Genomic DNA, 107,097 nt, shown 5'->3' on the forward strand with positions numbered 1-107,097 from the left:
CAAGTCTTTGTTTCACTTTCTTAATATCAACATTCTTAGAAAGCATATGAAAATAAACTCAGTGTTTGTACATGAAGCTTGTTTGAACATTTTTTAATATAAATGTCACTGTAAAATTTAATTAATTTATATTAAAAGAAAAAGTATTTAAAATAGAAAGTTTTTACTCTGGTGCACTGAAGGTGCACTGAAAACAGTGCATCAGTAATGAAATTTAACAAAGTTATTTAGACTGAAGAACTTATAGATTCTTTGTCACTTTGTATGCTGATCATATGGGAAAAAGTGATATTATACATACTAACACAGCATCAATTGTGAAACAATAGTTCTCTTCTCTAGACATTTTAATTTTAAAGATACGAGGCTTGCCGATCATTATATATATATTTAAGATTTCCCTCTTAAGAGTTTAGAAATAACTTATTGACAGAGGTTCTGTATGGGAATGTTTCTTTTGATATTTTTCACAATACATGTATGTTACCAAACTATCTTTGTTTTTCTATGATCTGAAAAGAGAAGATGGGTTCTTGCTATGTGACATCAACGATCGTCAGGCATGGTTATTGGTAGCATTTTTTCCTGATTTAACAATAGCAAATTCAGAGGAAAGCAAGAACCTTTCAGCGGATCCAGGACTTTTGGAAGGGGATTGATTATTACATATAACAGAAAAAATATCGGCGATTTCATGCAAAAAATTATTTATGTTCCAATCATGAGGGGTTCATAAGCAGAACTCATGTTACAATAGAATATAACTTTGCATTACATTACAATACAATATGGAAAAAAAAGGAAATGTAGACAGACATGCTTCAAAGGTGTGAACATTGACATTGATATTGAATGGAAAAAAGATAATTTGCAGTGGACAGAATTTAAACATTTTTATTATACCTGCTTTAAGATTAGAAACTATACAAAAAGTACAAGTTCTGCTGCTGCTCTAAATTAAAAAAAAAAGATCTGAACATCCAAAATAGCCAGAAAGGAATTTAAAACATTATAATCAACGCAAAGAAAACTGAAAAAAAAGCTGAAATGCATTATGATATCATGCAGTTCACAATATTTCTGTCATTACAAGTGAAGTTTTTAATTTTTTTTTTAAATTTGAATTCAAAAGTACTACAAATAACTGTTGAGTCCTTTAATTAAATTATTGATTGAATAATGAATGATTAGTTAAGGTGATCAGTAAATAGAGTCTGAATATGCTTTTTTTAAATAATAGAGTGTTATTATGTCATAAAATTTACTGAATCATTTTCAAATTTAATCCAAATTCATATTTAACAATAACTGCTCTAAAATGCATAGGCAACTGAAGTAGAAAAGAAAACAAAGCTAGCTTAAATACAGTTAATTCAAAAAATTTTGAAGAATGGACAAAAATGAGAGATTCATTATTCCAATGTCTGAAAAAATCTTCATAGTATGAAATCAGAATGTGAGTTCTTATTATTGCAATAATCACTAAATCGCATTATTTTTATTAATAAAAACCTCACGATATTTCTGAATTTACAGCATTAAGCTTGCCAAACTCTGTGCACTACATTTCCTAGGCCTAAATGTGGTTGTGACAATTTTGCTAACTTTTACCAAAAATTTCTTTTTTATGACATAACTAGATTATTACCATTTCAGAAAAAAGTTGCATACAGTTATATATGTATTACATATCAGAATGCTAGTTTGTATTATTGCAATTTATTATTATTAAATTAATAAAAGAACATTAATTATTTTTGAATTTATAGTTTATTTTTTGATAACCCAGAATATTAATCTGGAATCAGTACTTACATGTATATACTTTAAATTAGGGAACTTATTAAAATGAATTGTTTGCACAAGACAGTAATAACAGTTGACAATTACAAGCATAGTGACACCAATTATACAACCCAAATTTTATTGTTGATTTATGTAAACTGAAATCTTTAAATGACAACATGAATCATTGCAGAATGTTTTTTTCAAATGATTTAATGTTCGTAAGTCATTTACTTCAAATAATTAACCTGTGCTAAAAGAAGGAGATGTGGTATGATTGCCAATGAGTTAACAGTGTGATAACTATCCACCAGAGTCCAAATAATGTGGCAGTTAGCAGTTATAAGTCACTTTGCAGACATCAACAATGAACAAAACCGGTTCATTGTTTTCAGGCAGCATAGGAAAAAGAGGAATTGTGGCTTGGTGGCTTACAAGAAATTATAAGAAATATAATAATAATAATATAAATAAGAAAATAAGAGAGACAAAAAAGACAGGACTACATTGTAAGTCAATGGGCTATATATAAAGTGTTCCCTTGCTAATCCTTAGAGGAGCTGCTCTATGCTTAGAAAAGAAAGATGTTGGAGACTTAGCCAGAGCGAGCACACTTTTGAGACTTAGGAACAACAGAGTAGATGCGGGGACACCTGACGTATAGGCCAATCTGTCCTATTTGCACCCACCTATTAAAATTAATGCCTAGGGTGGGAATTAAACCCATTTACTCTATTGTTCTCTATGCACGTATATGAAATATATCAAATGCAAAAATGCAGCTATAATGTAAATATGGTAATTACTAATACATCATTATCATTATAGCCTCAATTTTTGTAAGGACCTAGCTAGACCTATTTCTTAGGCAAGGTGTATTATATAACTCTTGAAAGCAATAAAATTAATTGGTATATACTAATTATATCTGCTGTTAAACAATTATAACAAAATAGTGGTTATTTCTAAATATGCAGTAACATTGAACAACGTGCATTTTAAGTAAACAAACATCACTGAACGACCACGTGTTTGTCTGCTATGCTTGAATTATAAAACGACTCATCAGCTTTATTTACACGAATTTTTGCTAAGACAGATGGTTAAACATGTCTGTTTGCATTAATAGCTTTGTAAAAAATGTATTTATTGTAATGACTTGTGAATGCATAGAAATATAATGAAGATAACATTGATGTTTACCGTAAAAAATTTAATACACAACATTCCAGAGATGTACACACCAATAACATCCTACTTTTGTAACGATGGATGGTAACGTATAACCACTTATATAACAGCAAATGTCATTGGATAAGCTACCCGAAACATAAATAATTTGCATATTCATGGCCGGACACGCAATTGTATCAGCTTTTGTTTTGATGGAAAATGTAAACATTGGAACCCGCCATTTTGACGTAGGAAACAAACTAATTTTCAATCTTGGATTAAAGGACATTGCGCACATTGCCAGCATATCATCCATAACCAGTCATGTGAAAATATATCTTTTAATTTGTTTTCTACACTTACTATTCTATGTTTTTGTTAATTTAATGTTTTAATTTCCTACAGAACGGAACATCGTTCTCAAATACGACGAAGAAAAAATATAGGTGGCGCTGTTTATGGACGTAAACATTTTACATACGGGTACTTTTTGTGTCGAGAGATTGACCTTTATCTGTCAGATTCAGGCGTTTGCCGTTCGACTGATATGTTATCTTTTAATGGAGACTTCTGATATTTGGCGTGTTGATGTATCAGCATAAGACAATATGTTACATAATATCAAAAATGAATTTGACCACAGGAATTTCAACTTAATTCATTTTGGCAAATAAGCATCTCTAGATCTTGTTATTTTTAAGGGGTTTCAAATTATGATTTGCGATATTCCTGTTTCTTTACCAAACTATTAAGTGTTATTTTATATATTTGGTCGAGGAACTCCGCAAGTTCGGCCATTTTCAAACGAGCACACGAAGGATAGGAAATATATCTGTTTTTTTTTTTGTTGTTTTTTTTTTGGAAAAAAGGGGGGGGGGGGGGGGGTTAAAATCAACAGATAATTAAATTCCTTTCTATCCCGACGTGTGGCATATAATTAATGTCTCTTAGACATCGAATCACAATCTGAATTATATTTAATATATAAGTCTAATGAGAAATCGAATCAACCATAGCTCAACGTTCTGAAGATTAGATTCTCATCAGATTAAAGTCTGGTCCACGTCCATGCAGTATTGCCAAAGAAGTAGGTCCAATAAGACCCCTTTATGGCCCCAAAATATAGCAGTTTTACAAAATTGTTAAAATGTAAACTTAGATCTATTAATTGGAAAGAAGAATACTTCTGCTACATAAATATGGGCTATTTTTGCCAATACAATGCACATATATCGGGTACTATCATCATTAAGTCATGATAAATTACTGAAATCTTCACAATGTTAGCATTTGAGTCAAATTTTAGACGGTTTCCGTCTTAAATGGAAGTGGCTGCATTTGTGTTCATTCTTAATATTTAAATGTAAGTTGTATTTGATGATAATACATAACATATATAAAGGTTGAGAGTGAACACCCATGCGGCCACTTTCATTTTTGACAAAAACCATCTGAAAAGTGACATATTATGGCATATTTGATAGATTTTTCATATTTAAGCTTGAATTTGAGCGTCTTTAATGACTAATTCAGTTCAAATCTTTCACATAAACTAATTGAATCGACTAAAGTAGACAATTAAGTGTTTAAAAAGTGTCCAAAATCTTTCATCAGATGAATCTGAAATCTGAGGCCAAAATCAGCCCTTACCGGACTTACTCCTTTGTGTTTTCGGAATCGGTAGCTTCAAAACTTATACTTCTTCATCTACCTATTATAATTCCAACGTGAACGGAATATAGAAATCAAGGTAAACGAAAAGAGAAAATCATCATTGGAAAGCACCGTAAGTTGAATTGTGTGTGATAGTGCGTCCATATATATATATATATGTAAGATAGAACAAAAATTTGGGACATGCATGCTGAATAATTAAAATCCTTCATTTAATAGAATTTTAAATGTGTTTTTGGTGTTCAGTTGGCAACTTTCACTTTGTACATTGTTCAAAGTTTCGTGTCTTCAAATGTTTTTTCTGTGTTTACATTTTTATCGGTAAATTTAGTTGAATTGATTAAATAAACTGCATCTGCCAAATCGTAAAGCATATTCTCTTTTGGAAAGTTTTCAAAAAAGTCAGCTGCTCTTAGGGTCTCCAAGATTTTTGAAGAACATTTGACAATGTATATCTCTATATCAACTGCTTTATACTCCTTCACAATCTGAGTAAGTACGTTTATTCCAGATAAGTCTACGTTACTAATCATTTGAAAGTCAAGAATGATGTGACGGACATTTTCTCCAAGTATATTTCCTTTTTCATTTATTTCTTTATTTTCTACTTTTACGATTTCATCTTTTTCATTTAATTTCTTAAGCTTAATGGCGTCTGCAACTTGACTGTATAATATTTTTCTAAAATTGTCTGCATTCGCAAAATATAGTGGTGCTTGATACTGGAAGATTTTGATAGAACTGATTTCGATGACATGAACACGGTTTTTCGAATCTACAAATATGTCCTCTCGGTCAGAGTAGCCAATAATTTTCCCGGACGCCATCTGATTTTGAATCACAATGGATAATATTGAAAAGCCTATGCCAGCCATTAGTCCATAGTCCAAATCCACAAGTACAGATACAGAACAAGTAATAAGCCAAATTATACAATCAAATTTGTTTATTCGCCAAAGCCTTGGTATATCTCCAAATTGTATCAATAGGTTCTTCATAGCCACAATTATCATAGCTGCCAAGATTGCCACAGGCAGTGATTCGAAAAGACTTCCTATCCACAAAATAATCAGCAGTATTATAATTCCAGTTGGTATGGCATTCAATGTTGATTTCGCGCCCATATTGCTAAGAACCATTGTCCTAGGTGGCGCTGTTGCTTGGGGAAAACAAGAGAAAAACGATGACCCTATGTTACTAATGCCATATGCTATTATTTCCTGGTTATCATCAATTGTGATTCCATGCTTTTTGGCGGTCAATTTCGCTAATGATATTGTCATTGCTAGAGATAATATTGCCATTACAACACAATCCATTATCATTGTGGATGCAGTGTGTAAGGACGGAACTTTAGGCATAGGAAATCCAGTAGGAATATCTCCTACAATTTTTACATCGAATTTTTCTTCGAATTTCCCGAAATATGAAACGATAGTCCCTACTACGACAACGATAAAATCAATAGGAATCGGTATTTTTATGCGATCTTTATATCTTTCGTTAATCAGAATTTTTACAGTGAGTAATAATATCATTGTTATTATTGCAATCACAAGTTCTGAAATAATGGTTAATTTTATATTTGAGAAAAGCTCAATGTACATCTTTATTAGCTTTCCTGCACCAGAATGTGGCGACACGGAGATTCCAAGCATTTTAGAAACCTGGCTAGAAGCAATATGAATCGCTGCTGCTGTTGTAAAACCTCCTATAAAACTAACGGACATATATCTTGTCAGAAATCCAAGACGACAAATACCAAGACCAGCTAAGATTAATCCTGTAAGTAAGGACGCTGTCATGGCGGCTCCAATTTTGATGTCCTCCAAGTCGTTTTGTAAGAAACGAGAAGAATTATTTCCCGCAGACTCATCTGAATAATTCATTGATGAAATTAAATGCAGTTTGTTGCTGTCCAAATAGCGATCAGCCTCGCGTTGGGCAACAGTCTGTGTCAAAAGAGCCATTACGGCATTAGACCCGAAAGAAACATGTGGAGACGTCCCAAACAACATATAAATCAAAATAGGAAAGAAAGTAGTGTATAATCCATTAATTGGTTGGAGTCCTGCCAACATTCCAAACCCAAGTCCTTGAGGAAGGTGTAAGAATGATGCTGTAAGACCGCTCAGGAAATCACCTAGGATGTTTTGCGTTTTGTATTTTTTAATAAATTTGATTACAGGTAGCAATGTTGTCAGCACTTTCCAAGCGCGTGCTCTAGAGCAAAAGCAGTTGTCCATGATCTTTCCGATTTTTGAACGTCTTTTAACAGGTACCTTATAATATACGTTATCAAGTGTTTCAGATGAGTACCATCTTCTTTGAATAGATATCAAGTCTTGGGATTTTAGTTTTACTTCCATTGTTAAAGTTATCTGTAAAATAATTGGTAAGCATATATTGTATGTAGTGAACGGCTATAAGACTGATAGACAAATGAACATTACTTATACATTACCAAGTATTCGGGAAAATAATAAAATTGTTTTAAATGGTAACTGAGCATATTGATAATGATGAACTTGTAAACAGCAGTCATTATCACACATAAATAGTGCTTGCTGAATAGTGTGATACAGGCACAAGGAAGACCAGTAACAATTAGACATTGCCATACTTGTAACTAGTTTTTGTTATCACAAGATATACCATTACTTTTGTTCTTCCCTGAAATATACATTTTAACATGTTCTGTTATTCCCAGATTAATACAAGCAAAAACAAACTATTTTTTGTTGAAATACAAAAACTATTTTTGTTGAAATGTTATGGCAAATGTTTCACACATTAGTTATAGGCACGTAGATTAACGGCAAAATGTTTAGGAGGCACAGCTATTTTTCCTGCCATTATATATATGTGTGAATAATTGTAGATGCGGGTTCTACGTCAATGAAACAACAACTCAAAGATAAAAATAGCAAAACGACTTCCAGCATAACCAATGAGTTTTATGTACACGAAACGCGCGTCTAGCGTAACAAATTATTATCTGGTATCTTTTATGAGTTTTCACAACCACTGTGTGGATGCCATTGTTGGTGGACAATTAATCAATCTTATTGCACTTTAACTGTTAACAATTTACGATCTTTAATTATTAGCCTATGCTTAAGCATGAAAATTAAAATCAGAACTTACGAAAATCATTCATTCTGATCAAAAAGTTACATAATAAACAGATACACAGGATTTAATATTAGACAAATTCAAGACATCATTGATTATTCTGAAAAATTTCGATTAGATGGTGCAATTTTATTTTTCAGACTTTACTAAGGCTTTCGACTCACTTGAGTGGTGTTTTATGTTTGAATCTCTAAAAAAGTTTGGTTTTAAGAAAGAATTCATTAAATGGGTTGAAACTATATACACAGAGATAAAAGGGTGTATTTTAAAAGACGGATTGGTGTCCGCCCCCTTCAATACATTTTGTGGGATTAGACAAGGGTGTCCGTTATCCCATCAAATTAAGGGAAAATATGCAACTAAAAGGATTTGAAATCAAATTTGATTGAAAAATCTAGCTTGCAAACAATATGTCAATTAGCAGATGATACGCAACTGTTTTTAAAGACACACAAATATATAAGTTTAGCCTTTAATATTATTGATACTTTTTTAAGCCTTTCTGGACTTAAATTGGATAGGAATAAAAAAGAAGGTCTGTGACTTGAGAATATTAAACATTCAAAAGATAAATTTGAAAATATAAACTGAAAACAAGACCACATTAAAAGTCTAGTAATATGTTTTGGGTACAATTATCAAGAATGTCAAAAATTGAGCACAGAGAGGCAAATTGCTTAATGTGAAAAATTAATTCAAGAATGGAACAAACGCAACTTAACATTAATAGGAAAGATTACTGTAGTAAAGTCTTTAATTTTACCAAAAGTAACATACATTACATCAAGTATGATAATAACAAATGAAATAAAGCAAAAGTTCAAAAATTTAATATATAACTTTATATGGAATGGAAAAAAAAGACAAAGTTAAACGTACTACATTCTGTAAATAGTATCTTGACGGAGGATTACAAATGATTGATTTAGACTGCTATTTAAAATCATTACAAATCAGATGGGTTTTAAAACTTATAAAAAGGAAAATGATAACTGGAAAACTATCCCACTAATTTACCTTAATAAATTTGGGAAAGACTTGCTTTTACTCAGAATGAATTTAACAAATGTTAAAATGCTTAACACAATAACTTTTAAATGTTTTACAGAATTCTATAAACAATTAATTCAAACATAGGTAGAAGTAAAAGGAGGTCAAACAATCATACCAAGAAATTTTCTCGAGGTTAGAAAACAAATTGTATGGGGAAAATATCTTATTAAAGAAAATGGGAAACGTCTGTTCTTTCAAAACTTTATTGATAGTAACATTTTGTACATTAATAGTATAATAGATGAAAACGGACACATCTCATCAGAAACTGTATTAAAAAATTAAAGAATAAACAAGACTTGATTAGAGAATTTTCATTAGTTAGAAAAGCTATACCAAAGCACTGTATATATATTTTGGACAAAAAAATACTGTCTAATATTTTTTCTTTAATTCTAGCAGGTTTCCTTTAAAAAATCAACTTTCTAAAGTCTGTATCTCGAACAAGGCTACCATTGTCGCCTATGTGGAAATTAATTGTGTTTTGCAATATTCAGTGAAGCTTTAATAAAAGTATATACAATATAGGTGAAGAAACTAACCGTATTCCGGTAATCATTTGATTATGTAAAACGGTTCTAATGTATACTGAAATATATCTAACGTTATAGATCTACTTTATTGAATATTTTATCCAAGATATTTAATAACTAATATATAGGGATACTTAATTGAAGCTGTAGATTAAGTAAATTGGTGGACGTTTCTTCAATATCATCAAAACGGTTATTTCTATAAACCTAATAAAATTGTCAATTATTCGAAACACTAAGATACCCAAAGGCATAGATAGCATTAGTCGTATTTAGCACAACCTTTTGGAATTTTCAGTTTTCAATGCTCTTCAACATCGTATTTGATTTGGCCTTCCAACTGTTTTGATTCGAGCGCCACTTGTGAGTCTAATGTATACGAAATAGGCATCTGGCGTTAAAAAAATTAATTCAGCCTGGTATCTTTGATGAGTTTGTTTGGAGGGCATCATACAGTCTTCTACAATAGACAGGTGTCTATACAATATATCAAGCTCTATCTAAATAGTCCAGAGTTTTTAATAGGGAAGAATACATTCAAAAGAAACATTCAAAGATATTCCTTAGAAATACCAAATTCTCCAAGTAAGAATATTAATAAAGATATAACAAACATAACTACTTTAATTATTCTAAGAATATATATATATCTAGTTTTGTTAGTCCAAGATCATGATAAACAAAACAATTTTAGTCTAGTACAGTTCTACGATTTATATTAATTAAATAGAGCACTAACGTGACATAATTCGGTGACTGACTGAAAAAAACAACACATTTAATACATGTTTATAAAAATTTACCAACATGATTTATATATATATGTATCGAGCAAACTACGCATGTTAACCATAACCTAACACATTTGTCATTCTTTCTGTTAATTTCTTACAAGTACTGAACATACAAGGATATGTAAAATATAATTATGAAGAAATGAAAGACAAGTTTCAAAATGGGGAAAAGATTTCTTTCACTGTATTCCCGAATCATCAAATCGAAATGAAATATGAATTGCAAACGAAAGGCGAATTTAAACGGACGCAGAATATAAAAATAAAAGTAAATATATTTTAAAATAAAAGACCAAAAAACTCAAACAGGTGTCCGATGAGTCGACAATTTTGTAAATAAAGTGCAATTCCTCTATAAGGGCATAAAAAAGAGACTGCCAAATTTAATGTTACAGGTAACGAGTCTAGAATCTCAAAAGTGGTGAGAATTCTATGGATGCTATCTTTGTGTCAGAAGCTATGGCAATCATAAACAAATGGTGCGTGGTGCACGGAAGGACGACGATGTTACTAATGGAAAATCGGACTAAACGTGTGATATAGAGGTTGTTAAAATTCGTATTCATATCCATTACATTGTAACGGACGGGTGCTCTCGTCTCATGATTCCCTGATGGAATTAAATCATGTTTATCAGAATATCTAACTTGGTGATACTTTTTTTAATTGGTTTTTGCTTAGTTTCATGTGGCTATATATCATGCACATATAAGACAATATACCCTGCTTTGATCTGCAAAGTAGTTCGCCAGAAGACCTGTCGCCCTACTATACATGGATACATACTGTAAACTCCTATATGAGAGGTAGCTAGTTAGAAAAGAAGCAGCTACAAATTTGATTAAAGTATATGGTTGGCCTGATCGGACTTTCCACGACAGATGTGAGTACGCTACAGCATTACCACAGAGACAGTAAATATTGGCAGGACATTAAGAGTTTATAGAAGTCTCCAAGGCTAAAAAAGTCTCGGCATAAATATAATTTTGATTATTGAAAAAAATATAATTTTCCCAAACTTAACAAAAGTACATTATATAAGTTTTAAGGAAAATTATGAATATTGTAAAAATTATAATAAACATACCTTTAGTTATATATTTGTACACTACAAACTCAGATGAGAAGTAAATATTTTAACTAACTGTTTTCCCAGATATACATAATATACATGTCATACTATTTGCTTGTGTAATTAATTTTGCATGTAAATATATATAAGATCACGTGAGAAACAAAACTAGTATCACTTCAGGTACAGAAAGGAAAGAAAATATAAGGATTTGAATGTGGAGAGTTTATTCACCTATATTATCTACAAAAAGTGGAACGTACGTAGATAACTATATTTTACATACATTGACTTTTTTCAAACTAACTTGTGTAATGTAGGGGTAGCAGCAACCATAGTATTGTGAAATTATCTGTTTCACATGATACTTACAGATGACAGAATAAATTCCTTGCGATAAAAAAGCATTTAAGTGAAATTTTAGTAATTGAAAATACTGAACTAAACTAGCCGATTTTTTTCTGGAAATCTGATTATCTGTTAGATGTATAAAAATAATGAGATATATAACAATCAATAAAGACCAAAGGACAACGATGATAATAATCAAAGCTCGCCATTGGTCTTTAACAATAATAAAAACCCGTAAAAACAAAACAAAAACAAAAAATAAAAACAAGCAAGCCAAAAAAAAAAAACCAATAAACAAAATTAATAACAACAACAAAAGAAACCAACACAAATGTAAATGTATCTAAGCTAAAATGAATACCCTCGCGACTTTCAGATGCACATACGGTCTAACCATCTGTAATTCCTAAAATCGAAGATTATATCGAACATACATTTTGTACATTTATATCATTGGCTTGATCTTATATTTTTTTTTTAAAGAGAGAAAATTTCAAAATCAAAACAAGCAACACTTTTGTCAAATGAAACACGACAAAAATCAAAACAGACAACACCTTGGCCAAAAGAAACACAACAAAAAAGTAAACATGAAGAAGAGAAAACCAGCAGTCGACCAAACACTACACAGTAAACTTATGATTGAGCAACACGAATCAATTAAAAAAAAGGGATGATCTCATGTGCTCCCCCCGTCCCCCAGTTGGTAAGCAATGCCTGTTCTACTCTCTACACCGTCGTATCGCTCATCGTAAGATAACTCTCGATTGTAAGTGACATAAAGAGAAAAATAGGACATGACTGTGTCAACGACAAGTAGAAAACATCCGTTCAGATTTGTGATACAATTATGCAATAACGGGTCAACCGAATCATGATGGCTTTTTTAACCTTTTTCTTTTATTTTACTTTTATTATATTACATACTAGAAGTAATTTTGAACCACTCATTAGGTATGCTGTTTAATTACAAAAAGTTTGGATTCCTAATAGCTTTTGAAAGAGATTCAAACAGTTGTAGTAGAAATTTGACATCCGAACTTATGTTTGTCTCAATATTATTTTTTTCTTCACTTTTACAGTTAAAAGAAAGCAGAACTAATTGTTTTGAAAATGAACTCAGCATCAAAAAATTCAAACTAAAAGACTGGCTGGAACAACCGGTTACGTGTCGGGGGAGACAGATCAAGATGAGTTTTACATACTTACAACACTTATATGGAATTCTATGGACCTTGGCATGAGCTGATTGTGCAGGTTTGTTTGCTGCAATTTCCTGTCTATGATTATTCACTTCCACATTACATGAACTTTGGTTCTATGAGTAGTTTGTTAGGGCATTATCTGAATAACGCAATAGACCGATATGGTTTGTACAATTAGAATGAAAAGTTAGAGGAATATACATGATCTGCAAAAATACCTGCAAAATAAATATAAAGTATTCTTAGCTATACATTACACGGTTTCAAAATAAAACACTATGCATGCTGTAAGAGACCTCGCACAAATAGATGAGACAGTGAGACATCTACATCTGTACAATTAAAACAGGCTTCTCTCTTTAAAAAAGAAGGCAATATTTGAATACTGAATTTGCTCTTCAGTTCTGAATCTAAAACTTCTACTTATTGATAAGAGTTTCAATCATCTCATTTGAAAAATCTTTACATATATTGTTATCTAAAAAGCGATGGGAAATGTTCAACGCTGATATCAGATGCTGCGTGAATCGATTACATATAGGGATATTCTTTACTCATGATGTATATTTTAATACATTAAAAATACAAGTAAGTGACTTTTGATAGTGAATATCTACATAAAGTTATTGTTGTTGTTGTTGATAAGAATTTTGTTAGAATCCTTAAAAAAAAATATAGAGCATTCCGAGTATCATTAATTCATTGAATGACCCATGCTTCATAATATTCACTCGATAATGTAACTTGCATGCCTAAAATGAATCTTACAAATCAATAAATATATGGAAGCTTATAGAATATCGTGAAATTTATAATGTTCACCAAATGTATCCTAGCATAAAGCAAAACCGGTCACCCTTGTAAAGCTATAGAACTTGCATGTGTTTGTAATTACCAGTAGCCCAGGATGGATTAATAAATGATTTTTTTCTATTTTCAATGCACAAACAATTCTTATGAAAGCTTATTTTTGTTCAAGATGTACGCACTTTCAGATATGGTATCGGTGTGTGTCTAGTGAAACTTGATTAAAAGTACAAGAAGTTCTCCCTGCAGACATCTAAAAATCTCTCGAACTTGCACTGCTGTCGGTGGTAGATTTATATTCCTTGTCCTGGTTAAATAAAAGCTATAAAATTCTAAAGAAAAAATGCATACTGTTAAGAAAAAAGTTTTATTGAGGTTCAATCTACAGCATATAAAACACTTAAGAGCTTCAATTGTACAAACCCCAAGGGTTGACTGGGGTATATAAATATAGTCATTCTTTGGTTTTCTTATGCCCGGCAATAAAACAATCGCCAGAGTGGGGCGCCCATTTGGCTGTACGGGGTGTGTAAAAAGAAATCATACGAAGCCACGTCCGGCCAGAATGGGGCAACAACTATTTTAGGGTTCCGTGGGTGACAAGATGCAAGGCTAAATATCTGTCCCTATTCAATATACCCTTATTTTCTAGTGGCATTCCAAATTTTCCGTCCATCATCCCGATCAATTCCCCGATTACAGGATTTATATATTGTATGTATTGTTAATTTGTTCTCGTCCTGAATATGAATGAAGTTTTGCTACTAAACGTAAAGCATACAACAACAATGAATCGATCAATCAATCGTTAATTGTATATAATTTCGGAATGACAATTTTGGGAACAAGACGCAGTAATTTCAAAACTCCTCTGATCTTGATTTAAATTATCACCGACTCGAACAAGCCAAGAAAAAAGTAAAATCACAAAAATACTGAACTCCGAGGAAAATTCAAAAAGGAAGTCCCTAATCAAATGGCAAAATCAAAAGCTCAAACATATCAAACGAATGGATAACAACTGTCATATTCCTGACTTGGTACAGGCATTTTCTTATGTAGAAAATGGTGGATTGAACCTGGTTTATAGCTAGCTAAACCTCTCACTTGTATGACAGTCGCTTCAAATTCCATTATATTGACAACGATGTGTGAACAAAACAAACAGACACAATAGGTAAAAATGTCAAAAATAGGGATACAGCAGTCAACATTGTCTTATCATCTTAATCACTATAAAAACAAACAAATGTAACAAGTAAGCACAAAAAGGCATACATCAAATTTGACATCCTCATTTTGCTTTTTTAATTATACGACTTTATTTATCTTTGTAAAATCCACCCATAAAGGATGGAAGGTTTTAAGTACTAGGGTAGAATCGTGCGTTTGACGTCACACAAGCTGACGCCAAATATTACCCTTTGGTAATTGTGAAGCACTGTCATCGCTGTTGAGATCTGACATCACTAAATGTAGTGAATTATTGGCGAAAAATACTGTTAAGGCTATCACAAGCTTCTCTAGCTTTCCCATAGCATCCATGGCATTTTTCTAACATCTTTGAACGGGATTATTTATGCTACATAAAGGCAATGGTAGTATACCGCTGTTCAATAGTCATAACTCGATTTAACTGAAACAAATCCGGGTCACAAACCAAAACTGAGGGAAACACATCAACTATAAGAGGAAACAAAACGGAACAACAGAAACACTGAACTGCTACAAAAACAAACTCCAGCATACATAAAAACGAACTATGTGATAACAACTGCCATATCCCTGACTTGGTACAGGGCATTTTAAGAAATAAATGGTCGGTTGAACCTGGTTTTATGGCTAGTCAAACCTCCCGCTTATATAGCAATGTTAAAAATACCGCTAAAATGACAACATTACGTGACAGGAATAAAGTACAAAATATTGCAAGGACATTCAGGACAGAGAAATACATAAATAAATAATATAATAGTCCATTTCAACATGTAAACCACAGAAAAACAACGAACACCTAAAATTAGTTTACGACAGAACACAAATACAGCACAATAGAATAATGAACTGTGCGTCAGACTTAAGATTTCTTACATTAAATTCTATTTTTATGTTCTGTGTTTACGATATGAAAGGAGACTACAATGTGCAAGGATGGTTGTCAAATAAAACCAAACTGTCATATAATACTACCACAAATTGTTTAATTGATTACTTCAATAATAAAACAATGGGACCATTTGCTATAGCTGGTCAATTTTCTTTTCAATCGGTATATTTTCTGTTTCAGAAGGGCAACCGATATATCTATCATATTGTTGGTTTTGAATAATACTTTGTATTCAGTTATTGATGAGGATATCACTTTTCGTTGATTAAGGGAAGTAGTATGTTTGTGGATATTTGCGTTTGTGGTTTTACCAGTGTCTATATAAAATACAGAACATTTTTACCAAGTCAGGAATATGACAGTTGTTTTCCATTCGTTTGTTGTGTTTGGGCTTTTGATTTTGCCATTTGATAAGGGACTTTCCGATTTGAACTTTCATCGGAGTTAGGTACTTTTGTTATTTTATTTTTTTGCACTTTGTTGAACACTTTAATTTGTGGTTTACCTATACACACGGAAGACACGAAAATTTGTATCAAACGAATAATAATGAAACTAAATTACTAGTAGTTAAGATAAGAATGCATCCCAAATATATGTTCGAGAGGCATTGTGTTTTTGTTCTTTCTATTGTGCTTCCATCTATCTATTTAAATGTAACTTATCACACTTGCTTCAATCCATAAACAGTGTCTTGTAATGCACGTTAAATAAATTGAGAGTTTATTAAAAACAAATAAGGTCCAACTCCAACAGGCAAAGCTGCCCTCAGATAGATTTGGTAATTCTTTTATATCTCTTTTGATGATAAATATCTTCGCGTGTTTAGGTAGTTATATATCTTTCACTTTCTTTTTTTCATTTGAGCGTTCTTGGTGAAGGTAAATATACAGAAGAGAGCTTCGGTCGAAACAAATTTTCAAAGTGTTTATTCATTTTTTTCAAATAAGATATTTTTTCTCAGATATATATTTGTGGTATTCACTTGCAAACCTAAGATCTTATTCTTTATCAGATTTAATTTTTTTAGCTTTCTATTGAAAAACATGGACATAACCATTTCTATATATCTAAAATATTGTGAAAAAACAAAATATCCTGCAGTTTACATTTGAAGGGAACCAAACTTGACAGGATAATGTAAAGTACACATTCAGTTGTAAACTTCCTATTTTTTGTATATGTAATCCATATCAAACACGTGGATTGTACATATCGACAATTAACAAGTGTCTATACTGTCAAGCTCTGAAAAGCAGACACAGAAAAAATGTTGAAATAAATCAACACATGGAGTTTTATATATATATAGTAATGAGAACGTAATAAGTATTAGATTTTAGCCTCTCATATCTATTACATAGAATTAATAAATAAGTATTTTTTTCTTTTCGTTTGTTCTAAAGAGCAATTAGTTTTGATAAAACAGGAAAAGTGTTATTATTATATTAAATTTTCCAGATGCAATAACACTTTCAGAAGATGTTTTGTAGTTATGGATTTGGAATGAAATCTTAATTTCGTCTATTTTTCTGTCATCAAATTGATACCTTATTACTGCTTTTGTATGACAATATGAGTCTCTGTACTATCTTGTCTTTTTCTTGTTTAATTGCAAAAATCTGAACGTTTTGTTGATAAATGATTACACTTTTGTGTAAAATCATAATCGCAAGTGGAGTCAAGCTAGAATTCAAGGTAATTATTAGATCTTATAAAGAATAAATTGTTATTCAAAGATTTTCATATTTGATGAAATCAACATTTACATATTTTGATTCAATTCTCGTCAATTTCAGTTTATTGATATGATATAAACACTACACTTCCATACTTCAGTTGGCACTACAGAATGTTATTTCAAAATACCTTCTTATTAGGTTGACTGAGAAAAAATAAACTTTTTTTTCTCTAAAATTTCATACTAATAAATCGATTGTGATGCAATTTGTTACACAAATGTAATTTTTAAAAATTGCAAAATACTTTATATATAAATAAAATAATTAAATAAATAAAACGGTCAACATGTAATAGATTATTGCGAAACAGATAAAACACACTCTACAAGAAAGAAAAGGAGAAACAGCATATTACGGTACAACTAGAACAAGATCAAAATTGTATCATTACAGCGGATGACCGAATATTCATGAAAATAATTTTTAAGAACATAGATAAATGATATGAATATGTTTTGTCGTGAGAAATATATATATTAATAACAAATCAAGAATACAGAAAATTTGTGTTTACTCATGCGGAAGAATATCTCAAGAACGTTTTGTAACAAACGCGGGGAAATATGAATGCCTACTCAAATCCAATCTATTAGAAAAACAAATTATTACAGAAGAGTGTCCACCATGCACTTGCACTACACTATCATTAGAATAGTAGAATAGAATGATATACAAATGGATGAAAATTATATATAACTGTTATACAAATATTAATATAGTATATAACAACAAACCAGAGTATACTGATAACAAATGATTATATCACTACAATATAATAGTTATAACGGTAAGGTTGAATTCCTTGTCATTTATTCATCATCCACACAGGAACTTGTCTCAGAAAAAAAAATATATATATGTTCCTTAACCTAAGTTTCAGGTATAGAGATGTGATTTTTTTTCTGAGACAAGTGCTTGTGACCATCTACCAGAACTTGCGGTTATCCGATGGTCAGTACTTCAGTACTTTGATTTTTGTTCTGATATGAAGTTATACTTGACTTGCGAATTTTCCTGCCTAAATCCCCATTTCATCATCATCATCTCTGCATATAATTACCTTCATGTGAGAAAAATGTTCCTTGTGTTGTGTTCATGGAAATAACATCATACGTTTGTTTCCCCCACCCCTTTTTTCCAGGCCTGAGACTTATGTTAAACAGTTTTGTTAGAAAAATGAACAGCGAAACAGCAAAAGATTTGTAACTCTTAAAATTATTTGTTACAACGCAATAACATGTGTATAAGACAATCACAATGACATGGTTAACATTCAAAAACATTGACGACAGAGTAACAGTAAGATACATGTGACAACAATCATGGCATCTTTTTTATAATAATGTGTACAGTCTTGTTTTATAAAATTCAACAAAAGAAAATGAACTTAACTGAGCTATCTTAAAATTTCAACATAAGCATTAGGTCTTTCGTTTATCATTTTTTTTATAATAATAATTTTTTGTATCGGCCTATCAGAAATGGATTGCTGCTAATTAGCTCCAGGATTGATTCATTAGCTCCAGGATTAGGACTATCGAATGAACAGATGTTCTTCGTGTCGTTTGCACAGGTACGTATTTTCCTCTTATGTAGTGTAACCGCCTCGATTTTCTCATGTCAGCAGGCTTGAACCAAAGACCTGTAAATTGGTATTTGCTGCTTCTTCACCAAGCACCACTCGACATTCAAGAGTAAGAGCAAAGACTGATGGTTTGGAGTCAGAACAAAATGTCTGGGTAGTATGACTAATGTATCCAGGTCAGGTGACATGTCTTCCTGTGGACTGTCCCCTTGTGAATTAGTCCGTTCAAAATCTGACTTAGCGTGTTAGACTAACACAAAGCATAAACACGGTTCATGCTCATATAATATGGAAATGGGGAATGTGTCAACGAGACAACAACCCGACCAAAGAGCAGAAAACAGCCGAAGGCCACCAATGGGTCTTCAACACAGCGAGAAAACCCGTATGTCACAAACAAATTGCAGTGCTTCTTAGAAAGTAAAATTAAATTGAACAAAGATTTAATATTTTTAGAATACACAATAACGTTTTACTTTAAAATATTGATGATAATTACTTTTTCAAACTTCGAAGTACATGTATAGGATATCTAACTGCTATTTATCATCTTCCGTTGAAGTTGAAATGATATTTCTCACATATACACATTTGTCTATTTTGCGTGATTGTATTTTTGTTTAATTGTCCACTGAATTTTACACATACTGAACTCCGGTGATTTATACATATTTTTGATGTCCTCATCTTTTGATTACCTTAATGGTTTGTCCTTTATGGAATTTTTTGTTGATGGAAGAACTTTGATCGAGTGTTTTAACATGAGTAGGGCCAATTTCCCTTGTATTTGTTTCACTCACAGGGTCAAAATCTATAAGTAGTCAAGTCCTACTGGAAATTGAATATTAAAGAGTCTACGTCATAAATCTGAGATAGTATTTCACAATTTTACATATTTCCATACAAACAAAATGTTATTCTACACAACTTATTGCTGTTGAAAGCACTTTTATACAAAATTGCACTTTTACTTGTTTTTGCCGTTCTCTTATAAGCATCACAATATGATAGAAACCTGTGGTCACAGATTTTCATAAAACTTTGCTAAATGAATGCTTAGTCATGTAGAAACATAATGGTCATAATAAGCATCAATGAATATCGCTAACAAAAAACTAATACGATAATGCATAGCTTTACTTTCAACACAATTTTGGCTTTGGTTAACGTTTCTCTTCTTGTACGTTTGGGGGTGAACTTTTTTTCTTCAAATTGGGGTTTTTGGACATTCTTCATGCGTTTATATTTGCGAATAATTTGATGACCTACTTAGAAATCAGCCAAAATACTGCTAGAACCTAAATGGATGCAAATTTGGCTATGATATAATGCATTAAGGAAAAGATTGAAAGCCTTGTTGAAAAAGGCCCTGGTGTGAAATGAATTCAACGGAAATTGGTCCTACTCTTTCATTCAAACTTTTATAGACGAATTAGCTCGATTAAGAGCTTGACAAACTGAATAGACATTTGTCTAATGATGAGTATGTTATGTTGACAGCTGAAACATTTTGTTTTATGTATTGTCTGGTTGCTTTCGTATTGACATATGCCCGACATATCTGTTTATTCACACTCATAAAAAGTATTTCCTTAAAATAAGTGTTTTCCTTTGTAGAGTTAATGTTTAAATAGGAATAACTGAATTGCTTATTGCAGAGCTTTTGGGGTAGCGTATCTGAAGATATAGCGTATGTATCCATTGTTTTATCGTATTGGGCTCCGTGGTGTTTCGATGATGCATTAATATATGCAACAGTAATCTACCAATGTTCTAATCTCATAAATCGATTAGGAAGACAAATCAAAGTAACAAACAAAAATTGAGGGAATCGCAAAAGGAGCGAGATCTTAAAGATCTAAGACTGCAAAAACATGACATAAGTGAGTTGAGACACTGACATATTTTAAAAGCAATCATATTCCATCAATGAAAATATATTCTAAGATCTAAGACTACCATTTCCCTGTATCACACCAATTTAGTGTACAACAGAACAAAATTACAAAAATGTCAATGTTTACTTTTCTTAATTCTGTTAACAGACCAACAGTACAACGAGAACAATTTTAAAGGGTAGCAGAATTTAGATTTATACAATTTAAACGTTGAAAATAAACAATAGAAGATATAAGAATATGATTGTAGAAAAATCTTAAGTTTTAACTAACAAAGTGGTATCTTTTGATTGTTTACATCTGGTTCTAGTGATCATTGAAAGTTTATTAAGATTTTTGGGGGGATGTTATGTTCTTATTTACACTTTTTATTTTCCTTTAGTTTCGATGTTTGATGATTAATTTTGCAATTCACGATAGGATGAGGTTTAACATATGTAGTATTTTTGTAAGTTAATTGTTAAAAGTACATATATGGTATCTCATAAAGAATATCTATACATATCTTGTTTAAAACGCATCACATTCATTTCAGTACAAACAGTGCAATGTCACTTGTGAGAGAGTTTTCACAAGCATCACTCTCCAATGAATCCTGCCAAGAAATGCAATATATACTGAAATACAATTGTAATCATCTCATCATTACTTATATTTGCATTTACACCAAGATGTCATTAAATGAAATAGAATACCCTGCATTTAGCATGTTTTTCAGTAACATATGGTCAAATAGCAGAAAGACCCCCCTCCTGAATTCTTGAAAATCAGGGCCGTAAATTATGTGGAGGCATGTAGGCAGTTGTCTCCTATTGCAAGCCGACCAAAAAAATAATAATCGATAATAAAAATGATATATTATTTGTGAGTTCTTATCTTGATACCGTATGCCTGTCATGACACTGTAGAACATCTATCGTGCCCCGTGACCTCTTAAACATGCATGTCAAACCCCATTCACAAATTTTATTCATCATGCTTCCAAAAAATTGTCTTTGCATTCCTCTTCACAATCCACAAAAAAACTTATCACATGGCATTTCGAATTCAGTATAACAAAACCTAACGCAGAATGAAAGCTGGACTTTTTTCATTACTTTTCAAATGCGAAATAGAACATTTTTGTACCCTTTCGGTTGTACTGCCTAAATCTTGTCCTTGTCAACAGTTGTCAAGTCAGTCGTAGATTTCAGAATTCTGGTGGCAATGCTAGGTACAATCACGATTACCAGGTCATCAATGCGTCGAGTAAGCGTAAAAATATAAGGAAACCTGTTATGAAAGATAAATGCCAAGTCGCCATTGAATTTAAATTTATTCATGATCAAGGAGAATGCCTATTGAACCAGGACAAACAGTTCCTATCAACTCTTGCAGAAACTCGATAGAGATCAGCAAACGAATACATAAGATTGGCTGTTGAAACAGTTTGAACATGTTCATGATATAAATGATATGAAGTTCAAAACCAAATCACTATCGACAAGTCAGATACTTATTAAGGCGAAGTACACATCATTGGATGATATATCGGATTTTTACGAAATTTGGCATGCATTTAAATCTTGTTGAACTGCATTTGAATATTGAACAAATGGTACATGTTATAGATATTTCATATCTTTTGACTAGGTTTGCGGTGTTTCGTAAATTTTACCATAGTTTTTGGTAAATCCCCCTGCAATAACCGCACGAGACGACATAAAGATTCTAGAGATACAAAGAACCAGAGGTATTTATTACATGTCTCTAATAGAGTTCTACCTTTAAATTTAGAGGTAAAAAGTGACGGAAAAAATGCATTTTATTCGATTAAAATTTTGATTTCTCATAATTCCGTCATCATTAATTGTTTTAAATTATATGTTATTGCTGCGAACATTTTCAGTTTAATGATATGAAAATATCAGGGGTCACCAGATCATCTTTGCAATTTTTTAAAATCATTTTAAAGTTTTAGTGGTGTATGAAAAATATGATGAATTACGATATTACAGCATAACATTACGCTTATTTTGTTTTTCGACGCCTTTGTCACTTTACATACTGAGACTATAATTGATTTTTGACTGAACTTGAAAAAGAATCCGTGTAACTCTGTGGCTGGAATTTCGAGAAATTCAAGGTCCATACAATATATTTTATCAATGTTTTTTACATTCATTCTATACATTTATAGATCCTTTTCATAATGTTTTATTAGATGTTATCTCTTAAAATATACACAATTCACTTTTTAGATATTCAGACGCAGTTCAATGAGTTCCAAATACATTCAAAATTTTATATAAAAAATTCTTACTTGGGTAAGAACGCTGTCCATAGAACTGAAAATGTGACCTTGTGAAGATTCATATCCAAGTTCGAACACTAGGTAAATCATTTCTCCGGATACGAGAAATTAGGAGCACGTTAATAAGAACGAAATTATGAATTTGACACATAAACTAACAATGTTCAAAATATCTTCACTAAACTTTAAAAGCCAAATATTAGAATGTGAATTTGATATAATAAATGAAATTAGCAGTGATGTAGAGTGCAGTTTCAATTATGACGTTTGACAGTTTTTTTCTGAAACCAAGTCAAAATATTTCCAGGGTGAGACAAACAAGCAAGATAAAACATTAAAACTTCATATCATCTGGGGATCTGTAAGTTCCCAAGACCCCCGCATATTCTAATGCCTCCTATTATACAAGTTCTAATTTACGGCCCTGTAAAACTATCATTCTGCATGGACAATAATATCTTGGTGTAAATCAGATACATTCATTTGGGCTAACGCTCTCAAGGTGTATCGAATACATGTTTTCAAAAGCAATCTCAGGTCATAACCTTTTCAGCGGAATTTAAGTATTTAGTGGACAATTTCCAAAACGTGTTCACATGGTTTATAATTTACTGAAAATAATTTAAAACTTTGATTTTATTTTTCATTGCATTTATTTATTCATTATTATATATCGGTTCAAGCATTGCCTCCTCTAGTAGTTTCATTCACACTGTTGTAATAAATCCCTATAATCATATGATTTAGTGTTTGGTATGACTGTGGAACACTAAAGAGCTTTACTCTCAAGTTCAGGGAGTATAAATTAGTTATATATAATAAAACTTAAGCATTTAAAGGAAGTAGAGATCAAAAAAATAATTTTCAAAATATTAATTTTCTTATTGTCCCAAGAAAGTTAAAATCATGTAAGTAATATGTTATATGTATCGTTGCATTTAATTTGCCTTAAACTTATCTTTTTACAAAGAAATGTCAATTTAAGGAGTATACTGTAAAAAGAAGCAAAAATGGGAAAGTAACTCGATTTTTTTTTGTCAAACATCTGTGAAATACACAAATTATTTATGACCACAGGGTTAGGTTATTGGTGTTAATCAACAGTGTGTTTGACACCAAAGCTGTCAAGGGAAGCCATGCACTAAATGGGTCTCTTAATTCGACAGTTAACATAGCTAGTTGAACTTCCTGTCCAAGAAGAATTACGAATTTGTCGGTATTTCAAAGGAAAATCACTTATGAAATGTATCATTTCATACTTCAAAAGTCTCAAGACACAAGAATACGGGTGAAAACGGGTTATTTGATGACCTGGGCAACTATAGAAAAATCAAAGGTGAGCTTTTAAATTCCCGGATATTACCAGCAAAATCCGGATCAGATGACAGGTATGCAAAATTTGATAATCTTCATTTGAACTATAGATTCATTAATTCTCATTGATATCAATTTTATCTGATTGACAAATAAATTTTTTGTGGAAAATTTAAATTGTGGATGGCAATTTCAAAAATAAACAACAGGGCATTGAAATTTGTAAATTCGTGATGTGATTGTATTTTAAGTATTCAAAATTATCATAAGGATCATAGTTATGTCTGCTAATAGTTAAGGTCTTTGATAATCTTATTAATTAAAAAACACTTTTATTTTATTATAAAAAGGATTTTTTATATTTAATAATTAAGATAAATTTTAATCGTCAGATTTTTTTTGTGAAAAGAGTCGCAGAGGGACATTTCAGAGCTGGTAAATATAACAAATTAGTTTTGAACTGAAACAATATTTTGTTTATGAACCAACATGAAAAGTTTTAAAGAAAAGCTATTAAAACAATGTTCAGCCAATTTTCCATTATTTCAGTTTCGGAAAATTGAGAAATTCAGATACAGAAAAAGATAAGTTTGCCTCATATCTCGACTTTTATCTTCAAATTGACAAAAAAAGGCCAGATGAGAACTAAACTTTACGACAAAAGAGATGATTTTCCCATTATATAAATAAGAAGATATAGTATAATTGCAAACCAGACAACTCTCCACAAGAGACCCAATGACACAGTAATTAATGAGCAAAACCCATACGGCATAGTCAGCTATAAAAGGCCCCGAAATGACAAATCTAAAACAATTCAAACGAGAAAAATAACGGTCCAATTTATATACAAAATAATGAACGAAAACAAATATGATACACAGAAACAAACGACAAGCACTGAATTACAGGCTCCTGACTTGGGACACTTGTCCCAAATTCTATCAAAGCGGTAATATAAGAATTTTCCTCTACTTCACTTATGACTCTACTAGTAATTACCCAGCCCTTAATTATTGATGGTATAAGATTAGTATTGCCTATGTCAGATGGAGGCCTAAATGTTTTTACATATGATTGAAACATGCTTGAAAGTACTACAATTTCATACTGTTGCCATTTTTTTTATATCTTGCCCCTATAAATCGCTTAATAAGGGATGGTCGAATAATGAATTCATCCATATTCATAGCGGAAGGCCTGAGTGCAATTATTGACTTGAATTCTTTATTCATAGGTCGTTTTAGGAATGCCATATATTCTCGATGGTTCTTGCGCACTATACGCCTCAATTCCCAGGGCAAGGAAGCAACAAATTCTAATCGAAGATCAGCATTAAGACAATCCATCTGAAGTGATATGATAAAATCATTTGATTACATAATTACAAGTTATACACCAATTCCCTATATATCTATATACATAATTATTCTAAACACTAATGAAGCCTATGACTATGTTTTGTTAGTCGTGCATTTTATTAAAATAACAAGAAATGTTTGAGAGAAATTTTAACATTAATTCGTCTTTCTTTTCAGACTTTTTAACAATTCGTTTAGTTTTCTTTGGTATTCTAATTTCATCAACAGACATTTTTTGACTGCTTTCTGAATTATACCCGTCGGAATTATTATTATCTGACATTCTATAACCGGAACCGGAAGTAACGGAAGAATTTTCATCCTCCTTTTCGCGTCGGTTTCTGTTTGCTATTTTCTGTTTTAATTCAGCGAGCGGAATATTGTCCTCGTCGGACGATGTTTCTCGTTCTTGTCGGTAACGATTTATGAGTCTTTCTCGAGGATTAGCGTCCGGAAGTTCACTTTCACTACCGTCACTGTCCTCGGGAGGTACAACTTAATTTGTTTTCCTGAATTGCCTACCTTCTATATTTGTTGGAATAACCCATTCATCAATCTTAGCTTTTTTAAGGTGTTCTAAATGGACTTTTCTAGCGACAGACCCATCTAATTGGTTTTTAAGGACAAAAGTTACTGGAGAAGTTTTCTCAATTATTCTGTAATAAGGTTTCCACTTAGTGTCTAATTTACTTTTTCTTAAATGATTTTTGTAATATACTGGATCACCAATTTCTAAATTTATTTCTTGTCTATTTTTATCTGCGTTTTGTTTTTGTTTTTCTTTAGATTTCTTCAAATTTCTATGAACTAAAACGAAAGATTTATGTTGTTGTTCTAACAAAATCTTGTGCGGATCTTCACCTACATATTTCCTTCTAGGTTTTAACAGATTATCAATTGGAAGAACAGGATCTCTATTGTATAAAAGAAAAAATGGAGAAAATTTTGTTGATTCATTTTTTTGAAACCTAATAGCTGCTATTGTTTGATTTAAGCATACGTCCCAAGTAGACGCGTCACTTTGCAATTTCTTTGCCATGACGTCATGAAGCGTCCTGTGAAATCTTTCTACTTTCGCGTTTCCCTGTGGATGATAAAAAGAAGTTGTTATGTGACTTATATTCAATTCTTTTAAAGTTTCTTCAAATATTTTGGAGGTGAATTCACCGCCATTGTCTGACACTATAACCAAAGGCACGGAAAAGTTTGGAATTATTTCTTCAATTAATAAATGAACAACATTTTCCGAAGTTTTATTTGGAACAGGAAAAGCCAAAGGCCACCCACTGTAATGACAAACAAAGCTAACAATATACTTATTTCCTGACAATGATGTAGGATAAGGTCCAGATAGATCTACCCCTATCTTAGCAAATGGAAATGGTGGTATATCAGATATTTGTAATAAAGGTTTTGTTTTACCTGCACTTTGAGATTGACAGATAACACAGGAATTAATATATGAATTTAGTTCTTTATATAACTTTGGCCAAAAATATTTTTGCCTAATTGAATCGTGACATTTGTCGATGCCCAAATGACTTAGGTTGTCATGATAACTTTTAATGACCTCATTTCTTAATTGTAATGGAATGTAAAGCCTTAATTTTAAATCATCATCGGGGTGAGAAATGTAATAAAGTATATCATTGATAATAATATGTTTATTATCAACACTTCTTGAAGCTTTACCTGTGTTAATTTGATTAATAATTTCCGAAAGTTCTATGTCTAAAGATTGTTCAATTTTCATGTCATAACCAGGAATCGTGCATTCCTTAACACTTAATTGGTCATCTTCCTTATAGTCACAACTTGCAAAATCTTTTGGATTGAACTGATTTGAGTTCAAAGTATTGATCTGAAAAGCCTTGTCACTTATATCTACTTCAATTGTTTCATTTTGGTTTTGATTGTTTTCTTGACCCGGAGGTCTTCTTGAAAGATAGTCAGCAATAGTGTTATCAGTTCCCGCAAGCCATTCAATCTTGCAATTATAACTTGCAATACCTAAAGCCCAAAGCTGTAATTTCTTGTTACATTGTGGCGAGAGCAAAAGGTACTTTAAAGGTTTGTGGTCAGTTCTGATAATAAATTCAGCCCCATGAAGATAATGATCTAATTTCTGTAATGCATAATGAATGCTAAATGCTTCTTTTTCGATAGTAGACCATCTAGACTGTGTATCAGACAATTTATGAGATAAAAAATAAATAGGTTTTTCTTTTCTTAAACATGGTAAATGAGTTTCTTCCTCCTCGCAAGGTTGCGTAAGACATGCACCTATGGTATCATTAGACGCATCAGTATATAAAACATAAGGTTTCTTCAAGTCTGGGTATGCTAATAAAGGAGTCACAGTTAAACTATATTTTAAAAAATCAAAAGCTTTTTGACATTCCTCATCCCATTGAAACTTAGCATACTTTTTTGTTAGAGCAACTAAAGGTATAGAAATTTTTGAAAAATTTGGAATAAATCGTCTATAGTATGAACACGCCCCTATAAAACTTCTTACTTCCTTAACAGTAACAGGGTTTGGTAAAGTTTTTATTGCTTCGACTTTGCCATCGTCCGGTTTTACACCGTCGATATTGATTTTAAATCCTAAATAATTGGTTTCTTTCTGTAAAAATTGACATTTCTTTAATTTCAACTTCAAATTATGTTGCCTTAATCTGTGAAATACTTGCTGAATATGATCAAAATGTTCTTCTAGAGTTTCAGAAAATATCAAAATATCATCTATATACGAGATAGCAAATTTTAGGTCTTGTAAGACTATCTCCATCAATTAACTAAATACAGCAGGACTATTTTGTAACCCAAATGGCATAACATTAAATTCAAACAATCCTCGATGACAAACAAATGCTGTTTTTGATTTATCTTCGTCTGCCATCTGGACTTGCCAAAATCCACTGCGAAGATCAATTAGGCTGTAGAACTTTGCAGCCCCTAAAAGGGTCAATATATCGTCGATAACCGGTAACGGATATCGGATCGCTAATGTATTAGAGTTTAAATTTCTGAAATCAATGCAGAAACGTGTAGTTTTATCCTTTTTATCCACTAATACTACTGGTGACGAATAATTACTGTTAGACCTTCGAATAATGTTTGCTTCTAACATGTCAGTTATTGCCTTATTGACTATTTCCCTTTTATGTAATGGAGTTCTATATGGTTTCAATTTAACCGGGGGATTATCACCCATGTCAATCCTCATTTTTACAGTGTCAGTTTGACCTAATTCAGTATCCTTAAAAGCAAAAACATCTCTATTATTGTTCAATATTTGTAACACCCTACCCCTATAAGCATCAGGAACATTAAGATCAGTTTCAAAAACATTCTCAATTTCAGAGTGTTCTTGAGTAGATTCAAGTGAGACAACATTTTCTTCTAAAACCGGTGAAGCCCTGCCTATTGCTATGCCCCTTCTAAATTTATAAGTTCTGTTCGTAGTATTAACAATAAGAACTGGCATTTGACGTTTTTCATTAATTTTTGCAACTGAATTAGCAACCATTAAACCTGGTTGAGAACTCAAATGCCCCTTAGTAATTGGTGAAATTTCAAAAGATTTAGAACTTGAAAAGGTATTATTTTTATTACCTTTTACATAACAGATATTGCTAGTCTGAGGTTTAAAGACAGTGGTACGAGCAAGTCTAACAATTGAAGCTATGTGAATATCTTCTACTAATGGTACATAAGTTTTATTTACCCTTAAACACCCCAAATCAAAATAAACTCTAACACCAAATTTAACTAACCAATCACGGCCCAAAATTGCATTTCTGTTCATGTCAGATACCACATAAAAGGTATGATTCATTTTGTTTCCTTTCATGTTAAAGTCTAAATTTATACTTCCTAAAACATTTAAAGAAGCCACGTTAACTCCTTGTAAATTGACTTTTCTTTTTTCTAATTTTGGTAATCCTTTAATTGAATTGTAAATTTTATTATGCAATAAAGATACTGAAGCTCCACTGTCAATTAAACTTCTAACTTTCATATGTGCTATTTTAATCAAACAAGAATTTGGATTTCCCGCCAAATTAATTTCATAAGATTCGACTTGATCAGTTTCACTATGAGTTATGTTTTCGGTTATGTTACCCAAAGGTATTTGTTCATGATAAGGTTCAATGTTTCTATTTTGTACGTTTGAATTGCGTGCTCTAACTACTTTATTTCTGTTAAATTTTGAATTTCGCGCAATTTGTACTTCGTTTACTTCCGGTTTTGAATTAAAATTTCGCGCCATTTTTACTTTGTTTACTTCCGGTTTTGAATTAAAATTTAGCGCCATTTTTACTTTGTTTACTTCCGGTTTTGAATTAAAATTTCGCGCCATTTTTACTTTGTTTACTTCCGGTTTTGAATTACGATCGTTAGAATGTTTATAATAACTTTGATTCCAGTGATAGGTAAAATTGTTAGAACATGCATTATTAAAGTTTGTTATTTAATTTTTTTAACCATGATTCATATATATTATATACAGGTTTTGTATTTCCATAATTAATTTTTCTCTCAAACATCTTATTTCCCCTTATTCCCTTAAAAGTCTCCCTATTGGCTTCAGCATAAAGAGACCGTCTTAGTTTAAATTTTCTCTTGGTTTCCCGAATTGTTCATTTGGTCTTGCTCTACAATTTCTTTGATAATGACCTGGTTTACCACAATTCCAACAGAAGAATGTTCCTCTTGATTGTCCTGTTAAGTTAGGATTATTTTGGACAGAATTAAACCTTCTAGGAGGATATGAATTTACATTATTACTTAGCGTGTTGTCATTAAAATTCCTTCGGGGCACATGTAATTCGGCACGCGAACTTACTGTGTTTACATGAAATTTTGCATTATTATCCCTACAATATTTTGCCTTATGGCCAAATCGCTTACAATAGTTACATTTTACACCTATTTCTCGGTAATGTGATACGTCCATTGGTGTAATATTACGCTCATTACCGTTACTTTTTTTCAAGTCAAATTTTCGTCTTAATTGCGTTTCAGCCATTGCCGAGTTTACTGCTTGAGCCAAAGTTTGTGGATTTTCACGCATTATTTTCATTCTCAAATAATCTTGATACAACCCGTTTATGAAAAAGTTAACTAATTGAAGTTGAACAATTGGTTGATTGATATCTTGCCCTCTAAAAGCATCTGTTGCTAAAGTTAAAATTCGTTCTCCAAATATGGGAACATTTTCGCCAACTTTCTGATGAACCTTATTCAGAAGTTCAAATGCATATGATGCATCAGGAATATGCCCATAACGAAAATTCAATTGAGTTTTTAGATTATCCCAACTGTTATTTCCGGCATCTGTTTCTCTTAACCACCTAGCAATGAAATCACTTACTGGCCCTACAGAAGTTTGATAACATACCATTTTACAATCGTTCGGATTTAAATTGGTAATCATTGCATATTTTTCTATGGATCGAATCCATTGAGAATATTTTTCTGAATTTGAACCATCAAAGCCTTCAACTATCGAATTGACACCGTTTGCAGTTAATTTTTGAGTAAGACTTTAAACTTGTGTTGCTAAATTTTGAAAAACTAACCCTACATTAAATTCTTGTTCAGCCATTTTTGAGAATATAATAATTAAGATTATCAAATAAAATTTCACTGTACCTTTCTTTAGAATTCGTCCTGGCACGGTACACCACAAAGACTGTGTAACACAACAAGATAGTTAGTTATACAGTTGTTTATTTACGCCAAATGAGCCGATGTGTCCCATACAGTAAATACATAGGTATATATACAGAATATAACAGTTTGTCAAAGTTTCTATTAATTTGACAATAATAGTTTTAATTCTAAAGGTACATGGATGAATATCTATTAAGTTGACTCTAATTGACATGTTTTAACCAAGCTGGAAATTGATAGTTGTAGAATACACATATGTCCAGTCTTTTAACTAATTGTTATTACAACATGTCACCATCTGGTCTGCATGTAAACATGTTTTTAAAGTTATATGCAACGTAGTGGTCAATTAAAACAACCTTTCCCAAGGTCATGATTTTCTTACTAGATATTCCCCTGTATTTATTTTATTCAATTTAATAAACATTTTGAGAATATATAATCATAAATATAAATATAAATATATATATATTTATAAATATATATATATATATTTTAAGCCCATCATATTGTCACACAATCGGAAGAACAGAGGAGTAAATCGGTTTAACTTTTAAAAGAAGTAAATCGGATTATATGTACATAAGTTGACAGACTAACAGGTCGACAGGTTGACACTAGAAAGGTCGACAAGTGTAAAAGTCGACAGGTTGACAAGTGTTAAGATCGACAGGTTGACAAGTGTTAAGATCGACAGTTTGACAGGTTGACAGGTTGACAAGTGTATATCTATAATACTTAATGATCAACTTGGCCCGCTTTCCAGGAAAACGCACGACTAAAAGTAAAAGATATATAATAGTTTACATTGAACATGCTGTTCTTAAATTATCATATTTTATCTTAAGGTGGTACCCAACACCTTGACTAATATTGATTTGGCTCGTTTAATTTTCATAAAATTTTGACAAAATGTTTATTTTGACCCTTTAGCAAAAATATAAAAATTTCAAAAAATTTGAACCAACCACTTTATCAGAAAAATTTCATTTGTTATACAGCAGTTTGACAAACACTAATTTTGATCATTGAGAAGCTTAATATTTCCTTAACAATACAACGTGATTAAAACGTTTATTTGATTTTTACAGAGTTATCTCCCTGTAGTGTTAGGTACCACCTTAAAGGCAAACAGAACTTTTTTCGCGTTAATTTGCAAATACATTTTGTATACATTTTTATTACCAGATTCTCCAAAAAATTTGACTATTTTGGAATTCTTTGACGTCACAAATATTCACACTAACTACTCAGATGCAAAGACCATTTGTGTATGACCTTTGTTTAGTCTACAAATTTTAATCCTCCAGATCGTCATGTATTCCGTGTAATCAATAATTACTGACAGTAAAAATAGTTAAGGCTTAATTCCAATATGTTTCGGATATTTTAAGTGTTTTCTCCCTTTGCCTCGACTTAGTTTTTTTTTAATAGACTGGCGGGAATATACAAAACAAGCGAGATGTCGATCTATTTCTAAAAAAAAATTAGTTCAAACTAAGGACAATCTTTTAAGGATGTTCGCTACTCTGTTTCAAAATAACAAGCTTTTTAAAAGACTATTATAAATTGATAGTATATAAATAAATGAACTGAAAAAGCAGAAAAAAATGCAGGGTCCGTGTGCTTGTTTTCGAGATATAAGCCATTGAAAATTTGGCGGGAAACAATTCTCTCTAGATTTTTCATACATTTAACATTGGCACCTTTTTTCTTTCAAAAACAATGAAAAAATAACAAGGATTCTATAAGATTTTCAAATATGGCTTTTAAACTATATGTAATAAAATTATGAAAAGAAAAGTATGGGTTAGTGGACAAATTATTTAATGGCAAAACATGGATAAAACCAGAGGATTCCGAAAATTTTGCAAAAATTAAAAATCAAGAGGAGCGAACATCCTTAATAACTTTAATGGCATTTACATATTTCAAAGTATAATTAATTATAACAAGTGGTCCGATATCTTGAAATGTTTTAGTTATTAGAACAATCAATGTGACAAACTATATGCAGATATATTAAGAGAACAAGTAAAAAAGACAGAGGATGCTATTAAAGAAGATTTTGGTCTGTTTGGTTTGGCATGCCTTACCAGATTGATAGTTCAAATATATTAGAAATATTATCAAAATGGTGGTACTTCTTCCAATTCCTCTATACGCAATTTGTTTTGTTGTTTTCCGTTCTGGTTGTTATTTTGCTGTCTCGTTGCTGCATACATGTATAGTTTCATCAAATATTATACTGATAGTATGTGTAACAATTACTTTAAACTTCTTACCCCATATATCATTAAACTTTCTAACTCATCATGTACGTTTGAAACAAACAATACCAAGTCCATAATCAAGACGTCTGCTGATGGTAAATTTTTAGATGTTGTTTTCTTTAAACAGTTTTCTCATAGAAAGTCCTCAAAGCAACAATTAAAATAGCCTTACATATATATATTTTATTCTGATAAAACCTTTGTTGATACAATGGTATACAGAAACACAGAGACATACATACTAATTTTATAAGACATACGATACATGTGCATGTGATTAGGCAGCAGCAGATCAAGTCTTCTTTCAATAGAGAAGAAAAGAATACATTGATTTCAATACTTACTTTTTACCAGAGAGAATCTATATTTTAATTTATAATTCACAATGAACTTGCACAACTTTTTGAGTTTTGTTTGTTTTGGAAAATTCATAACTGCTTTAAACTTTAGGGTGTTAGTGTTGGTAAGGTATTTCCTATCTATAGATTCTTTCCTTTCTTCTGAAAAATATGTACATTCTAAAATATAGTTAAATTCATCTCCAATTTAATTTCTATTACACAAGTTACATATTCTGTTTTCTCCGGGTATGTTTTTCCATTTACCAAATTAACAGTCTAGATTTACAAAGAGTGAACACGTCTTTATCGTCTAGCATATTGAAAAAGTTCTAAAAAGCGAGACTTTCTTTATAAATTCAATAGTTAATCGTTTTGGAACTGTTATTAGTATTTGAACTCCAAGTTTGAATAAATTGATGTTGGAAACTTGTTTTGATCACATGTTTTAACCAATCATAATTGTAAAAGTTTTGATATGTCCATACGTTAAATAGACCACATTCATTTAAAATGTTTTAAATGTTTCACGATATTATTTCCTCCGATGACCTTCTGTCGGAGTATTTTAAAACTTTTAAATACTTGCATGTGTTCCATAATTCCTATACCATCTGCATGATTAAAAATCTTCAAATATTTCGAAACTATGCATTTCCTATACTTAGAAAATGGTTAACTGCCGTCAAATACCAAAACAATTGAGTTTTGTCTTTGCCTTATTATTTTTATTCTCGACTAGTTGATCTTTTAACGAGAAGGGTGGACAAGGGGGACCCTGGTTTCCACTTCCCTCCCCCAACTCCCCAACTCACAATTCCCTTCCTTCTACTCCAAGTCAAAAATCAATCAAAGAAATTTTTCCAGCATATACTTATTTTTTGGTCACCCTGTTATCTCTCCTCGTCCCCTCTTCCACTGGTTTATGTCCCCTGCCCCCTCCTCCAATTGTCCTATTCCTGTACTTCACCTGTGCAATGGACAACTGATAACATGTATAATTCAACTGTTTTCCACTCCTTCTTGTTATATTTCTTTGCACATAAAAAAAATAAAATCATCCAAGTGTCGGTTCATAATTCAGTTGTAATGACTGTCGGTCATACATATTTAGTTATGTTTTTGTTTATTAAAAACGAAATCAATGTTGGTACCGATGAAGGCAATCAATCATTTAATCAACCAACCTAATTTAAACATCGATAAATGAACGCAAAAACCAAAACAGAGTTATTGAAGAAAAAAGGTAAAGGGCCTGCAGAAACAACTGTATAATTCTTATTTGTTTATGATTTCCTTATACTGAAAAATACAGAAGCGTATTAGCGCCCAAAACAATTTTTTTCCATTTATTTATTCATATTTACGTTATATTAATTAACGCAAGCTTTCGCGAAAAAAACGCAAACCTTTGCAAAATAACTCAAAGCTTTAAATTTACCATTTCACAAGTGTATGAAAATTGTTTTTGCGTTAATGTTGTGATACAGTCATATGCATAGCTAGTCTCATATTCTTTCTGACCATACTTTTTCTAAATTTTTTTCTCTTTTCATTTCCAATCTTACTGTAAAATTTCTATGTTATTGTCCAAAGGTAGGGAATTTCGCAATATTAATGCAAATATAGATATATACTGATCTTTCAATTTTAGACTGTGTCAGATTTTATTTTTGACAAGAATGGAAAGGAAAATCGCCAAACAAGTAATATATTTTTTATTTGCCATTAATAATGGCAGGTTTAATAATTTCCAGAAAGAGGCCTTATAAATGCACTTTCTCGACAACAATAATTTAAAAAAATAATAACTATTTTTGTTCTAAATTGGTGTTCATTCTTCATTAAGAAAAAATACATTTCCTGTATTCAAGTCTGAATGTACAAATACCTAATGCTGAGATATTTCCAATTACTGTTAAATAGCAATATAATGGGATATAAATGTAAAACAAACAAATAAATTTTATTGTAGAAAATGCTCAGTTAAGAGTTATGCAATTTTGTTTAATATTTCAACCAAATTTCTGATAATTGTAACTAATTAATTAGAACTTGGGTATTGACTTATGTCAGATGATAATGGCACTGATTTTACAAGTAAAATAAAATTTCCTTGCATTTTTTATACATATTTTTTTCATTTTAAGTATTTTCTTTGAAAAAAAAACACGTCAGATTAATCATTCAGCCAGCTAGCAAAATTAACAGAACTTTCAATGTACTGTAGATCAAAATAAATAATACATTTGTAGGTTTACTATTGAGGTCAAGAATGTGTGTATTCAGTTAGGTGTGTAATAAAAATTGTGTCTAATATTGTTTAACATGTTGTATTACTATGGCCTTTTATAGAAAAATGAAGATAACACTTAAGCTTTAAAAATGTGTTGCGCCCAAAGCGCTTTTCTGGATTTGCGTTAATCAGGAACGCTCAAACCAACAAATGTGTTAGCCAAGGATTTTAAGCACATACACATAGCTTACAATATGGTTTAGGTTTTGCTCATTGTTGAAGGATGTACAGTGTTTGGTAATTGTTCGCTTCTTTATACTTTAAATTTGGCCTTTACAACTAATATCTCATTGGCAATCATATCTCATCTCATATTTTATTATAAGAAAGTATAGGCAAACATGTGTGTTCTTTAAAATGTGCACACATTAATGTTCTGTTGAAACGTCATCATTGTGCACAATGAAAATGACTAAATTGTGAACAAACAAGTTTCTGTGAATTGGTTTTTACTTAATTAAACCATTAGAAAGCAAATGAATCTTTATTTATTTGTTATTTGTTTCCTAATTTAATAATACGTTATTGAGTCAAGAGGCAAGATAAACCTAAAAATTGAAAATTAAAGTGATACATAATAAATACATATGCTGCTATTATAGACAATTTGTTTTGGCATTTAAATTTTAGGTATATAACGTTCAATCATTTTGCCATTAGGGTTACAGATATCTCATTTATTCGGAATAAATGGTATTTTCCTCCTATTTAATCACCGTCCTCTTTCAAGGAAGTGTCGGCTACTCTTTTCCATAACATGAACGAGGGTGTAAGCGATTCAGGAGAAATACCAATTTCCCCCTCGGAGCTGAATGAGCCTGTTGTATTACTGTTCTCCTTGGGGTTTGATGAGTCCTGTGTGTTAATCTTGGGGGGAGGGGGTGAAGATTGGTGAACAAAATGAAGAGTCGGACATCATAAGCGTTTTCTTTGAATTTAACTCTTACAAAGAGTTTGAGTTATCAAGAGAAAACTATGAATGAGGACGCTTTGCTCAGCTCAAACGGGATGCACGTATCATAAAAACGATGCAGTACCGTCAAATTTGCTAAGGAACCAAGTGTAATGTGCAGCTTATACCTAGCCGAATGGCGACATTTGTCGTGCTGCCGAATAAAAAACACACCAAAGTCAAAGAACTGGTTTTGTTACAGATATAAATTTTAACTAACTTTTATGCAAAATTTGAAGGTACATTTTGAATTGTGGTACATTACATTTTGATTTGTGGTACATTCTGGTTAAGTTTTACGACTAATTTCCATCTTTGAGTGGTGTTGTCAACGTATATTTGTCACAAGTTCCGCCTAGCAGACATTCCTCGGGAAAATTTGTTATAAACAATGCCATAATATCATCTCCTGTTGGAACAAATATTCTATAACCTTTATTCCGTTAGGAACAAATACCGTAACATCTGTTCCAGTGGAAACAATATTGCATACTCAGATTTCTTCCACTTGGAACTTATTTTATGAAGGCACTTCTATTTCATGACAGTACGTGTAAAAGTAGCAACTAGGCTAGTTTGCGTGACGTTTACAAAATTAAGATAAACACAGCAATTTAAAGCACACGTGCTAAATGATATAAGAAGATGTGGTATGAGTGTCAATGAGACACTCTCCATCCAAGGCACAATTTGTAAAAGTAAACCATTATAGGTCAAAATACGGTCTTCAACACGGAGCCTTGGCTCACACCGAACAATAAGCTATAAAGGGCCCAAAAAATGACTAGTGTAAAACCATTCAAACGGGAAAACCAACGGTCTAATCTATAAAAAAAAAACGAGAAACGAGAAACACTTATGAACCACATCAACAAACGACAACTACTGAACATCAGATTCCTGACTTAGGACAGGTGCAAACAAATGCAGCGGGTTTAAACGTTTTAATAGGTACCAACCTTCACCCTTTTCTGAAACAATAGTGTAACATCACAACATAGAAAGACACACTATAAAAATCAAGGAATTGTATATTTAAAAATTTAAATATACAATTCCTTGAAAATATCAATTGAAATGGCTTAACTCAATCAAAAGACATATTAACACAAGTGAACATGTACTGAACGAATACATTTTATCTATGACACAATGTAAATACAAAATCAATAAAATAAGGGGTTAGATGTTAAACGATTTCAGAAAAAAAACCTTGAATAAAATGTCGCCAAATAGAATAATGTACACAGATAAATGAAAATCATTTTGTAGTAAGGTATACAGTATAAATGGAGAACGGAAATATTTTTTTACAAAATAAAAAATTTTGTTGTTCATATTACGAGAACAGAAGTGAAAATTTATAGTCATACCAAACACTCATCAAAGCTGTTATATATTAAAAATAGAGAGACGAGATATAATATTATATAACAAAACATTAAATAACAAAAAAGCATTACAAATTGTAAAGTTTATAAATTGAAGTTAATTCCTGTTTTGATAATAATTCATTCTAACTTACAAAATCATTTAAAATACAGTCCTTCTATGAGGGGAGGGGGTTCTTCTATTGCGACTTCTTATTACAGTTTCAACCAGGTACTTTCTATACTAACGTTAGCATAGAAAGTCCCTGTTTCAACTTATGTTTTTTTGCTTGACAATGTCACAGAACTTTAAAAAAAAAAATGCTATGTGCAATTTATGTATTGTGTATGTTATTCATATATAAAAGAAATGATAATATTTCATTCTTTTATGTTGATTTGCACACCAACTTGTTTACAGTATCCGTGTACATCAATTTTTATCATGATTTAAAGCCGGCAAAATAGCAATTTGATTATTTGGCACCGGCAAAATTACCACTGCCAATTAATTTTGAAAAAAATAAGTTAGATCCTATCATATAACCTGCAGACAGATCTATTTTTAAATGTTATAGTACAACTACGAAAAGGTCGTTATTGACCATTCTTTCATATAATTTTCATGGGTAGTTGTTCAATAAGATTCATATCATTTGTGTGTTTTTAATAAGGTGTGTAGCATCGCTAAGTGGAAGATGACATTTGATGTCATAGGAACTTTTTTCGCACAAAATTTGATTGATCTCTCCCACTGATTTGGATAAGTCCTGTTCATTTGTTTATACAAAAGGCTTTAAAGGCTTGACAGTAGTGAGCGGTTTGATGATATTTTTTTTTATAACCCAGAGTACAAGAAATCTAGTATACATCTAAAGAAAAGAAAAGGCAGTTTAAACATCATGAACTACACACATACATGTATATAAATATATAATATGAGGCAGGTGTTACCTAAGAAAGGGGACGAAGTTCGTATAAATTGGGTACGTCTAAACACTGCTCAGGACCTCCTGAGTGCACTCAGGACATACAAAGTGCACTCCGGACCCTTTATAGGCATCGTATTTGCACACAGGATGGCTGTATATATTCGTTACACGCTACTTATTTAAGAGTTAAATTTTGGTAGAATTTGAAATCGAACTTAGATAGATATGTCAATTTATATAAAATAATGAGGGCACGTGTCACTGATTACACAACTACTGAGCCGTGAATTATTCAATCAACAAAATTGATTGGATTATCTTTATTGTTGTTTATGAATTGTGTTGTTAGTACAGTGTAACGTTTAAAATTAATAACACGATGTTTTAAGTTTTTAGGGATTGTTTAATGTAGTTAAATTTAAATTATGCATAGTAAATTTTACGTTTATGGAGAAAAAAATTGAAGAAAAAAAACATTTCTACTATGGATACCTATGGATTTTCAGAACGCTGGCACTGTTGTACCATTATATTCTGCTGTACTTCATCATTGTTGTGTTTAATTGTATTTAAATTATCATATTTGGGTATTATTCGATGTACTTTTTCAGTTTATTTTTCATGATGAGGGCTAAATTAATTTTGTTGTGGTCTGCAGTTCATGCATAAAGAAAATAAAAAAATCATGTTGTTTTATAGTTGCCGTTTTTCTGTAACAAGTTCGATTTTTGTTTTTCTTTGGGATTTTTTTCCCTCTCTCCAAATCAACTTAATAAACAAAAACAATGTTTACTGAATATCAAATTTTATTGAATTTGTATATCTTTATTCTCAATAAACCATATACATAGGTATAGAGAAGACAATTATGTACAATATTTACAATGACAATATTTAGATGAATTTATTTATATGATTTGCTAAGTCTAATATCCTGGCTGCGTACATGCTGTCCTTGGTCTTTTTCTTTGGTTTGGCTTACGAGCAAGTTTCTGGGGTTTTGGCACTTCAAAATATGTGCACGAAGACTTAGTCGTGGTTTGAACGGATTTCGTGTCAATCAACAATCTCCGAAATAGCCTTGCTCGCTGTTCTTTTGTTTTCGAAAACCAACATTGAAATGATGCATCATGTTTTCTGTACGGACCGAAATGTTCATAATTTTTTTTTACAGTAAAATACCAAAATAGGATAAATGGCGAGAGTTCAATATACGATAGCACTTATTTAGGACAGTAAACTGACAAAAATAAACATGGGAAGAACTGAGAAACAAAATCAAATATTTTTTTCATTTGCTTTACAATAAAAAAATCATTTTATTTAATTTAGTTTAGAATCATACTACAATCTTACTTACAAAATGTTTAGAAATAATACCCAAATATGATAATTTTCAGAAAACGGAGACAAATTCATTTTTTTCAGAATTTATTTACACATTGAAATTTGTTCTAGGCATGTATTACTGCATGGACAAGAACGATTTAAATGAGAAATAAAATCTTACTAAATGCTGATTTGTTAAACATTCGTATTACTCAGAAGTAAAATTTAAACTGTTTTACAACAAATCATTCTTCAGAATTTACTTTTACATTAAAACTGCTCAAGGAATCTTAATACTGGACAAGAACGAGCTCAATGTAAAACCAAATCTTACCATATGAAATTGTTTAGAAATAATCGCCACATTTTGCAATAATTTATATCGATATTCTTGAACGTTTTCAGATGAAATGAATTGAATTAAAATTTCCCAACTATATGTAGATTACTCATATTTCTCAAATGGCTTCAATTATTACAAACAAAACGAAAAGTTTATTTAACATTTTTTCTAAAACAATATATCTTCATTGTTCTTTATTTTTCAAAAGACATCTTGGTTTTGTTTGTTTGCCAAGCTTACTTGTATGAGGTTAGTACCATTACTAATCACTCCTAATTTATGGCTGTGTTTGGATATACGCCTAAGGCAGCCTACAAAAATGTATGGTTACCCATAGGTATCTTTGGGTACCCATGGTTTGATATTTTGAAATATAGAATATCAAACCAAAGGTACCTATGGATAACCATAGGCCACCTCTGGCGTATATCCAAACACAGCCATTAAAGATCAAACGACCTAATCAACATGATAATTGATATTCAATATAATTATCGGTCATGCCTGACATATTTCATAAAATCGGCGCATGCCAATGAAAACTTCATTAACTTCTTAAATATTAAATTGATTTTATCAAAACAAAAATTATAAGATGGAGAATTGAATTATCTATCGAATGCATACCTTCACTACTCACTAAAACAACTATTTCATGTCCTGAGTGCACTTTATATGTCCTGAGTGCACTCAGGAGGTCCTGAGCGGTGTTTAGACGTACCGTAATTGTTTTGATAAGCATGAACTTTTGTTGTGATAACTACTTACACCTATTCCTCAAACACCAACATAATTTTACAGGTAAGGTAAATTGTCGGTAGATCAAAGGATGGTGGCATTCAAGGAATAAACCATTAATATTTATACGAATTATGACACCTGTTGTGACTTGATTAGCTTGGGTTTGCAAACTTGTCATAAACCTGTCGCCAGGTAAAATTTTGTACAATTTAATTTTTGACTTTTACCAATTTAGGAGACGAAATTGATCAGAATTATTTTCATCGGTTTGCAAATGGCAAAAATGTCGCTGGTGAAATAACTTACATGACTGAGTTCACAGATTTAGTAATAAGTCATCAAATACTAAAAAGACTCTTAACTAGCTATGCTAGCTGAAAACAGAAACGACATGAACAAGTCAAAAAATTGATTGCAGACACAAATTTTGACTTGCAGAAATCAAAACAGAAATAGACTTATTTAAGCTCAAGCTCAGACTGAAAGTGTGGTAGTATTTTTTTCCCACCAGATAAAATTATAACTGTTAAAATGTTCTCCCCAGTCTTTAATGTGACATGATATTGCCTGAATATGCTGCTACTGTATCTGAAACAATTTTCATATAACGTGCGATGGATGTGATGCTATAATCATGATAATTTCTAGAAAAAAGATAGTGTTTCAAAATTCACTGTTTATCAGGATGCTACAGTATATTAAAAGACAAGGAAAGTCCTGTTATGACTTTGTTTCCTGAAATTAATGAAAATCCAAAGTAGTGAAACAAAACAGAAAATAAAAAAAGTCTCACAAATTTAACCATTGCTAGGAAATGGATTTTGTCTAGTCTGTAAAGAAACTTGCAGTAGATGAGACAGCAGTATTCTTTTCTAGCAAAGCAGCTTGAACAATTTACAAATAACCTCAATATCTTATTCCTATTTTCACTTACATATAGGACATCAAAGATTTGTATGGAAATTGTAAATTCACAAATTATTGCATGCATTTTTATTGCGATTTTTGAAGAATGGACAAAAATGCAAGATTAAGTATTGCTATTTCAGGAAAATTTGGCATACAGATATATGTATCGGATATCAGAAAGCAAGTTCTTATTATTGCAATAATTACCAAGTCACATTATTCGCATTAATAAAAACCTCACAATAAATTTTGAATTTACAGTAGTTCATGATGAGACCCAATTATTGTTATCTTACATTAAACTTATCTTACTCCTTTGGTTTTCAGGATGATGTCTGTTTCTCATTAAGTAAATCATACCTGTCAACCTATGTCAATGAAAATGCAGGTGATGACCTGCATAGAAGAATGAAATCTCAGGTCATAACGCATACCAACTTTTTCGAACTGAATTTCAGAATTTAGGGGACATTTTTCTTATAATTTATATCAAAGTTTCCAAAACATGTCCACATATGGTTAAGTAATTTAAAATTGTACATTTTATTATTTCATTGCACTTGGACGCCATTGATAGATTTGTGTTACATTGCCTTTATTCCTGTTCATATTCAGTCCATGACATACAAGGTGTCAATTAGTGTTTTCTTTGCATACATTTTTTTTTTATCTTTATATTTTCTTTCCATACATTTGTGCAGCTTTTAAACAGTACCACATATCATATATATGGAAGTTTTTAATGACCTTGAATGGCTATACAGCCTTTGCACGGTCGGTATAATAAACCACATATCAGAGGTTGATATTAGAGTATAATAAAAATAAAGTTAAACAATTAAAAGAGGGACGAAAGATACCAGAGGGACAGTCAAACTCATAGATCAAAAACAAACTGACAACGCCATGGCCATAAATAAAAAGACAAACAGACAAATAATAGTACAGAAGACACAACATAGAAAAATAAAACTAAGCAACACGAACCCCACCAAAACCTGGGGGTGATCTCAGGTGCTCCGGAAGGGTAAGCAGATCCTGCTCCACATGTGGCACCCGTCGTGTTGCTTATCTTATTACAAATCCGGTAAATAGTCTAATTCGGTAAGTCACATTCGTGAAATCAGCAGGGTATTGTAGTTACGACATAAGGAAAATATCCCATATCATCTGTGAAACGGTTATTCCATAACAGTCAACCAACTAATATAAGGAGGTATAGATGAAAAAAGTAATTTTCAAAATTTTTTATTTTTTAATTGTTCTAAGGTAGAACAATAAGTAAAAGTATTATTCTGATATGTTTTTGCATTCAATTCATTTTAGATTTAATCTTTTTACAAAAAAACATAAGTTTAAGGAGTATATTGTGAATTGACAAAAAAAGGGGAAGTAACTCAATTTGTTTTTAAAACAACTTTGAAATACACAAATTATTTACGACCTAAAGCTAAGGTAATTGGTGTTAATTAACAGTGTGTTTGACACCAAAGCTGTCAAGTGAAGCCATGCACTGAAATGGGTCACTTGAGCTAAGTTTACACAGCTAGTTGAACTTCTTGTCCAGGAAGAATTTCGAATTTGCCGGTATTTTAAAGAAATCAGTTTATATCTAATCAGTCTGAAGGCTTAGGAATCCGGGTGAAAAAGGGTAATTTTTCGAATTCCTGGGTTATTTGGTCACCCGGCGGGTGTTCCAGGAGACCCCTCAGAATTGTGAAAATCTCGGGTCACACCCGCAGGATCCAGGTCAGTTGACAGGTATGCTTAATGAACAAATGAGTATGACAGATTAACAATATTTAACATGTTTGGTATGGGAATTGGTGAGTAGGAGTATATATGTCTATTTGGAAGTTGTCATATGGTCTTGATTTTGACCATTAAAATTTAGAATTAAGTGTACATATGTAGTTTAGAAATTATACTTGTACATCTCATTGATACATGTAGGTCAACAATATTTTGTATGTGAATTTATTATATTTGCATGAACATTTACATACATATGCAACTGAAGATTTCATTTCACTATGGAGTGAGTTGACCTCAAAGAGTTCATTGCTTTAAAAAATCCAATGTTTTGGTATCCAAGATAGTAGGCATGTTTATTGAGTCAACTCATGTACTGTATTAATGTGGTTCAACTGCATCAAATAATGTATCAGAAACATTCTTATATCTTCGTCATTTGAACTCTGGTGGATTGCTGTCTCATTGGCAATCATACCAGATCTCCTCATTGTTGTATTAATCATTTTGAAATTATAATTTTTAAGCATAGACTAATTTTGTTGTTACAGAACAATGTCTGATGACAGATTTTTCAACACTGTACCTGTAGGATGGCGAGGTTTGTTACAGTCAGCCATGAAATCCAATAATACTGTTTTAAACAGAATGAATGCATGGTATGAAGATCAATGGTCATCAAAGTATGGCGGAATATTGTTATGGAATGATCTTATACAGAGTTTGTTGGCAGAAGAACCCACCACTAAGGAAGGAGATCTCATTTTGTAAGTTTTATAACTACTGTTCAGTATTTAATATTCAGTTGAATGACCTATATAAATTGATATCTGAGTTCATCCATACTGTCCAATACAGCCTACATCTTATAATAGTCCCAGCCTACATCTAGAATTAATGCTTGTGAAAACAGAAATCCCAGATTTCCTATTGTTATTTTATACATAATTCATTCATTTGATTTTACAATCAAGCATAAATATATTCATGGATATATGTTAAACGTATTTTGATTAATGGCCTTTTAAATTGCAACTATTGTGAACATTGTCTGAAGGTATAGGGCATGAGTCATGAATAATAATTTGATTTGGTAAGTTTGATCATGATCAAACAGTCTGCACCGTTAGCCACTATTCTGATGTCACAGATTATTAAAATTTTATTTCAGACTAGTAAGTATTTGCAAAACTTTGTTTGGACACATAAGAAAAATTTTGAAATATTGGTCTTCAAACTAGTAGTTGGAAAAATTTTGGTGCAGACTGTCTGATCCTTGAAAGGACATTTCACAGACAAATAACTGATATTTTTATGCTCAGGATTTCTGCAATAAGTTCATGATTATCCTGGTTGCAGGAGGTTGTATGCAGGCGTGGATCCAGGATTTCTGCAATAAGTTTATATTAGTTCAACCTCGTTAATGATCTCATGTTATTATGATTATCCTGATTGCAGGAGGTTGTGTGCAGGCGTGGATCCAGGATATGATGTTAGGGGGCACTTCTGAGAATTAAGAATTAGATGACCATATTTTGACTCAAACCTGATTGTAATTTTCCCTTTATCACATTTCCCCCTTTTTTAAGGGGACAGGGGGAGGTGTACCCTTTCTGAATCCTCCACTTGTGAGTTGGATCCTGGATTAGGTCAAACTAAAATCTGTAAAATTGGTATTTGCTGCATACCGTCCAACATCACAGTCCTAAGGAGAAAGGGAAATGACTGGTTGGTTCTGAGCCAGAATACTGTGTCAGTTTGGTGACATGTGTTCCTCCAGGCTGTTAACTCGTGAGATAACACATTTATACTCCAACTCAGCAGGTCCATAAAGTGCAAAGCAGAGTGTCCTCACATCCTGTTAACAAATTATGTCCTGAATATGCATGAAATATTAGCAGCATCAATCATTGAATCTTGTCTGTGAAATGGACATTGTCCTTAGTATTTTCTTCTTTGATTATTATTTTACTTTTACATTCATTAACACAAATATATGCGAAAGACACCTGTAAATTAAAAAATTATTGCATTGTTTTGCCAGTGGTCAAGGATTTGCAATAATAAATGCATGCATTAATTTCTAAATTAACAGTATAGACACATGTTCATAATGTCCACGCCATATTTTTAAGCTCCAAATAACCGTAAGTGTAGACAAATTTTTTATGAATTCAACAGGCCTTCCAATGACCTCTATACCTGAATCACAACCAAATCATATGCCTTCTGAATTATTCATGGCTAGTTGAAAATTTTAGATGCAAAGCACGTCCCTCTGTTAAAGAGAGTCAAAAGATAACAAAGAGACTTTCAAAAAATATGTTTTTTATAATTTCATGCATAGTATGCTACTGGGCGGATGATGTCCTCAGGAACAAATTGTCCACCAGCAGGTTGGCTTTGAATGGCACTATAGTCCTGTGGTTTTATTAAGTGTGCACATTTAACAATAAAGAGATTAAACATCTGTCTTTCTTCATAAACATTTTTTTGGTGATACAAAAGTGTATTAAATTAATGAACATGCTTACAGAATTAAAATTACCTATATATTCAAGTCCTTAAACATATATATCCATTTAATGCAATCAATCAAAATGAAAAATCAATACCTAATTTATGAGCAGTTTATAATTTACAGTAAAAAACAAAGACAATAACAGCTGAGGAGGTATTATGTGCTTCTATGATTTCAAATTTCATTTTCCACATTTACATGTAGAATTGCAATAATTCATGTCAGCCACAAGTTTGTTTTATATTTTATCTCCAAAACAATAATTAAAAAAAAAAAAAAACGTTTTGACTATTGCCAGGCATTTTGTATTTTAGTGTCACAAGATACAGCCAACTACCAGGATTTCTACAACAAGGTTTGCTTGCATTTTTGTTGCGTCACAGACAATTCATTCCAAAATCCAGTCTGAAATGTTTTCTGGAGGGAATAGGGAATTCTATGCAAATGGACTCCTGGGTTGAAATACTGTACAGAATGTTACACGCATACCTGGTAATAATACGTTTGTGTAATTTCTTATTTTGTTATCTTAACTTAGAATGAATGTAGTTATATTGGTTTTAATCAACTTACTTGACATATATGTTGTATGTTCTTGTGTAACAGTGCATTATTTATGATGATCTGACAACTTTATTTTATGTTTATACTTTATTAATTTCCTACATCAGAATAAATTTTCATCAACAAAGTCACAGTGGGCAAGACTTGGGTATAATTTTTCAAATAGTTGTATTACAGGATACCTATAAGCTGTATTGCATTTGGAATAAAGAATATATACACAAAACACACCTTTTCAGTAAGACATTGTCACCTAATATGTCTAACCTTGACCTCATTTACACACTCCTGAGGTCAGGTAAAGTTTTAAGGATGATCTCTTTTCCTCAGTAAATATATATGATAGCTCAACAATGTTTGATGTATGGATTATCAATGGTTGTGAGGTGCAGGGCTCACTAAGATGAGTCCATTACTCCTGGACTCATGAAAATTAAAACTTTGGTACTAAAACCAGAAAGTTAATTACCAGCCAAAGTTTTATATCAACAATCACAGAATGAAATGTTTTTTGTTGAATATACATTATAGATTCTTGATAAATGTAAAAAAATGTGCACAGGTAACTTAGTAAGGTAGCAATAAACAGTTAGGAAAAAATGTTAAAATTTTCCCTCATAAATTTTACCATCCCCTTTTCATTGCCTTCTTGCAATATTAAGCTTACTGTTTGTGTCATATATGTGCATATGTATGTAATCAGAATCTTCCATAGATTTCATATCCAGTATATAAAATGGTAAAATATAATTTCTTTTTGGTGTATCCATGGCAACAGTCTGCATTTTTTTGTTATAAAATATAGCAAAAAGGGGGGAAAAGATGTCACATATTTTCCCAAAATTTGACCAAAAGTAGAATTTCAATCACTTCAAGTAATACCTTTTCTGAAACTGTTTACATATATCTTTCAATAAATCCAATGAAAATCATATGTCTTTCGTCTCATTTTTTTGTAAAATTGCGTCAAAAACTTCGTGTAGAAAAAAAGTGTTTGTAAATATTACATTAATTTCTGGACCGATGACCGGTCTAGCTATGAAAATACGGAGAGTCAAACAGAAAATAGCCCATAAAACATGTAAAAAATAATCTTGATGTTCTTATAAACCACCTTTGAAGGCTAAATTAGTACTCAGCTGTCTAAAAATGAATTTTATTACACAATAACTTTCATATTTGAAAAATCCACCGGGGCCAAAATGCGAAACCAAACTCCTAACTGTGTATTGCTACCTAAAGTATACATGGTATACATGCAATGGTTAAATAATTTCCTTAACATTATAATCAATAAGAAACTTGTTTCTTATGACTTTAAATCTTACTTATTTTCACACATGGCTTCCAGATTTTATTTACAGGTCTGTTTTTGTCTTGCCTTGATGGAGTAAAAAAGCGAGATTTAGGTATGCTGTTTCTGATTGTGGAACCATCAACAGTGTACTAGTTTGTGATTATGTCAGTTTATGGGGAACCACTAGTGATAGGTCAATGACATTTGGTATGCAGTTGTATTAGCATTGGCACATCTCATTTCATTGGAGATTATTTGGCTCCACCCCCTCAGTCATGGTCTATTTACTTAAAATGTTTTGCATAGTTTACTTGTTAAAGTTTAGGATTAGATCAGTTTAAGAGGAACCACTAATGTTAAGTCAATGATAGTATACATCTTATCGCTATTTATTCAAATCCGGATGAGTTCTAATATTACACAACTTTTCCGTCAGTTGAAGCTATCTGGTGCCACTTTTTAAACAATGTATTATGCATAATACTTTTCATAGAGAAATGTTTAAACCATCGTTAAGACTTCAAAGCATTTGTATTACTTTAATTTGTGTTTTAAAAAAGTGGATCGTAATCTATCAAAGTTTCAAAATGTTTGCTTTCTAAAATTTTTCCTTCCTTAGCTCATTTCTGATGACCTTTGTTTTTGCAAGACTTGACCCAAAGAGGAAGTTGTATAAGTGACTGTTTTTTTCCGGACTGGACTAAATAGCGATGAGGTGTATTAGCATCTATAAAGTCTTCTTTTCCAAGGAGATATTTGGCCCACCCCTATCAAGGTTCATTGACTTTGAAACTTTTACATTGTTAACAAGTTAAAGTTTTTGTTTAGGTTAGTGTTTAGGGAACCACTTATGAAAAGACAATCGTATTTGGTATGCAGTTTTATAAGAATTGGCATTTCTAATTCGAGATTATTTGGCCCTGCACCTTAAGTCATGGTTCATTGACTTTGAATGTAAGGCATAGTTTATTTGTTTAAAAATTGTCATTTTACTTTTTATGTGCCAACATTTCACAATATAACAATCATATTTATTTACCCACATTTCATTGATATGAATTTTATACTTGAATGCCTTATATTATTAGGCTTCTACAGAAGGACAAAAGATGGGATACTTGCAGTATGAGTTTACACCTGGAAACCAAACCTATGCTAGATCTATTTATCAGCAGCTCCAGAATTCTGAAATCAAGACCTCTCCATGGACAATACCAGCTAGGGTCAATATTGGTATGTTACTTTATTCAGTACCCACAATGCATCTCAATAATGATTTAAGATTATTGCATGAATTTTGGTGAATATTGTCCTGAGTAGATTTTTTAGTGCATGAGTTTGCGAGTATAATATATATTCTATGACAGATATTATTCAACTATATGTAAATATTGATAGCGAAATTGACATTTGATTGGTTGAGACTATCCAAAGTGATATTGAACAAAACTGCATATTCTCACTTTAAATCACAAAAAATGATCAGCAAGGCATGACCTACGAACAAGTCAAATTTTGCCGATATAGCAAGTAGACTGTCACTCTTTATAGGAGCGATTTCCCTTAAATGAGGATTTTTTTTAACCTCTTTTGTATTTTGAGCAAAAACTTAAGAATATCGAGAGAAACTAAACAGACTTAATAATCAGCACTACAAGATCAACAAAACAGATATTTGTCAAGAATTCTATTTTCGTCTACAGGAGAGTGTTGAATATGCACATAGACTAAGGTGAGCGACACAGGCTCTTTAGATCCTCTAGTTTTATAAGTTATTGGAATTGGCAAATATGTGTTTTTAGTATAAAATGAAGATATTTTATAAAATATTTTTTAATGTTGTAAGGATCAGATATGCAAGGCAGTGTTGATACCTGTGAAAAACAAAAAGAGCAGGATGACGACATGGAAGGAGTTACCTCTCCTGACAATGAAGGAATGACCTCCCCTGATTTAATCATGATAGAGGAGGAACCACTACATAAATTACCAAGACTAGAAATACATCCTTTCACTCAAATGGACCATTGTAAGATGTTATGAAACTTTATATTTTATTTTATTGCTAAGTTCAAGTTAAATTCCTTTTAAAAATTTGAGTGTACAAAATAACATGGCTGAATGAATTATATATATAAATCATTGTGGATAACTATTGAAGATTCTAATGCAACATCTTATGTAACGTTTATTTTGATTGGATAACATCACCAATTTTTATGGCATCAATTCACAATTGATGCTATGAAAACGTATGCACAAGCGCAGACGACGTATGACAGATTTTAAATGTATGATATGACGTTGTTTTCTGTCAGTTTCATTAGAATGGAGATAACAGTATTGTAATTTAAGCTTCGACTGCATCAACTGGTGATTTGTTGGTCGCAAATACCTGTTTAGTGGCTCCGCTAAACTTAATTTGCTACCATCAAATCATCAATTGATGCCGTCATAGCTTAAAATACAATACAGTTAACTCCTAAATTTAAAAGAAATATAAAATGTATCTCTGCATAGAGTGCATTACAATATTTTTCCACTTGAGACAGTTTAATTTTCCAAATTAAGACATTAGGGTTGCCAATCATTTTGAATATTTAAAATTTAACTGTTCTGAGTTGAAAATATTGTATCGCAACAAATGAAGTTTTGGAACTTATTTCTCTCAAGACATTTGGAAGAAGTGTAAGCAAGCATTATTTTTCTTTGACAATTTTTTAAAAGGTTGTATTCCTTCTATGTAGCATAATCAGATATTATAGCCGTTTTTCATGACGTCACAATAGCTTTATCAGAGGAAAGCAAGAAAACTTGACATACTAAATGAATTTTGACTAATGAACAACTGAGATCAACCACACATTTGATCATATAAACTAATCAACAGTTTCGGGGAAATAAAAATCAGCTAAGAAGTAGAGAAAAGCTGCTACTCATATCAGTCCATTTGTATTTCCAAGACAACTATGATGGAAACAGAAATAAACCTTTGATTTTCATTTTGTTCAAAGTTACTAAAAACCAATTATTAAATGGTAATTCAAACAAATTCATGAATATTTAAGAAAATTTCTCTCATTGGTTGGTGTTTAGCCAGTAAGTAATAAGAATTTTGGAAATATTTACAATGTATTTTATACTACCTTTAGTTTTCCACTTTATCCAACTTGACTGATTAAAATCAATGTACAATAGCTATAGGAATTCTATTATTTTTTTAGCTCAGGTTACTTGCTTGATGGAGGAAAACTCACAGATAGATATTCAACCAGAAGATTTGGTATGATAAGCCTATACGTATGCAACTTCATTTTCAAATGGTCTGTTTTATCTAGACAAGTTATCTTAACACCAACAGGGCTCACACTACTTCAGAATTATAGGGAGAAGTGACTTCTTTTTTGAAACTGATAGGGAGAAGTGGTGAGATATGAAAGAGAAGTGATCGTTCCGCTCATGGCGCTACAATGTTTGGTTTTTCAAGGCAGTGCTTTAAAGCCTTTCTGGTTGCCGGGTTAATCTTTCCTTCCGCGATATCCAACTTATCTACGTGGGGGGTCATTAGGCTCCAAGTAGATCCGGAAATGTTGAATTCTCTCCTCTTCTTATTATGATATAAGATGTTTTTTGTTTCATTTCATTTACATTGGGAAATAGAGAAACGATCATTGTGTTTTGTTAGTTTTAAAAACTTTTGATATATTTGTATTTTGCATTATAAGCAGTAAACCGATTGACAAACTAGAATTATTTGAATTCCGTGTGGAAAGAGGTCGGGTTAATTTTGAGTGTTATCTGCAATCTAGATGTTTATAAATCATTTCAGTCGTTGATATAATAATTAAAGGTTGACTGAACATGAATTATATTATACAATTTAAAGCGCATTTCTGTTTATGCACGTGAACCCGTCTAACGTTATTGTTATTTCGCAGTTATATAAAGTAGCAAATTATCGTTCCTGAATAGGTGGGGCCGTGGTAGCCGATCCTGTTCCTCAACTTCCAGTTTCTGCACTGTGCAACTATTACAGTTATCGGATACATTTTTAATTAACGATGCCAAGTACTTGTTGTTGTGTACCTGGATGTCATTTAAGAGGAGGACATGCATTTCCAAATGAATTAAAAAGAAGGAAAAGTTGGATCAACGCCATGGCCCATACTCAGATTGGACGAGAACACGATGAAATCGTGGAGTCCATCTCAATCAGCTGTTGTTTGCAAGGCACATTTTACTGAAAAAGACTACGTGCAGGAAACTATTCATGGTAAAACTCTATTTTCTTTTTGAAATATATAGTTATATATGTAATCGCCATGCGAATAAACCAAAGTCTGTTTATCGTTTTAGAATAAAAGGGGATGGTTAATTCAAGATTACAATTCAATGTGATCTGTTTGAGATTTTTTGGTGATTGCTACAATTATAATGATTTCTTACATACTGACAATTATTTTAGCAGTAATTATGCTAATGTAGTAATGAAAGGAATGCATAACCTATGCCTCATAGACTTTCTTGAAAAATATCAATGACAATGTTAACAGGAACAAAACAATGACATGCTCTCATCTATATTATAGTTATTTAGGTACAAACAATGTACGTTTGTTGCATAAGTCTCTCATTGTTTGTCCTTTGGATTTACATAACATACATTGAATCAGGCAAACATAGTTTTATCCAGATTGTAATGAATAAATCTAGTTAACAGTGTTCCAGCTAAGTCATTTTCACAGGGCGGTCCTCCCGCCCTTTCCAGAGTGCCGCCCTGTGCCCTTTTTCTGATGCCCTGCCCTTTTTCGTAAGGCCATGCCTGTATTGCCGTAATATTTTGATGAAAATACAATTATTCTACCTGTCTTCATATTTATGACAAGTTTATGACCCTCAGCCAATTAACATTTACAGCAGGTGTAATAATTTGATAAGTTGTGATTACAGATAATCCGCTTATCGACATCGGATGGGTCATTAATCCGTTAATTAAACTTCATAATTGATCATTGTAATAATTTTTCTCATTAAATTTGGTCAGTCAGCATTTCAATTTCAATATTTCTCAAAAGATGACAATTTGCGTTTGATGATCCGTAGATCGTCTGTTGTTTATATGTCAAAGTTTTTTTTTTAAATTGATTTTTTAAACTAGTTTTAATCCAGAAGAAAGTAAAAACAATGCTTGACTGTACCTTTCATTGAATATCTATATCCAAATTAAATTAATTAAAGCTGTAATCCATGATCACAAATTGACTGCTTTGTTTACATTTGTTGAAAGCCATGTGCTTTTTTGGCAGGAAAATTTGGAAAACCCCTTTAACAAGAAACAGTTACATTTCATTGTTATTTGTAGACAGTAAGATTTTAATTTTGATTAACTGCTAAGATTATTTCATTAAAAATGAATACTTTCTTGGGGTGAAACTGATAATACTTTAATACTCTACATCTAGGGGTGTGTAAAATGGAAAGGGGGGGATTTTTTTATATATTTTTTATATATAATATTACAAATATAAGTTTAACAGTCTGAAAAGACATGGTTAAATGGATTTTAATTCTGAAAAACTCAATGTGGTTTATTATAATTCATTTATTATTTCTATCATAATCAGAAACACTGGGCTACATGTATTAGGCATTTCAAACATATATTATTGCCTTCATAAGAACATTCAAGACTATTAATAAGTATGTACCTGTAGTAAAAATACCCTGGTAGGGCCTTAAAATTTCTACTGGGCCCTTGGGAAAAAGTTTTGGGATCCAGGTTGGCACCTGGAGAAAATGTAAGGTATTGTTCCTGACTGTATTGCAGATCTAGTGTAGTATTTTAACTGACATGCACAATTCATTTCACTAAAAAAAAAAAAAAATTCTACAAAACACTGCTGGCTTCTGCATTGCAACTTAACCTTAGACCTACCATGCATCAAAAATGTTCTAGGGAATATACATCCTTGCATGGTCCCTTTAATATATACTGTTACCAAAAAATAAGGTTGATTTTCATCTAGCGTAAAAGTGACTAAAACCCCTCAAAACTCCTAGCTGAAACCCCTGCAGTTAACATAAGACAAAGTTTGACATGCCCTTTTTGAAATATCAATCATTGTGCTAAAGTGCCCTTTTCATGATTGGCTCCCTGCCCTTTTGAAATCCTAGCTGGAACATTGGTTAATATTTTGCCAGGTAGTACAAAGTATACATTGCTAATGGAAGTTCATTTAATTATCAAAAAACTAATGTTTCATAACCTTTTTCAGGGCGCAAACCCACCATACAGACATAAGTCTACTGCCATTCCAAGCCTATTTTCCTGGACCAAGCAAGAGACTAAATCGTCCACAAAAAGAAAAATCAGGGCAGTTTCCTGTGAAAACAAAAGAACTAAACATGATGAATATTGTAGTAGAAATCTAGAGGAAAGTTTTGATTGTAAAGTTGGTTTTCCTGAAGAAGTCATTCATACTGCAGAAAGGATTTATGACTGTCCACCACCAACTGCCGAGCTAATGTTGAGCTTCACAGATGGAATTACGCAAACACCATCAATGCCTATGTTTTCAGCAGAGAATTTTGAAATGAAGACACCTGACACAGCCATGCATTTTTATACCGGTTTAGAGTTGTATACTAAATTTTTATTTGTTTTGACCACACTTGGTCCAGCAGCACATTGTTTGAGATACATATATTTTCAAATTGATAGGGTGTCTGTTGAAAATCAGTTTTTTTTATGACTTTGATGAAATTGAGGCATTATACAACCAACTTTGAACTGTCTAGATTCTAGATTGAATCTAGTGTTAAGAATATTGTGTATACATGGATTGTTTTTATGTCTAAACAGTGTATAAAAACAGAAACACTGAAAATACTTGTATGTTCGACACCTGGTGGTTTAGTCAACTGTGTCTCTAACAAGGGTCCGGAAATGGTCATATTTGCCAGTCATGTCCTAAGATGAAACTATTTGTCCTAAACGAGTAATTGAGATTTAGGACAATTTTTTTTTTTTACAGAAGTAATTTCGTCATTTCATTGACTCAATGTTTGAAATCGGATTTCTTAATCGCCATTTTGCACTTGTGATCACTTGTTTTTGTTTATAATCCCTTTCCTGTAATAAAACTGTCACTACAGTAGTTTGATAATCCTGAGGGCCCTCCTAATATCTATATCAATGCCTCCGGGAAACATTGGCTAATGATCGCTAATCACTTTTTACCTGTGGTTTTAATTCACATGTACACCTGACAGTGATCACAAGCTCAGAATAATATCTTTAAAACATTAAAGTTCCCTGACAAGTGTATTCATTATTTATTTACTTTTCATCAAAGACAGTCATCAATTCTGATTTAAAAATTAAATCTAAATTTACGTAGAAAAAAGTATTTTTTCATGAGTAACACATGTACTTTATTTACTATGTAATACGCATGCGTGAAATTGTCTTCAGCAAATTTGATATTTAATCGTAAAATGCAAATTGATTTCATGCTAAATTAAACAAGTGCAACTATTATCTGTTATATTCAAACACTTTTAAAGGTAATAAAATAAAAAAAGCCATAAAAAGCAGGTGATTTCCTGTCAATTTGATAAACAAAACAAATCCCGGAAATGAATCCGGAATTATTCGTACTTTAAAATATCGCAAACTTCCGGTTTAAAGAAAATTAAGCAATGTCTTAGAAATTAACCTTTTTGAGTCATTAAAATCATTTCAATTTTAAACTGTTGCCTTCCCTAAACTGTCCTTCAAGGTAATGGTAAGACATTTACTTAGTAAATGCGATGAAACAGCAATACAAGTTCGTCATGTTCGTTGATGCTATGAATATAGTCAAGTTGATATCGACAATTTGAAAAGGGGCACCAACTTTTCAAACTTCTCAAAATGACCGAAATTGTCTGGAAAAAATTCTGGATCCTTGGTCTCTAATGCATATGTTGGTTGTACCAGTGACTGTGAAATAGTTGAAAGATGTAGAATAGTTCAATTATGTGATCCAGGTGACAGTGTGATGGCAGACAAAGGTTTAAATGTGCAAGATTTGTTTGCTAACTTTTTTTCAAAAAAAGAAACAGAATTAGTTCCAAAACTCTTATACGGGATAGAAAAGTCTCCAATTAACACGTGCACATAGAGTGAATTATTGGACTTGGCAAAACATACAAAATTCTAATAAATCCTATGAATGGAACTGAAACAAAAATTTCATCTGAAATAACATTTAGTTGTTTTATGTTGTGTAATTTTAGAACTTGTATTGTGCCAAAGGATGCATAAATAAAAGTGACGCAATGAATTTTGTTCTGATATATATATATTTACAATTACATGCACATGTAAATTGTAATGCATATAAAAATAAGGAGATGTGGTATGATATTCAGTGAGTTTATCGAACCAAAGTGCATAAGAAATGGGTTTAAGCAGTTACAAGTGTTACTGTCACTGTACAATCTCCAACAATGAGAAAAACTTGTACCGTGTAAAAAATTTCAGAGATCTTACAACTAAGTTTTGTTGTCTCACCTTGACTTTGGTGAATTGTTTATATCTGTTGATGTAAATATAAAAAAAAAGATGTGGTATGATTGCGATTGCGATTGAGACAACTCTCCACAAGAGACCAAATGACACAGAAATTAACAGCTATAGGTCACAGTACGGCCTTCAACAATGAGCAAAGCCCATACCACGCAGTCAGCTATAAAAGACCCCGAAATGACAATGTAAAACAATTCAAACAAGAAAACTAACGGCCTAATTTATGTACAAAAAATGAAAGAATAACAAATATGCAACACATAAACAAACCACAACCACTGAATTACAGGCTCCTGACTTGGGACAGGCACATACATGTACATACAGAATGTGGCGGGGTTAAACATGTTAGCGGGATCCCAACCCTCCCCTAACCTGGGACAGTTGTGTAACTGTACAATTAAAGAACGAAGTATAAAAATCAGTTGAAAGAGGCTTAACTCATCAGCCGGATAAATACAAATACAATTGGACGTAGCCGGGTAGTTGCACATCCAAACAACAAAAAGACACTAAGTACAGATCTGAGAGTACTTGCAGTTACTGACAGCTAGTTCAAAGCCACTAACAACTTATAAAAAAATCTTGCATCTAAGAGACTAAGACTAAATTATCAATCCGTAAGCTCCCTTTAGAATTTAAAAAATTTTAGATTTTACATTTCTGAGTTATGGGGTTTTAATTCATTAAAAATGGGGGGATTTTCCAGTTTTTGGACAACAACTCAAAAATGCTTTAAGCAGTTCGCATGAAACTTTGGTGAATTATTTATAGCTATTGATGTAATCTCCCTATTGATTTTCATAAATTTCAAATATGACATTGAGAAGAAATTGAACTTTATTTGTTTATAGTATTGCACAACAGCACAGTGTATTGCACAACAGCAAGAAATCTTTAATTGAATATAAATTCAATTCATATAACCAATTTCAAGTTCTTTGACTACATTTATTCAGAAACTATAATATGTCAAATATTTAATTACAATCCAAATTCAGACCTGTATCAAGCTTGAATATTGTGTCCATTTTTGCCCCAACTGTTCAGGGTTGGACCTCTGGGGGTGTATCCAGCTGCGCTCGGTGAATCAGTTTATTTCTTAATTAAGAACTCCTTTTTTCATTCATAAATTACTTTATACTTGGAAAAATAATTTTGCTTGGAGTTATAGTTTCTAAAAAAAGTATTGTCATTGAAAGAGTTGACATGTTGCAATGTACATTTATTCTACATAGTTCTATGGTACCAAATCAAAAGTTTATATAAAAGAAAGAAGTCAAAGGTTTCCCATCATAGTTTAGTTACATACATTTTTTTTGTACCTGAGGTCGTTGAATATAGATCATTATATAAATAAGGAGATGTGTTATGATTGCCAGTGAAACAACTATCATCCATATATCATCATATAAACATAGTTAAAAAAGGTACAAACTGGACATAATGCACTAATTCAGAAACAAATGAGAACAATCGCCTTCATATAGTGCTCAGAATATGACATTCATAAAACTTGTTCAATATCATTAGAGAACTCTAAATCTTAAATACTGAAAGCCACCTCTGATAAGTACACTGTACTATGCAAGATAATGATATAACTGGACTAAAAATACACACAACCAGTAATTAACTGCCTTTACAGCGCTTTCGCGCTTTGATTAATATAATATAGGGATGTCAACGAGTACTCGAGTACTCGAGTATCGCTCGGTAGTACTGAATATCGAATACCAAAATGATACTCGATTAATCGTTTTCCTGTTAGAATGTGTTGCATTCTTAAAGAAATAATATTTTTATTAAGAGCGCCTCCCTGGAAATTAGATATTAATCAAAATCAATCAAAATTGAAATACGTTTCGAATGTTTGCGTTCATTGTCATTTAAAATTCCTCCAAGCATATGTAGGCTATGAGCAAGTGCACCTTTCCAATGCTAACACTTTTGGCTAATCATGTCTTAGTCATTCCACTACTTCTGTATCGACAGAGCAAATATTTTCATTAGCAGAACTGTGAATTACGTAACAAAGTTGAGATTTCCAAATACTATTGTTTGAGTAATCATTTTTCTATAGATGTTTATATTATTAATTAATTGATTAGATCATTGCCAGTTTACATAATTAGTACATGTGGTAAATGAGCAATTAATTATGGTATACAATTCCTTGAACTATTATGAGCTTTTCTCATCACTTGGCGTCCGTCGTCGTCTTAGTCGTCGTCCGTCGTCGTTAGCTTTTTACAAAAATCTTCTCCTCTGAAACCACTGGGCCAAATTTAACCAAACTTAACCACAATCATCATTAGGGTATCTAGTTTAAAAAATGTGTCCGATGACCCCACCAACCAACCAACCAAGATGGTCGCCATGGCTAACAATAGAACATAGGGGTAAAATATAGAATTTGGCTTATATCTCTGAAACCAAAGCATTTAGAGTAAATCTGACACAGTGTAAAACTGATTATCAGGTCAAGATCTATCTGCCCTGAAATTTTCAGACAAATCTGACAACCTGTTGTTGGGTTGCTGCCCCTGAATTGGTAATTTTAAGGAAATTTTGCAGTTTTTGGTTATTATCTTGAATATTATTATAGATAGAGATAAACTGTAAACAGCAATAATGTTCAGCAAAGTAAGATCTACAAATAAGTTGTCATGACCAAAATTGTCAGTCGACCCCTTTAGGAGTTATTGCCCTTAATATTCAATTTTTAACAATTTTTGGTAAATTTTTGTAATCTTTTACAAAAAATCTTCTTCTCTAAAACTACTGAGACAAATTTAACCATAACTTGAGAATGACTTATCCAAATTTCATGAAACTTAAGATAGTTGTTTCTTATGATGTTCAAACGATCTGTATACTTTTGGTGAAAATAAGATTAAAACTTTTTGAGTTACGGGACTTAGGAACTAAAACAGGTGTGTGTTTTTTTCACATGTCGCGCCGTATCTCAAAAACAATTTATGATTATTGCTTAAAACTTTACACACTTCTTAGTTATATTAATCTTAAGATCTGTATACTTTTTGGTGATGATTCAAAATTTTATTTTAGAGATATTGAGTATTTTGTTAAAAAAGGGGGAGGGGTTTTTCACATGTCGCGCCGTATCTCAAAAACAGTTTATGATTATTGCTTAAAACTTTACACACTTCTTAGTTATATTAACCTTAAGATCTGTATACTTTTTGGTGATGATTCAAAATTTTTACTTTTGAGTTATTGAGTATTTTGTAAAAAAAAGGGGGAGGGGTTTTTCACATGTCGCCCCGTATCTCAAAAACGATTTATTATTATTGCTTAAAATTTTACACACTTCTTAGTTATATTAATCTAAAGATCTGTATACTTTTTGGTTTTGATTCAAAATTTTATTTTTGAGATATTGATTTTTTTTGTCGAGCCTGCGACTTTTGTCGCAGAAAGCTCGACATAGGGATAGTGATCCGGCGGCGTTAGCTTAATATTTTAGAAGCTAGAAGACCTGGATGCTTCATACTTTGTATATAGATGCCTTATGTTAAGAAGTTTCCGTCTGTCATATGTCCAATGTCCTTGACCTCATTTTCATGGTTCAGTGACTACTTGAAAAAAAAGTCAACATTTTTTGTAATGTTAATTTCTTTCTTATTATGAGTAATAGGATAACTATATTTAGTATGTGCGTACCTTGCAAGGTCCTCATGCCCGTCAGACAATTTTCATTTGACCTCGACCTCATTTCATGGATCAGTGAACCAGGTTAAGTTTTCGTGGTCAAGTCCATATATCAGATACTATAAGCAGTAGGTCTACTATATTTGGTATATGGAATGATTGTAAGGTGTACATGTCCAACTGGTAGGTGTCATGTGACCTTGACCTCATTTTCATGGTTCAGTGGTCAAAGTTAAGTTTTTGAGTTTTGGTCTTTTTTTCTAATACTATATGCAATAGGTCAACTATAAATGGTGTATGGAATGATTGTAAGGTGTACATGTCTAGCTGGCAGGTGTCATCTGACCTTGACCTCATTTTCATGGTTCAGTGGTCAAAAAAAAAGTTATGTTTTTGAGTTTTGGTCTTTTTTTCTAATACTATATGCAATAGTTCAACTATATTTGGTGTATGGAAATATTTTATGATCTATATGTCAGTCACACAGGTTTTATTTGACCTTGACCTCATTTTCAAGGTTCATTGCTCAGTGTTAAGTTTTTGTGTTTTGGTCTGTTTTTCTTATACTGTATGCAATAGGTCAACTATATTTGGTGTAAGGAATGATTGTAAGGTGTACATGTCTAGCTGGCAGGTGTCATCTGACCTTGACCTCATTTTGATGGATCAGTGGTCAAAGTTATGTTTTTGAGTTTTGGTCTTTTTTTCTAATACTATATGCAATAGTTCAACTATATTTGGTGTATGGAAATATTTTCTGATCTATATGTCAGTCACGCAGGTTTTATTTGACCTTGACCTCATTTTCAAGGTTCATTGCTCAGTGTTAAGTTTTTGTGTTTTGGTCTGTTTTTCTTAAACTATAAGCAATAGGTCAACTATATTTGTTGTATGGAAGAATTGTTAGCTATACATGACTGCCTAGCATGGTTCATCTGACCTTGACCTCATTTTCATGGTTCATTGGTCAATGTTTAGTTTACTTGGTTAATGTTAAGTTTATGTGACAGTTGTAATAAAGCTTTATATTTAGGACTAACAACATAATATCAATGATTAATAAAGAAAGCGAGACATTTCAGCGTGTGCACTCTTGTTTTTTTAAAAGGGGGGTTTTCACATGTTGCGCCGTATCTCAAAAAGGATTTATGATTATTGCTTAAAATTTTACACACTTCTTAGTTATATTAATCTAAAGATCTGTATACTTTTTGGTTTTGATTCAAATTTTATTTTAGAGATATTGAGTTTTTTGTAAAAAAAAAGGGGGGTTTTCGCATGTCACGCCGTATGTCAGAAACTATTTATGCTTATTGCATAAAAATTCACACACAAGACGACGGGTGTATCATGCGCTCATGGCGCAGCTGTTTATTTGTTATTACCTTGGATATCATTATAATATCTAATACTATTAATTATGATTTTAACCTTATTTTACATGATTTCCAAAGCATCAGTAAATACAGGTGAGCGACACAGGCTCTTGAGAGCCTCTAGTTTATATTGTTCAATTCATACCTGAGTATACAGTTGATTCAGTTTATGTCTTAAATAATCATTTATTATATAGTTGCACAATTATATTGATATAAGTCCTCTTGTCAAAAAATACCAACTAAATATGTAGCACTATAAAGATTTTTTTTTATATCAAAAAGGAAGAGAAAGTATCATATATCAATTAAAATTCAATTAAAAAAACTATTCTGTTTATCATGTTTATTAAATTCATTGTTTCTCATTACAAATGCATATACATGGAAATATATACATTCAACAAGAAGATCTGACCTAAAGACTGTTATTGTGTGTGGAATGCATAATTTTCCCTTTTGGGATCATTATTCTTCTGTCAGCTTTGCCATTCGTGCGTCCTGAGTTATTATCATAAGAATTCTTATCTCATTCATAGCTGGTCCGCTTCCAATGAATCCCACCTCCGCACTGTAGTTCACACAATTATTTCAATGGTGGATGAAGAAAATTGACGAAAATAAATGATGTTTGACACAGGGCCTCCAAAAAATATTTGAGTCAGCCGGACATTTTATGTCTTATTCCGATTTTAATCCCTTAAGACTTAATTACAAAAGGCAATTATGGACCATGGTAATCAGTTGGTCATCATATAACCAATGATTGACATTACAAAAACGATATTAAACTTTACTTTGATATAAATTCAATGTTCTGACATAAACTGTTAAATTGACAGTGCATCATTCGAAGTGTGCAACATCAGCTTACTAATATCTGCCTTAGACTCTTTTTGTGCAAAATAACGTTGTCAAATACTTTACTTTCGTTTTAAAAAGGACCTTTTTATAATACTGGTTTTTGACTTGACAATGGTAAAACATGGACCAGAGACTGATACGTAAAATCCGTGTATGTTTACAAAGCACAATTGAGTTTAAGTAACTCTTTTCACTTTATTTCTTCAAGTAAATACTCAAAATGAACATAAGATAAAGGTATCAATGATAATTTTAGCATTTTTGAAGAATTAGGATGCATAATTAAATTTCCCACCTGTGCACACGTGTACTAGTTTAAACAACGTAGTTCTGACGATTTTTCGTTTAAAACATTTTTAAAATTTTCATCAAATCATATTTATAAACGTATTTCTGACAATTTCAATCCTTTTGACTAAATTGATTAGATGCATACCGCTGAAATGTAAGAAAATAACTTTGAATAGACAGTCAATGTCCGGTACAAAATAGTTTACCTGTCGCCTGAACAGGTAAATTTTAGCTGTCCGACAGCTAATTAACCTTGATTAAATTGATAAGGTATTAAAGTAGGGTTTGTTTTGATAGTACTTAAAGATCGGGTCAAAAAGATTGAACTTCCAATTTTGAATTATGTTAAAATGACCTTCTTTTAAGGAAGCCTTAAAAACTAAAAGTAGATGACTATTTCATGCTTTTCCCAGATGGACAATGTCGGGAATATATGACCGTTTTGGAAGCCATGGTTTGACAAGCGATTTGGAAAGGAATATGACGTTTTCAATGCAATAAATGGATTAAACATTATCTAAAGGCAACTTTCATCACGTTCTAATGAAATAACAAACTTATTTTGCCGAAAATCAGATTGTTTTGATGTACGCTCTCAAGTTACAAGTACTGGAAGTGATAAATGAGATCATAAATAGCTGTCTGTATGAAATAACATACAACCAATCTGTAAAGTAAATACTTTCACCTCTTTTCTAAAGAATTAAATCGTTTATGTCCTTGAATTTCTTTACTTATAAATGAAAAATTGCTGTTTCATTGACTTGGTTAAAATTGAAAATTGCCGATAACGAAAGCGACTTAAAGCGACTATTGTGAACATCAGGGCAAGTATATATCGCTTTTGACGGTCAGGCAAAGCGAAGTGACGGATGGGGAAGCGATTTCTTCGCCCCAGTCGCCTGCTAGCGTGAGCCCTGCACCAATTTTTATACGACCGCAAAAATTAAAAATTTTTTGGTCGTATATTGGTATGACGTTGGCGTCGTCGTCGTCATCGTCTTCTGGCGTCGTCCGGCATCGTCCGAAGACACATTGGTTTTCGCACTCTAACTTTAGTTTAAGTGAATGGATCTCCATGAAATTTTACCATAAGGTTCAATACCACGAAAGGAAGGTTGGGATTGATTTTGGGGGTTATGGTACCAACAGTTAAGGAATTAGGGGTAAAAAATAAGCATTTTTGTAACTTTCAGACAATAACTTGTGTGTAAGTGTATGGATCTCTCTGACATTGTACCACAAGGTTCCATATCACAAAGGGAAGGCTGTAATTGATTTTGGGGGTAATTGCCTCAAAATTTTAGGAATTAGGGGCCAAAAAAGGGGCAAAAAACAAGCATTTTTCTAGTTTCATGACAATAACTTGTGTGTAAGTGTTTGGATATTTCTGAAATTGTACTACAAGGTTTCATATCACAAAGGGAAAGCTGGAATTGAGTTCGGGGGTAATTGCCTGAAACGTTTAGGAATTTGGGGCCAAAAAGGGGCCAGAAATAAGCATTTTTCTAGTTACAAGACAATAACTTGTGTTCAAGTGTATGGATCTCTCTGAAATTGTACTGCAAGGTACCATACCACAAAGGGAAGGCTGGGATTGAGTTTGGGGGTGATGAATCATAAGGGGGTTCAAAAAATATGGGGGGGGGGGGGTTTCTTTTTTTTTCTTTTTTTCCTTTTTTTTTTTCTTTTAAAATTTTCCATTTTAAGTTGGTTATTTCTGATTTATATTTAAAAGCAAATAATAATGATATGGTAGGAGATACACACCAAACAGGATGTGTAAATTTTTATATAATAAGTATTGTGCAATAGCAAGAAATTTTCAATTGCACAGTATTGCACAATAGCAAGAAATCTTCAATTGCACAGTATTGCGCAATAGCAAGAAATATCCAATAGCACAATATTGCGCAATAGCAAGAAATTGTCAATTGTACAGTATTGCGCAATAGCAAGAAATATTCAATTGCACAGTATTGTGCAAAAGAAGATACTTCTTATAAATTGCTTATTTCTTGATCAATTTCAATGGGGTTTTATTCTTGAATTCTTGGGGTTCTTTAATATGCTGAATATAACCGTGTATTAAGTTTTTGGATTTTGGGCCCCGTTTTTTAATTGGTCCACATTGAGGTCAAAAGGGTCCAAAATTTAACGTTGTTTGATTTCATCAAAAATTGAATTATTGGGGTTCTTTGATATGCCGAATCTAACCGTGTATTTAGATTCTTAATTTTTGGTTCCGTTTTCAAATTGGTCTACATTAAGGTCCAAAGGGTCCAAAATTAAACTTAGTTTGATTTTAACAAAAATTGAATTTTTAGTGTTCTTTGATATGCTGAATCTAAACATGTATTTAGATTTTTGATTATGGGCCCAGTTTTCAAGTTGGTCCAAATCGGGGTCCAAAATTAAACTTCAACAAAAATTGAATATATGGGGTTCTTTGATATGCTGAATCTAACCATGTATTTAGATTTTTGGGCCCCGTTATCAACTTTGTCCACATTGAGGTCAAAAGGGTCCAAAATTGAACTTTGTTTGATTTCATCAAAAATTGAATTCTTGGGGTTCTTTGATATGCTGAATCTAACCATGTATTTAGATTTTGGATATTGGACCATAATAGGTGAATGTCCAATTTAAAATTTTTAAGTTCTTAGACCACATTCATTCTGTGTCAGAAACCTATGCTGTGTCAAATATTTAATCACAATCCAAATTCAGAGCTGTATCAAGCTTGAATGTTGTGTTCATACTTGCCCCAACTGTTCAGGGTTCGACCTCTGCGGTCGTATCAAGCTGCGCCCTGCGGAGCATTTTATTAACTAATTATTGGAGATTGTGATTGCGATTATTTTTTTCTCCAAAATATAAAATTTAACCTCCCTCAGAGCACCTTTGCAGCCTTCCAGATATATCGGGAGATAAGATGCCTATTTTCAAGACTGCCTTGAACATGTTGAAAGAAGTTCCATATGCATATTTTTTCACGTCACCTGTGTATAAAGGTGTGTTTACACTGTTGATTTTCCATCCAATATTCAATTAGATTTTATACTGTCGCACAGGTAAATCGTACAGTGTTCTTTTTATACAAATTTCCATTCGAATTTGAACAGGTGCTATTGCTTGATAATTAAACAAATATGTTTTTATAGTATCAGCCAAGCAAAAATCGTACAGTTTTGTCGTTTCTCAGTTTCACACATTGTTGAACCCATTATTCAGATGAAATGACATTTTGATTTACCAAACTACATTGGATTTTAGGTTTCACACCTCACAATTTTTGTTGAAATGCAATAGGTAAAAAAAAAGATGGAAATTGTACCATCTTATGTCTTAAATTTCCTTATTTTTTGCCCATTGATATATAGTTGTCTCATAAACAGCAAAACACTTTCTTATTCTTTTTATTTTGGTACATCAAAATGAAATAACTTTCCAGACAATGACACAGATATAATGACAAATGAAATAACTTGCCAGACAATGACACAGATATAATGACAAATGAAATAACTTTCCAGACAATGACACAGATATAATAACAAATGAAATAACTTTCCAGTCAATGATACAGATATAATGACAAATGAAATAACTTTCCAGACAATGACACAGATATAATGACAAATGAAATAACTTTCCAGACAATGATACAGATATAATGACAAATGAAATAACTTTCCAGACAATGATACAGATATAATGACAAATGAAATAACTTTCCAGACAATGATACAGATATAATGACACATGAAATAACTTTCCAGACAATGATACAGATATAATGACACATGAATTAACTTTCCAGACAATGATACAGATATAATGACAAATGAAATAACTTTCCAGACAATGATACAGATATAATGACAAATGAAATAACTTTCCAAACAATGATACTGATATAATGACAAATGAAATAACTTTCCAAACAATGATACTGATATAATGACAAATGAAATAACTTTCCAAACAATGATACTGATATAATGACAAATGAAATAACTTTCCAAACAATGATACTGATATAATGACATGCACAAAATATTGTAAGTATAACATCAAATATTAATTATCAATAAATCAAATACCTGGTTGATAATTTTAGCGTGAATGTTTACAGAAATAAGATATTATTTATTTTCAGGAAAAGATGAAAATGTTGAAAGATAAATGGGAAAGTGGAGAGGAGACTGAGATTCCAGATGAGATGGACATAATTTTGACCTCAAATACAAGTGTGGTAAGATTCAATGAACAATATATACAGAGCAGAGCTCTATACTGAAAAAAAAGCTGTTTGGCAGAGGGAAAATTATATCAAGCTTAACCTTCTTTTATATCAGCATCAACCTTTGGTCTAGGAATAATATTCTTTGTATTCACTACCACATAAGTCATTACTGTGGATTAATTATTATTCCTAGGATACCAACATTAGTGGATTTGGAGGGTATTGGTAAACCACAAATTTGAATGTTCAGTCAAGTATAAAATATCTATAGGATTGTAAGGAAAATTTTGCAAAACATCCACAAAAATACAATTGTTCCTCAATCCATGAAAATAGGTACCAACAAAAATTAATGAATCCACAGTATCCCAACTGCATAATATTCGTTCCAAAACTGAAAAATGCCAAATTGCTAGCTAGTGAATTTTTCAAATCTGCTACATGACATTAATAAGTGATATTGTAAATTTGCAAAAATCCTATCAAAGGCTATTAATCGATCTCAAGTTTGTCTGCCATTGTAGAATATAAAATTTTTTCCAGTAATTTGTTAGCATCACAATAATATATTTTATGTCATTGACTAAAAGTGATTGTTTTGTAAAGGTCATTAGGTCAATTGACACAAAAAATTAGGTCAATCTGAGAAAGTGAATGATAGAAACTGTTAGCATGCTGATTTTAAACTCTACTATTTTGGAAACTACAATGCAATTAATTTATTTTTACAGGTAGAAACGATGTGCAAAGATGTCTGCATTGCTAGCATATCTGAGACTGCCATGGCAACAGCTTGTAAACAGGTACAACAGATGGATAGCATGATTTCCCATAGTAACTGTACAGTAATGTTGTCAGCTTTATTACTACAAAAGGTATCTTTAAAGAGTGAATGTTAACAGGGCATAAGTATCCACATTGGTATTAAGCTTTATTCCCTTTACAAGATTTGTTTTCAATATAGACAAAAGAAAATTTCATTGAGGAGCACCTCAATAACATAAGTGAATTAAAATAGATTATTTAGAGGTCACTATTCAGTCTTCAGTGATATACAGGTTCAACAAATTAAATATGGCAGACTCTGAGTTACCCAAAATCTTATTAAAGAAGTATTTGTGTTTTACAATTGAGTATTGCAAACCATTTAAAACATTTGGTGTATCACTTTTATGGTTGATTTTCACAAATTTTGTTCTTCATTGGCCATATAGAACACTGATTTAAATATGTGCTCATTAAAAACAAATCATTCATATAATATGAAAAAATAAAGAATTATTATTTCAAAATCTTGATAATGCCAAGTGTAATGATTGACGCACAATATTTATAGTCAATGAAGACTGCAGAAACAACAGTAAATGTATGTTAGTACAGTGGGCTCTGTATTATGTTTTTTTTGTTTATCAAAGTATTAATAATATAGTTGAGGCTCCATGAAATTGGATTTTCCATCTGCTTTTCTTTAATAAAAGATAATTTGGTAGCATCTGATGGCACAAGTTTTATATTGTTATTTACTTTTTCTGAAAGTGTAAATAATCATCTTTGAGATGGGTTAACAGAGGACATTAGTCCATCAGATATCAGTACAATGTATTTATATATTGCTTTTTTGTCATACCTATTTGCTTAAGACTTTAAAACTTCTTGCATTAACCTAAAAATTGGAAAAACTCTCAAAATGGCCTCATTTTGAGGTCTTTTCATTTACATTTAGAAATAAGCAATATTATCACCCTTAAAGATGTGGATAAAATGTCTTTTGTTTGGTAATGCTGTTACAAATATAAAGTTGTACCAACAACTATGTTAAAAAGGGACATTTTGTTTGAAATATGTCTTTTTTTACATGTAATGACATCACAGTGACATAACAAATGACATTTTAGTATTTGCCTATTCATATTTCTTAAGAAAATCACAAATTGACATGATTGTAGAAAACTATTATTTTGGCAATTATTACTTTTTATTACACCTCCTCCTTTTATTTAAGATAACTTAACTTACATCATAGTTTGAAAACTTCTATTTTTAAAATTGTTTTCATGTAAGAATTTGAAATTGAAAAGTTTCTATTCTGACTTCTATTGCCCCAAAAAAAACAGATAGATCTGGAAAAGTAAAGGATGTGGCAGAGGTAGGAAAAGTAAAGGATGTGGCAGAGGTAATTACATTTTCTAATCCTTGTTTTTTTTAAGGTTATAGAAATGAACCAAAGTGCATCAAGAATATTGACAGGAGTAGTTGCAATGGTGGCAGAATCATTTTCTAAACCTCTTATTGAAGGAGTCTTTGTTCCTGCTATTGGAAACAGTCACTTTGGTAAATTTCCTGCAAATTGATATTATTACATGTGTGATTCAAATAGATTTTAAAATATATTACCAATTAATCAACCCTCTGAGAAATGAACAACAGTTATTACAATAATTAGTGTTTTCAGTCTAAAATCAAATAGCAGAAGACACATCACAAATAGGATCTGCTAAACAAATGTACTCTAGCACAAATTTGAACTTCTGATATAGGCTGATTTTAATTTGTTAATTTGTCTTCAATTTGCATGATGTTTAGACACCAGCGGTGCTAGCATAAATTTTTATATAAAACATAAAACTTTATAGTCTGTATTTTCCATCTTGTATACTGTAAATTCATCATCATTTGTTATAGGGTAGCTGTAATTGGTTAAAAAAGTTAGTGTAATGTACTTGTCTGTCTGACAGGTCACCTGTATACTGTAAATTCTTCATCATTTGTTATAGGGTAGCTGTAATTGGTTAAAAAAGTTAGTGTAATGTACTTGTCTGTCTGACAGGTCACCTGAGCAAGACCCCATTATTATGGTTCATTGATGTACGTCAGTGTAGTTTTTTGGTCAGATTATGAATTCATTTTTCAGCTAGACCTAATATCTGTGGTAGTTTACAATGCAATACATGAATAAATGCAAGAATACGGAACTTTGTTATGATAATGACCATTCAATATTTCTCAACAGGAACATATCAAGCTGACCTCATAATTAAAGTATGTAAGGAAATATTTCATAATACAGACAAGTTATATTTTCTGGAGTAAGTATTAAATTGAGGACCTGTTTTGATGACTGAAACTGATTTTTGTCCTTTTTCATGTTTGCAATAGATAGAAACATAGATAACTACCATTTGTTTGTATTGATGTTTGGAAATTTATTCCTCTTAAGCTCTTGTTATCTTGTTCAGGGTTTTAATCTCATTTATGTAGTTGAAAAGGTTATTTTGCATTTCTTGATTTTTGTGACATTCACAAGTGTAATGGCCCTTTTACACTTTATACACCTATATACATTAAAAACATTTTAAACAACTCCTTTTTAAAGTATCTCCACTAAAGTGCTTGTCTAATTCCTCTATTAGTTGATGGTATCCAATATCATAAATGGTCAAAATATGCTGTTGATCTTGATCTTGTTCACCATTTAAATTCAAGTATTCATTGCATATAGCTTTTAGTTGGGTATGTCTATAAAATGAGACAACAATGCAAACAATGAAAATACCAAAATGACATCTTGAAATCTAGTGTAAATTTTACATTCAAATTATCTCCTCTTTACCAGAAAAAAAATCAAGTTAAGAATGATTACAAGGTAAAGCATGATTCATCAGTATGTCTGAAAAGTCAGATAAGTTTACAACCTAGCTCCCTTTTCCAGATGCCTCTAATTGGTGTTTAGTACAAAAACTGTAACAAAGAGACAGTTTGTTATAATATGCAGTATATTCTCATAAATACAACAACAGACTAAACGGAGAGGAGATAAATGAATTTTTATTGGGTTATATATATTCAGGCAAAAAATTGTTTGCTGAGGTCATAGTCAGATCTCCAATGCCTTGTAATGCCTTCCATTTTGAACATTTATCTTGGACTGAAGAACAAGTGTGGTAGGTCAATGTCACAACCATGACAACCAGTAGATAATTGAAAGCAGATCATAATATTTCTTGGTTGTTAAAACAGTTTTATTGTAACTCTTTAAAATTTTAATAAAGAATGGAATGCTCCTTTAAGAAACCAATAATGCCAAGTCAATTATTAATTGATATGCTGTGTATTTTGTTCAGCTAATTTCATTTCCATAGAACTTGTTTAGCCTTCCAGAGTCCTATTAGTTGTTGTGCATTTATGTTTATTTTTGTGTCCTTTCTACACGTTAAAAGTTAATAAGAACTGATAGTCCTTTGAACTATGGAAGTGATATTCACCCCTATATACATTCTCTTTGCCTATTGTGTGATACAGTACAACAGATTTTTTTTTTTAATCTTACTGCAAGCATATCTCTGTATTACGTATTTTTCATTTTAATTTTTTTTAAATTTCTGCTTGGAAATATTAAATAATGAAACTTCTAGCCTTGATTTTATGTAATGTTCAAAATAACAGGAATGTCTTTCAGGCTGATAAACCCTTGAAAAATTTAATAGTGGACTATAAATTTTAATCTGAAATTATGAATTATGTACTTTTTTTCAGGCAGATGTTGAAAAAGTCTATAGATATTACAGATAATCACATTTCTGTTTTACATGCTTTGTTTGAAGGCAAGGTAGTTATTATTTAGTCAGTTTTATTTTATTTTTTTACTTCTACAAAGACTCTCTGAACTTTTCTGACAAGTATTTGTCCATATACAAATCATTCAAAGATAAATTTTGTGATAATCTCACAAGAGGCTACACAGGATTACTTTAGTCAATCAGCTGTTATACCTCCGTATGTCTAGTGTATAATAAAAATTGACCAAAAGAGAAAAAAATCAGCACTACAAAATCTACAAAAGTATTGACAATTGACTGAATTCATCAATTGATGCCCTATAGGAGTTAATGCTCTTTAAAACAATATGTGACTAATTCTATAATAGAAACAGAAACTAAATATAAATATTTTCAATTTCAACGTTCAAGAGTTATGGTTCTTGAAAGATTGAAAAATGGTGTTTCCAGTCGTGTCCGTGTTTTAACTCATGGACTGTTCAACCATAGATTTTCAAATTTTAATATGTTACTTTTACCGTTCAGGAGTTGTGGTCCTTGTGGTCAACCAAAGCTTTTCAAATTTGAATATGTTGTTACTGATGACAAAATGGAGGTCAATTTTGATATTGACGATTTTCACTATCACCGTTCAGGAGTTGTGGTTCTTGAAAGATTGAAAAATGGTGTTTCCAGTAGTGTCAGTGTTTTAACTCATGGACTGTTCAACCAAAGATTTTCAAATTTTATTATGTTACTTTTACCGTTCAGGAGTTGTGGTTCTTGTGATATTGAAAAATGCCAGGACACAAATAAATGTTAAAAAATCCAGTTTGCTGTCACTCTGGGAGCCTCTTGTTCAATTTTCAGATGCATGTTCACCTGATCTAGTTTCACATCAATTCTAATATGAATCCAAGTCCTAAAGAGAATTTTCTGTCGCATACAACTTCAAAACTTGCCATATTTAGGTGTGTGATAGATTTTCACTTTGTATTGTGATTTTGAGATATATTGTAAATCACGATGAGGTCTTGAAAAATTCAAAATATAAATCATTGTTTACCATTTAAGTTATTTTGTTGAATTCAATGATAATTTTTATATTTTCTCAAAGTGGTATTTTAAGCAATAATATAACAAAATAGATTTTATTTATAATCTCTATTTTTTCCAATATGCATTAGTGGAAAAAAATTACAAGTCAGCACTTAGCAGTTTTGTTTGATTTCAAAGCTTAACTGACATGCCAATTTATTATCCTGTTAACAGTTATCTCATCTTAAACTGTATCAACTCTTCTTGAAATCGTATATTAATTAGTAAGCATTGACACAATTTTTGTTTCGTATGAATATTTGGCTGCCAGATATATTTAATTTAACAGCAAAATATACAAATTATCAACAACACATTCATCATTTGAAATGAGGTATAAAACAGTCAACAACACCTTATTGGTGAGATTACCGAAGTTGGTACAAGAACATTATTGGTTTTGTATTGTTACAAAGTTTTTCAAGAACATTTCCATTTATATTAATTGTTAACAGTTTTATCTTTTAAATTGGAATTGGACTGTCATGAGTTAATATGTTTAATTTTTCCTTAATTTCAGATAGACATCAATGATAGCTTACTTTTGACAGTATTGGAATCTTTTAAAATATATGGATGTAAGCTTGAGAAAAATTTAAAGTTTGGAAAATTAATCATGGCATTGGTCAACAAATATGGTGTACAGGTATATCTTTTAAAGCTTTAATTATCAATTTAATATTTTGTTTGCACTAAATAAGACTGTTATACCAAATGATTCTTAATGTTTCTAAGCCATTTGAAAGTATTTTAATGTTGAAAACAGCTTCCTTGGAACTTGTGCCAAAAATTTGTTAGAATTGATTAATTGAGTGAATGATGTTTACTTACGGTGCATCAGCGCAAAAAGGTTATATTGTGGCAAGAGCTATGTCAAATATTTTAACAAAAGGCTGTTTAAATTTTGAGGACGTTTTTGCCTTGAAACATTGAAAATTGTTAGGAAATATCAGTTTTCAAAAAGAAAAATTTTTTGATTCCTCAGAGGTTAGGTTTGACTAGCAGTTGTTGAAAAGATCAGCATCTTTTAAGTAAATATTGTGAACTGATAAATGATAAGATGAATATGACCTACTACATCACCAGTAATAGCTCAAAGCCAATATGCATTAAAATTTCATCAAACATCCTTCTCTATAGAATGTTTGTCCAATACAAGTGTAAAATCACTGTAAACTCATCTTCTTTTCCTGCCAGTGGTGCACATTGTATTGCAAATTTAATACCTTCAGAATGCTTGTTCTAATTGGTTTAGTGTGAAATGAAAGTCATTATTCTATTATTGATTTCCAAATTGTATCTCCATTTGTGAGTGATTTTACACCTGTGTAATTGTACATTTCAGATGGACAAAGACCATAAAGAGATTCTCACACAAATGGTGATGTCACATAAGTCATTTCTGAAGAAAACAATACAAGCAGCCGTGACTAAATTAAGATGATATGGAATATGTTGAATTTTACTGACTATAATAATGTTATCCATGAACTCTCTTGACAAAATACTATCATAGTAATTTTGTTCGTAAAACAAACCATTTTAAGATTATTATTATTAATTGACATTAGAGGTTCAATATAGAGAAAGGTTAAGGTTCTGGTTCTGGTTAAGGGATCAGTCATCTAAATAGGGTAAAAAGTTAGATCTTCCATTTTTTTAGACGACAATTTTCTTTCAAAGTTTGGGTTGATGACAATGCATGTTCCTCTGATGAAAGGACTTGATTCACTAACTCATAATTTTTGCATATAAATATCTGGTAAATTTTCAACTGCAATAAAGTTATTAAAATGTTAAAATGTCAAATTGTTTCAGTTAAAAAGATAATTTGGCAAAATTTATGACAGTTTTTTGAAAAGGTAACAGTGGCTCCAACCCTTATCCACAAATATTCTTGTTGAAATATTCTTTAAATATCATATTTTTGACTTGACAACCAATATTTCAATGGGCGAGGGGTTGCACAACATATAAAATCAAGCAAAAAGGTCGAAAATGGTGACAAATTTCTAGAAAAATGGACTAAAATGGCAACTATTCCTATTGTAGGCAAATATGTTTATAAATATGAAGCAGATATACAATTTTTCTTATTATACTTTAAAAAATGAATCATTTAGCAATATGTACGCATTAGATTTTTCTCAAACAATTTCAGTAGAATTCAGCTGCATTGATATGTTTCTGCCGACCTGGTAGCTCCACGTTTTGTGGAAGAGTTATCATAACAAAATAGTTATTTCTGTAACACAGGATTTATTTCTAGGTGTGTTTATTTATAATTTTTTACTATGGAGTAAGATAAGATAATGAGTTATTGCATATAATTTATTGTCATGCATATTTGTCAGTGTAATGAAGTTGTATATGAAATCTCTTTTCCTGCAAAAAGTAAGTAATTACAGGAAATGGTTAGTGTTAACACCATTTTTCTTTTCTAATGTAAACAAATTTGAAATTGAACGGTCCCAGAGAAGATTGTTTTAGTTCTCCTCACCTGCTTCTTTTCATGTTTGGCTTTGTAAATTTAGTAAGGAGTTAAAATTTAGCTGTTTTATCATTTATCTTCACATCTTCCTGTGTTATTCATTTAATATTTCAAATTTCCGAATTTTGACAATTTTTCATATTTCCGAATATGAAATAGACTATTTTCATATTTCCAAATTTGGACTCCAAGAGTTTATAATTTTTTGACAGGTTGCCTTCTCTGTGGTAGGACATCCTGGTACTCAGTCAAGTAAGAGCAGCGTAAAGAAGTAAAATAAAGCTTTCAATGGGTACAATTTTGAGGGAAAATTAATTGATATAAGTTTTCTATACAAAACAAAATCATCCGAAAACAGTAAACTTTCCCCATAAATTGCACCGATTATATATTTGATTTTACTTCTTTTTGTTCTCTAACCAGACCAAGCACCAGGATGTCCTACCACAAAGTAGGTAACCTGTCAAAAAATTATATAATCCAGAGTCAAAAGTAGGTATTATGAAAATGGTCTATTCTTTTACACATTTAGCTTGAAGGTTATTTGCTGTGAAATATTTTAGCTCCACTGTGACCAAAATTTGGAATTGTACTATTGTTTTTTTTTTTTGTATACAGTTGTTTGTCTTTTGGTCGTTTTTTCGTTTTTTGCTATGGAGTTATCAGTTTGTTATCGACTTATTAGTTTGAATAAGCGATTGTTATCTGCAGCCTCTCTTTTCAGAGGGCTGAACGGCTGGTGTCTAAATTTTCCGAATCAGAGGAGTGATTAAAAGTGTTGTCACAATCGTTTATTGGCTCATTTTGTGCGAGACAAAGGTTAACAAATGAGTCTGAATTATTATTATATATTTGGTGATCTAAGTCATCAATTTAGCTATCGTGACTAGCTTTTATTCAGCCTTATTCTGTTCTCAGTTCCATATGGCTGGCATTGGGACTTGCGTTTCAGTTCACTTACGACCTTTTGACTCATTGATCAACAAAATAAGTCAGTCAAATCCTTACAGGATTTTTGTCCTTAATGTAAAGTTTTAACCCTTTCCACAATTTTGTATTTTGTTAAAACAGTAATGAATAAACAGAAAGTTTGTCCAGCAGGGCAAACTTGACTCTGTTTCCATTTAAAACAAGTAATCTTGTTGCATCGTTTCAATTTAATGCTAAAATGCCAGATGAGCCCTTAAAGGACTAGTTCAGGTGATGATGTTCCTGTTACTGAATCCTATGACGTGTAATGTGTTTTAATGAAGCTCACTTTAATGACTGAAGCTTGCATTAACATACAATTTTTAAAATAAAAGTAGCCTTTAGAGGGTTACAGACACTATAAAATTTTGACGTCTTTTAATCATATCAAGTTGTCATCAACGGCTTATCTTTAAATACTAGTATAGCATTTCTCGTAAAACAAATAATAGACCGCATTTCTCATCTAACTCCTCATGTGGTATGATGGTAATGTCGTAAATAAAAATTAAGACGTTGAAAAAGGATATGTTAAAACTAGGGGAAACTTCTTTCATCTTTCAGCAGCAAGGCTACAGCTGTGATATACTGACTAATTCAAAATTATTCTTTCTTCCTGTGATCTGAATACAATGATTTTCTACCCCAGAAATAGATTACCTTAGCTGTTTTTTGGCAAAACCTTTCACATTTTTGGGTTCTCTATGCTCTTCAATTTTGCACACTATTTGGCCTTTTTATCTTATTGACTCGAGCGTCACTGATGAGTCTTTTGTAGACATAACGCGCATCTGGCATACATGATTTTAATTCTGGTATCTATGATGAGTTTACTCTCACAGATAGCTCAATATACATGTAAAACTGGTTTCAATCAGATCAAAGTTTTCAAAGATTTCCATACTTCTACTATAAATTGCTCTGCCCAGCTGGTATAAAAATTGGTTGTTTGTTAAGTAGTAAAATGCAAGAGAGTGATCTTTCTTAAAATTGCAATTTTAAATTTATAAAAACAATTACAATACTGCATGATAATATTTCATATACTATTAATGCTTCAATGAGTGTACAGTTCCTTAAGGTAGCACAATACAAAAGAAACTAAATTTTATCAAATTTTTATTTTCAGCTGTATTTGTTACTTCTTAATATTACAAAACCACAGAAGAAAAATAATTTTCCATATCTTGCACTGTTAACGAGTTTTGATGCTAATTAGTTTTATAAACAAATGCACGAGTCTGACTGATACAAATAAGAACATGTGGGCAGTACTTTGTGGTTAATCGATAGAATCATTTGATAGCTTTATGACCACTGACCAGCTATAAAAATAACAGTCATAGAAAAGAGGTTGAATTAGGGGTTTATAGAAAAAAAGAAGATAATGAAATCCAAATAAAAATACTTTTTTATATTGGAGCTGCCAGGAGAAAAAAAAATTGGAGCTATAGAGGGAATCAAATATAAATGTACAGATATTAAACAAATATAATTGTACAACAATTAATGTTGCTGATGTTAATGCTGATGGTTATATCAGATTTTCTTGAGGAGAATGTGTAAATATGAATTCTTTTTAAAAGAAAACACAAATTAAATATTTTATTTTCAAAATACAAAAATAAGAAGATTCTTCTTTGTGTAAAACACCATAATTTCATTGTATAGACTTATAATTCTAGAAATCCCCCATAATAATTCTCTGGACTGACCAACTGAGGATTTTATGTTCACATGCACAACTTACATTTTGTGAAAATGTTAAAAACAAAATCTATTGTTTCATGTACTGATTGAATAAAAAAACCATATTGAAAAAAGCAAATGCAATGTGTAATTAAACTTCTGAGACCATTAATGGTTGATGTTTATCCAAGTGGGCGGAGTTTGACCATATCAGAGGCAACTGACTTACAGAAAGGTCAATAATGATATAACTTCTCCCGCCAGATCTGGTTTTTGGTGCATGAGTGTGCATTTTCTTTATATATTTAGAATTGATGAAATGGACTGCTTTCTTACTGGTCAAAACCTAATTGATTTATGATTAAGAGCCAATCCTGAAGTGTCCCCATGGTACATGTGTGAATGATATTGAAGTTAATGAGGTTCAAATAGGAAAATCCTTATTTATTCAATTGTGACACATACATTTTTTGAAATGAAAATGTAGTTTTAAATGAAATTAGCTCCTAGACGGGTGCCCCTATATACCTGATTTTACCACATGTTGTTACTTGACCATTTATCTTCAAAACTGTGTCTCAGATTGCCAAAACCATCAATAGAACAAATTTTATACCCAATTAAATTGAGTGATTCTTATGAAATAAGGTTGCAAACTTAATTGAAGGGTTATGAGAGAATGAAATACAATAGGAAAAATCTGGAACACGGTTTTGGAGGTCAAACTGTGTTGCACAAAATCTATCAAAAATTTCGGAAGCTATGAATAAAAAAGAAGCTAATTTCATTGAAATGTGGACATCCGAATCTAGCAACTAAATACATAATATTCAATTATATAATAATCATGTAATAATGAAATTATCATCAATTGACTGATTAATCTGTCTTCTTTCTTTTGGTTCCTCATTTATGAATTTTAGAGCTGAATGAAAGAAAATACAACAGTTTAAAGTTGTCTGATTGGGGGTGAAAAAATCTTTGTATTGTGCTACCTCAATTCAACGTAAATAACCTATAGAAAGTTATAATGAAATCATTCCTATGCATGTATATGATTTATAATTGTAACACTAGTTTATTGGAAGTGTATTTTTTCTGGTGACGACCAACAATAAAGCTATCTTCAAAACGAATAAATGGAGGTTTCTTACTTTGGTTTGAGGTGTAATAAAATAGAAGTGCCCTAAGGTTACAACGGTAGCATCTGCAGTGACAGTCTAGTTTCACTTGCATATTATGAAGCCGAAAACTTTGTTTACGCTATTGTTATCCCTTCACACCAGGTTATCTTATTAAACCTCTTATTCACACAATAATCAAAGATTCCAAACGTTATATGATTAAACTATTCAGGGATCAAAGAAACTTTGACAAAAGGTTATTTTAAAGCTAGAGAGACCCCTCTTTTTAGATTTTATAATGTCATACAAGTGAGAGGATTAGCTAGCTATAAAACCAGGTTTAATCCACCATTTTTTTACAAAAGGAAATGCCTGAACCAAGTCAGGAATATGACAGTTGTTTTTCATTCGTTTGATGTGTTTGAGCTTTTGATTTTGCCATTTTTATAAAGGACTATTCGTTTTTGAATTTCCCTTGGAGTTCGGTATTTTTGTTATTCTACTTTTCCCCACAAAGAAATGTGCCTGGATCCTCGTTGTAAGATGTATACATTTCATTGTAAATTCAAAATTCAAAGATCTGCTATAAGTATTATACCATGCAGAAACAACGTCAAAGCTTCAGACACACTGAATTGGTCCACAGCAAAGTATATGTCAGCCCTCAAGCTGTACCGGGCCATTATAGAGTGGATACAAACGCACTTCCTCTTGTTTAATAGGATATAAATTATTACTAGCTGTGATAACTGAGCAATGTGATGGATGCTGTATGCATACTTAGATCATATGACATCTCTCTCGGTCGTTTTGTTCAATATGCAAAAATTTCAGTGTTGTTTAGGTACATTGCTTTTTCTTTGTCATTTTTAGTTGTGCGACACTTCTTGTCTATTTTCAGTTGTTTCAGTCTCGTATTATCCCATTTATTATTTTTTTTATTCTAACACCCTTGAATTTTGTGCATCAGTAAGATATACATTATTTAGGGTCCTTTTTACAGTAAATCTTAGAATTTACTCGATCATGAAATTTCCAAATACTACACATTTTCTTCTACTGTGATACAGATCAAACTTATTTCTGTATACACTTCAGTTTCTTTGAATTTGCCTTAATGAATTTATTCGAAAGTGCTATTCTAACCTAAATGAACTTCCGATATTGAAAAATTGAAAACAATACGTTATAAATTTCAATTTGAAAGCCACGGAAACTGTTGAAGAGCTATATTACCAAAAAGGGCATAAAAAATAGCCAAATCCATCTAAGGTCAGCCTTGCCTGAGGGAATAGAAACCTTGGTTTCTTTATAATTTCAAAATGTATCAACGGATAATTTTAGAAAGGTTTGTTATAAATCATGTCGCTACCTAAGTACTGACTAGTGAGCTGATGATACCCTCGGGGGCTGATAGTTCACCAGCAGAGGTATCGACCCAGTGCCGTAAACAATCAAAGCAACATGTGATAAATTTCATGCTTCGTAAGTGCTTTTCTGGATTTAACTTCATCAGGAACGCTCAAAGCCGAATGTTTGAAAGCCAAGGATGTACAAGAACCGAAACGGTTGAAGAGCTATATTACCAAAAAGGGAATAAAAAATAGCCAAATCCATCTAAGGTCAACTTTGCCTGAGGGAGTTAAAACCTTAGTTTCTTTATAATTTCAAAATTTATCAACGGATAACTTTAGAAAGGTTTTTTATAAATCATGTCAGTACTGACTACTGAGCTGATAATACCACCGGGGACTGAAAGTCCACCATCAGAGGTATCGCCCCAGTGCTGTAAAAAATTAAAACAACACGTTATGAATTATTGTTTATTTTGTCTACATAATGACATTACATTGTGCTTCTCATATATAGTTTTTGATAAAACAAAACATCCACTCTGTCAAATCTATAACAGGGTTAAGGAATCTTGTATGCACAAACTTCATCTGAACCTTTGTTTAGTCCTCAATACCCAATTGTGTATGTTTAAGAATTGAAAAGGCTGCAACGAATGACCACGAGCAAAGCTTTGATACCTAAGTAATATAGATGGGGATCATGATCAATGAAGTTATTGTTTATGCAATATTGTTCATTTATTTATTTATGTGGCACTATTCTAAATATTTCAATATAAATATGTGTTTCACAGAAAGAGAGAGATTACTTTATATACATATATACAAAAAGTCTATTTTGTTTGAGTATACAAATATAATGTATTAAATAGTTTATCGCCTGTTAATCTTTTTCATTCATATACCGGATTCACTCATTGCCAGCATTTTCCATGATATACTCGTTGTAGCCTTTGTTGACATTTGGTGGTGCTCTGAATTGTCCTTTGATTCCTGAAAGTTAAAACCAGGTTTAATCCACCATTTTCCACATAAGGAAATGCCTGTACCAAGTCAGGAATATGACAGTTGTTTTCCATTCGTTTGATGTGTTTGAGCTTTTGATTTTGCCATTTGATAAGGAACTTTCCGATTTGAATTTTCCTTGGAGTTCGATATTATTGTTATTTCACTTTTTCCAATATTTATATTTGAATATTTGTATTAAATGAAAATGGTTAATAATTTCAGTGTAGGTCATTGCCGTAGAATATATGAATAGTAATGAAAGTTTTCCAAATTTTAGCACACTCTGGATAATTAAGCCTTTTATTGAATAATCTTAAATAATACGTTTATTGAAATATTGTTCCATGAATACATTAGCTTTACTGTTAACTCGACCAAGAGATATTATAAAATAGAAAGCAGAAGAATAGAACAGAGATAAAATAAAATATCGAATAAGACTTAATTCTTTTTAGAGATATAAAACATGAAAATATTCAAGTGGATATTTGTGATGAAATCATTTCGTTTATGCATATATAGTTTTTTTTTTTTTATTAAACCATCGATTTGAAAAACATGTAACATATGTAAGTATAAAGATATGCATATAGCTTTTATATTGAAAAGATGAAAACATTTACCTTTCGTATGGCTTGATTCTTTGTACGTCTTGCAAATTAAAAACATCAAGACAACAAGCAGCAGTAAACCGATAATAGAAAAACCAGCAATGATTCCAGTGGACGATGCAGATGATTGACTTGTTCCTTGGGATAGTTGGCTTTGTGGTGACTCCTTTTGATCAGTATTGGTTGGACAAGTCATGCGTTTGATTGCTAACTTTACTGCGTCGTTTAACGACATATATCCTCGGTTATATTCAATTAAGTTGAGGCCTGTCAAATCCATCGAAATAACGAGTTCTTCTCCACTATTGTCAGATGTTCTTGTTAGTTTTACATTTTCAAATTTTAGTTCTGCTACAGTGCTGGCTTGTTCTAAAAAATTATGTAAAGCTTCAGCAGTAAAGTTACAGTCGCGCTGACTTACTGCTAGAGGAATCGTTAAAGAAAAAGAACCAGAAACGGGTTTTTCTAAGAGGTTAAACAATTCTTCCCGATTTATATTGTTGCTCATCTTCGGAATGACTTTGAGATATGGAGATGTCTGTATCTGATTCTCGCTCAGTTTAAGCTTCCATTCCTGGTTGTTGGTATTAGTTATACCAGTGTTCGAGTCTATAATTGCGCGGGTACAACCAATCACTGCTACCATTTTGACAACTCGTGTTATATTTGAGTTGTCTTCAATATGAATTGAATATAATTTAATAGCCGTAGTGTACATTGAAGATGGCAAAGTAAGATTCAGTGTATTGTTCCTTACTGTTCTTTTAAGATTAGATACATCTGTGAATGCCTCATTTTCTTCGTTGACATACGCTAATGTAAAGTTGAATTTGTTAAAGTCATACCCATGTTCTACCTCAACCTCTACATAGCTGACCATGACGTTGACATCAAAAGAAATTACGATATAATCAGAAAAATCGTAACGATCAGTGAAGTCAGAGGTGCTTGGATATATCAATGTGTTGCAAACTGAAATAGAATAAAACATTAGAATAAAGAAATATACTCTGCATCAATTTCTGCAGACATTAAAATGGGCGATCGAAGTCATGCAGTGTTGTCGAACCACAAATATAGTGTCGGAGAGACACTTTCAAGGTAGTTGTCTGTTTTATCTGTTAATATTATTTTTTACCATTTAAACATTTCTTAATTGCTTTTTTGCTATAACAATTTACAAAACGGTCATCAATGCTCTTCAACTTCGTACTTGCTTGGCCTTTAAGTTTTTTTCATTCGAGCGTCATGCATGATGAGTCCTTTGTGGACGAAACGCTTTTGACGTACAAAGTTATACGCGTGGTATCCTTGATGTTTCTTTTTAACTTAGAATCCCTTTTGTGTTTATATATCAAATATTTTGTACAATACAACCTTATTCCTTATGTAATTACACATCTTATGATTATATTACAAATTTAATCAACATAATTGTGAATACACATACAGATCACTTTAATTTGATTTTCCGGAATAAACTTCGTCATCGAGTACAGCATACAACATATAAAATATATCTTTTTGCAAATTATTGAAAATTGGACACACATCACAGTTGACTTTTGCACCAAAGACGATTTAGTTAAGTTTATTTTTTTTCCATTACACAATCAAAAATCATACATTAAGCAAATAATTACACTTTGACTTTGCCTCTGTGGAATTTTAGGAAAATCACGTTTTGTACGAGCTGTAAAATGTATTATTCAAATGGGATATCTTGGTAACACAGCTCTTTGTGTGTTTCTGTATTTTAACATCCATGGCTTTTAAGTATTTTGCTTCGAGCGATCCGGATGAAGATAAATCCAGAAAAGCACTTCGGACGCATTAAATTAATAAAGTGTTATTTTTGTTTTTATAGCACTAGATCCATACTGGTGCTGGTAGACTATGAGAGCCCGTGGGTGTCATCTGCTCAGTAGTCAGTGTTTCGATACTGACATGGTTTATAACATTACCTTTCATAAATTGTTAGATCATAAATTAAGAACTTATTCAAAGAAAAAAGGAACGAACAACGGTTTTAACTCCCATGGCAAATTTCCTTTAGATAGATTTGGCTATTAATGTTAGGTTCCTTGTGGCCATTTGGCTCTTCGGTTCTTATTCATCTTTGGCTTTAAACTGTTAGACTTTGGGATTTCCATTTGGTGCTATTTAATATAGAATTACATTTTGCTAGAAGCAATTGAAGTTCACAATGTCAATTCTTACTTAAAATGCGATGAAAGGATATGGTCTACTGTTTTTTTATACGAAAATGCGATAATCTCTTCTGTTTCAATTTGAATACTTTCCATATCTGTTTCTTTTATTCTGTGCAATATCATTATACCCAATGACCTGATCGGCTACAATAAATAAGCTTGTCCTTAAGCGAAAAAAATTATCGGATCTTACGATTCCCAACATAATTTTGCTTGTGACTGATCATGTAAAATTGAAAAAAAAATGATATGCTATTTCTGACTTAAAAATTCCACCAAAAATGTTTGACCAATGAAATTTTTTCAAAATACAGTTTTTTCGTAAAATTCCTGGGATTGGATTTTTTTAAAAGATGATAAAATACGTGCAAGAAGTTTATCGAATGAGGAATGCAATATCAGTATTATACCTGTTGAAATAGGTTGATGTGCTCCTGGTCCTATTTCTTTGATTCCTACTTTACCCATATTTTCTACACTCATTAACTGTGAAATTCCCTGGTCCCAGAAAGATTTTCTTGGCATTGATGATAAAATATGAATAAAACCAGTGTCGCCCAATTTTACAGGTTGTCCTTGTAAGTTAGCCTTATCTGTACTGTGGAATGTAAACTTCACTGGATATAGATCTAATTCTACGATGAGAAATAACATTGGTAAGTTTAAAGTCAAACTTGTTTACAAAGTTTTATTGCTATACTTAATGAATAAAACAAAGATTATAATGTAAGCTCGTGTATATATAAGGCGATGTTTATTCCTGTTAAAACATCTTGCGGTTTGCATGTCTTACTCTTATTGATTTTTCCTTATTATGCAGAGGTACACTTGGTAAAAACTCATTATTGTCAAATTCGTGGGAAAGAAAGACGCCATTTGTTTTGAGAAGATAATTCTTTGTTTTTTAAACGTGTTCGATCAATGCCATTTTTTTACATAATAATACTTCGTACTGTATTTTTCTTTCTTTTAAAACAACGAAATTGGAATTTTTATAGATTGGCACTTTCCATTTACACTCTGCTATACATGTGGGTGAATATCTTTCAACTTTATGATCAATTACCTTATGACCATAATGGTTACAAGAAAATCAAAGAGACAGACGAAAAAGAAACTTCCTTACGAACACGCCTTTGTAGACGTAAATTTAATAATGGCCCATCCAAGTGGAGCAAGATAAAGATCCCCAAACAAAAAAAAGTGAGGAACAAATCATGGTAACAAATGATAACCAAATCATATGATTTCTTTATGATTTGAAAGTGATAAACTTTCACATGCAAATGAGCTAACAAATCACAACAACAAATCACAAACAAATTGCTTCCAATTCATAAGCAAATCATAAACAAATTGTCAAGAAATTGTATTGAAATCATTAACAAATCAGAGGATATTGCTTTCCTACTTTAAGCAAATCATAAACAAATTTGTTTCAAATTGTAAAGAAATTATAAAGAAATTGTTAACAAATCTTTAACAAATCAGAATGAAATATTCCTACCTCAAGCAAATCGCAAACAAATTGTTTTCAAATTATGAAGAAATTATAAACAAATCTTTATCAAATCTTTAACAAATCAGAAGTAAATCATATTCCTACATTAAGCAAATCACATGCAAATCGTCAATTAATTGACATCATCATCGATTCACAGATTAAATCATTTACATCTGGATCAAAAATCTGTTCTGCCCCTGAGACCCCCAAACTTTGAAGTGCACTTGTCTTTATTTGACCTTAGCTACTCCTCTGATTGTTAAGGGATTATTATTTCGGGTTGTCATGAGAGAGCAATTGTTCCCTCTGTGAAAAGTTTCTCTCACTTCTCCAGAATTTAAATCTAACGAGATTTGACAACATGGGCAACCACGTTTACTAGAAGGATGTCAAATACTAGTAGGCGATGGGTCTTAGTCTAGGTCCAAATCTGCTACAGCTCTATACCTGACCAGTCAACATCATGAAAAATTTAAACATAAAACTTGCCAGTGCATATTGTCTGCTGACTCGGGAAGCTACTCTTTAATTGCTCGTCTCGTTCTGTTTACATGTCTTTTACACATTTTTTTTTGAAAATTTATCCAGACAGTACACATAACGAGATATTGAAATGCACAGTTTCCGAATATAAAAGTTTAACACCTTTGACATGTTTGAATAGTTGACTTACAATTGAAATCCTGAAACAATAAGTTAATGACTAAGATACTTACCACTGTCATCATTGATAGTATATCTTACTCTTCATCTTGCAACCTTCTTTGTTCAGTTAATGTAGAACAGTATTTGAAATTTGAATTTGACCTCAACCGGAAGTCAGAGATAAAGACAAACCCAGAAAATCTGAATGCAATAACATTGTTTTCATTGTAGCAAATCATCAATGAATCACACCATGATAGCTAACAAAGTTAACAAATCATTTTCAAATCATTTCCTATGATATTCCAAGTAAACAAATCATAACGAAATCACACAATTTTAGCGAATAAAGTTAACAAATCTTTTTGAAATCATTTCATACGATATTCTAAGTAAACAAATCATAAAGAAATCACACAAAAACAGAAACAAATTGCTATCAAATCATACATTTGAAAGAAATCACAAAGAAATCAGTTTTGGGAATTTGGCGAATTCTGATTTGTTTATAATTTCTTTAATGAATCGCAAGCAAATGGTACTAACAAATTGCAGAATTACGATTTGAAAGAGATTTGAATACGATTTGAAAGCAATTTATTCATTTATTTTTCTGTTTGGGTCATACAAGAATTAAAGGGGATGGGCATAGAGGTTCTTGTTTATCTTGGGGAACCTATTACTGAAAAAATAATGCCATGCAATTAGAACGTGAACTATTTGTCATCCTGACATTTATTATTTATGTAATTAGATAAAAAAAAAATGGCGTTGATACTATGGTTAGACATGACAATTTTAAAACTAACTAATGAAAAAAACAAACTTATAGTGCTAGGTAACAGAAATATACATTCTCAGATCTTATAAATAAACAGCAATATAACGGTTTGTATGGTACATTCGATAATTTACCTTTTGATAAGTCTATTTATTCCGCTTGAACTTACAGAGAGTACATATTCAAACAAGAAACCCCTAATATGATATAGACATTATCATGTGCGCACCTCACATGATAAAGATGTATAATATTAATGATCTCATTGACAAATACGTCTGTCCTTTGTCCTATGCCAATATATACAGATGATGCGGTTCGTATTAATGACAAAAATGGGAAAAAAATCTAAAGCATATTCATAGGTAAAGAATTGGCTATAAACAAATGATGCCATTTCGGCAGTGTTTTCAAGATTTTTTATAAATTCCATTATTCAAGAGTTAACCTGTTCGAAGGGATTATAGCTCCTACTATTGGGTCATTTGAACTATGTATCATGTGTTATTGTGCCAGGTAGATAACTTATTTCCTATCTTGTAAAATTACATATCAAGGTTAAAAAAAAATACTAATTTTTACGTAAATCTGCGTAAGGAATGTCAACCTGATTGCGGTTTTTCTCCGATTTCTACATAGCTATAAACATGCTTCAAGACTTTAATTACACTTCTAACTTTGATATAAAACTCTTCACAACCCCTTTTTTATAATTTTAATAATAATATTCTGAGGTTATTAATGAAGGAAATTTTTTTGCTTGACGTGACCAAAAGAATTATCCTCTTAAAAAGATAAATCGATATCAATGGCATTTCGTTCTAAAGCTATATCGAATAGTAGAATATGTTCTTTTATGGAAAAAAGATCAATAAAGAATTGAAACACAAGAAAATTTCCAATAACAATGAAGCTACTGTAGGAAGCTGAAAGAAAGATCTAAAGGTAATAATCATCAGATAATTAAGGTAAATCCAGAAAAGCGCACAACAAATTTATAAAAATAAGATAAATGACACTCAGGCAAAGTTGATCTTCAATGAATGTGCTATATTTTGGTCAAGTAGCTCTTCGTGTATATTGATAAATTTTGTCGGACACTATTTGTTTAAGACTTCAAATTTCTTTCTATTAATGAAAACTGCACAAAACGCCTCGTTTTGAGATATTTTCTTTAATTATCAGCCTAAACCAAAAATACATCCTGCGACGAGATGTCTTATGCAGAAATTTTAATGTAGGTCAAATATCATTATGGGTACGGTTGTTGCTCATATGCTTTTAATCATAAATCGATCATTTAATGTCAGATATTTTATTTTCATCATGCACAGCAATCTGAAGTGTCTAGATTTCTTCATTCTTCTCATTTATTAATGAAAAATAATAATATCTAAGATAGACGAATTTTCTTCTTTTGCAATTTCATATCTCCTCCTTTATTTTTTGTCAGACCATAACGAAAATCTTTAATTTTGACTGTTTATGAATTTGAAATATTTAGCACATACAATGTCACGTTCAAACAGATAATTAATTAAAAACTATTTAGTTGGTTCCAACATTCACGCTATACTTACCTGCCCACGAAATCCCTTTTGTTTCAATCAACTTAAAAGAAACAGTAGTCTATCAATGTTCAAACTCGTATATTAATTTTGAAAAACCGCGAGAAAAGCCTTACAGTATCAAATGATCTCAAAACGGAGCGAAACCCAGTAATCGTCTTCAGCTATTCTTCCTTTGACCGAGGTGTGAATCCAGGCTCAGTCGAAAATGTCAAAGTAAGGGATTGAAACAATCGGTTAATATCCTGCTAAAACGAAAGTTACTTTTTTTTTTAAGACGCAGAATAAATTTTCATTTTTATTCGGTAAAAAGAAGGCTTTATAAGGCCTTATCGCCCACAAGTAAAAAAGTATAAACATACGGGTCAGTGTTTTCATCTTCAAATAAATATTATGTTTTTGTTTTGTTTATCTTTGAATAATTATGCTTCTATCCCTCTCTCTGAAAAGAAGAGTTAAAATTGGATACCAGTTAAATTGTGAACTTTCATTTTCTATGAAGCAATATTCCAGCAGCTCCTACATTCTATCTTATTTTATTTCCCAGTTGTTACGATATATGCCAGGGCTTGTGTTTTCTATTATGATTTCCTTGATAGAGGGCTGCTGCTAACAAGGACGCTTTTAAACCAGGAGTTTCAAGAGGTGAAGTTGAATTCATCACTTCGAAAATTTTACGGCCGCCATCACGAGTTGGTTGACCGTTTTGGAATGTCTGTTTCATAGATGATGACGGATATGGTCCAATCGTCGTAACCACAATCCCGTCCTCCTTTTCTCAGAATGTGAACTTCCGAATTAGACTTATCATCGAGTTTGTACTCACATGAGCAACACGAAGGGTGCGACATGTGGTACAGGATCTGCTTACCCTTCCAGAGCTCTTAAGATCACCCCCGGTTTTTGATGGGGTTCGTGATGCTCATGTTTTAGTTTTCTATGTTGTGTTTTGTACACGTCTTTTTTTCTTTTTCTTTTTTTGCCATGGCGTTGTCAGTTTATTTTCAACTTATCAGTTTGAATGTTCTTTTGGTATCTTTTATCTCTTCTTTTAAAGCTTTTAGAGGATACCTACTACTTTTCTAATCTAACAGGCGAGGGGTCTCGGTTGTTTCTACTTCAAATAATCAAAACCAGAGGAGGGGAAAAAACCCATGTGACTGTTGGGGTATGTGCAGCGGTCGTACGTAAATATTTACCAACTCCTCTTTGTGTAATTTGAAGACTTCTTCTTCCGATCTCGAATATACGGCCAACACAATGGCCTTTATTCCAAATTACTTGTCTTTTTTCGCCATTTATCAAAACTTTAATGTATACTCCATATATACGGTCTGTTCTTATTCCATGGAGACCCTTTAGATAAAATAAAATAGATATATCTTTTTTTTAAATCGAGTCACCAAAATTACTCAAAATTTCCGTGTTCATAAAAAGGACACCAATTGCATACGAATTTATCAATACTTAGAATATCCCGAGAATTATTAGATTTTTCCTATCAAAAGTAAACACACCGTTGCTGTGTATCTTATGTCATATCTTATTGGTTATTGAATTTGCTGAATTTTGGTGTTTATTGGTTTTTTATAGTCTCAGTTTAAATCCTTTATATTTTTTTTAAAGTGATGATTTAGAAATTAACATACTATATAGACATTGGTCTTTTGATGAAATTTGCACGTTAACCTTTATATGTCTTTTGTTTATTTGTGTCTATGATTGGCGGTATCAATGGCGTGTACCTTCCACCAACTTTTATTTGTTTTAAATAATTTATAAGATATCATTTAGTTGAATTTTGAGATTATAGGCGTAACGCATGAAGATATAATATATAAGCTCTTTGACGGCACCAAATTAATAAAGTAATATACAAGTTTTGAGTTGAACTCTCCTGATTTCTTTTACAATTTCGCTAAGGTTTATTACTATGAATGAAAAAGAAGTATTCGTTCAACTTTAATGAAATAAAATCCAATATGATTTTTAGTTATACATAATTGGCCAGCTGATAATTCGTACTATAGCTTTAGGTTTATAGACAGCTGTGCATATTGACACGCCTCGAGTTCGGGAGGTCGTGGTTTCGAACCCCGGCCTGGTCAAACCAAAGACTTTAAAATTGGTGTTTGCTGCTTCTCCGCTAAGCACGCCGCATTAAGGAGTAAGAGCAAAGACTGGTCGGCTCGGAGTCAGAATAACGTGTCCGAGTAAGGTGACATGTCTTCCTGCTGACTGTTACCTTGTGAACTAGCACGTTAAAATTCCGACTCAGAGTGTCGGTTTAGTACAAAACAGGGTTGATATTCATATTGCACTAACATGTTGTCGTCCTAAATATGCATATTAATTTGCCGCTGGACGTTAAGCAACCATCCATCATCGTCATCATCATATTTGACATAATTAATCCCTTATATGTATTGTTAATCATTAATTGTTTATACATTCAAGCCTCGCAAACTAATACACAAGTTAACATACCATGATTCTTAATGCGTTAAATTGTCCAATATCGTGCTCGATGATAATGTCGTGGAACCAAATAAAACCACAGATACCTCTTCTGCAACTACAGCGAACATTCACGTTACTTCTTATTGTTCCTTCTGATCCGATTATTTGGACTTGGAAAAAATAGTTTTCCTCAATATGACAAGCGTATTTCAGAGATATTAGATACGAACAATCTAAAAAATTGGTAAAATACATTATCACTAGCAGAGTTCAATTTAATGGAAATGTTTGAATAAGGTTATCTAAGGCAAAGAAATACACAAGTAAATCTTTAACTTAATTTATTAAATCAATTATATTACATTTGCATAGATACATATTAAAGCACATCTGATAAAGGTATATTAATTTAATATAGAAAATATTACCATAAAACTAAAATTTCTTGATTGTTTACAAGGTAAGTAAGTATAAAAGACAATACCGTACATTATTGAAATATAAAGGATGTCAGGTTTACACTACCTGTATTCATCAGAATTGTCTTAAATTTTATTCAGGGGACAAAAGTATTGTATTTGAAAATTTGTGGGCATCCATTGGCGATTATACTGTTACTAATTGAGTTTACTGACGAAGCGATAAATAGGATTCAGGATCCAGTAAATGGATATATTAGACCATCAAATAACAAAATGGTGCTACAAATCTTCAAATACAATGCTGTTATCTCCAGAATGCAACTTGAAAAAAAACATCGTTACATTATCAAATTTAAAATCATTCACATCGTGTGTACACATTCAAACCAACAAGCTTTGAATTGATGACTTCAATGTCGTGTTCTTATACTCACCTTTCACCTTTTTCAGAAAAATGGAGAAGTCAGTAATTTGACTGTGGCTGCTATTGACATTTCTGATAAAAAAAAATATAGTCAGTTATAGACCAACCTGGTTTCCCCTCTCTCATAAACATTCATATTCACAGAACAACATGTATTCGAAGTGCTGATGGTCTTCATGACTAAAAGTGTTGGAATGAATAGTTTACCTTGAACGAATGTTTTACCATTATTAACAATTGCGGTTTATATTCAATCGACGCATCCTGTTTCTCTACTTTTTGAGTTCATTCGATTCCATTAGTTGATTTCACTGGATTTTTATGTTTAAATTTGATTACCGAGATTTTAACCTCATTAAATAAACTCATCATAGATACCAGGATTTTAATGTTTGTACGCCAGATGCGCGTTTTGTCTACAAAAAACAAATAAGGGACGCTCGATTAATAAAAAGTTAAAATAGTAATTTCAACTAGTAAAATCAGAATTTCAAATTCTACCAGTAATCAAAAAATTTTTATGTGTACATGTTCTAGGTGGATTCTGGACCCTTCTGAGTTCCATATCATATTGTAATATATACATAAAAAGTGTATAATGTTACCGTTGTTCGTCTTTATCTGTAAATACATCCTGTAGTCTAGCTTCGGACGGCATATCTGTGTTTAAAATCATCACTTTACCCATATACAACATATCGCCCTGTTAATATGGGGCAATGTAATAAATAATAATCATTTATGTTTTAATTCGCTTATTTGTCTAATATCATAATTTGTGTGCACAAATTGGAAAAAAATCTTCGTCATTATTATCATACTTGACATTAGTTCGTCTGAGATATAAGCGATGTTATATTTGATTTAAGGCTTACATATTTGTTTGGTCCTCAAACCTCTAACATGAAAGGGGAACTGTCGTAATTGCCCACTTTTCAGATTTTCTCTCAATTTGTATATTTAAACAACCACTTCTTCAAAAATAAAAACAAAACAAAAGATTATGAACTATCTTTGTTTTCAAATGGAAGAGTTTGTATTTTAATTTTCAATTGAAATGTGATAATTAAATCATGGACAAACAATATCTCAGAAATTTCAAATTCATATTACATTTTTGTTTCTCAATCACTGTCTGAATAATATGTTAGTATGATGTCATGTCGTTTGCTACAATAAATGAAATAAACCAATTAGATATGTGCGTGAATTTGGCAAAAAAAAACAAAACAATCATACCTCTTTTTGCACATGTGTATGAATTTTGACTGTATTTACCTCTAACGTCTTCAGAATAAATGGTTCTCCATAATGCAAGTTAATTCCAAATTTGTTGATACCCTCAGTTGGTACAATTTGGAATAATCCGTCGTAGTTTGTAACTTCAGACACTTAAAAAGAAAACAAATATTTATTGTCAACCATTAATATAAACCTTTTGTAAATAAAACCTGCAGTGCCCCTCCAGAACTGTTCATAATTGCAAAGACCTGGGTAAGTTTTGCTGGACAATCCCGGACCTGAGTGCGATTGGCTGGTCATTTACGGACCCTTGTCATAATATAACCTCATTGACAGTATCAACAAAAGAGCGATATATTCTTTTCCTTAATTTAATCTTTGTTTAAAAAAATCAATTTAACATTGTCGATTTGACAACCACTGAAAAAAACAGTGCCTCGGTCATTTTATAAATCACTGCAAATCACTGATCATTTGATCAAAGAGGGACTAAACAAAATAATCAGCTTATGTCTTCTTTGCCTGCAGGAGTTGCAGCCTTAGTTGAAGTCTAAGGCTGAAAAGGTTTGCCTTTAATAGCAGCTCACTTTCTAACGACATAAAAAGGTAATCTAGAACAATCGATATGGAAGTAAACTTTGTATCGATATGAGTTAAGTCTTTTTCAACTGATTTTTATAGTTTGTTCTTATATTGTGCTGTTACACAACTGCCTCAGGTTAGGGGAGTGTTGAGCGCTCACAAACATGTTTAACCCCCGACACATTCTGTATGTGCCTTTCCAAAGCCAGGAGCCTGTAGTTCAGTGGTTGTCATTGGTTCATGTCTGTTATATTTATTTTTCGTAAATTGTTTTGTTATAAATTAGGCCGTTAGTTTTTTCAATTGAATTGTTTCAATATTTTTAATGTCTGGGCCTTTTAAAGCCGACTACATGGTATGGGTTTTTCTCATTGTTGAAGGCCGTACGGTTGCCTATAATTGCTTACATCCACTTCATTTGAACTTTGGTTGATTGTTGTCTAATTGGCAATCATACCACATCTCCTTATCTTTATATTGTACTGAATAATATAAAAAAAAGGAAATGTGGTATGATTGCAAAGGAAATAACTATCCACCAAAGTTCAAATGAAGTGGATGTAAGCAATTAAGTCATTTATATATATTTATATGATTTCTTATGTTCAATGAAAACATGATCATAAAAGACAATCACCTGTAGTTAAAGGTTTGACTGTCAGTCCTGGTGATATTCCAAAATGCTGTGACAGGGCCAAAAATCTGTTTCCGTTGGTTACTTTAATAAAATCACCATACCTGTAGAAATAAAACATTTATGGATTTTATGTACAAAAATATTGTCGAAACTCTGAGTTAAGGATGACAAAAATGAAAAATGAAAGTATCAGCATACACTTTTAAAACGGAATAAGAATACGGAGTCACATGTTATAGGACTAAAGGGTAGTCAACACAGTTTTATGGCAAATAACTATCAACGAGAAATATATTGACCCATTGTAACTTAGTTTTGTTTATGAAGAAGAAGTAATTAACGTTTATATTCACAGGACTAACAATTTGAAAATTAGAACCTATGCAACAGGAATCATCGAAAAAGTGAGAAAAATGGTATTGTCGTTTTCACAAAAAATATAATTGTTTTTAGTCAATAAAATTGCCTGTATTTACACAACTTTTCAAACAAAGATGTCATCTCGCATATTCGGCAATCGATTTGAAAAGAATATTTGTATTTGTCATAGTTGTTGTCTGTATTTCTATGACTTTCCAAACAAGGATTTAAGCTTGTACATTCTGCAATCAATTTGATGTCAGTTAACTTCTGCGAACTTTTCTCAATTTCTTCAATTCTTTTATACTAAAATCATTCCTAGTTATATTTTCGTACTTACTTGAAAGTTGTTGCGTTTCCGTCCAAATTCGATTCTGATAAAAGAGTACAGTGATTTGCTGCTATTGTCTTAATACAGTAATGAAACAACGCTTTGCGTAAACATTTTCTTCTCTCATACAATCCTAAAACAAGAAAGACGATAATGCATATATTATCATTTATGATGAAAATGAAACATTATTTCTATGTTGATCTACTTTCTGATATATATAGAATAATAATTCCAAGAATTCAAATATTGACGAGTACGTGACAGAACAACGCATACACTCACGAATGTGAGTAATGTATGAGTAAATTATCACTGTTGTTCGGTCACGAGTTGCATATTTTTCGATATTTTAATGGTTATTCTTTTGATGACATTGACTTTTAATGTAAATAAAAGATGAAATGCAAGGAACTATTTTTTAATGCGTCCTCACTTCGTTTTGATGCAACGCTAATGACAGACCCTTAACCTCACCTATTGTTGTATTACGTCAGATGAGTAAAATTTCACATGTGAAATGTCGGTTTTTATTTGATTTTGTCTCATTGCAATGTAATTGCAAACAATGTTAAAATACAATTTATTGATTACTTTTAGCAAACAAAAAAATTAACCATGAACAAAGACTGAAAGAGTAGAACAAAATGACATATGGGGAAGACGGGATAATAATGTCTCTGCAACTGCAAAAGGAAAAAGACGAAAGACAAACAAAAGTCCACATTTACAAAACAACCCCTAATAATTCGTAATGTTAACTAGAGACTCCACGTTGCATCTTCAACAATGGCCATTCTCCAACATTATAGGTAACATATTATTCATGACTAACTTATCTGTTTTGTTGAACTTGTAATATAAATATACTGCCCTTGAATGAAGGTGTTAGGGTAGACTAACACACGAGGAAAAAAATATCACCCAAGACGAAGTCGCGGGTGATAATTTTTCACCGAGGGTGTTAATCACCCTAACACCTTCATCCAAGGGAAGTAGGTATCAAGCCAGGGGACAGCACTTGTCAGTCTAAGATTCTAATATACGTTTCACTGTCATTTTTATTGTCTAAGTTATTTCAATAACAACAACAAAACGACGGAAATGATGTAGAAATAAGAATCGGTAAACCTCGGCCGTAGCGGGTGTTAATTGTTCCGAATCAGCAAACCTCGGGTTCAGGCGGGTGTTAATTTTAGGCACTAACACCCGTTGCTAATATTATCACATGTTGCTATGGGTGGGCGGTGGCTTATGAAAGGTTGGTGAAAATTAACAAATGCCGCGTGTCAAATGAAATGAATGGATGATATAAGAAATTTGAATAAAGTATAATAATGGTTATTATTATTTGATGTTAACACCTTCTTTCTATCTACATGTACTATAGATTTGGCCCAAAATGCAATTCAATAGTCACATTGAATCAGTCAATAGTTCAAGCATTTCTGATGTAGATACATCCAGAAAAGTGCCTCGGACGCACATAACTAATAAAAGAGAGGCAAAAGATACCAAAGGGACATTCAAACTCATAAGTCGAAAATTATCTGACAATTCCATCAAAAACGACAAAAAAACAAACAACAGCATACATAACGCAACATAGAAAACTTAAGACTGAGCAACACGAACCCACCAAAAACCAGGGTTGATCTTGTGCTCCAGGAGGATAGGCAAATCCTGCTCCACACCCGTCGTGTTACTCGTGCAAGTACAGACCCGGTGATAAGTCTAACTCTATAGGTCACATTCGGGGAAAAGTAGACGCAATTGTGGTTTTGGCAAAATATCCGTCGTCATCTTTGAAACAGTATTCCATAACGTTCAACCAACTCGTGATGGCTTCCGTAAAGTATAATAAAGTATTATTTTCAATTTATAAAGATAGAAAATTTATATTTTACCAGATATAGTCTTTTTGAAGTACTCTGGTCTAATAAGCGTGTCGATTGAAGATAATTTATATTTGATAGGTGCTGGATTGTCAGCTGCAGATTTCGCCCATTCACGTAAACTTTCTGTTGATCCAGTGCTGTCATCACCGAAACCGGACGGAGGACTTCCACCGATATAGTATTCTCTTTGCTCCTTGTCTGTATTGCGAACCATTTCTCTCAACTCTTTATTGCTAGACACTCCTACACTAAATCCCCCACTTGCACCAAAAGGAGAAGACAGTTCGGCTGCAACCTTTGTTAAATACAAATGACATTATATATTTTATCTATTTTACAATATCATATCAAGTATACTGAGACAAAAAGTGAGGATCATATCCAAGACTAAGGAGAAGGGATATGAAACACAAAAGCTCAAGTGTCCTATAAAAAAAGTGCATATGTCCTGAAGGGAAAGTGCACACGTTCTCTTTTAAAAAGAGGAAAATGTCGCAAATGTGAAAAAATCAAGACGCAAATTTCTATTTCAAAACTGCAAATGTCATATCAAAAAGTTCAAACTTTCCGCTTTGAATTAACAATAGTATTTAGCAATTAGTAGTTATTCTAGAATTTGTTTTCGATGTTGTTTTTGTTAGATTATTTCTTCTTTCCCCATTTTTATTTCATTGTTTGAGCTTACCATAGCCGAGATGCCAACAGACTGGAATCTATCTACATCAGAATTCTTAAATCTAAGTTCTTGTACTGCCTTTGCTCCCATGACTACCTCAGTTGAATAATGAGTTCCAAACTGCTCAACCACATTAATATACATCTGCTGAATCGCATCTTCTTCACAATTCTCACTCGGCAAGGCTCTAAAGCTGTTTTCCAAAAAGTCACTCAGCTGAATAATAAAATCAATTTATATATTTGATTATAAATCAAATACCAATTTGAGAAAAAGAAGAAAATTATTTCTTATGTGAGATAAAAAAAAAATAGGTCCCCTTTTTTTAAACTTCCACACTTGTGGTTTTTATTAAGTAAGGTATAGCAAACGTGCTTTAAAAAGTATCATGCTTATGACATATCATATATCAAAATTCACCTTGGACTGTGTTCCAGTTGAGGCTAATCTAGCTTTGTAAACATTAGCTCTTCCAATTATATCTAAAGTAGTTGTTTCTCCTTTAGCAATCTCCTTCACTGTTTTCTGGTATGAGGTACTGGCACTGAAACTTCCAGTGTAACCATAACCACTGCCCTCTACGTGGACCTAAAGAAAATGATGTTAACATAACTTATTAAGATAAAGCTTTGCAAGGTGCATTTGTTCACATATATGTTATTAATTCACAAAGCTTAATAAAAAGTGAGAAAACTTAATCGGGTTTTTTCGGACATTCACTGTGCAATTTTCTTTATCTAAGACGTTTTTTTTCAGATATGAGAATAATTCTTGCATTTTATCCTCTATGTTTTATTTTTTGCCATGGAAGCCGTGTTGGTCGACAAGCGAAATCACGGGATACATTTTTAAAACTAGATTTCTAAAGTATGATTGTGGCTAAGTTGGTATTTATAGTTCAAGTTGTTTTAGAGGAGAATATTTTGTGAAATTTAATGGATGACGACGGACGACGGACGCCAAGCCAGGGGTGAAATTTTTCATACTGACCCCGTGGACTAAATGAGCTAAGTTATAGAATTAAACTAAACGAATTAGTATTAAGTGTCTTCCGGGTCGTTGTAAAAATCCTAAAAATAAAAAAAAGAAGTAATTCAACCCCTATATTTCACTGAGATGTTTTTTTGGTTTTTTTTTGTCGTTTAGTCGCTGTCTCTTTGACGTCTACCGACATCTCCTTTAAATCATAATGATAAAAGTAACAACATTAACACAAGCAAAATGCAATTGTAAAAATTAGTATAAAAATCTAGATTTGATTTACGGTAATTTGACTTGTGTATATTAGAAAATGAATAAGGAGTGAAAAATGGAACTCGAAAGGAGTTTAAAACTGACATTGATATGAATGATTTCCCTTTATATGAGTCAAAATAATTAATTCTAATGAGATAATGCATTGTACAGTCACATCGAACTTTCATTGGGAGCTTGTACAAAAAGACGAAACAACAAAAGGGAAATAAGCCCACATAGTTTAATAGTTTAATATGTTTTCCCCTAGCTGAGGTAAGAAACCGAAATTTGAACAGCAAATAATTGCACTAAGAACATTTGATATACTTACGGAAGCATCGACTTGTAGCATGCTCTGGTAATCTGTTTCCGTAATTAGTTGATGATAGGACGATCCGAAAGACGCACTAAGTACAAGGAAAAATAATACCATCAACAAAAGAAAAGTTTATAAATAGTACTTATTAAAAAACAATGCTAGGTAGGGATTCCAAAATTCTTTGAATCTAAATAATTTCACAGTAATATAATTTTCTGTATGCATTTTGAGCTCGGGGATACAACATTTTGTCAAATATTTTAAAACATTCAATCGAAAAACAAATATTTACAGAGTGGCCAGTGCTGCAATGTTTTGTGAATGTTGATAAATGAGAGGCGATTTTCAGCAAAACAAATGTATTATCGACATAACTTGTAATGAACAGATATATCATGTTATGGAGGGGTATTTGCGAAAAATACCAGTCAAGGGACTGTAAAATTTCCCAAGCCGCTAGGCGAGGGAAATTCAGTCCCAAGACTGTGGTGAAAAACAGACAAATTCGTTTGAAATGAGGAAAAAATGTTAGAATTTACGAAAAATACACTGGCTAACAACCAATCAAAATCCGGCATTCTTATATAAGGTGTAATTATGAACAGATATATCATGTTATGGAGGGGTATTTGCAAAAAATACAAGTCAAGGGACTGTGAAATTCGGTCCCAAGACTGGTATTTTTCGCAAATACCCCTCCATAACATGATATATCTGTTTAATTACACCGAATAGATTTGGATTGAAACTAATTCATTAACATGTTTATGCATAATTTTGAGGATAAGAGGATATTATCATTGAACTGTGGGAATTATACATGTACTAATACGCGTTAGCTCGCTTTTATTGTATGTAACGTCATATCCGAAAATTTTGGCGGGAAAATTCTCGAGAGGGTAAAAAAGGAATATCCAAAATGGCAAATACCATGGTATTTGAGGCAAATTCACCGGCAGTGGTGAAAAACAGGCAAATTCGTTTGAAATGAGAAAAAAATATTAGAATATGCGAAAAATACACTGGCTATCAACCAATCAAAATCTGGCTTTCTTATATAAGGTGTAATTTTGAACAGATATATCATGTTAAGGAGGGGTATTTGCGAAAAATACCAGTCGAGAGAATGTTAAATTTCGCGAGCCGTAAGCCGAGGGAAATTCATTCTCAAGACTGGTATTTTTCGCAAATACCCCTCAAGAACATGCTATATCTGTTTAATTACACCGAATGTTAACGTTTAAAAACGCTTTGATGATCGTGACGTTACAAGCGTCCAGTCGGATAGAGTATTTTTTGGCAAATACCATGGCAGAGAGGGTAAAAAAGTTCATAGTTTGAAACTCAATTAAAAAGTTTCCCCATATTTGTCTTTTTTTTCAGAACTAACTATAACAAAAGTTATTTTCTGCATTTCACAATGACGAGTTTACTGCATTGCACAAGATCGTGTATACTACATTGCTCAAGATCGTGTATACTGCATTGCTCAAGATCGTGTATACTGCATTGCTCAAGATCGTGTATACTACATTGCTCAAGATCGTGTATACTGCATTGTTCAAGATCGTGTATACTACATTGCTCAAGATCGTGTATACTGCATTGCTCAAGATCGTGTATACTGCATTGCACAAGATCGTGTATACTGCATTGCTCAAGATCGTGTATACTGCATTACACAAGATCGTGTATACTGCATTGCTCAAGATCGTGTATACTGCATTGCTCAAGATCTTTTATACTACATTGCTAAAGATCGTGTATACTGAATTGCTCAAGATCGTGTATACTACAATGCTCAAGATCGTGTATACTGCATTGCTCAAGTTCGTGTATACTGCATTGCTCAAGATCGTATTATCTGCATTACATAACATTATGTTCTCGGTCTGCATTGCTCAAGACAATTCTGTATAAAATCTACCTTACATCTAATACGTATTGCTCGCTTGAATGTTTAAAAAGTTAATTATATTTCAAATGAAAAGTTTTCAGTAACTGCGAGCAGTTTTTTTTTGCAATAGCATATAGCATATATTGAAAAATTTATTTTCACTAGTCGCTGTTTTTGTTAATAACAATTTTTTTTTCGGAGCTGATATTTTCTTTGTCTTGTGTGATTTTACTGATAGGGGTATACAAAAGATGAATGTAATAGCTTAAAGAACTAAGCCAAATGAAGTTTATAGGTAACGCTTTCCAACCTTGTTTCAGATATTACGTCAACGTTATCGGGTATTCGGTATTCTCCATCAGAAGTGAACCGGGACGAGGAGAAAGGTAAACCTATAACTGGAAGACGAAATCCTTGGTCAACTTCTCCGTTTTCACTTGCTGGGTTTCCTTTGTATATATCATATCCTCTGCCTATGTATCCTAAGCTTAGACGGGACTTTGTGGCTTCGAAAGGAGATTTGATCTCAGTTTCACCTTGAGCATCTGAAAAAAGGCATACTAATATTATCAAATGAGCACTTGAAGTGTTTCACTCAAAATTTTATTAACTAAAATGCTAATAAAATTGAAAATGGAATCGGGGAATGTGTCAAAGAGACAACAACCCGACCAAAGAGCAGAAAACAGCCCAAGGCCACCAATGGGTCTTCAACACAGCGAGAAAATCCCGCACCCGGAGGCGGGCTTCAGCTGGCCCTTATACAATAATGTATACTTGTTCAGCTAAAATGGACATCACACTAAACTCCGAAACATACAAATGAACCAAAATTTAAAAAAACATATAAGACTAACAAAGGCCAGAGTTTCCTGACTTGGAACAGGCGCAAAAATGCGACAGGGTTTATAAACATGTTTTGTGAGATCTCAACACTCCCACATACCTCTAGCCAATGTGGAATAAACAAGCACACAGCAATACTCACAGTAAAACTCAGCTTAAAAGAAGTCCGAGACTCATGCTATAAACAGACATTTAATTCACTTTCTCTTTTTTTAATTTTTATTGTTCTCTTAATTTAAAAAGTTCCGCAATTCTAAGTAAAAAAACTTACAGATTAGATATGTTGTCCAAAGAATAAAGAAAAAAAGTGAACGGGGCCGTTGAAGCGAAACCGACATAAAAGAAGGGGGAAATGTTATTATTATCATTATGATCTTTAAATGTTGGGAAGGACATCTTAATATTTGAATCCCTTTACTTTAAATGAGAAGATGAGATTTTAAACCCATAATTTTCATTTGAAATACATTTGTGAGGTTAATTTTTGGACAAAAAGTGTCTCGCTACGCTACTACAAAAGAACCTCTACAAGAAGTTGCCAAAGTGGTCTATGACCACATAACTTTGGCCTGTTAGAGGTATATCATAATATAGTATATTAATATAAATGTGGTTAAATTTGTTTATAGGGCGATACACTATTAAATAACAGGATTTATTAAATAAGAAAAGACATATGTTTGTACTTCAAAAAGTATTAACTTACACACTAATACAGCTAGCATTTCTAAATAGGCGAAAAACAACAGCCATGGCGCATGCACTGGCATAAGTTGAAAGAATATCATGATAATTCTGAAAAAGGAAATTATGGCAATATATATAGTTTCAATTTTGACAGTTGTAATTTCTCTAACTTCGGTTATTTACACTTAGGCGTGAATTATGTGCTAGCCTCGATCTTTGATGTTGTCTCAATTTCAGTTTTACATCCATTTTCGAGATATTGATATTTGTTGTACCTTCGGAGCTACTAAAGTTCTAACTTTTTATGAAACAGGCTTGGTTTATTCTATCATATTTGTTTTTCGTAAATTATTTTGTTATGAATTAGGCCGTTGGTTTTCTCAATTTAATTGTTTCATATTTTTCATGTCGGGGCCTTTTATAGCCGACTATACGGTATGTGTTTTTCTCATTGCTGAAGGCCGTACGATTGCCTATAATTGCTTACATCCACTTCTTTTCAAATTTGGTGGATAGTTGTCTCATCATACCACATCTCCTTGTTTATATTGCTGTTTGAATTCAAGTGTCTTTTCATCTTCGCTAGCCAAGGGTTACGATCTACTTCCCTCCTCTCCACCCTTGGCGGATTGAGATAGAATTTCGGAGACACAAGGTAATGATTTTCATTGGTTGCAGTCGAAATTCGCTGCATTCAATCAAAAAGCGCCTATAACTTGATCACGTGTAAATGTAGAAAGTGTATGTAAACAATTGCCACGTGCTTATTGTGCAACAAGTCTTTACATCCCTAATTATACGACTATATTTAGGGACAATTTGAATGTTTTTAATCAACTAATAGAAGTTCCTGTGTATGTTTCTTGCACAAATACATGAATGTCAACGTATATTTTTGTTTCATGCTTTACCAAGTCTGTAGAATCTAGACGCTACCATGTTTTTACCTCCAAATTGAAGAGTTCAAGTGCTACCATTGGTCAAGAATAATGTATTCGGAATGGGCGTGACTTTAATCTACCGATAGATGGCGCAACATTGTTATCACAAATGTTGGCTTAATCTGCCAAGGGTGGAGAGGAGGGAAGTGGATCGTAACCCTTGGCTAGCGAAGATGGTGTCTTTTAAGGAGGAATAGTGAAAAATTTGACAAACAAAATAAATTTGAAAAATGATTAAATGGAATCAATAAAATATATATATAAGAAGATTTTTTAAAGAATTGAATGCAGGGTCCCTGCTGAGGATATAGCATATAATTTAAAGATCATCTGATAACGTTCAAAATATTTCATGATTATTTCTTTATATAGACTAAGTTAAGGTACTTTTCGTATTTTTCAGGTGATGAAGGAGCAGACTGACATTTTAGAGAAAGTTCTAGGCCATAAGTGTTTTCGTTTGAATTGTTTCATACTTTGTTGGCCTTTATAGCTGACTATACGGTATACAGGGTTTGCACATTGTTGAAGACCGTACGATGACCCATAATTGCTTAAATCCACGTCCAATTCACAAAGGTTTTGCTATGATTTTTTTTGTTTGTCCAAATATCACCATAGCAGTGGTGATGTCTGAGCAACAATATTCTTATTATAAATTTTGTAACATTAGTAACAGTTATATACATAGAATGGGAAATGTTTGATATTTAACACATGCAATGTGTAATGTAAAATTCAAAGCAGAACAATACATAAATTTATTAAGATAAGTAAGAAAAGATTAAAGTGGAATATCAACATGTTAAGATCATAAAACTTATCTACCTAAAAATCAAAATTTAAATAGTTTTCAATAAGGATGCTACAAACAGAAAGTTTAAATTTAAAACGTTAGATATTAAACTTATCTTTTCTGAATGAAAATCAATCCATATACTTACCTAACAATTACTATTTTCTTCTTTAGTGAATTTAAATTCCCGCAAAACACGCTTTAAGACCTACAAAAATATTAAAACGTAACATTAATAGGTAAATGCGATATGAGAGTAAAAAAACAATTCTTATAGCTTTTTTATATACATTATGTGTGGGGTACTTATGTTATGATTGGTTGAACTTGTAAATATGAATATCATACAGGGGAAATTTCTGCAAACATTTCTCGGAATGTTGTACAAAAAAAGTAGGACAGGATATCTTTTATCCGTGCATTCCTGGATATCACCCATTCAGAAATTCACTGAAATAGAAGTCCTGAAAAAAAAACCAATTATGGAAAAAATGTAAAATCTATCTCAGCAAACAAAAAATTGTTTGAACCATTGAGTAATCATTACCTTTTCAAAGTAATCGTGTTACGTTGTATCAAATAAAAATGGATCGTAAGAAAGACCATCAGTAACAAATTCTAAATACACATAATACAGCAATTACCAAATTTGCTATTTATTTCCGTAGATTGTATCACATATTTTTTCAATCAGCAGTTACGAAAGATAACCTGTAATCAGCAGTTACGAAAGATAACCTGCAATCACCAGTTACTGAAGATACCATGCTAATCAGCAGTTATCAAAGCAGTAACTTGCAATTAGCATGTACGAAAAATAACCTGTAATCAGCAGATAAGAAAGATAAACTGCAATCACCAGTTACTGAAAATAACCTGTAATCAGCAGTTACGAAAGATAACCTGCAGTCACAAGTTACTGAATATAATCTGCAATCACCAGTTGCCGTAGATGACCTGCAATCACCAGTTACGAAAAATTATCTGCAGTCAGCAATTACGAAAGATAACTTGCAATCACCAGTTACCGAAGATACCATGCCAATCAGCAGTTATTGAAGGTAACCAGCAATCAGCAGTTACGAAAGATAACCTGTAATCAGCAGTTACGAAAGATAACCTGCAATCACAAGTTACTTAAGATTACCTGCAATCACCAGTTGCCGTAGATGACCTGCAATCACCAGTTACGAAAAATTATCTGCAGTCAGCAATTACGAAAGATAACCTGCAATCACCAGTTACCGAAGATACCATGCCAATCAGTAGTTATCGAAGGTAACCTGCATTTTGGCATGTACGAAAAATTACTTGCAGTCACGAGTTACGAAAGATAACCTGCAATCAGCAGTTACGAAAAATAACCTGCAGTCAGCAGTTACAAATTATAACCTGCAATCACCAGTTACTGAAGATAACCTGCAATCACCAGTTGACGTAGATGACCTGCAATCAGCTGTTACCGAAGACAACCTCTGCAATCAGCTATTTACAAATAAGCAGCCAATTAAATTTGGACTGTCAAAATTCAACACATGCAACTG

At 31.9% G+C, this 107,097-nt stretch overlaps 3 protein-coding genes across 3 annotated transcripts; 1 reads left to right on the forward strand and 2 right to left on the reverse strand.

The window, feature by feature from the left end:
• Window positions 1-4,816: 4,816 nt before the first annotated feature.
• Window positions 4,817-7,003, reverse strand: LOC127704850 (sulfate transporter-like). Its single transcript, XM_052209075.1, has one exon. It carries the CDS (start codon window positions 6,999-7,001, stop codon window positions 4,905-4,907), a length of 2,097 nt encoding a protein of 698 aa, XP_052065035.1. The 5' UTR covers window positions 7,002-7,003; the 3' UTR covers window positions 4,817-4,904.
• Window positions 7,004-39,510: 32,507 nt separating this feature from the next.
• Window positions 39,511-80,126, forward strand: LOC127704852 (uncharacterized). The gene is made up of 13 exons (XM_052209078.1): window positions 39,511-39,606; window positions 45,351-45,566; window positions 47,635-47,812; window positions 50,270-50,414; window positions 51,028-51,210; window positions 52,406-52,464; window positions 68,122-68,217; window positions 68,940-69,083; window positions 70,416-70,539; window positions 71,219-71,294; window positions 72,742-72,814; window positions 74,362-74,487; window positions 75,187-80,126. Exons 2-13 carry the CDS (start codon window positions 45,355-45,357, stop codon window positions 75,283-75,285), a joined length of 1,515 nt encoding a protein of 504 aa, XP_052065038.1. The 5' UTR covers window positions 39,511-39,606; window positions 45,351-45,354; the 3' UTR covers window positions 75,286-80,126.
• Window positions 80,127-81,933: 1,807 nt separating this feature from the next.
• Window positions 81,934-105,764, reverse strand: LOC127704848 (uncharacterized). Its single transcript, XM_052209073.1, has 17 exons — window positions 105,702-105,764; window positions 103,836-103,924; window positions 102,594-102,828; window positions 100,399-100,474; window positions 99,252-99,419; window positions 98,841-99,047; window positions 98,165-98,450; window positions 96,267-96,390; window positions 95,567-95,667; window positions 94,384-94,496; window positions 93,711-93,808; window positions 93,116-93,177; window positions 92,287-92,492; window positions 90,999-91,155; window positions 85,712-85,936; window positions 83,101-84,060; window positions 81,934-82,462 (listed from the first exon to the last, which is right to left on the reverse strand). Exons 2-17 carry the CDS (start codon window positions 103,915-103,917, stop codon window positions 82,380-82,382), a joined length of 3,183 nt encoding a protein of 1,060 aa, XP_052065033.1. The 5' UTR covers window positions 103,918-103,924; window positions 105,702-105,764; the 3' UTR covers window positions 81,934-82,379.
• Between the last annotated feature and the right edge of the window lie 1,333 nt (window positions 105,765-107,097).

Source organism: Mytilus californianus, unplaced genomic scaffold (genome assembly GCF_021869535.1).
Source record: "Mytilus californianus isolate M0D057914Y unplaced genomic scaffold, xbMytCali1.0.p SCAF_6, whole genome shotgun sequence".
NCBI classification, from domain to species: Eukaryota; Metazoa; Mollusca; class Bivalvia; order Mytilida; family Mytilidae; genus Mytilus; species Mytilus californianus.

What these genes read in the sequence shown, in the direction of transcription:
- LOC127704850 (XM_052209075.1), bottom strand. Translation starts at nt 7,001, where the DNA reads ATGGAAGTAAAACTAAAATCCCAAGACTTGATATCTATTCAAAGAAGA.
- LOC127704848 (XM_052209073.1), bottom strand. Translation starts at nt 103,917, where the DNA reads ATGATATTCTTTCAACTTATGCCAGTGCATGCGCCATGGCTGTTGTTT. An exon ending in AGTCAAACCTTTAACTACAG is followed by an intron (nt 94,497 to 95,566) that starts GTGATTGTCTTT and finishes TTTCTTTTTAAG; the next exon opens with TGTCTGAAGTTACAAACTAC. An exon ending in AGAATCAAGCCATACGAAAG is followed by an intron (nt 82,463 to 83,100) that starts GTAAATGTTTTC and finishes TTTAACTTTCAG; the next exon opens with GAATCAAAGGACAATTCAGA.
- LOC127704852 (XM_052209078.1), top strand. Translation starts at nt 45,355, where the DNA reads ATGTCTGATGACAGATTTTTCAACACTGTACCTGTAGGATGGCGAGGT. An exon ending in TTTCACTCAAATGGACCATT is followed by an intron (nt 51,211 to 52,405) that starts GTAAGATGTTAT and finishes TTATTTTTTTAG; the next exon opens with CTCAGGTTACTTGCTTGATG. An exon ending in TCAACAAATATGGTGTACAG is followed by an intron (nt 74,488 to 75,186) that starts GTATATCTTTTA and finishes TGTACATTTCAG; the next exon opens with ATGGACAAAGACCATAAAGA.